The sequence below is a fragment of the Macaca nemestrina genome, chromosome 9, assembly GCF_043159975.1.
Source record: "Macaca nemestrina isolate mMacNem1 chromosome 9, mMacNem.hap1, whole genome shotgun sequence".
Taxonomy (NCBI): domain Eukaryota; kingdom Metazoa; phylum Chordata; class Mammalia; order Primates; family Cercopithecidae; genus Macaca; species Macaca nemestrina.
This window is the reverse complement of record NC_092133.1, coordinates 90,471,903-90,615,673: the sequence shown is the minus strand read 5'-3', so window position 1 is coordinate 90,615,673 and position 143,771 is coordinate 90,471,903. Positions and strand designations below refer to the sequence as shown.

General features: G+C 46.4%; 1 protein-coding gene, 3 long non-coding RNA genes and 2 pseudogenes across 8 annotated transcripts; 4 read left to right on the top strand and 2 right to left on the bottom strand.

Annotated features, from left to right (window-relative positions):
- Window positions 1-28,722: 28,722 nt before the first annotated feature.
- Window positions 28,723-45,590, top strand: LOC105486587 (stromal cell-derived factor 1). 4 transcript variants are annotated; one of them, XM_011749481.3, is made up of 4 exons: window positions 28,723-28,879; window positions 32,963-33,080; window positions 35,070-35,156; window positions 45,572-45,590. In XM_011749481.3, exons 1-4 carry the CDS (start codon window positions 28,819-28,821, stop codon window positions 45,573-45,575), a joined length of 270 nt encoding a protein of 89 aa, XP_011747783.1. In that variant the 5' UTR covers window positions 28,723-28,818; the 3' UTR covers window positions 45,576-45,590. The 4 variants fall into 4 exon arrangements, with proteins under 4 accessions (XP_011747783.1, XP_011747782.1, XP_011747781.1 ...); XM_011749480.3 differs by lacking the exon at window positions 45,572-45,590 and adding an exon at window positions 40,452-43,624; XM_011749479.3 differs by lacking the exon at window positions 45,572-45,590 and adding an exon at window positions 37,743-39,029.
- LOC139356265 (sal-like protein 3) lies at window positions 29,069-32,956 on the top strand (annotated as a pseudogene).
- A 6,386-nt stretch (window positions 45,591-51,976) lies between the features above and the next one.
- LOC105486590 (uncharacterized) lies at window positions 51,977-116,049 on the top strand. The gene is made up of 3 exons (XR_011608007.1): window positions 51,977-52,274; window positions 52,386-52,402; window positions 115,999-116,049. It is a non-coding gene; the product is annotated as an uncharacterized lncRNA (long non-coding RNA).
- On the bottom strand, window positions 70,994-73,226 carry LOC139356096 (uncharacterized). Of its 2 annotated transcripts, none has more exons than XR_011607482.1 (2): window positions 72,955-73,226; window positions 70,994-71,245 (listed from the first exon to the last, which is right to left on the bottom strand). It is a non-coding gene; the product is annotated as an uncharacterized lncRNA (long non-coding RNA). The 2 variants fall into 2 exon arrangements; XR_011607481.1 differs by lacking the exon at window positions 72,955-73,226 and adding an exon at window positions 72,306-72,948.
- Window positions 91,228-104,973, top strand: LOC139356319 (uncharacterized). Its single transcript, XR_011608006.1, has 3 exons — window positions 91,228-91,525; window positions 96,650-96,785; window positions 104,665-104,973. It is a non-coding gene; the product is annotated as an uncharacterized lncRNA (long non-coding RNA).
- Window positions 116,050-119,966: 3,917 nt separating the features above from the next.
- On the bottom strand, window positions 119,967-121,345 carry LOC105486704 (uncharacterized; annotated as a pseudogene).
- Window positions 121,346-143,771: the final 22,426 nt, after the last annotated feature.

The window sequence follows — 143,771 nt, the reverse complement described above, 5'->3', positions numbered from 1 at the left end:
AGAGCTGGAAGCAGAAACTCATTATCCTGCACTAGATATAGACATGGGACAGGGTCATGGGATTTGGGGTTGAGTAGGGACCTTATAAACCCTGTTGCCTACTCACCCTCTCCCAAACTTTCAGACAAGCCTCCTTTAAAAGTAAATAAAAGCAAGGAAGTGCCAAATTCCAGTGCCTCCACTGGCTCCCTTAGCATGACACCAGTTCCTTCCTTTGGCCCCCATGGCCTTGCAAGACCCAGCTTCTGGCCCTTTCTCCAACCTCACCTCAGGCTATCTCCCCTCATCCTCTTCACTGCACCCACAGTTTAGGCCAGGATTTGACACAAGTGACTCTATTTTGAATCTTACACCTTTTGCATGACTAGCATGAGAAGGAGGACACCTGAAGGGGATGGAGATTGGGGGGCATTAGTACCTCTTGCAAGGTTTTCCTCCATGAAGCCCAAAATCCACTTCCAGGGAAGATCACTGAGAATGTTGAGACAGCTCCCTCCCCATCCTGCTTAGAGAAGGGAACAGCAGCCTTAATCTTCAGAGGAAGAGCAATGCACCCTGCTTCCTGGGGGCATGGGTGGAAACCCACTGCAGCTGGGGCAAGGGAATATTAAAGGAAATGTGCATGCCTAGGGAAGGCAGGGAAACATGTGAGACCCCTCATTAGAGCTGGGACAGGTACAGGGCACTTAGGAAAGCATCAGCTGCACTGAGCCTGCCTGAGTCCAGGCCTACTCAGAACGTCTGAGGTACCCTTCTCCCTTCCCCCAATACCATGCAAACAGACATAAGGCACATGTGGCAGTGGCGCCTAGCTGGGAAAACTGCAACAACAGATTCTTCACAGGCAGCAACACAAAGAGAAGACCCAAAACCACCCAGCCAGACTCCTAAGCCAGGCAGAATACAGGAAGTGGGGAAAACCCTCTGGAAAAGTAGTTCACACCCTAAACACAAGGTATAACCAGAGGTATTGGAACTCTCTGGCTCTGAGGATAACCAGAGCACAACAAATTTCAAATTCAGCCAAAGTGGTGACAGCATTAACACAACCCTCCATGCTGAAGGAAAGGCACGCTCATGTTCAGTGTAAAAAAAAATTACTTCCATACCCACCACCCCCATAAGATGTTCAACTTCTAACAATGCTACAATAACAAAAACAGGAGGCATGTGAAACACAAGAAGAACTCACAGCTCAGTCCAGGAGACAAGGCAGGCATCCTAACCAGAATCTGACATGGCACTAAGGTTGGAACTGTCAGACAGGAGATGGGAAATGACTGTGATCAATACCTTAGAGGTTCTCATGTGAAGGGTTCAACATGGAGAAGCAGATGGGTAATTTCTGAAGAGAGGCAGAAATCCTACAATCAAATAGAAACAGAAAAGACAAAAAGTACAGCAACATAGATGAAGAACGTCTCAACATGCTCTTCAGTGGATATGACACAGCTGAGAAAAGAATCAGTGAATCTGAAAGTACAGCAATAGAAATCAGCTAAGAGATCCATGCCAAGATGGCTGAATAGGAACAGCTCAAGCCTCCAGCTGCCAACGTGAGTGACACAGAAAATGGGTGAATTCTGCATTTCCAACTGAGGTACCAGGTTCATCTCACTGGGGTGTATCGGACAGTGGGTGCAGGACAGTGGATGCAGCCCAACAAGTAAGAGCCAAAGCAGGGCAAGGCATTTTCTCACCCAGGAAGCACAAAGGGGAAAGGAATTCCCTTTCCCAGCCAAGGGAAACTGTGACACACAACACCTGGAAAACTGGGTCACTCCCACCCTAATACTGTGCTTTACCAAGGGTCTTAGCAAATGGCACACCAGGAGATTATATCCCTGGCCTGGCTCAGAGGGTTCCACGCCCACAGAGCCTCCCTCATTGTAGCACAGCAGTCAGATCTAACCGCAGGGCGGCAGCAAGGCTGGGGAAGGGGCACCCACCATTGCTGAGGCTTCAGTAGGTAAACAAAGCAGCCGGGAAGCTCAAACTGGGTGGAGCCCACCACAGCTCAAGGAGGCCTGCCTGCCTCTGTAGGCTCCACCCCTGGGGACAGGGCATAGCCAAACAAAAGGCAGCAGAAACCTCTGCAGATGTAAATGTCCCTGTCCAACAGCTTTGAAGAGAGTAGTGGTTTTCCCAGCACGGAGTTTGAGATCTGAGAATGGACAGACTGTCTGCTCATGTGGGTCCCTGACCCCGAGTAGCCTAACTGGGAGACATACCCCACTAGGGGCAGACTGACACCTCACACCTCATACAGCCGGGTACACCTCTGAGCCGAAGCTTCCAGAGGAACGATCAGACAGCGACATTTGCTGTTTAGCAATATTCACTCTTCTGCAGCCTCCACTGCTGATACCCAGGCAAACAGGGTCTGGAGTGGACCTTGAGCAAACTCTAAAAGACCTGTAGCTGAGAGTCCTGACTGTTAGAAGGAAAAATAACAAACAGAAAGGACATCCACACCAAAACCCCATCTGTACGTCAACATCATCAAAGACCAAAGGTAGATAAAACCACAAAGATGGGGAAAAAGCAGTACATAAAAGCTGGAAATTCTAAAAATCAGAGCACCTCTCCCCATCCAAAGGAACACAGCTCCTCGCCAGCAACGGAACAAAGCTGGACAGAGAATGACTTTGACAAGTTGAGAGAAGAAGACTTCAGACAATCAAACATCTCCGACTCAATCAACTGGAAGAAAGCTTATCAGTGATTGAAGATCAAATGAATGAAATAAAGTGAGAAGAGAAGTTTAGAGAAAAAAGAGTAAAAAGAAATGAACAAAGCCTCCAAGAAATATGGGATTATGTGAAAAGACCAAATCTATGTCTGATTGGTGTACCTGAAAGTGATGGGGAGAATGGAACCAAGTTGGAAAACACTCTGCAGGATATTATACTGGAAAACTTCCCCAACCTAGCAAGGCAGGCCAACATCCAAATTCAGGAAATACAGAGAATGCCACAAAGATACTCCTCAGGAAGAGCAACTCCAAGACACATAATTGTCAGATTCACCGAAGTTGAAATGAAGGAAAAAATGTCAAGGGTACCCAGAGAAAAGGGTCAGATTACCCACAAAAGGAAGCCCATCAGACTAACAGCAGATCTCTAGGCAGAAACTCTACAAGCAAGAAGAGAGTGGGGGCCAATATTCAACAATCTTAAAGAAAAGAATTTTCAACCTAGAATTTCATATCCAGCCAAACGAAGTTTCATAAGTGAAGGAGAAATAAAATCCTTTACAGAGAAGCAAATATTGAGAGATTTTGTCACCACCAGGCCTACCCTGCAAGAGCTCCTGAAGGAAGTCCTAAACATGGAAAGGAACAACCAGTACCAGCCACTGAAAAAACATGCCAAAATGTAAAGACCATCGAGGCTAGGAAGCAACTGCATCAACTAACGAGCAAAATAACCAGCTAACATCATAATGACAGGATCAAGTTCACACATAACAATATTAACCTTAAATGTAAATGGGCTAAATGTTCCAATTAAAAGAAGCAGACTGGCAAATTGGATAAAGAGTCAAGACCCATCAGTGTGCTGTATTCAGGAGACCCATCTCACGTGTAAAGACACACATAGACTCAAAATAAAGGGATGGAGGAAGATCTACCAAGCAAATATAAAGCAAAACAAAAAGCAGGGGTTGCAATCCTGGTCTCTGATAAAACAGACTTTAAAACAACAGAGATCAAAAGAGACAAAAAAGGCTATTACATCATGGTAAAGGGATCAATGCAACAAGAAGAGCTAACTATCTTAAACATATATGCACCCAATACAGGAGCACCCAGATTCATAAAGCAAGTCCTTAGAGACCTAAAAAGAGACTTAGACCCCCACACAATAATAATGGGAGATTTTAACACCCCACTGTCAATATTAGACAGATCAAAGAGACAGAAACTTAACAAGGATATCCAGGACTTGAACTCAGCTCTGGACCAAGTAGACCTAATTGACATTTACAGAACTCTACACCCCAAATCAACAGAATATGCATTCTTCTCAACACCACATCACACTTATTCCAAAATTCACCACATAGTTGGAAGTAAAACACTCCTCAGCAAATGTAAAAGAACAGAAATCACAACAAACTGTCTCTCATACCACAGTGCAATCAAATTAGAACTCAGGATTAAGAAAATCAAACCTGCACAACTACATGGAAACTGAATAACTCGCTCCTGAATGACTACTGGGTAAATAACAAAATGAAGGTGGAAATAAAGTTGTTCTTTGAAACCAATGAGAACAAAGACACAATGTACCAGAATCTCTGGGACACAATTAAAGCAGTGTGTAGAGGGAAATTTATAGCACTAAATGCCCACAAGAGAAAGCAGGAAAGATCTAAAATTGACACCCTAACATCACAATTAAAACAACTAAAGAAGCAAGAGCAAACAAATTCAAAAGCTAGCAGAAGACAACAAATAATTAAGATCAGAGCAGAACCGAAGGAGATAGAGACACAAGAAAACCCTTCAAAAAAATCAGTGAATCCAGGAGCTGGTTTTTTGAAAAGATCAACAAAATTGATAGACCACTTGCAAGACTAATAAAGAAGAAAAGAGAGAGGAATCAAATTGATGCAATAAAAAATGATAAAGGGGATATCACTGCTGATCCCGCAGAAATACAAACTACCATCAGAGAATACTATAAACACCTCTACGCAAGTAAACTAGAAAATCTAGAAGAAATGGATAAATTCCTGGACACATACACCCTCCCAAAACTAAACCAGGAAGAAGTTGAATCTCTGAATAGACCAGTAACAGCCTCCGAAATTGAGGCAATAATTAGTACCTACAAACCAAAAAAAGTCCAGGACCAGATGGATTCACAGCCAAATTCTACCAGACAAACAAAGAGGAGCTGGTACCATTCCTTCTGAAACTATTCCAATCAATAGAAAAAGAAAGAATCCTCCCTAACTCGTTTTATGAGGCCAGCATCATCCTGATACCAAAACCTGGCAAAGACATAACAGAAAAAGACAATTTTAGGCCAATGTCCCTGATCCTCAATTAAATACTGGCAAACTGAATCCAGCAGCACATCAAAAACTTATCCATCATGATCAAGTTGGCTTCATCCCTGGGATGCAAGGCTGGTTCAACATACACAAATCAATAAATGTAATCCATCACATAAACACAAAAACCACATGATTATCTCAATAGATGCAGAAAAGGCCTTTGACAAAATTAAACAACCTTTCATGCTAAAAACTCACAACAAACTAGGTATTGATGGAATGTATCTCAAAATAATAAGAGTTATTTACGAAAAACCCACAGCCAATATCATACTGAATGGGCACAAATTGGAAACACTCTTTTTGAAAACCAGCATAAGACAAGGATGCCCTCTCCCACCACTTCTATTCAATGTAGTATTGGAAGTTCTGACCAGGGCAATCAGGCAAGAGAAAGCAATAAAGGGTACTCAAATAGGAAGAGAGGAAGTCAAGTTGTCTCTGTTTGCAGATGACATGATTGTATATTTACAAAATGCCATATTTCAGCCCAAAATCTCCTTAAGCTGATAAGCAACTTCAGCAAAGTCTCAGGATACAAAATTAACGTGCAAAAATCACAAGCATTGCTATACACAAATAACAGACAAACAGAGAGCCAAACCATGAGTGAGCTCCCATTCACAATTGCTATAAGAAGAATAAAATACCTAGGAATACAACTTACAAAAGATGTGAAGGACCTCTTCAAGGAGAACTACAAACCACTGCTCAAGGAAATAAGAGAGGACACAAACAAATGGAAAAGCATTCCATGCTCATGGATAGGCAGAATCAATATTGTGAAAATGGCTTTACTGTCCAAAGTAATTCATAGATTCAATGCTATCCCCATCAAGATACTACTGACTTTCTTCACAGAATTGGAAAAAAGTACTTTAAACTTCATATAGAACCAAAAAACAGTCCGCAGAGCCAAGACAATGCTGGGCAAGAAGAACAAAGCTGGAGGCATCACCCTACCTGGCTTCAATCTATACTGCAAGTCTACAGTAATGAAAATAGCATGGTACTGGTACCAAAACAGATATGTAGACCAATGGAACAGAATGGAGGCCTCAGAAATAACACCACACATCTACCACCATCTGATCTTTTACAAACCTGACACACACAAGCAATGGGGAAAAGATTCCCTATTCAATAAATGGCGTTGGGAAAACTGGCTAGCCATGTGCAAAAAACTGAAACTGGACCCCTTTCTTACACCTTATACAAAAATTAACTCAAGATGGATAAAAGCCTTAAACATAAGACCTAAAATCATAAAAATCCTAGAAGAAAACCTCCGCAATACCATTCAGGACATAGGCATGGGCAAAGACTTCATGTCTCAAATACCAAAAGCAATGGCAACAAAAGCCAAAATTGACAAATGGGATCTAATTCAACTAAAGAATGTCTGCACAACAAAAGAAACTATCATCAGAGTGAACAGGCAACCTACAGAATGGGGGAAAATTGTTGCAATCTATCCATCTGACAAAAGGCTAATATCCAGAATCTACAAAGAACTTATAAGAAAAAAGCAAACAACCCCATCAAAAAAAATGAGTAAAGGATACGAACAGACACCTTCTCAAAAGAAGACATTTATGTAGCCAACATACATATGAAGAAATGCTCATCATCACTGATCATTAGAGAAATGCAAATCAAAACCACAATGAGATACCATCTCATGCCAGTTAGAATGGTAATCATTAAGAAGTCAGGAAACAACAGATGCTAGAGAGGTTGTGGAAAAATAGGAACGCTTTTACACTGTTGGTGGGAGTGTAAACTAGTTCAACCGTTGTGGAAGACAGTGTGGCGATTCCTCAAGGATCTAGAACCAGGAATACCATTTGACCCAGCAATCCCATTACTGGGCATATACACAAAGGATTATAAATCATTCTCTGATAAAGACACACGCAGTATGTATGTTTATTGTGGCACTATTCACAATAGCAAAGACTTGGAAACTACCCAAATGTCCATCAATGATGGACTGGATCAAGAAAATGTGGCACGTATATACCATGGAATAGTATGCAGCCATAAGAAAGGATGAGTTTATGTCCTTTACAGGGACATGGATGAAGCTGGAAACCATCATTCTCAGCGAACTATCACAAGATCAGAAAACCAAACACCGCATGTTCTCACTCATAAGTGGGAGTTGAACAATGAGAACACATGGACACAGGGAGGGGAACATCACACACTGGAGCCTGTTAGGGGGTGGGACGATAGGGGAGGGATAACATTAGGAGACATACCTAATATAGGTGACGGGTTGATGGGTGCAGGAAACCACCATGGCACATGTATACCTATGTAACAAAATTGCACGTTCTGCACCTGTAACCCAGAACTTAAAGTGTAATAATAATAATTTAAAAAGTACATCCAAGAGCTGTGGATAATATCAAATATTCTAAGACACATGTAGTTAAAATCCTAGGAGAAGAGAAAGACAGTGGAGTAGAAGAAAAAGTTGAAGAAATATCATCTAAAAATTTTCCAAAATTAATGACAGACACCAGACCACAAATCCAGGAAACTCACGAGACAAAAGTAGGATAAATATGGAAACAACATAAAAGAAACAAACAAAATACACTTTGACATATATTCAAATCTCTGAAAACCAAAAGCCAAGAGAAAAATTTTGAAGGCAGAGAAAAATGACACATTACCTAAGGAGAAACAAGGGTAAGAATTACAAGATACTTTCTTGTCAGAAACAATAACAATGGCGTGATACATTTAAAATGTTGAAAGAAAAAAACCCTTGGCCCAGAATTCTATAGCCAGTGAAAATATCCTCAAAAAAAAAAAAAAAAAGACTTTCACAGGCAAATGAAAACAGACATAATTCATCCTAGCTGATTCCCTCCACAAAAATCTTTAAAGGGACTTATTCAGGAAGAAGGAATATGGTATTGGTTAGAGAACTGTATCTACACAAAGAAATGAAGAGTGTTGGAAATTGAAAAAATGAAGGTAAAATTCTCTTTTTTTCTTATTTTAAATTGCTCTAAAAGATAGCCAAAAATTTGAAACAGTAGTGGTAACAATAGATTGTATATTCATAACTTATGTAGAAGTAAAATAATTGACAACAGTGGCACAAAAGATAGGAGCAACAATTGGGAAGAAAGCTGTTTGCACTAGACGTGATGTGATTTAATAGTATTTGAAGGTAAACTCAGATTATTTGAAAATGTATATTTCAAACCCTAGGGGAATCACTAAATATATATACATATATATACACACATACACACACATATGTATGTGTCTGTTTGTGTGTGTCTGTAACAAGTCAATAGAACAGATGAAACAGACTAGGCAAAGATTTATTTCAACCTAATCTAAGCAGGCAAGGTAAGGATGAGCACTGCAAGGAGTGGGCAGAACCACTGAGTTAAATTCCAGTGTATTGTGTGGAATCAGTGTCCACAACTACCTAATTTGTCCATAGCTTGTGCAAAAATCAGTTCTTCCTTTTGTTACTAGAAAAGTCCACTCATAGAATTAATTCTCCAAATAATTTCCTCGATCTTTCAGTTTTATCACTAATCCTCCAAGTCAATAGTGGTCAAGCAGTTTCATCAAAAACACTAGGCATATTTGGTAAAAGTTTGTTGACCAAAGCAAAACCTACATGATGTGGGATATTTATTAATGACAAGCTACAATATGCCTTATATTGTCTATTACACTGATGGCTTTTATCTTTTTAATCCATCTTCTGCTTCTAAACAATAAAAAATTACCAAGTGGAGAAACAGACATGTACATAATTATCTTCCTACTGATGCAATATTCACTTCTTTAAACTCATTCATTCATTGATCACTCATGACAATGAAGAAAAAGAGGGAGGGAGAAAATAAAGTGATTCCTCCATCAGGGTTGTCAGAATTATTGAAATAGAAACTCGAAGTACTCTTATCAAACTTGGAATAGCAATTTCCTTTAGGAAAAAAAATGAATATTTGTTCATCAGGAGACTTTATCAACAGGAGGAATCATGAACATATGGCCAAGGCATTGACTCCCTTATAATGAGAATTTGGAATTCTGGTGGCCACGTAAGCCATGTCCAAATTTAAATAACTTCACCAAAAGAAGGAAATTTCTCAAGAGAAACCAAACTGAAAGCACTAAAATACAACCAAGCAACTGTAAATTTTCTCATGGAAACCACTTCTCCAGATGGCTGGGGCTCTTGAGTCGTTGCTCCAGAGGCTAATTTACTGTCTATATGAACTTGAAAATGGTTCTTCTTCAGTGAAAGTTAAACTTTCCATCCTCAACATTGGCCATTAATTATGTTTTCCAAGGAATTTCTGGTCTTTTTTAATAATAAAATCAATATCAGTAAATACACACTATATGTTTTAAATGCTTGCTTTAAAGAAATACATTTTTATTTTTATTAAATAAATCTTTTTTTAATCTAAAAATTCGTGAAGAGATACAATGAAAATGAAAGCTAGCCAAAGGGTCACAGTGTCCAAACTGGGTACTTCTAACAAAGGAGGTATTCCATGTGGCTGCACAAGCACCTATGGCCCAGCTGGTGGCAATGGTGATGGGAATTCAGAGGCTGATGGTAATTGTCTTGTCTTCGCTGCAGAGCGGAGGCTTCCACTCCCTCATTTAGCCCAGCACACTGTTAAGAAAAGTCCCCACAAACATGCCCTGAGCACTCCCTGCCTGCCACACACTGGGCTAGGTGCTAGAGCCCCCACCTTGAAAATGAAACTACTCTTGTTTCAAAGAGATCCCATCCTGGAGAAGAGAACAAATTGATTTAGAGGTGACAAAGGATGGCATTTCAAGTAAATGTCAACAAGCCTCCTGCCCAGTTACTTCTCAAATGAACCAAAATAACTCAGTATAGACAAAAGGAAAAATAATCACCTACATGAAACTAGGAAAGCCTTACCTCATTCCAAGGTTTCTGAAGACTAACCCTCAGATACACCCCAGTTGAAACTGAGCTCAGAGACACAAGGTCAGCACAAAGTCAGCCACCCCAGTGGGGCTGTGTTGTGGGGCTGACAGAAAGGCACCCTGAATGTCCAGTATCCCGCAGCATGGAGCAGGGAGGTCCAGAAGCTGGACCTGATTTGGGCCAGGAGAGTAAATCCCCTGTTGTAGCTTCTCCCACGGACATGGGCAGCAAGACTGAAGCAGAAACTTTTTATCCAACAGGGTTTTTAACTTGACAGATGGGCTGAGGTCAGGAGACATCTAACTTCATTGTAATAGGCAACAGGCGACTCTATTGGAAAAAATACACTGAAGTCAAATCACGGGAAGTTCAGAACCATGGGCAATTTTCCAATCTGACTTCTCACCAAGGTGCCAAATGTTATGCAACATTGTATAAGCAAATATAATCAACATTTTGGTTTAAAAACTGACATTCTTGCTTCTAAATTACTGGTGATGTTTTTTAGGAGGCAGAACACAGATTCTAGTTCAAAAGATAGAAAAAAATTAAAAACCAAGGAAGCTTTCAAGTGGAAACGCCAAAGCTACGTCTTACAGTGTATATTTTATGCAATAAATATGAGTGTATAAGCCTAACCCAAAGGAGAAGGGTCATCAGTCAGGACCAAAACAAAATAACCTAATTCCAGGTTACTTGTATTCTACAAAATATGAAATTAAAATAAAGGAACTTAGAAAGACTGAAAGCAGAATGAAGAGCAAAAATATTCCAATTAAATGTAAACAAATAGAAAGCTGGGTGTCAATATTATACACAGGTACATTCATGACCAAAAAATATTGAAACTGTGTTCAATATAAAAAATATTGTATTTGATATAAGTGTTCAACATAAAATATAAAATATTTTGTAATGTTTATTGCTCAACTGATTTAAAGATATAGCTGTCAAGAACCTTTATTTACTACATAGCATTATAGCATTAATAAATGTCACAAAACCTGGAATAAATAAAAGGATAAATTTGACAAAGCACAAAAATCACTGGAAGACTTTGTGCTTTGTAGCTCTCTCACTCAATCCTGTATGTCAAGAAATTAAGGAAGAGTGAAACATAGAGAATCCAAATGAGTCCATTAATAGATTGATCATATATATAACACACACATATATATTCATATAAACATGTATGACATTTTACATATGTCCCCATGCCTTGTGAACAGAAAATGTGTATCCTTTTCTATTGTTCACAAAGAAAACCTCAAACTCAAAAGAAGAAAGAAAAACAACAAAAAACACCTTCTTATCATCAATAAAGGAAAAGTAAGAATACATAATAAAAGTTTACTCATGGCAATAATAACAGTGAACAATTCTGAAATTTTAAAAGCTCTTCCCTAAACAATACTTTAGTGAAAGAAAAACTAAAAGTCCCTCATGGAATTTCCTTAAAATCAATATTCCTTTTCAGAATATTTGGAATGCTATTAAAGCTGTGCTCATAGAAAAATATATAGCCATTAATATTTTCAGGAAAAATATTAACCAATAAAAACAAATGAACTAATTTTACATGATAATTCTTTTGATTAAGGTCTCTAAAAAGAATGTTAAAAATAGAATGACGGTAACAACAGAAAAGCCTCGTACAATTGACCATGATGTGAAAGGTATGTTTTTGGTGAGGGAAGAGAATGGTACAGAATGAAACAGAATGGAGTACAACAAAATATTAATTAGCCCAGTCAAGGAAAACAAAAACTAGTAAAAGAAAAAGAAAGCAAGGAGAGAGAAAGGGAGGGAGGAAAGGAGGCAGGGGGCAAAGAAACAGAGCATGAGAAAGCACAAATGACCAGAGTCCGAAAAAGAAGAAAACAGAATTACTTAAACACATTAATAACTCTGAAAACCTGAATAAAATGCCATTTTCTAGGAACATGCAAATGATCAAAATGGACTCAAGAAGAGATAGCAATGCCTAAATGGCAAATCAAACAGTTGTAAAAGAACTACAGCCCTCAAAGGCACTGGCTCCGGTGTTTTCTGGATAGGGTTTTTCAAATGCTGAATTCTGTTTAAACTGACCAAGAGCAAGAATGTTGGGGGAGGGGAGAGTCTGTAGATAATTCTTTGGAAAGCTAATAGAATTCTGTCATCAAAGCCAAAAAATAAGTTGCACAGAAAAAGAAACTCCAGATAGCTCTCACAAACGCTGAGAATTGATCCTAAGTTAAATATTATCATAAATAAGAATAAACAAGTAAGAAGTGTGAAATGCACCTGTGTCGGTCAGCTTCGTGAATATCTTGCTTGGTCCCTGGACCAAGCTACATTTCTGAAGCTAAGCGTGGGACTTCTCTGAAGGGAATGGATGGTCGTCCCACTCAATATCGCGAAGCAGGAAGGAGCATTCAGGATGGGGCAGAGGGTTTTGGGGCTTGAACACCAAAATGTGGACAAACTTGGGACTTTTGTAGAGCTTGGAGTTTGGAGGGACATAGCAGAAGGCCGGGGCAGAGACCCCAGGGCAGGTCTGGGCCTTAGAGGTTGCAGACTCTTTAGTGGATTATTCTGCACCTCTGTCATCTGTAACTCTCATAGAAAGTGGAGGCAGAGAGAGTTGATGTCTGCTCCCAGGAGTGCAAGGCAGAATGAGAACCATGTTCACACTTGGGGACAGGAGTTCAGGGACAGTGCGAGTGGCCACTGGGGTCTCGGGGGAGAACGGCACAGGATCACTGGCTCACCAGGAGCCTGGTTGAGCACACAGGACTTGAGATTGATCCTCAATGGCTGGGAGGCGCTTTGAGAAAAAAAAAGGATAAAAAATGAAAACATCAAAACAGTATCAAAGAGAACTGTGCCGGTTCCACTCTTTACCAAGCCACTTTCCAGCTTTCAGGCTGCTTTTTATCAAGATTCCAACAGTGACCACCCCCAGGGGCATGCCTCAGGCAGCCCTGGGATTAGGGAGCCCACCCCTCACCCCAGACTCTCACACCCCATTGTTACTGGTCACTAAACAAGCCACTTGCCAGACCCCAGCCACTGGCCTGAACCAAGCCTGTCCTCTCGCTGGGTTTTCTAACCTGAAGTGCTTTCTTGGGGCCTGTGGGTCCAGCCCAGCTATGGAAAACCCCAGTCCCCTGTAGAAAGTGGTCTGTGTGAATGATGCGGAAAACCAAGAAGGTTACAAAGCAGAGCGTGATTGATTCCCCAGGGCTTTATTGTAATAACTTTAATCTTCTGGAACTCATCTGGTATGAATTTAGGAGCTGGGCGGCATTTCACTGAAATTCCCCATTAATGCAGCTCTCACTGCTCTGCCGGCCTTGGTGGGTTGTGGAGTTTGCCATGTTTATGATTTTGCCCTGGGCTCCTTATTAATGAGCCTTGAAAAGGGGGTGTGGAATATGTGAGCTCTTCAGCTGTGCTTTCCTTGAGGAGGAAACAAACAGAAATATCCACCTTGAAGTGTGTCTGGGCTCTGCCTTCCTGGAAAGAAAGCCAATCAACTTGGGCTTCCCAGGCCTCATTGGGGGTGGAGAAGCGTCTGACACTTGCATTGTCTTCGGCTCTTGGTGTTTACAGGTCAGGAGAGTGAGAGGATTGCTGAGGTCTTTGTAACAAACTCAGGTCCTTCTGCCACTGCGCCCACCAGGGTTGATTTTTCAAAAGGGCGTGGGGTTTGGGGATCAGCTTCCTCGTTTTCACAGTTCTCCTGGCCAAATCTGACCATCCTGGATGTCCTGGGTCACATCCCATTTTCAGCCCGCACTTACTTCGCGCAGCTCCCCTAACTCTCTCCTCACTTTCATCCCTCGGTCCATTGAATGAGCGCTTCAAGGTGTGGCCTCTAAAGGTCCTCTGTACTTTGCATCCCTGGACGTTGGGGCACCAACATGGAGCAAGCAGAGGCCCCAGGGGGCATGAGGTCTCGCTTATCCTCTGAGCTTCAGGTTCAGAACCTTGTTTGCAAAACTGCCTGCCTGCAGATGAAAAATGAGCCGCATTCAGAGAGTGGGATGAGGAGCCGTCGGTTCACCTTATTCTCTCATGCTAGAGGGGCTTTTAAAATAAATGTAAAGCAAGCGGGGCTTACCCTTGTCATCTTCATAGTCCTGTGTAGTGATCAGCTGAGAGGGTAAGTATCCTGACACCTCTGTGTGCCACGTGCATGCCACTTCACAGTTTACAAGGCACCTTCACATATACTTAATCTTTGCATCAAAAGACTCCACTCAGCCCTATTTGCAAGTGAGGATGCTGGCTTGCAGGCCAGGTCTAGTGCTGTTAATTGACTTTCCCCAGCACTTTCCCCAGAACACAGCAGGAGGAGCTGCCACCTGACAGAGGCAGGTGGTGTAGCTCTCACAGGCTCCAACCAGACAGCCCAGATTCATCCCGGCCACTCACTGGGTGAACTGGGTGAGTTACTGATGTTGCTTAAGCCGATTTCTTTCTTAATTTAACAAATGGTTATAAAATCACCTGTTTCGTAGTATCTTTGTGTCAATTACCATAGATAACATATGCCTGTTTCCCAGGAGGGTGCAGACCATAAGAGATGCTCCAGAAGCCTAAGTTCAATGCCAGCTTCTTTCCTGCGTAGTGTTTGCGTGCTGAAAGTATTGCGCTGACCTTTAAAGACAGTGCTGAGACACTTTGGGAGGCCGAGGTGGGCAGATCACGAGGTCAGGAGATCGAGATCATCCTGGCTAACATGGTGAAACCCCGTCTCTACTAAAAATATAAAAAATTAGCCGGGCGTGGTGGCAGGCGCCTGTAGTCCCAGCTACTTGGGAGGCTGAGGCAGGAGAATGGTGTGAACCCAGGAGGCAGAGCTTGCAGTGAGCCGAGATCGCGCCACTGTACTCCAGCCTGGGGGACAGAGTGAGACTCCGTCTCAAAAAAGAAAAATAAATAAATAAATAAATAAATAAATAATAAATAAATAAATAAATACATAAATAAATAAATAAATAAATAAATAGACAGTGCTGAGAAACAGAATGGTCAACCATGGGCTTCGTAGCACATCTGCCTGCAAGCTCGGACTAGGTGACTGATGTCACCTGTGCCACCTGTGTCTGGAGCTGCCTGCTGTGGGCTCAGGACTGAGGGGCTCCTGTGGACCTAGAGTTCTGGAACTTACAAGGTAGCCATGTGAACCCCTGACACCCCTCTTTACCCATGCTGGGCCTTGCCAGGCTGATGACTCAGAAGAAGGGCATGATTGCCTATGCCCCGATGTCCCAAGTATCCTACTAGGTTTTGAAAAAAGCTGGTAGTAAGGACTGGGGACCAGTGCTTGTTCTGGAGCCCTGTGGCAGCCCCTGGCCAGCTGTGAGAGCCTAGGTCAGATTTCAAACTTTGCTAACCCCCAGCTACTGCCCTTCCCCATTCCCTGCCCCAGGCCTCATCTGCATTCATCCTAGCAGCTGGATGGGAGAAGGAGAGTGGGGGAAGCTAAGTGCCGGGACCCTCCACCAGGACCAGGCAGCAGTGGCCACATGACCCAGCTCTACTGACCCCCTGGCTGAGCTCAGTGCACAATCCCTCCTCAGAGTCTGGGGCCAGGCTGCAGGGTTCTCCTCCATTTCAAGTATGTGAGAGTAGGCAGAGACGGGGGAGAGAGGCAGATTTAATTTTGTCTCCCCTCTCCTCCCTTCCCCTCTTTCCCTTCCCTTCCTGTACCATCCCATCCTGGCCCATTCCTCCACCTTGGCCTAAGTTAATTCTGTTGGATTTTAGTCACTTGTGACTGTAAAACTGTTTGACTAATACAAAAGCCCTCGCAAAAGGTTTGTAGACACTCTGTTCCAACAAGCCAGTGGAATTTTTATATTCCTGCTATTTCCATCATAAAAAGTTCTTTAAAATACATTTCATCTTAAACCTGGCCCATGAAACTCCACCGAATTCCCAGAGACTTCACAGAGATCTCATCAACCTGCCTGTCCAAGCTGGCTGCCCACACACAGGGGCCTCCTGCGTGCAGGGACTCCTCAAAGTCCACATCCTGTGCCTTCCCTGACTGGGCTCCCCTTCTAACACAAAACCCTCCCAAGCCAGGGTTTGGCAGAGCAAGGGGTAGACTGTGGATGCTGGGATTCCCCACCAGGGACCACCAGGCCTGAAGGACGAGCTTCCCCCAGTGCTGGGAGAGCTCCTGGCTGACGGCCACCAGCCAGCCCTTCTGCTGGCCACCCATCGGAAGCTGCCCTCCACTGAAGGAAGCAGCCTTGCCTACAGTCCTGCCTCTTCCCGGGACGGTGACATCCAACACCCCATCAGGGCAGTGCATGAGAGCCACTTCTGCAGGGCTGGAGCTCCCCTGGGGTGGACTGGGGCCTTTCTCAGGCGACATCTCAACCTGATGACACCCCTGACCATCCTGCTCACTTCCCTCCCTCCCCAAATAAATTTGCTGCTTGTTAAAAAAGTAAATACACAGATAAATAGTCTGTGACCATGGCTGTCTTGTGCTCAAGGCTTGCTAGGGCCTGCCGCTTGCTCCCCAAACTCGGCAGTATCCTAGCTGTGGGCTACCTTGGCTGCCTGGGGGTTTTCAGGTCATCCTGGACATGTCCTGCCAGACTTAACTGGTGATATGGAGTGGCAGAAAGGACGTCTGGAGAGAAGGGTATGGTGGCATTAAGCTGCAGTTAGGAGGATGGGATGACTGTGGGAGGCATGCTAGTTCCTGGCCAGCCCCTTTTTCATGAACCTGAGATGGCCAAAGGGAAGCTGCAGGCAGATGGAAGCTCTTCAGGGCATGAGCAAGGCATGGGTGAGAAGGAGGGGCCCTCTTCACACTGCACAGAAAGGGGCGTGGCTCCTGATCTGGCAGCTAGAGAGCAGGCAGCTTGAGGGGCCTGGGCTCAGCCAGGGTCTGACAGTGGCTTTGGCCCCAGCAGTGTGGCCACTATCATGTTCTCAAATGGCAGTGCGTGCCAGACATGAAAGAGCAGTCATGAGCCAGACGCCCCAGGCACTCCACAGACACCCTCCAGAGCAGGGCACTGGGAAGTGGGGGCTCCAGCGAAAAGGAAGGTAGTTACAATGTCCTGCAGATGAGGACAAGTGGACACGGAGGCTTGAAGGGCAACTCTCCGCTCCTTGGTCTGACTGACATGTAGGGCCTCAGTGACCTGTCACCACATGCCTTCCCCGTGGAGTCTGATGATGACCCCTCAGGCACCTGCTACTCACCAAACTCTTCTCCTTGCTGCTCCCAGCATGAGCCCTGTGGCCTCACCCTCATTCTTTGTTCCCCAAACCCTCTTGCTCTATCCACCACATCTCTACTTTTTAATCTTTGCCTCCTTCAACATTTAGCTCAGGTACTCTCCTTCATGAAACCTTTCAAATTGCCCCAGAGGTAACCCTCTCAGCTCTGCCACCCTCTCCCCAGCTCTTGTCCTGGGACTCTTGCAAATTCTAGTTCTAGCCTAAGACTCCAGGCCCAGCTGAGAAGCAGCCAGTCATGGTGAGAGGCCTCCTCCCTCCTGCTCTGAGACGGCTTGTGCAGCATGACCGGGAAAGCTGGGATTTGTTGCTGACCGTGAGTTCAGATCCCGTCCTTCCCACTCACTGGTGACAAACTCCCTGACACTCGCTTTCCTTGTCTCCAACAACATGTAGGCACTGGGGGTGCCAATCAGGTCACTCGGGAAAAGCAAACTCAGGAAAAGTGAGTATGGGGAGGGGCAGAGAAGCTGTTGAGTGTTCCAGGACAGGAGTGTCCTGACTTTTTAGGTTCTTTCCACAAACTGATCCTGGGAAGCAGGGGCTTAGTGGACAGGAGTGCAGCCCTGAGCTGTGGCTGCCTACTGGCCTGGCTCACCACTGACCCTCTCTCCCCAGGCTGACGTGCTGGAGGTGGAAATGTGGCCTCTGAAGGCCCCCAAATCCACAACCATAAAGGTCAAATGAGTTCTGCCCTAGAGGCCTGGGTGTGGGGTGGAGACGCCCAGTGCACCTCTCCCCTCCGTGGTTAGGATCTGAACTAAACTTGGCATCTGCCAAGCAGCTCCCTCAATCCTGCAGAGGACACTGGGAGGCCAGGCCAGGCTGGGAGGCAAAGGCTCTTCCCAGGGGCACCCAGTGGCACCCCACTTCTCTTGGCATGGACAGTGTCCCTGTGAGCCCAAAGTGGGGAGTGGGCCATTGTAAGCCCTGACTACTGGCTCTCCATCCAGTTTCTTCCTCTTTCTTACATATAAACTAAATATATCCACCATCTGGCAACCTAGGGAGATGGAGGTCAAATTTTGCACACGTGAAGCATTTCCACCTGAATAAACAAGTTCCTTTTTTTTTGTTTCTTTGTCCTCTGTCATTCCCGGAATCAGTCCAGCTGTTCACCACCTAAGTACCTCCTGGCCCCAGATGTCCTCTGGGGCAGGCACCAGCACACACCTGGGCTATGGGGACAGGGGGAAGGGAAGAGGAGGGCCTCATTTCTATGACCTGGGAGGGAGGGAGAAAAAGGTGGCAAGCACATCCCGGCCTGGCCCCACCCTCAGCTGCTCCTGCTGCGCTCTTGGAGGCAGAGGCTTGTCCAACAGTGAGGATGGACACAGACACACACATGTACCCTCTGCCTCCTACCACAGGGCTGCTCCTGGAAAATGTATTCTCTCTCTGGACCTCTGCGTAGTCCTCTCCTCTTCCTTCCCTGAGCCCCGCTCCATTCCCTTCTTCAACACTCACAGGGGGCTGGCCCCTGGGTAAAGAGACCAATTTATCTTTGCTTCTCATCTTCCATGGTTCCTGGGCCTGCAGACAGACTGGTTCCCACAGAAACCGTGAATGCCCAGATTCCAGGAGATGGTGATTACAGAAAACAAACTCCCATTTAAGGACCTGTTCAGGGGGCCAAGCTGAAAGCAGCAACGGAATGGGGGCTTCAAACCTGTTTTCCTTGACACTCAGGAGTGCCCCAGGCCTGGCTGTGTGCAGACACCTGCCTGAAACCCCCCTTGTGTTAAGACTAATTTGGCTTCAGAAACCCAGGGAACCTGTAGGAGTGAGGCAGTGACTGTTGGGAGGAGATTGTTTGTCTTGTGTCTTGCTAAGGTCGCATCTAACAGGGATCCTGCAGAAGCATCCAACAAGCTACTCTTTGTAAAACCTGACAGAGCTCCCAGCCCTCTCAGTTCTGCACCCACCTTTAGAGACCACAGAACCCAGGGTGTGACCCCTCCAGGTGCCCTGGTGCCCCACCACCACCTGAGTAACCTCCTTCAGGTCTGTAGTTCCAGAGTCCTCACTGGCGAAATGAGGATGGGAACCTGGTAGCTCCATGGGAAAGAAAAATGCACAGGACAGTTCCTTCATAAGCCAACTAGAGCGCTCCATGAAGAAGAAGTAAAGATGAATAATTTAAAAATGCTGTAATTCCCTGCACTTCTGCAGGACAGAAAAATGTCATCCTCAGAGATTCTGGTGCCTCCACAAAAAAAAAAAAAAAAAAAAAAAAGAGCAGACCATCACCCCCTCCTCCAGGTCCTCTAACCACCCAAAGACTGTTTGAATCTTTCCATTCTAAGAACTGGTATTCTAAGAACCCATGAGCATTTCAGGTCGTCAAGAGTAAGGCTGAAGGAGCCCCTCTTCAGGAGCACTGAGAGCCATGCCTGGTGCCCCCCCCCCAGGAAGGTGCTGGCTGGCATGTAAAAGTGGGAGCAAGTGCTGTGGCACACCTGGGTGACCAGCCCATCCCATGCTGCAGCCTTCAGCTAGCCTGGGTCTCTGAGGCTGTGCAGACCCCATGACTGGCTCTGGGCACACACCAAAGGGATCCAAGCCTTATTCTGGTCTTTGTGGTCAGCTGTTCTGCAAGTTTATTAAACTCTTCCAAGCTCTCAGGCAGGGCCTAGCTGTGATGCAACAGATCCCTACTGCATACCCGTGAATGCACCCTGAAGTAGGCAAGAGGATCGGGGGGAATCTGCACTTCTGCATCCAAAGCAACCAAAAACTAAACACTTCTACAGCCAGACCAGGAAGCATGAGGGGAACATGCAGGGCCATAGCATGAGCCCTGGTCAGAGCCTCAGCTGCACTGCTGGTTCCTGTGGTGTTGGGAAGTTACCTCCCTCTCTGATCTGAAAATGGGAAAAGCATGCTTGCTCTGCAATGCCGCTGCTAAGTTCATGTGAGCTGCTGGTGTGGCCTGCCTATGTGATCCTTTGGGTCTATCTAACATCTAGGCACGCTGAGGTTGTTATAGGGGCTGGCACAACTGTGGCCACCTCCAGAGGCAGTTTTGTGTGTGGTCCCTGGGGAAGGAGTGCCTGTCTTTGCAAGTTTAAGCTTTGATTTTAAATTTCCGTTCAGACTTCAAGATCTTTTCTGGGTCTAATTATCTCTACCAAGGTGCATGAAGCAGCCGCACTACTAAAACTCTGCTCTCTCCACGTGGTGGTATACCAAAAAAGGACGAGCCTCCCAGAGCTCTGGGGTAAAATACGGCTGACAAATGCACCAACCAGAGGCACTGTTGGCCAGGGCACAAAGCTGATAATGGCCTGGGTGTGCAGGAGCCTCACCCCTGCAGCCAGGACAGTACAATGTGCTTTTCTTGGCATACTCTGGGAAGCGGTGCCTCACTCCTCCAGAGTTATAAGTGCTCAGGGTTTGCACTTCCTGCTCAAAACCTCAGCTCTAGTCAACTGGTAGACAGAATTATACCCATGCTGACCTGCTGAAGAAGCCGCAGAAGTAAATATTGCCTTAGGTCAGGGCCTCTTCTGGAATCCCAGAACTCTGTTGAAAGCTGCCGAGGCAGGGGTAATAGATCACCACCACCCGCCTCCGTTTACAACCGGGTAATGTCTTTTATGACTGCCTCTCTCTATCCTGAATATTTGTTTTATTGCCCCTATAGGGAGATTTTTCCATTTGGTAAAAATCATCAGATGGTTTCAGTCATGTTAACAACTGCTCATTAAATGCAGAGGAGTAAACAGAGAAATAAAGGTTTGTTTTTTCCCGATTTTTTTTTCTTTCTTTGTAATTTATGGAGGATACTCATGGGATGGGCACTGTGGGGTGAAATGTGCTCAGATGCTGCTCTCCTCATCTCCTCCCTGGGTGGGCTTTCACTAAGAAACCCTCCCTGCCTATAAGAGAGGGCCATTCCTTCAGCAGAGAAAGGTGAAGGTTTTGATGTATTTCAAGGCTAAAGTTTGCTGAGTGATCTCCAGGTTTTGAGCTTTTGGTGCTTGCTTCTTTTTTCCTGTGGTCCAGGAAGCAGGAGGTATGTCTTTCTGTTCCTTATGGAAAACATCGCTCAGGACTAAAGCAGTTGGAGAGGACTGGTGTGGAGGGGGTGAAGGGGAGAGCCAGATGGATGGGTGGATGGATAATTGACTGGACAGATGGATGGAGAGATGGCTCGCTGGCTGGATGGATGGTGTAGGATGGATGGAGTGATGGATGAGTGGATGGATGAGCAGATGGATAATTGGCTGGATAGATGGAGGGGTGCATGGATGAATGAAGGCATGGATGAATGAATGGATGGATGGATGGATGGGTAGATGGTGTTGGATGGATATATAGATGGATGATTGGGTGTTTCGGTGGGTGAATGATGAATGGATTAATGTATGGGTAGGGGTAGGTGAGTGGATGAATGGATGAATGGATGGATGGATGGATGGATGGGTACATGGTGTTGGATGGATATATGGATGGGTGACTCAATGTTTCGGTGGGTGAATAGATGAATGGATTAATATATGGGTAGGTGAGTAGACGAATGGATGGGTACCTCAGAGGTATCCCCACCTGAGTCCATCTCCCACTTACATGCCCTAGGCCAGGCTGCTGGTGAAGCCTACATTTGCACTCAGCCTTGAAAGTCTCTCTCAGCAGCCTCTGTGTACAGGCCAGTCCAGATCATCCATGCAGTAAGACTATAGACACCCAGCCACAGGGATGTAGGGTGAAGAAAGAAGTACAAATTCCTCTTCCAAACAAGGAGGGCCAGTGGAGCTGGAAGTCTGGCTTCTCTAATTGGAAGGGACCATCTGTGCAGGCAGCAGACCCAGCTCCTCCTTCACAACCCACAGCAGCTCTTGAGCTCTTTCCTCGCGTGCAGAATCCCACCAGCCCAGGATATTGCTCACGTGGCCCTCTTTACTGGGATATTTCTCCCCTCCTTCTCCACACACAGCTCACCCATCTGAAAGGGATGGAAAAAGTATCAGTAGCTGGGCATCATACACATCTGCTGGGACCAGAGGAAGAGCAGGGCTGATGATACTGGGGATAAGAGACCTGCCTACCCTTGCTTCAGGCATGGCCAGGACTATTTCTGGAAGGGCAGGATTGGGGCAGGTGCTGTGTTACACTGCTCATCCCAGAAAAGAGAACAAGAAAAGATCATTCCTATATTGCTTTCTTGCACCGCTTTCTAGCATCTCTGTGTTAATAAAAGTCGAGAAATTCTCTCAATGAAAAAAATGAGTGACGCCATAACCTCCCTTCTCAACCTCAACCACATGTTCTGAAGGGCCAGGCAGAAGACCACAAGGCAGGGAGCTATGGCAATGTGACGAGCATAGACTCAGCAAATGAAAATACAGGATGCTCCCTTAAACCTGAATTTCACACAAACACTGAAAGTTATTTTTAATAAATATGCCCCATGCCCCATGCAATGTTTGGGACACATTGATACTTAAAAACAAAAACAAACAAAAACAAACAAAAACAAACAAAAAAAAACCCTCGCTTTTCTGTGAAATTCAAACATAACTGGGCGTGCTGTGTTTTATGTGGCAAGCCAGTTCTTTCTTCTTCACCAGGAACAGCCCTACTTCAGAGTGGATTTAAACTCCAGCCCTGACAAATAATAGTTTTGTGATCTCTGTTCCTTAGTTCAGGAAATGGCCTTGCCATTGAACCCACCTCATCAGCTAGATGCAAGGAGGCAACAGAAGGCGCCCAGCACAGGGTGACTCTAGTGTCAATGCTGTTCACACTCTCAGTGTGCACACTCTAAGGGTTTCTGATAGGTAGGGACTGATGTATACTCCAGTATTAGAACCTTCAGTGGAACCCTGGCTGCTGAGTCCAGTCTGCCCAGAGGCAAGGGGAATAGGAGAGAGCGGTGGAGCTAGGAGAGGGAGGCAGAAGGCATCCAGGCCTGATTGTGGTGACTGAGCACAGGAGGGGTTCACTACTTGGTTCCTGGGAACTGGTGTGGAGACTGAGGGCACAGATCTGAACCCTTGGGGCCTTGGGTCTGATTTGCCCTAGAACATGAGCCCTGGTAGTCCGACGGTCCCTGGGAATGTCCCAGGAAATACCAATTGCGCTATTGTGAAATATATATTTGGTCTTTGTCCCAGCTTCCTGACATGCAACTCCTAAAATCTTTGGTTTACTTGACTGATGGCTGGCAACCCTGGGTAGCTTCGGGGTGGGGGCTAGTCACCAGAAAGACCAAGCAGGATTAGAGGGTGGGAACTTATGGCCCCACCCCATCAGCCTCTGAGAAAGAAAACAGTGCTGAAGGCTGTTACTGATGGCCAGTGATGTAATCAATCATGTTTATGTAATGAAGCTTCTATACAAATATAGCAGAGCTTGGTTCAGAGGGCTTCAGGACAGTGGAGGTTCCTGGAGGATGGTGCCCTGAGAGGGCATGGAGGCTACATGTCCCCTTCCCCCAAACCTCACCCTGTGCATCTCTTCCTCTGTAGCCTTCGTAATACCCCCCTTATTTTTTTCTTTTGAGACAGAGTTTCGCTTTTTTCACCCAGGCTGGAGTGCAGTGGTGTGATCTTGGCTCACTGCAACCTCCGCCTCCTGGGTTCAAGCGATTCTCCTGCCTCAGCCTCCCGAGTAGCTGGGATTACAGGTGCCTGCCACCAAGCCCAGTTGATTTTTGTATTTTTAGTAGAGACGAGGTTTCACCATGTTGGCCAGGCTGGTCTCGAACTCCTGACCTCAAGTGATCCACCCACATCAGCCTCCCAAAGTGCTGGGATTGCAGCTGTGAGCCACCACGCCCAGCCCATAATACTCTTTTTAATAAACCAGTAAACATAAGTGCTTCCCTGAGCTCCGTGAGCTGTGGTAGCAAATTAATGAAACCCAAGGACGGGGTCGTAGAAACCCTAATTTATGGTCATTTGGTCAGAAGCACGGGGAAAACAACCCAGGGCTTGCAACTGGTATCTGAAGTAGGGGCAGCCTTGTGGCACTGGGGCCTCAACCTGTGGGGCCTGAGTCTACCTCCAGGTAGAGTTTCAGAGTTGAATTGAATTAGAGGACAGCCAGCTGGTGTCTGCAGCTGTAGGACTACTGGCTTTGTATGTGGGGAAACCCCACCCCACCCCACACACATATCTGAAGTAACAGAAGTATTTTGTGTTATGAGAGTAAGGAGAAACTGAGTTTGTCATTCTTACATTCTCAGATCCCCCTGCCTCAGCACTGTCAAGCAAGGGAGTCTCTGGGCAGGACCTGCTCAGACAGAAGTCCTGGCCTGCTGTACATGCACATACCCTGACCGTGTGCCTTGCTTGCCTACACATGTGCCCAGAGCCAGTGGGGACCAGCTCTGTCTCCCAGGGGTCCTTCCCTCTAGGGCAACCTGGGGCTGTTTGCAACTGGCTCTTGAGGCCAGTGGGGATCTAGATGGGAAAAATATGGCCAGCTGGTCAAATGCCAAGTCCTGGCGCTGGGTACGGGATTCCAAAAGGCTTCCTGGACGACTGCCATGGGAGTGACTTATGTCCCCAAGCGTGCTTCCAGGGCCTGGCTGATTTTCCAGGATCCAGAGATGTTGGCCCCAGAGAGATGCACCCTTGCTCCTGCCTGGCTCTGTTATGTTGGCCAAGGCCCTCAGCTCTGAGCCTTGGGCTCAGAGCCCATGGAGACTTGGACTCCATGTCTTCAAAGCTGAGACAGTGGGACTTATTCTGCAAGCTTGGTCTTTGAAAGTACCAAATGTGACAAATTCAAAGAAGGCAAACTAAAGTCCTATGTAAGTACACTGTTCAGTATCTTCCTAAGGGCCTTCTCTGGGCCAAGTGGTTTCACACTGACTAAGCCCACCATGCCAGCTAGTGTACCTGCTGCACAGATGACATCAGCAAGGTGGTGAGGATTTGTCTTCCACACCAGGCTTCCTGGTTCCTGGAATAGGCCACCTGCTCTTGAACCCCAGGGCCAGGTGTCAAAGGGGTGAGGGCAGATGTGGGTGGTTGGGAGGGGTGAGCACCTGCAACCTTCTCCCGTGGGTCCCTCCAGGACTGCATGGGAGCTGGGAGAGCAGCACTCCTGGAGGGGTGGCAGGGCCGAGGGTGTCCAGGGATCCCATAGGGCCTCACAATCTTCCTACAACCTGAGCGCTCCTGGACCAGCGTTCTCCAGCCTCACCTGGCAGGGCGAGTGAGGAAGACATTGTGCTTCCCTTGTATGGTTTTATGTTTCAGCACTTTGGGGCCAAATATTTATTTCAAAAGGGGGATTGGGGTGGGAGGGTATAAAAAAATACAAAAAATATTCTTCATGTAGAAAAGGTTTTCAAATTTCAGATCTATTTGTATTGCTGTCAAAATTTTTGCTATGTCTCCAGCCACCTAGACTAGTACTTGCTATGTTAGTTTCAAATGACTTACTTTTTAAAACTTGAACCATATATTTAAAAAAAAAACTGAGCAATATCTGAAATATCTGCCTTTACTGTTATATTTTTTCTTATTACTTTAAAAAATAAACACATAAATCTATATTTTACAAATTTCAGAGTACTACCTGAAGTCACCTTGTCAATTACACACTGTACAACACGGATTTAGTGTAAACCAATCCCTACTGGGGACCCTCTTGCAGGCCCAGTCATTGGGCCCTGGAGGAGTGAACAGCCCAGGCCAGGCAGAGGGGCGTGGGCAGATGCTGCCCAAGGGTCTAGAGACATAGCACACATGCCAGCCCAGGAGATGTCCTGCCTTTAACTCAGCAGCCAGACCCCGCCTCCCAACTTGAACTGTGCTTAACAAGGCATCCCTGAGGAGCCGCAGTGCCCTGCACTACCTGGCAGAGTGGCAGAGTCTGAAGACCTCAGGGAGAAGGTGGGTTGCTGTAGGGCTCTATGGGAAATAAGAGTTCCCAGGCAGAGAAAGAAAGGTAGAACCTTTTGAGCATAAGCATAAGCACAGGACGCAGAGAAAAGGGTGGGGAGCTTCGCTGACCCAAATTTGAGAGGTGCCCCGGTGGCCCAGTGAGCTGGAGCCATGTTAAAATGGCCTGGTCTGATGGCCGCCTGCGGTGCAGGCGGTGCAGAGGCCCCCAGAGTGTACAGGGTTTTAAATTTCAATCGCCAAATTATAAAATTGTTAGGCTTGTAACTAAAATATGGATCCTTGGCTACCCTATTTAAAATCCTAACTCCCACCCCACTTTCCTGTGCTGCATCTTTCGCTAGCATTTAATGACCTTCTAAGTATTTTGTGCGTACTTAGGCTTAGTGCCATGTGCTTCTAAACGTTTAGTGCCTTTTTTAAAGTACTTCAAACATGTAGCCCAGGTCTAGCACATAGTGGGTGCTCAGTAAGTATTTAACGAACGACTAGGGGAAAGGATGGCCTCGATGGGTGCCGCTCAGTAAGTATTCAACGAACGACTAGCGGAAGGGATGGCCCCGATGGGTGCCACACTAGCTTCCGCTCTGGGGCCGCAGGGCGCCTGCAGGAGGGGCGGCGGCCAGGCCTGAAGTACGCTCTCGACTCAGCCCACGCGGGCCTTTCAGGCTTCTGGAACAGATCCGAGGTCCAGCTGCCCACCTGATTTTGTGGCAAATAAAAAAAAAAGAAGACGACGCAGCGAGAGGCGGTGGCTTTTGCTTTGGCTAGATTTAAGGGCAAGCGAAGCCGCCCGGCTCCCGCGGGGTCGGGTCTCCGAACTCCAGGGCGGCCCGCCGCCGGGGTGTAGATTTCCCGTGGACCCCTTCGCCCTCCCGGGTTTCACCAGCTGCGCAGGAATGGAGCGCGCCAGAGCTCTAGGAGCCGGGAGTGAGGCGCTGCCACCAGGGGGCGCCAGAGCCCCAGCGCTGCTGCTAGTACGCGGCCAGGATCACCCGTCCAGCCCAGAAAAGACCTGCGGACGCCCGACAGTTGCCTTCTTCACTGGACCTCACTGCCTTCAGTTCTTTAAGGGCAAGGGCCAAGTCAGTGGGGTTCCCAGCTCCAAGCCCAGTGCCCAGAGTGGGTGGGTGGGTGGGTGGGTGCATGGATGGACGGATGGATGGATGGATGGATGGAGTGCCGGCACACAGCCATCTAACGACCAAAGTGGTTTTGGAAAAAAAACACGCAGGAAACACCCATTCCTACCAGCGGAGTTCCGGAGCCCTCGCGGCCTCCTGTTTGACCGCCCCCGCCTAATGGAGCCTCTGACCGCAGGCCTGGCGGGCCAGCCCACTCCCCGATGGCCAGGACTCCCCAGGACCAGGGACGTGTCCCCAGGGCAGGCCCCTGGATGCACGCGGCGACTGACCCCACTCCGCTGGACGCTGTGCGGGGAAGGACACAGAGAGGTGGCCGGGGCAGCCCGCGGTCACAAAGAGAGACCCAAAGGGGCGCTCTCCTCACCCCCGCGCCTCCTGGGTGCCGGCCCGCACCCTCCCTTCGCCGCCGGGCTGGGGCCATCTGAGGTGTCCCGGTGGTATCCGGAGAGCTAAGCAACGCCGAGGGCCGGTTCCATGGGAAGAGTTTTCTGGACCCAAATGGCAGACGCCAGTAGTATTGTCCTAGGAGGTGGAGGTCCGGGTGGAGGAGTTCTTGTCTCAGCAATTTGGGTCGCGTGGAGCTTTTCTTGGGTAAGGCAGGAAATACTTAGGTTTAAAGGACTTACAGCTTCCATTTATTGAGTACCGTCTGCCTGTCAGAAACGAAGCAGAGGACTTCGCGGCGTGGGGCGGGTCTCATTGAATCTCCCCAGTCCCACAACGCAGGGTGGGCCTGTGATTAGCTCATTTCACAGTTGAGACGTCGGAGCTACAAAAGCTACATTCCCTTTACTGACGGCCGCCGGCGCCTTCTGCTTTGTACAAGTGAGGAAACTGAGGCTCGGCTGGTGGCGCCATGGGCTTGGAGTCCGAGCCACGCTGACTGCAAAGACAAGACCGGTCTCATTCCCGCGGACCAAGCACCGCTAGCCGGGCAGGTTGCAAGCTTGAGCCCCCACGCACAGAAAGCTGGACCCCATCGGCTGCCTTGGACCGCCGCCACCAGCAGTCCCTCAGCCCCGGGAGCAATTCGTTTGCTTTTCATTGGTTCTCATTCAGTTCCTGCCATGGAAAGGCCCCATCCTGCAGCTTTCCACGCTCGCCCCACTTTCCTCCTAAGGTCCTCAGTCTCTCCAGCGGGGCCCTGTCACAGGGACAACAAGCGGCCCTCCAGCCGGCGTCACCCAGGCTGCGGACCTCACTGCAGACCGGGCCTGCGGTGCGTGGCCCAGCGGAGCCTGAGGTCAAAGGCCGAAGCGCACTGCGGCCCCGGAGCACAGCGGGCGAGGGGGAGGGGCGAGGGGGAGGGGTGGGGGGCGCCGCCCAGGGAGTAGAGCGTCAGAGACCCCGGCCACGGCCAGCACTCGGCTCCGGGCCCGCCCCTCGCCGTGCGCCCGGCCCCGCCCCGCCTGGCTCTCGCATGTAAAGCGCCCGGCGCGCGCCTCCCACCGCCGCACTTTCACTCTCTGTTAGCCGAAGTGCCCGCTCTGCGTCCGGCCCGCGACCCGCGCTAGTCAGCCCGCCAGCCAGCGCCATGAACGCCAAGGTCGTGGTCGTGCTGGCCCTCGTGCTGACCACGCTCTGCCTCAGCGACGGTGAGTGCCCTCGGCGGGGAGGCCCTGGCGAGGCTCTGGGCTCCGGCTCCAGCCCAGCGCAGAGCCGCAACTCCTCTGCTTGCGCCTGCAGTTTGAGCCGCCCGGCACAGTGGGGGTGGAGGCAGCTCGCTTCGCTGGGAGCTCCGGCGGTGTCGAGTCCAAAGCTACTTTTGCGCCGAGGCTTTGTGACCTGCAGAGAGCGACCGCCCGACCTCAGGCTGGCTGCAGAGCGAGGTCAGGCGGGACAACTGGGCAGGAATGCCCCGAGGGAGCGTTCGGGGCTGGCGCGGGAAGGCGCGGAGGTGGGGAGTCGCGGATCCCAGACCCCTGCCCACCCACACCCGCAGCCATTGCATTCCCGCGCGGGGCTCGGTTTCCAGCGGCGAATGGGCTCCGAGGTCCCGCTGAGCACAGTGCTGGAGGTCGGGCGGTGCATGGTGAGAGCGCGCTTTGCAAAGTTCGCCTCATGCCGCTACTCGAGGCTGTGAGGTCCGATGCAGCCGCGCAGCCTCGGCTCCCTGCGAAGCCTATCCTCTCCCCACACCCTCGCGGGGCTCTGGGCCAGGCGCGGGCGGGCTGCGCGGCGCAGCTGTCGGGCTTGTGCCACCCGCCAGGCCGCGCTTCTGCACAGCTCCGCGGTCCGCAGCGACGCGGATCTGGGCGCGCGTCCAGCCTCTACCTCCCTGCCTCTTCTCGGGTTCACCCGAGAGAAGCCTAGGGACCCTCCGGGCCTCCCACGCCCCCTCCCCAGATCCCCAAACACACCTGCAGACAGGCGCTTTTGTCACCAGCCGGCCAAGCGCTTTGCCCCGGAATGAGAGCTGCAGCAAAGTTCAATCTCCAAGGCCCTAAGCTACTGGGAACCTTGGTGTCCCGTTTCACTGGGAGAGGGCTCTTTTCTTTTCTTTCGCTGAAGAGAAACTCGCTGCCCTGTCATAGGACACCGCTGCAAACCAAAATAAACTATTGCCTCTGAACACACGAGACGAAACCCTGTGGCTCAGGCCGCTGCGCTGCCTTGGCTGCGAAGTTTCCTGCAAAGAGTTGAAGGACACCCTGAGTGCTCTTGCAGCCGCGGGCTGTGCGGGCCCAGCGCGCCTCAGGCCCTCGACTGGGTTCGTGCAGACGCGGCCCCGGCGTCCTCGCTGGCCGTGGACTGCGCACTGATGTGAGCAGGGCCAGCGCAGCTGAGCCGCGCAGGAGAGGTTGGGCCGCCCGGGGTCGTGGCGGACTGCCTGAGAAGTGTTCAGGACACAGACTGAAGGCAATTGGGAATGTTTGTCGTTGTTGAAAAGTCCCTGAGGCAGTGTCTCCACACTGACCCCCCAAGTCATGGGGCATGTTTCTAGATTTTATTGCTGGATATTCTTCTGTTCCTATAAGGGCTCTGGTTTGGGCGGTTATTGACTGAGAGGTGGAATGAGGTTGGAGGTGTCACAGTGCACCGCTCTGGGAAACGGTGCTGCCCCCTCCCCTAGAGGGCTAGAGAGAGGATTGGAATGAGGCACCCCAGTCCTTGAGTTATGGGTGCAGCTGACCTGGGGGAAGCACAGAGATGTGGGGTCCGTCCCAGTCTCCTCTTGGCCTGGGAAGGGTGACATGGCCCTCAGAGTTGCCCCACTGGCAGCCAAGTAACCAGGGCAGGGGCCAGGCTCCAGGCAGGTCTGCTTCTCCTTGTACACATCGCCAGAATGCTTGTTCCTCCCCCCCCCCGCCCCCCACCTCACCTCGCTGTGCCTATGTTCCCTCTGGCCCCACACTTAGTCCTAAAGCTGAACTACGGAGAGAGCTCGGCCAGGGGTCCTGTCCCTCCCCCACTGGCTGACTTCCGTCAGGCAGCTGGGCTCCTGGGCTTCCCGGGGTTAAACTCAGGGTGGGCCCCCTTCCTAAGCCTGCTTGGAGGGGCCAGCTGGGCTCCTGTCTCTGCATTAGACTGGAAGGCTTTCTGAAAACTCCTGGAGCCAAGCTCACTGGGTCCCAAATCCGGGGTACCATCAGAGCCAGTCAGGATTCTTGCCAGTACACGGATTTACATCCAGAACGGTTGGGAAAGTTAGTCTTACTGACAAAAAGCTGGAGGAAAGAGCACATGAGGTGCACACGAAACCCTGTTCTTTTGGTAAGCACACCTGGGGGCTCTGTCACTTTAAAAAGACCTGTTGAAATTCGCTGCTTGACAGGCGGGCCTTAGGTCCTGAGAGTAGAAACAAGAATTGCTTTTGAAGGAAACGGATAATCCCAGGGGTGTAGGGGGAGAGGAGAGAGCGCCTGTGTGTTGAGCTCTGAATAGGTTCTGATTTCTGGCCTGATCACCGCTGCTTGATTAGGGGAGCCAGAGGAGCTTCTCTTCTCTGGGCGCTGGAGAGTCACAGCCCCACCCACCCCAGCGGGGGCGGCTGCGGCATTTGCCCTTGGATGCATACCTTCAAGCTCACTGTTGCTTGGGGGCGGGGTGGAGGGGGGCTTGTGCCTCACTACTGGGCTCCTATTCTCCTGTCCACCCCCAACCCACCCCCTGCCTCAGCTTGGAAGGGCCCAAAAGAAATCCAGGGAAACCGGGAGGCACAACACTCAGAGAGGAGCGTTTAGCTCCTCAGTTACCCAGGCTGCAGGCCGCGGCCCTGGTGGTGGCTTTCCCAGGTGATCTGGTTACAGTGCAGTGCTGACCTCACCTGCAGGGTCCCAGTGCAGCTGCTGGAAGCGAGCCCCAGAGGTGCCTTTCTGGAGTTAGATCAGGTACAAAAGTGAAGGCTGCTTTGGGTCTCTCCAGTGCCATGAGTCACCAGCAACCTGATGTTCGGCTTTCTCCTGGGTTTCAGGGAGTTGCATTTGGTCCCGGGGACAAGGAAGTGGGGAGACAAGTGGTCCCCTTTTCCTGCAACTTGGTGGCTAAATACACACTGCTGTTCTTAGTCCACATCATCCCTCAATTGATTGCAGCCTGTAGAAAAAAATAAAATAAAATGAGCCCCTTACTCAAGATTTCTTCCTGCTTCCCCAGCATTCTTTCCCAAAGGTGCAGAACTTCAGACAGAGGCCTCTCAGAACTTTGTAAACAGGCAAGCTTAAAAAAAAAAAAAAGAAAAAAGAAAAAAAAACTCTGGACTAAATATTCTTGGACATACATTTAATCTCTGATGAAAGGATCCACAAGTTCAAATAATTTGGGGTATTAAGTGGGGCTTGGATACAATCTGCAAGGAAAAAAACAAAAAAACAAAAAGCACACACAAATCCCAGCCCTCCAGGGCTTGCAATTCTATATTTAAAGGTTGAGCAGTGGGTTCTGCAGGAGCCCCTTGCTAATTTACACTAATGAGTGTCAATTATGGCATTTTGTAAATTGGTGATTTTGTAAAGATCTTAATACAATTCCTGAGGCTACAGAATCCCTGCCTAGGCAATGAAAACCACATTTGACTCCAGCTCCACTAATCTCCAAGCCTTGGGGGAAGTGCTGGGCAGAAGGTGGGCCCTTGGCCTGCTCTCAGGGGACTCACAGGTAGGAAGCCAGCCAGGATTCTTTTGTGCCTTCCAGAGCTTTAGGTGAATGTGAGGAGGGGGCTGTGGGTTGGGGAGGGCAGCATTCCTGAGCGCTACTGTGCTTCCTGGCTAGAGGCCTGGGCCAGAGGAGAGAGGCCAGAGAGCCTGGAGCCTCTTGTCCCCCTTCCTTTTCCCTGAGTAAAGAGATCTTTCTCAGCTGTCCCTTGAGGAATTTATTTTACAAAGAGTAACTGGGAATCTCAGTACCTTGGACTGAAACCGTTATCTCCTATAATTACTACCTTTACCTTAAGACACTGAGCAGGTGGCTTCTAATTTAATCTCCCCCCTCATCTAGGGTCCAGCTCTCCCCAGCCCTGTTGGTCTCCTTGCCCTGTAGAAGCTGAGTCTGAGCTTAGCCAGAACTCACTGTGCTGCCTGAGGAGATGGCCTTTCCCAAAATGCACCAGTAACCTGGAACTCACCCCGGTGATGCCATCTCTTGATCCTTAATGGCTGCAGCAACTGCTGCAGACCCAGGCACACATTACCAAAATCTGGCAGGGTACTCAAGTGCCTTGTTCTCCTTACCTCTTCTAGGGAAGCCCGTCAGCCTGAGCTACAGATGCCCATGCCGATTCTTCGAAAGCCATGTTGCCAGAGCCAACGTCAAGCATCTCAAAATTCTCAACACTCCGAACTGTGCCCTTCAGATTGTGTAAGTCTTGAACATCATCTAACGAACAAAGTTGCATCTAACGAACATAGTAACATCTAACCCAAGTCTTGTTAAAGGTGTAGAAGTAACATAAGCCAAGTGTCCAACCTTGAACTTGGCATAATTAGTGGCAGCTGTTTTTACCATGAGGACCTTTAGTGTGCCACCAGCCATGAATTTTAAAAGCAGTTCTTGGCCTGCACACCCTGCTGTGCTTGTAGTAGTTCTCTCTTCTTTCCAAACCTCCTTTCTTCAGCACAGCACAGCTAGATGTTGGAGAAACTATGGGCTTTGCCAAGGTTTTGACTGAAGCCTACTAAATTAGCCAGCCCTTAGCTAATAACAGTGATAAATGGCCTGCCAGTTTCGGGGATCCGATGCCCTCCATTAACTTACAAGACCTAAATTCAGTTTAAGTCCTCTTTAACCATTGGGTGAAACTTCAACATTTTCAGCTCACTTACCTGTATTTTCTCAAGTACAGCATATGAGGTTTTGGTGTTATTTGGTGTGGATGGCAGCCGCTAACATTTGATTTTATTCATTTGGGAAACAAAGGCCAAAATCTCACATCCACAAGACAGGAGAATCTCAGCTGGGTGCAGAAAACCGCAAGAAGTGCAGGAAGAAAGCCATGTGCTTGAAAGCCTATAGCTTGGCCCTCTCATGCTCACGAGGTCCTGTGTCTGAACACGGGGAAGCAAGGGCTCGGGGAGTCTCTTGGAGAGGATTTGATTGCTCAGAAGTCCTAGTGCAAAAAATGGAGTGGGGACAGCAGTTGGAACCAAAGTTACAAATTCCCAAAGACTTTTCCACCCGACACCAACAGTTTTCAGTTTTGATTTTAGAAAACTGTTTTTAGTTTTGAGTTCACCCTTTACTGCCTTGAATGTGTTTGTTATTTACAGTATATTTTAGGGCCCTAGAAGATGAATATATTTTCAGTACTTTGTCTACAACATGATACTTTATCTCTTGTGAAGAGTATTTTAAAGATACTGAATTTAGCTACCATGGACCTGCTTGAAGTTGAAGATGCCAAATACAATTCTCAGGTCTAAACAGACACTAAATTAACAAATGGCAGGGCCTAGATTTGAACCCCATTGTGGGTTGCTCCGAGCCACACCCACCTCTGCAACCCTCTTCACCTAATGGACTTGAAGACTCCCTGGGTGCCCCTGAGCCACTGTGCTGGGGCTTAGCTGTCCTCAAGACCCTTAAGTACTTGGGCTGTGTGACATTCCCTGGCACCTAGGGCTTTCTGGCAAGAGATCCAGAGAGATGAATCAGGCCTTCCCCAGGAGTTTGCCTGTAGGGAAGCTCTTGAGAGTGTGAACTTAAAAACAAATGAGACCAAGAAACATTCAGTGAACTTGTAAAATCTTTCTAGAAACTATTTTCTGGTAAGCCACCTGCACTGCCCCTCCCCTCCCTGGCTGGTCACCCTCCTGGTCAGACTGCGGTGACTTCTGGAGGCCTCCTGCCTCCAGGCTTCCTCACGCCCATCCTTAAGTCGGCCCTATGTCTATCAAGATGACCCATCCAAATAAACCTCTCATCTGTTGCTCTCCATTCTCCCCTCCACAGGCGCCTAGAGCATCCTGTCCTCCCCTTCCTCAGTGTCCTCTGCGTGCTTTGATAACCCCCCTGGCGTATTTGCTTCTGATTTTCCCTTCCTCTTTATTTACTCTCCAAGCTCCTACTTACCCTTCAAAGACAGCTCAAATGCTCCCTTACATGAATTCCCCCTGCACTGCCATGGAAAGACTTCTGTTCACATTTCCATGTCTCTGTAATGGAACTTCCTGCACTGCCAGCGCTGAGCTTTCCCCAGCACATCGCGAGCACCTCTGGAGCCTGAGCATGCCAAGTGGAGCACGGGGTGCCAGCAAGGGCCCTAGATGGGTGTTGGGGGAGCGGATGCACACGTGGCAGCAGCGCCTTCCTCTTGTGCAGCCGCATACTGTTGCCATTCTGTTTTCACAGAGCTCGGCTGAAGAACAACAACAGACAAGTGTGCATTGACCCGAAGCTAAAGTGGATTCAGGAGTACCTGGAGAAAGCTTTAAACAAGTAAGCACAACAGCCATAAAGGACTTTCTGCTAGACCCACTTGAGGAAAACTAAAACTTTGTGAGAGATGAAAGGGCAAAGATGTGGGGGAGGGGGCCTTAATCATGAGGACCGGGTGTGTGTGTGGGGTGGGCACATTGATCTGGGATCGGGCCTGAGGTTTGCCAGCATTTAGACACCGCATTTATAGCGTACGGTATGATATTGCAGCTTGTATTCATCCATGCCCTGTACCCGTGCACGTTGGAGCTTTTATTACTGGGGTTTTTCTAAGAAAGAAATTGTATTACCAACAGCATTTCCAAGCAGTTAGTTCCTTCATGATCATCACAATCATCATCATTCTCATTCTCATTTTTTAAACCAACGATTACTTTAAGATCTGAATTTGGCTTGTTTGGAGCATCTCCTCTGCTCCCCTGGGGAGTCTGGGCACAGTCAGGTGGTGGCTCAACAGGGAGTTACAAAAAGTATCCTTCCTCCAGACGCTGAGGCTCCTGCAGCAGTGCCCCTCCCAGGAGGAAGGCCTCTGTGGCGCTCAGATACCAACTGGGGCTGGGTACTGCCACCGCCTTCACCTCCTCTTTCAACCTCAGTGATTGGCTCTGTAGGCTCCATGTAGAAGCCACTGTCACTGGGACTGTGCTCAGAGACCCCTCTCCCAGCTATTCCCACCCTCTCTCCGACTCCGAGAGCATGCTTAATCCTGCTTCTGCTTCTCATTTCTGTAGCCTGATCAGCGCCGCACCAGCCGGGAAGAGGGTGATCGCTGGGGCTCGTGCCCTGCATCCCTCTCCTCCCAGGGCCTGCCCCCCAGCTCGGGCCCTCTGTGAGATCTATCTTTGGCCTCCTCCCAAATGGAGCTGGCCCTGTCCTGGGGATGTGTGATGGTCCCCCTGCTTACCCACAAAAGACAAGTCTTTACAGAATCAAACGCAATTTTAAATCTGAGAGCTCGCTTTGAGTGATTTGGTTTTGTGATTGCCTCTGAAGCCTATGTATGCCATGGAGGCACTACAAACTCTGAGGTTTCTGAAATCAGAAGTGAAAAAATCAATGAATAAACCAGCATCTTGCCACTGCCCGCCCCTGAAGCCACAGCAGGGTTTCAGGTTCCAATCAGAACTGTTGGCAAGATGACATTTCCATGCATAAATGTGATCCACAGATGGTCCTGGTGTTATTTGTAACTTTTTGCAAGGCATTTTTATATATATTTTTGTGCACATTTTTTTTTACGTTTCTTTAGAAAACAAATGTATTTCAGAATATATTTATAGTCGAACAATTCATATATTTGAAGTGGAGCCATATGAATGTCAGTAGTTTATACTTCTCTATTATCTCAAACTACTGGCAATTTGTAAAGAAATATATATGATATATAAATGTGATTGCAGCTTTTCAATGTTAGCCACAGTGTATTTTTTCACTTGTACTAAAATTGTATCAAATGTGACATTATATGCACTAGCAATAAAATGCTAATTGTTTCATGGTATAAACCTCCTACTGTATGTGGGAATTTATTTACCTGAAATAAAATTCATTAGTTGTTAGTGATGGAGCTCATAGACGTTTCTGGTTTATACAGTTAAGCCTGCCTGTGGTCAGGTGCCTGAGACCCCTTCTCACAGCCCATGTGTGACAGTGTATGGGCTTTTTCTCACGAGCAGATTAGATCTGCAGCTCAAGTTTTTGGATCTTTTTTTTTTTTAAACCCAATTGAAATAGTAGTGCTGGTTTTCTGAAGAATAATATTTGACTCACTAATTCCTCTTCCCTCCCTCCTCCTCCTCGGTTCTCCTAACATCCCCATGTAATCCCCAGAGACTCAACCCTAGTAATATCAACCTTTCACATTTTCCCATGTAAAAATCCCATGACTCCAGGCCGTGGTTAATATCAAGCTTTCACAGGGACAGGTGGCCTCACCCCATAAATCATTAAATACCATTCAGCTTGAATCATTTTAATGTGACAGTCACGAGCCAGTTGCTCTAATAAAAATCTGCTAACCAGCTCTCTCCCTTGCTCTCCAGAACAATTGCATTCATTCCCAGGAGGGTTCACAGGCGTCTAGAAAGGAGAAGGTGGGACCACTGCCTTTTTTCTCCTCTTCCAAATGGCAGTCTGAACCTGGGGCCCGCAGCCTCCAAATGTTCAAATGCGGGCATTTCTTAGAGAAAGCTAAGAGTTCAGCCCTGCATTGAGGAGAAAAAGTCCCATGAGAGCAGGGCAGGGCAAGGTGACAAGGACCACGATGGCCAGCCTGGCCCTGGGTGTACCCTGAGATGTGGATTCCTTGTCCCCAGTGGGAACCAGATTCAGGTTGGCAGATTGGCAGTCACCGTAACCCATTCACAAAGGTGTTCTAGGAGCCCATAGAACATTTGTTTGAATGGAAGGAAATATCCAATTTATCTTAGTAAATCACTGATAAACAGTGCTTTGACCAGGGGCCTCCAGGTCTGAGACTGAAAGCACAGTTTAACTGGTACATGGGCCAGTGTTAAATCGTATGCAGACTGAGACGAAGTTTTGTTTATTTCCACATTATTAATGGTTCTACTAATTTTATCTAAGGGGGCGCAGAGAAGAAAAAGTGGGGAAAAAAGAAAAGATAGGAAAAAAGAAGCGACAGAAGAAGAGAAAGGCTGCCCAGAAAAGGAAAAACTAGTTATCTGCCACCTCGAGATGGACCACAGTGCACTTGCTCTCGTCGCTTTGTAAATTTGCTCGATCCTCCTCCAGGACAGACCCCCATGCAGACCGGGCAGGGTCTCAGACTTCCGTGGGGGATCAGTGCTTTGCTGCCCTGCCAGCCACACCAGCTTCTGTATTTACGTGCTTTTAAAGGCCCTTATTGGTCTGCTAAGTTATGAAGAAAGTAGTTGTGCAGAGACTGGGGCAGGGGTCTGTGACGTGGAGCCTGTGTGCTCAGGACTCTGTCCAGAATAGCCTGGGAGCTCCAGGATTGCCCAGGTTTGCTGAGCCCCTCAGCCCACCCTCCACTTCCTCTCTTAGAAGGCCCATGCTCACTGGGGAGCTCACCAGCTCCACACACTTACAGTCTGCATTCCTGTGGAGACCAGGCTGTAACCACCTGGCCAGTGTGCAGGGCAACCTGCTAGCCCAGTAGAGGTGGCCTTGCCAGGAAGGGGGTGTACCACCCCTCTGTGGCCCTCAGGAAAGGTGAAAACTGACTGAGCCTCAGGGCTGGGCCCTAGCTTTTTCCAAACACCCATTGCCTTTCCCTCCACCACTCTGCCACCTGGGAAGGTGCTTCTTCAGCCTCTCCTTCCTGGGTTGTGGGAGTGGCTTGATCCCCAAGCCCGGGTGGGTTTCTGCAAACTGTGTGGGGTGAGCCGGAGGGAATGCTGCGTTCTCAGAGAGCAGATGTGGAAACACTTCTCAGGGAGCTCCTTTTTGGGCAATTCTCTTTAGAGGCTTTAAACAGGTCCTCCACGTGGAGGACAGATGTGCTATGGAACTTTGCAAGGGTCCTGAATCCCTGGGGATCCCAGCCTGTCCCCTCCCGCCTCCTGTGTGATGGCGTGTGCTCCGGCTGCACGGCGCAGCCGCCTCGGTCCTCATTCATGGGAAATACCTTATCTGCCCAAAGCAAATACCACTTAAGCTCTAGAACTTTCCTGCACCCTCCGTCCCTGCCCATGTAGATGTATATGTGAGATTTTTTTTGCCAAGTTTCTCTAATCTGGACTGGGAGGATGGAAGAGCAAGGCCCCCGTTTCAGTAGTGCTCTGAAAAAGGATACATTGAATTTCTCAGCCCTTCTCCACCTCACATAAACACCTGCCCACCCTGCACCCCGAACCTGGGTCATAATTTTAATAAATGCAAAAAGAGGAAGTGGTTGGAGGATGGAGCACATGGAATTCAGGAGAAAACCCACCAAGACCCCTGCATGTCAGACACACCCCGACCCGGAGCGCCGTGTCCCCTTGAGCTTTAATGAGCTCCCTGTGATCAGAGCCATGCCTTCTCCTCCTTGTGGAGGCATCCTAGGATGCTTCAGCCAAAGGCCTTTGTTTCCAGCCACTATCCCTTTTATCTGGACAACTCTCCAGGCCTACGTTCCTCTTGCCAGCACTGGGGGTAACAGGCCTGAGCCCTGGATACAGGGGTGCCCTAGTCTTCTGCCCTCCCCACGTCTTAAGGCACAGGGCTGTTGGGTGGGCTGCCTGGGGCTGCCATCTTTCCCATGGAAGCCAGTAGCCGTTGTGGTCCATGGGACTCTGACAAAAGCGCCCCAAGAGGGCCAACCTGTGCCCCCCCTACTTGGCTGTGTTCTTCGGACTCCACATGCAGCAGGGCTCTGTGCCTGGGGAGGGGTGGCCAGTCTGTCCAGGTCAGCATGAAAAGCTGTTGGCTCCCTAGGGACAGAGGGCCCGGCTAAGGCTGCCTGAGGATACAAACTGCTTGCTGCAGTGACAAGCAATGCTGCCTCCCTCCCGTCCCACTCCTGGGGAGCAGGGTCTGCAGGGACTGAGAGTGGGTCCCACCTTGAGAACGCTTGCAAGGTCTGTCCTGTCTTGATGTCTTAATGTGACTGCACATGCCCTGGGGGCTCACTGTGGCTTCCAAGTGGCTTATGAAGCTCCTAGGAGCAGGTGGTACACCCACTGCTGAAGACAGGGTCGCCATGGAAGAGCGAAGAGCCTGACCGGGATTCCTGGTGGGTTGAAACTAGGAAGTGCTCACACCAGTCGGAGCCAGATGAGGGGTGCGCCATGGTCACTACTCTGTCCAGCATGCATTCCTCCTGGGAAGTCCTGGCCGCCTGTGCACCCACCCCTGTGCCACCTCCAGCAGCCCCACCTGGGGCCACCTGCAGTGGCATGGCCCCTGGCTGAGAGGCTCCGAGGGCGAGGGGTTACTGGAAGCCATGAAAGTGTCTCTTGGGAGAGCCGAGGCCAGGATGCAAGGCAGCAGCATCCTGAGCCCCAGTCCCACGCCAGTGCCGGGTAAGCAGTGTGCCCTGTCCCCGTCGTATGACCACTCTGATGGGCCTCTCTGTGCCTTCATATGTCTGCCACGTGTCTGTTCTCTGCTTTCTGCCGTCCATGGGTCCTTCCGCTTCAGCCTGGCTGCGTCTCGCACTCCCCTCCCGTCTGCTGTCCCAGGGCCTCTGAAGGGAGATGCATGGCCAAGGTGGCAACTTGGAAGTAGGGAGTGGCCCCAGGGCCTCCGCGCAGGCAGTCGCCCTGCAGGAGCCAGCTGGGTGTGGGGGGAACCTGCCTTAATGGTGTTTCCCTCTGTTCTTGTCAACAGGAGGTTCAAGATGTGAGAGGGTCAGACGCCTGAGGAACCCTTACAGTAGGAGCCCAGCTCTGAAACCAGTGTTAGGGAAGGGCCTGCCACAGCCTCCCCTGCCAGGGCAGGGTCCCAGGGCTTTGTTTTGCACACTTTGCCATATTTTCACCATTTGATTATGTAGCAAAATACATGACATTTATTTTTCATTTAGTTTGATTATTCAGTGTCACTGGTGACACATAGGAGCTTAGACTAAGGCCATTATTGTACTTGCCTTATTAGAGTGTCTTTCCATGGAGCCGCTCCTCTGACTCAGGGCTCCTGGGTTTTGTATTCTCTGAGCTGTGCAGCTAGGGAGACTGGGCTGAAGGAACCTCGCCCCCGTGGTCAGCCCTAGGATGGAGAACCACCAGGAGGGATGCCTGTGGGTGCCAGGACCAGTCAACCTGAGCAAAGCCTAGTGAAGGCTTCTCTCTGGGATGGGATGGTGGAGGGCCACACGGGAGGCTCACCCACTTCTCCATCCACATGGGAGCCAAGTCTGCCTCTTCCGGGAGGGCAGCAGGGCTACCCTGAGCTGAGGCAGCAGTGTGAGGTCAGGGCAGAGTGAGACCCAGCCCTCATCCCGAGCACCTCCACATCCTCCACGTTCTGCTCATCATTCTGTGTCTCATCCGTCATCATGTGTGTCCACGACTGTCTCCATGGCCCCGCAAAAGGACTCTCAGGACCAAAGCTTTCATATAAACTGTGCACCAAGCAGGAAATGAAAATGTCTTGTGTTACCTGAAAACTGTGCACATCTGTGTCTTGTTTGAAATATTGTCCATTGTCCAATCTTGTGTTTTTGTTCAAAGCCAGCATCCTCCTCTGTGACCAGTGTCTTGATGCATGCACTGTTCCCCCTATGGAGCCGCTGAGCGAGGAGATTCCCCTTAGAGTGCAGTCCTGATCAGAGCCGTGTTCCTTTGGGGTGAACTACCTTGGTTCCCCCACTGATCACAAAACCATGCTGGGTCCATGGGCAGAGCCCAAGGGAATTTGGTGTGCACCAGGGTTGACCCCAGAGGCTTGCTGCCCCATCAGTTCTCCCTCAGTTGTCAGTACCTTCAAACTAGGTCCAAGCCCAGCAGTGCTTGCGGAAAACAAGCATTCACAACTTGGTTTTGGTTTTTAAAACCCAGCCCATAAAATAATCAATCCTGGACATGAAGATTTCTTCCCAATTCACATCTTACCTCATCTTCTTCACCATTTGGCATTGCCATCATCTCCTGCCTTCCTCCCTGGGCCCTCTCTGCTCTGCGTGTCACCTGTGCTTCGGGCCCTTCCCACAGGACATTTCTCTAAGAGAGCGATGTGCTGTGCAAAGAGTAAGTCAACCTGCCTGACATTTGGAGTGTTCCCCTTCCACTGAGGACAGTCAGTAGAGCTGTACTAAGCCACTTAAAATGTTCACTTTTGACAAAGGCAAGCACTTGCGGGTTTTTGTTTTGTTTTTCATTCAGTCTTACTAATACTTTTCCCCTTTGATTAAAGACCCCAGTTTAAAAAAAAATTAATGAAGAAAGTGGAAAACACGGAAGTCAAAGCAAGGAAACTGTATGTAACATGTAGGAAGTAGGAAGTAAATTATAGTGGCGTAATCTTGAATTGTAAATTTTTGAATTTAATAATCTGTAGAGTTATTAGTAATATGTGTTACGTATTTCCATAAGTATTTCAAATTAGATCTTCATGGCAGAAGGCAAATCCATCAACCAAAATTGTCCCTTAAACAAAAATTAAAATCCTCAATCTAGCTATGTTACATTGAAAAACTAGAGCCTGAGGGATCTTTATTAGTTATAAAGATACAGAACTCTTTCAAAACCTTTTGAAATTAACTTCTCACTATAGCAGTATAATTGAGTTTTCAGTGGGGCAGTCATTATCCAGGTAATCCAAGATATTTTAAAATCTGTCATGTAGAACTTGGACTTACCTGCCCCCAATCCATGAACCTAGACCATTGAATTCTTGGTTGAGGAAACAAACATGACCCTAAATCTTGACTACAGTCAGGAGAGGAATCATTTCTATTTCTCCTTCATGGGAGAAAATAGATAAGAATAGAAACTGCAGGGAAGATTATTTGCATAACAATTCCTCTGCTAACAATCAGCTCCTTGGTGGAGACTGCCCAGCTAAAGCAATATGCATTTAAATACAGTCTTCCTTTGCAAGGGAAAAGTCTCTTGTAATCCAAATCTCCTTTTGCTTTCAAACTGCTAGTCAAGTGTGTCAGCGAGCTGTTGAGTAGGGCTCCCTCATTTGTCCTGGGACCTGGTGCTGCCTCTACCTGACATTCCCTTGGGCTCATTGTAACCTCTTTGGAGGCCCTCACTGCCAGCTCTGCATCAGGACCCAGAGGAAGGGGCCAGAGGCTCATGGACTGGCTGTGTGTTGGGATTGAGTCTGTGCCACGTGTTTGTGCTACTGTGTGTCCCCCTCTGTCCAGGCACTGAGACACCAGCGAGGAGGCTCCAGAGGGCACTCTGCTTGTTATTAGACATTACTTCCTGAGACAAAAGGTTCAGCTTGGAGCAGAGGGGCTGAATAGCAAAAGTTCCCCCCACTCCCCCACGACCCACAACCTTAGATGTTCGTTCTAAGTCTTCCCATTGGATCTCATTGGACCCTTCCATGGTGTGATCTTCTGACTGGTGTTATCACCGTGGGCTCCCTGACTGGGAGTTGATCGCCTTTCCCAGGTGCTACACCCTTTTCCAGCTGGATGAGAATTTGAGTGCTCTGATCCCTCTACAGAGCTTCCCTGACCCATTCTGAAGGAGCCTCATTCCTGGGAAATACTCCCTAGAAACTTCCAAATCCCCTAAGCAGACCACTGACAAAACCATGTAGAAAATTTGTTATTTTGCAACCTCGCTGAACTCTCAGTCTCTGAGCAGTGAAGAATTCAGTGTTAAATGTGATGAATACTGTATATTGTATTGTTTCAATTGCATCTCCCAGATAATGTGAAAATGGTCCAGGAGAAGGCCGATTCCTATATGCAGTGTGCTTTAAAAAATAAATCAATAAGAAACAACTCTTTGAGAAACAACAATTTCTACTTTGAAGTCATACCAATGAAAAAATGTATATGCACTTATAATTTTCCTAATAAAGATCTGTACTCAAATGTAGCCACCAACAGTTTGAAATTAGTGTTACTACTTGGAATTTTCTGGACATGGTTTTTTCCCCTCAAACCCAAACCTGAGGGTTGTGTAATCCTGGCTACAGTGGTTCATGGAAAACAGGGCATTGTAATCATGCTAATCACAGCTGAGAACTCTGGAGGCATACTTGCCTCTTCTGGACAGCTGATCCTTAGCAGGGAAAGGTGCTCCCTTTTCTCTGCGTGTCCTTGGTTTTGCTAGAATTGCTTCTGAAAGGCCAGCATCTCCTCTACTCCACAAGGGATGGTTTTGTGCAAGGGTCTCAGGTATTTCCTGACAGCTATGAGGAGGAAAACTTCCACACTGCCCTTCTCAGTCCTGGGAGAATGCAACAGAGGTCTGGCCCTGATGATAATTGCTGAGGACCAATGCTCTGTGTGTTTCCTGCTCTGCACAGGGACCCTGCTGGAAGCCAGACACTATTCTGTCATCTAGCAATGACTAGCCAGCACTGTCCTGGACATGGGGCATAGGAGATGAGCCCGGCAAACAGACTCTGGTCCTCACAGAGGTCAGCCCTTAACACTCTCTAGCACATTCGCTGTCATCCACAGTCAACCTTGCTGGAAATGAGAGGTCAGCACGAAAGTTCCGAATGTCTGAGTCAGATTATCCGGTCCTCAAGCCCTCTTCCCCATTGGTCCAGATGTGATCACATCATCCCGTGCCAAACCTTCCCGTGACTTAATGGGATGGTCATCATGTGGGCGCTAAGTTGCAGATGGACTGGGAAAGGGAGAAGGGTTAGAGCAGGCCGGGAAGGGCAGCATGGTGTCAGGGGACCTGTGCAGGCTTCATGGAAGATCAGTAGACTGGGGCTTGCGTCCCATTCACTCTCTGCTCCCTCTGTGATTTGAGATGCATCCCTTGATCTCTGTGAGTTCCAGTCTCCCAGCTGCAACACCGAAGCTTATTATTGCCAAGGGTCAGGAGGATTAGACTGGGAGAGTGTGTGGAAGCAGCTAGCTTTTGAGGGACAGGACAAAGCCCACCCCTCCACCCCAAAAGTTCCCCATTTTGTTCCCTCTCTTCACCTCCTGTTTCCTGGAGTCCACAGAGCTAGAATAAGACCCACATCTGCCTCTGCTGAGCCCCTTAACAAAGCTCAGAGACCAAGGGAGCAGGAAGTGATCTGGAAGCTGAGCCTGCCCCTCAGATAAAGGATGGGGAGAAGTCACTGGGTCTTATCCCCTGTGTCTCCAGCACACCACACTGCTATCCTAGCACTGGGAATCAACAACGGGCAATCCATCAAAATGACCTGGCATCAGAAAGAAAGCCTAAGCCCTGGCATGCTTGCACTGTCCCCCATTTACTCGGCCAACAACGCTGCAATGCCACTCCTGCACCGCAGGAGTGTGGGGAGCAAGACACACTTGCTCTAATTCCACGAAGCCTGCAGTCTGACGACTGCCATGTGAGAAGTGGGTATTTTCATAGATTGTGGTGTATTCAGGCATCAGGGAAGCATAAAACAGAAAAGACCCCTAATTTAGGCATCAGTGAGGATTCGCTTAAAAAGTGCTTGTGAAGGTGAAACCTGAGAAAAGTGAATTCTTTGGAGGGGTGGTCTACTGAGCCCATGAGGGCTGGCATGGAGAGCCCAGGTGGTATCCTCCTGTGAATTGGAAAGAGGACTTATTCTAGAAGCCGGAGGTGTAGCTCACACAGGGAGTCTGGCACGGGGGGCACAGGGCACTGGGTTGCAGCCTCTTCATTCCCATCACTTGTGGGAGGTACAAACACAGCTGAGAAAGCTGGACCCCCACAGTGATGGGGTTCCCTCAGCACGGCTGATTGCATGAAGTGGACACCAGATGCATATTGCAAGCCAATCTGATTTTCTATCACAGGAGTACACGGCTGTGATTCAACAGTATCAGACTTTGCTCCCTTTCTCTGTGCCTGCAGCTGAGGACTGGGCACTCTGGAGTGTGGGCCGCCGGGAGACAGAAGCGGAAGGAGCCTCCACTGCTTGAAACAGATTCAGAGAAGTGGGGATGCAAGACCAGGAAGCCCTAGAGGGAAGCAACCTGTGGCTGCCCATGGAGGGCCTGGAGAACCTCGGAGGGCGTTGGTCCCTGGTGAGGTCTGGCTGCACTCCTTGCCTTGGGTTCTGTGTGTTCCGAGTAAATCCTCTTGGAGCTAAAATGAGGATTTCTGCTATTTACACTCAAATAATCATCACCAGGGTCAACTTGCAAGCTCCAAAGAAAGACCATTTACACGAGCAGTCCTCAACCTTTTCGGCACCAGGGATTGGTTTCTTGGAAGACAATTTTTCCACAGACAGTGCAGGGTGGGGTGAGTGTGGTTTCTGGATGAAACTGTTCCACCTCAGAGGATCAGGCATGAGTTAGATTCTCATAAGCAGTGCACAGTCTAGATCCCTGGCATGCGCAGTTAACAATAGGGTTCTCGGTCCTAGGAGAATCCAATGCTGTTACTGATCTGACAGCAGGTGGGGTTCAGGCAATAGTGCTCCCCCACACACAGCTCACGTCCTGCTGTGCAGTCCAGTTCCTAACAGGCCATGGACCCCTACTGGTCTACGGCCTAGGAGCTGGGGACCCCTGATTTAGACCACACAGATTCCCTAGCCGTGCCTGCTACCCATTAGGATTGATCAAAGACCCAGAGGCATTCCTGAAGCCTCCACATAAGGCACACAGGACCCAGGCAGCACCCACCCTGCCTGCCCAGCATCAGCTGTGGAGAGACAGGTGAACATCTGTCAGCCTAGGAGAGCTCTGGCACAGCCACAGGTGTGTACAGGGAAGGCTGGGGCCCACCACACAGTCTGTGTATCTGCTGAGCATAGCAAACTGGAGACAGCTAAATCCTTAGCTGTCCTCAGGTGGAGTCCGCTCCTAGGCATCCACCACTAGGAGGAAGCTCCATAATGCCTTTTCAGGGTTTCCTGCCAGTGCCTAGTCATGGTTGTTTCACAGACTTAATGAGTAAGCTGACTCTTCAGGCTGCAAGGCAGCACCAGGCCTTGGGCGGCAGCCTCTGGTCAAGTCAGAGCCCAACCCTGGGGTTCCCATCTTAGCTGCTCTCGGATTTCAAGGCCATTGCCTTGCTACATGTAAGAGCATAAGGAATTGTGTCCACCTCTTGGCCCATGAAACCAAACAGAAACAAAGCTGAGTGAAGCCATAGGTGAAGCCTCTGAACTCCCCACCCCTCCTATTCTTGCTATGAATGGAGGGGCCTGGGGTAGCAAGTGGGGCTTGTGGACTTGGCAGCCGAGTGGAAAGAGCCCCGGGCCTAGAATGAAGGACCCAGCTGTCAATTGCTGTTTAACCTTCCCCAGCTAAGTCTCACTCAGTCCACCCTGCACCTGCACCTGCACCTCCAAAGCTGATCAGAGCTTAGAAAAAATTCTTCCCTGCTGTCCACTCTCAAAATTCATACTCAGCTGCCTGATTCTACTCAGCCCAGTATGGGGCTTGTTCCATACTTTCTTGCCTTTCCTTAAGCTTTCTTCCTCCTCTCCTTTGTCAACTTGCAGCTCATGATCTGGCTTCCTCTGTCACAGAATGAAAGGGAGCATTACGGAGGGGGTTTTCCCAAACACCACATGTTCCACATAAGTGGGAGCTAGAAGATGAGAAGACATGGACACAGAGGGGAACAATACACACTGGGGCCTGTGAGAAGGTGGAGAGTAGGAGGAGGGAGAGGATCAGGAAAAATAACGAATGGGTACTGGGCTTAATACGTGTGGATGAAATAATCTGCACAGCAAACCCCCATGACACGAGTTCACCTATACAACAAGCCTGCACATGTATCCCTGAACTTAAAAGTTAAAAAAAAAAAAAAAGAAGAAGAAGAAGGGGGTTTTCACAAGCTTCACCTCTTGTCCACCCTCTCATCCAATATATATGCATTGTAGCTGCTGTCACCCCCCTCCCGGGCCCGCAGCATCTGGGACGTAGAGACAAGCAGTCCTTACCTGCACAAGGATGCCTCTCCTGACTTCCCCTTTCACCACACCATAATTTTTTCACTGCTTACATTAACCTGCCAACATGTTATAATATCTCCTATCAAAAACAAAGCAAAGCACCATTGAAAACGATCTCTGAGCTATATCCCACTGCATCTTCTGTAGTATCTCTGCTTCTCATCACACACAAGCCCTCAAAAGGGTTGTCTGTGTTCCCCATGCCCATTGTCTCTCCACTTCTCCCTTCATTGAGCCTACGCCCAATAGCATTTTGACCCTATGGCTCATGCGCTGCAGGTGCTCAGGCACTAGGAGGCCAGTCAGCCCCATGCTGGGAAATCCAAAGACCAGTTATCAATGCTAAGCTTCCTCAGTCCCTTGGCATCGCCTGACATTGTTGATCGCCCTCCTTAAAGCACATTTTCTGGTTGGCCTTTAGGAGGCCACTCTTGCCTGTTTCTTTGCTTCGCACCCTCTCATTCCCCTTCCCTGCTTCCTCTTTCTCCTCCAGACAGCTCACTGTGACAGCGTTCAGGGCTCAGTGCTCCTAGCTCATCTTATTTTTTTGTTGTTTTTGTTTTTCTTTTCTTTTTCTTTTTTTTGAGACAGAGTCTCATTCTGTCACCTGAGCTGGAGTACAGTGACATGATCTTGGCTCACTGCAACCTCTGCCACCTGTGTTCAAGCGATTCTCCTGCCTCAGCCTCCTGAGTAGCTGAGATTACAGGTGTGTACCACCATGCCTGGCTAATTTTTGTATTTTTAGTAGAGACGAGGTTTCACCATGTTGGCCAGGCTGGTCTCGAACTCCTGACCTCAGGTAATCCGCCCACCTCAGCCTCCCAAAGTGCTGGGATTACAGGCGGGAGCCACTGCACCTGGCCCCTAGCTCTTCTTGAGCACCAGTTGTACTCACTTGTTCTTTTGGTCTTGAACACCATGGAAACGTGAAGGAATTCCAGAGTGCTGTCTCCAGCCCAAACTTGTACACCCAGCTGCTCCTCTGAAATGCACCATATGCAGAATGACACTCTGAATTTCCACCTGTTTATCCCCATTTCTGCAAATGGCAACTCATCCTTTCAGTGGCTCACGCCAAAGCCCTTATATTTATCTTTGATTGATTTTATTCTCACACAACCCCAAGCTAAACCATTAACAAAACCAGTTAGTTATCATAAAAAGATTTCCAGAATCCAATCACTTCTCACTGTTACTGTCTTGGTCCAAGTCATAGGGGCCTCCTGCTTAAATCACTGTGCTAACCCCTGACTATCCACCCTCAGGCTTTTTCAGAAGCAGCTGAAGTGGCTTGTGATGATGGTTGGCTGCAGCCCACCTCCTCAAGCCTTCCAGTGGCTTCCCAGCCCATGTGACGTAACAGCCTACAAAGGTTTGCCCCACCAGCCTGGCATGTCTCTGACCTCAGTCCTCTCTGCTGCAGCCACACTGGCCTCCTTCTCTTACTTCAACAGGTCAGGCCCACCCCTGGCAGAGGACTTTTGCAGCAGGTGGTCTCTTGACCTGCATATCATCACATGGTTCACCTTTCCCTTCCTGCAGCCTCTGCTCACCATGGCCTTGTCAGAAAAGCCTTTGCAGAAGCCCCCTCCTCCCCTGCTGCTGCGCCCCCAGCCTCCTCCTGCTGCTGCTCCTCTCCATCACACTGCCCAGCACATCTGTTCATTTCTTGCCTGCTTCCCTGTGCTGTGCAGCAAGGGAGGACTTGGTCTGTTGTGTTTGCCTATCAGTTGCTGTGACTGGCACATAGAAGGTACTACAATAATTTTGGAATGATGGCACAATAGCTAAGTAGGAAGTTATGTTGGACGCTTTCTCCACTCATCTCTGCAATGAAGACAGAAACGACCTCCAGGATTGTGCATTCATTTGCACACCCAAGGTCACACTGGTACCCAAGTCCATCTCACTCCAATATTTGTACATCAGTAGTTACCCGCACTACTCCTTCTGCAGACTCCCCTGTGTCTGGCCCTTCCCCCTGGAGTCCCAGCACATGAGAAACACTACAGTGTTTATTCCCTGTGAGCCTGAATTAAAGAACTATCCCTTACCTAGAGGCATTCCCTTCCGAGGCTTCCCTGCTCCCAGTGGGGCCTGCACATGCTGCCTGTGCAAACCGCAGGCCAGCACTGGGACAGACACAGCTGGTTTGGGCTTTGCAGCCGGTGGCCCCAGGGGATGACCACAGCGGCCGCAGGTCCCATTCCTGAGCCTTGGAACAGATCTCTGCTGTTGGTGCTTCAGCACAGGCCTGACATGCAGCAGCGGATGGCTGGCCAGACCTCAGGACATAGCCAGGGCCCTAGAGGAAACAGACACCACCGAGTGGAGTTCTTCACAAAATCAGTACTGGAAGCCGAGGCTGAGTCTTTCCAAAAATGGACACAGTTGGGAAGTGACAGAGTGAGGATTTGGATGTGAGTCTGTTTGGCTCCAAACCTGATCCTGTAACCATAGGAACCCCTGCCTCCCTTCTAGGGTTCTCCATGCCTTCCCCATTGCCCTGCCAGGTGGAGGCCTCAGTCCACTCTGGCTGCTGCTGGCTTGGCCTAAAGGCTGATGCTCCCAGCCAGACCTGAGCAAGATGGCCAGCCTCCAGGGAGGAGCTGAGGGAAAGGCCAAGAGCTCAGGATGGTGGCTGGCACTGGTGGCTATGCTCAGCTTTCCCAGACAGTGGCCAAAGTCTATGCTGCAGCCAGGCAAGCTGATGGGGAGGAGGAGCGATCGGCCTTGGTCAGTCTGGAAGGCCCCAGATGCAGCCACAGGCTACCCTTGTCCTTTCCCCTTCCCAGGCATTTCCCCGAACGTGGGACCCTCAGCCTGGGTCACATGGACTTGTAGGCCGTGAGGAAACAACTATTCTGGGCATTCCTGAGCCTTGGGGGAGGCGGCTTTCTTTCTGGCCACTGTGGGAACCCTCCAGGGCCCTGTTGGTGCCTTCACTCAGGAAGGAGGCCTGCCAGGGACCAGCTTGTTCCAGTTCCTTCTCTGAGAGAGCGCCTGCCCTTCAGGTTGTGTGGGCCTCTCCCTGCTCAGGAGGCCAAGGGGAACTGGAGCCTAATGCATTCACTGCACGTTTCCTTAGTTCAGGACAGAACTCCTGCTAGGGACAGACCAACACCTAGGTCATGCACCTTCCAGGGCAGCCTGTGCCTGCCAGGCCCACATAGGACTTTCAGGTACCATGTCCTCCAGTTGTCCCAAAAATCCCATGAGCTACCAGCCCTCTCCATGTAATGGACACAGACACGGAGCTTCAGAGCAGCCATGAGCCCCATGTCTCAGAGCTGGGATATAGGAGGCAGGAGCCCATCCTTGGGCTGTTTGGAGCCAGTGCACTTAACAACCTTCTCTTGTGGTTTGCAAGGCAGTCTCCCTGGCAGAGGTGGCAGCACAGGAGCTGCCAGGCTCAGGTCCATGGTTTGCCTTGGATGACCCAAGGATATTTCTGGGGTTTAAATGAGAATCCATTTATGGAAATGTTGGACAAAGTCAGGTTGTGAAATTAACATAAACTAGTAGAAACAGCATTTTAAAGAAACAAAATAGAAAAGAAAGAAAAATGTATTTTCAAATAGAAAAGAAAGAAGAGAATAAAATGAGAAATTTTGGCATATGTCACATCTACTATGGGGAAGAACAAGTCTTGAGTGTGTGTGTATGGTGGGGGGGTGAACACATGATGATGATGTAAAATACCATGTTTATCGTAGGTTGTGGTCGAAAAAGTGCACTGCTCTTGTGTACACAAACCCAATGCTGAGTGCGGCGCATCTTGAACCCCACCACAGAACCTTCTCAGGGAGCCTGGTCCAGCAGGGCAAGGCTCATGGAGCCCCCTGCTGACTTCTCAGGAAGCCACAGGGACAGGGACCACAGCATGGCTTCCTGGAAAGGTGGAAACTCAAATTCTAAGATTCCCAAGAGGGGACTTGAGGGGGTCATTGCCCTGGACAATCAGTGGCCTCCAAGATGCTATTCAGACCCCTTTCAAAGTCTTGGAGGAACAAAGTGACCACGCATCCTGATGTGCCTTGGACTGTCCCAGTATTTGCCTATTGTTCTAGCAAAATGAAGGACAGAGTCCTCTTCTCTGTCAGAATGTCCTGGTTTCAATGATAAACTCTATGGCCAGCCTGTCAAAGAGTGAGGGAGTTTGTGGGATCTGCTGCATTCATGGATGGAAATGCAAAGCCTCCTGTTCCTCCAGCCCTCTTCCGTCACCCTCCCCTCCTCCTCCAGGAAAGCCTGGAGAAGCCCCAGGTTCTTGCTGCACTTCCTCCCTGGATGCTTCTTCTCTTCACCCAAACTTGGAGCTGCTTTCTGGAGCATCTGAATCCCTGGCCTGGCCTGGGGTTCCTCATACTCCCTGTAAACCAGGTACAAGCAGGGAGACCAGCCCAGGAAGAGAAAAGTTCGAGTTCCACAGGGTTTGAGGTGGAATGCCAGTCATGTAGTCAATGCGGTCAGTGTTCACCCATCACAAACCACAGTGGAGATCTGGGAAGGGAAGTCTCTGAGGCTCTTCAAGCCCTGGTCTCCTTATCTATGGTTCCTCATCCATTTCACCCTGAACAGGGAGAAGGGACAGCCTTGGACTGCCTGGAGGTGGGCAGAACTGGAGCCTGAATGCAGGTAAGAATACCAACCTAGCGTTCATTGCACCCTTCTACATTCCAGGTGCTTAGCACATTCTGACTAATACTCCCTGCTCCCTGCAAGGGAGATAATATTTCTGTTTTGCAGATGAGAAAACAGGCAAGGTTAGCACTTTCCTAAGCCATGTGCAGAAAAGTAGGTGAAGCTTGAGTCTCCACATTTTTTATTGAGCTGTCTGCATTGAGTTCCTCCTTCCTGTGTGTCTGAGCCGCAGCCATGGAGGGATAAATGAAGGTATCAGTGGGTAGGGATGGATTGTGATGATGAGAGGGGGTCACCTTGAACCAAAAGGGCATCAGACACTTCTCTGACTTCTGCTGGGGTGTGAGCTGCCCCCGAGTGGAGGGCAACATTACTTGAACTCTCAAGGGGTCCGGCACACGCAGGGCCATGCAATATGACAATGTTGGCTAACACTTGGCCTGGGCCCTGAGCAGCCCTGAGCTCAGAAGGGAGGAGCTAGAAATGCACTCTGGAATTGGAAAAAGGAATGGTTAGACTCTGCCTTGACCAGTTAGCACGAACACAGGAGCCAGGAGACTGGTAGAAAATAAGGGGGATAATAACAATAAAAATTACTCCAGTTAAGTCTTCCCAAGAGCCAATTTTGTGCCACACTCAGGGCTGGCTGCTCTGGAGGCAAGAGAAAGAGAATGACTTGCACAGGGCCACCTGGGGTTGCCCTCACTCTTTGACAGGCTGGCCATAGAGTTTATCATTGAAACCAGGACATTCTGACAGAGAAGAGGACTCTGTCCTTCATTTTGCTAGAACAATAGGCAAATACTGGGACAGTCCAAGGCACATCAGGATGTGTGGTCACTTTGTTCCTCCAAGACTTTGAAAGGGGTCTGAATAGCATCTTGGAGACCACCTGTGTCCCTCCCCAGCATCTCTACTTGTGTTGGCTTGAGCTAGCACTGGGGCCTTGAGGCTGCATATGCTTCCTGGCCAGGGTATGCAGTATTAAGGTAAGATTCCCCTCTCTGGCTTTGTCCCTGGAATCCTTCAAACATGCATGTTCTTCCCTTAATTCTTGGGGTTCTTCTATGTCCGTTGTCATCACTCATCTTTTAGTGACAAGTGCTCTTGGTGACATCTCTTCGTCTGTCTGTGTTAAAGACATTCCTTAGCTGCAGGACAGGCAGGGATGTAAGATTGCAGTCGCCTTACTTAGACTTTTCCCCAGTGTACTCTTGCTGTGATAGTCAGGGCTCTTTGAAATGCCCAAGGGCGGGACATTACTAGGAAGTCAGGGTTCAGGAATCATCCTAAATGCATGTGCTTTAGGGCCTGGCCTTGGTCTTGGGTACACCAGGGGCTACTTAATTCCTAGCTTAGCCTCCTCCTGAATGTCCCCCACATCCAGGGCTTTAAGCTCCATTCCTCAAGTTATCAGCCAGAGTCATCACCTCTTCCCAATTTCATGGAAATTTCCAGTTCCTAAAATTCTACCCTAAACCATCATGATCTCATTGCAAGACATTTTAATTACTTTGAACAGACTATTTAAACAAATAGCCTAAGGATATGTGAATTGCCACCCACTGCAGCTCTCTGACCTATAACTTCAAATGGGATGGGGTAGCCTCAGTGGCTACTTAGACACCTGTCTCTGTAAGAGACAAGAGCATATCCAATTGTAATTCAGCTGCCAAGGACAGAGTTTGAAATTATTTTTGCTTTTTCACCTGTGAAGAGAAAATCTTTCTTTTGGATTTTACCCTCTCTTACTTGTGCTGATGGTTCACAAACCACAGATTTCCACATACATGTTTGGATGTCCATGTTCTTGGGGGTTCAGATTCCCAGCTTTGTCTTTCACTCCCAATGGTTCCACAGCAAATTCACCCCACCAGCTGTCCTGCCAGGGGGTCCAGCATGAGCTCATGCCAGTGTAACAAAGACGGATCCCTACTCATCATAGCCAGATGGTCTCCCACCCGCCCCCACCCCCCACCACCGCCCCCACCCCCCACCACCGCCAAAAAAAAGGTTTCCAAGTAAAATAAGACAAATAGCCAGGGCCGAGAGCTGTCCACCAGGATCCCCCATGCTCACCTCTCAACCTGGCTTCCACCTAGAGGTTGTTTACAAGGATAAATCGAAATGTCCAGTGCAGCTTGGAGGTAAGATTTTCATCTCCGTCTCATTTCAACACACACCATGAGTTGTTTTACAGAAATTGAATCAAAGCAGAGCACATGTTTTAGGTTCCCAGCACTGATATGTCCTTCCTCATCATTTTCATTTACATATTCACACCATTCAACATTAAGGTGAAACAAAATAAGACAGGAAAAAAGTATCTTTGGCAAGTTTGGGCTTGGAATCTAGGCAGGAACTAAAGAAGCTAGGAGAGACCCCGTGCCAAGCCCCCAATCTAGTCTGAAACTCATGTGAACCAGAGGGAGCTCTCTGCTCTGGAGACAGCTCAAGCCTCGGATGGTGATGCTCTGGGCACGCCCCAAAGTCCAGGCACCTTTGCACTTCCCAGGGTCCTGAAACAGAAACGTGGAGGCTGCCCGACTCATTGTGCATGGCAGCGGGGGTCATCCGTGGTATTAAAAAATATGCAGAGACTGGGGAAAGTCTGAGGGTGCGGGTGGGGGAGGTAAGTGAAGTTGAAATTAGTGAAAAATAGAATTTATAAAATCATATTAAATATTTAATTTTAAACGAGGTGAGGAGAGTCTTTATCACTGTCTTGAACTATTTAGGATTGTGGATCCAACCAATTACTTTCCTCTAAGGAAACTGAAAAGTGCTTTAAAGGCAGCAATGTGTTAGATTCTGGAGCAAAAATCCAGTTTTTAGGTTCCCCACCCGTGCCTGATACTATAGAAGCTTACTGCAGGAACTAACTAAAAATGCTCTGCATGGATTTTTCCACTCTAAAGGAGTGCGAATATAGTTTGAAACCCTTTAAGAATGCCCTGCATCAGCCCTCTCCAGCTTCCCTTCCCCTTGGTCACACAGGCTCACTTCTGCCTCCCTACTGTCTTCAAATGCATCCTCCCCTGCCCAGGACCTCTTTTCAGCCTGGCAGCCCCATGACACCACTGAGGCTGCAGCTGGGTCCTCCCCTATAACGAGTGCGACACCTCCTGGGTCATCTTTTCAGCACCACACCACTACCTTCCCAGCCTGAGCTCTCTGCATCATCTGATTTCCTTGCTCATGTGCCCATGGTTCGTCCTCCCCATGGGATGTGAGCTCCACCAGGCCCACACTTTCCTCCCTGCCATGCCTGCTGCCAGGCCCTGTCAGGGCAGCTGGCCGTTCCACATCTCGCCTCTCTGAAAGTCTTTTTCCGTCATGCAGCCAAGTTCAAGTTTGTTTACCTTCTCCTCAGTTAAAGCCTGATTTACTGTCCCAAGAAGGAAGGCAGCAAAACTGTCACACATTACGTATTTACAAAGCAGTGCCATTTCTCTCGGTGTTGCTGATATGCCCTGAGGATTTTGCATTGGCCAAATTATCATAATTTGAATAATATGTCAAGCTAATATTTCTCTTAAGACTTTCTTATACTTATATTTCCAAGGGAAATACGTTAACATAAAATACATTCATTTTATTTAACAAACAAATAATATGCCTTAGCCAGTTTAATATAGAACACTGAAACTCCCCAGGATGACAGACAGAAACATTCAGAAAAACGGAATCTACTATTTTTTCTATCCACATACAAAACCCCAGACAGAAGACTTGCTCATAAGTCTCTTGTTTAGTACTTTTCCTCCAAGAATATTTGGAAAGGAGACTATCACCCTAACCTGCTTTCAGGGAAGTGGATGAAAGAAAAGAGAAGTAGAAAATTCTGAAAAAAAAAATCTAGTAAATGAAATACAGCAAAGGAAAGAGATGAGAAAAGTGAGTCTAGGAAAAAGGGGCCTCCTGGGGGAAGGTCTGGGCCTGGGCTCTCAGCCCGGGCTGCCCATTTGGCTCATGAAATCCACTCTGGGGGACTGTGAAATCAGAGCCTCGGGTGGACCAGGGGCAGTGCGTTTTAAAGCTCTGTGGGCGATCTCAGTGCCCAGCCATGGTGAGAAGTCACTGCTCTAGACCAGTGGCTCTTAAACTTGAGGGAGCCTCAGAGTTAGCTGAGACACAGGGTTCTTGATTGCCCCCGAGGTTCTGGCTTGGCAAGTCGGGGTGGAACCTAGGCATATGCATTTCTGACAGGTCCAGGACCACAGGGTGAGAGGGAGCCTGTGCTCCAGACCGCGGGCATGCGGCCTTGTTATGTGGGGCTGGTCAGTGTGCCAGTGGCGACTGTGTGCAGTCCAGTGCCACAGGGACAGAGAAACATGAGACTTCAAGATTGAAAGAGATACTCAACTCCAGGGTGTTAATTCTGCCTCTTGCTCACCCACTCAATGAGCACCGCTACCGCCCAGGGGAGTCCGGGGCATTTCTTCCAGGTTTGATTACTGTGATATCATCCATTAGATCGGGCTGAGCTAGCCTGGAAGATCTTCCTCACTGACTTCAGTGCCCCGGGGAGTAGAAGTTCCATCGTCCAGCTGACAAGAGGACTGGGGAGTTACTGTCTGGGTTTCTTATTCAAACATCTCCCCAGGATGTCTTGCAAAGAGGCATGGGTGCTGTTCCCTGGTTTCTGGCCTCCACTGGCTCACATTCGGGCATGTTTCCCTCCCTAAGGAGAAGCCCCTGCTGCTGCTCCCTTTCTAACCAGCCCCCACAATACAAACAGGACGGCAGGGGTGAAGGCTGGCACCAGAGGGCATGTAAAACTTGGTCTCGTTTCTGTCACTAGAGATCCTGAAAAAGCCCCTCCTTGTTCCTGAGCCCAGTGACTTCCCAGGGCCTTTTAGGCTGCCTGGAATCTGCAGCAGCCACCTGTATCGCAGAGGAAACCCATGCTGCTGTGCCTGGGATCCGGCCCATGGTCTCCTTGAAGCCTTGAGGCATTTTCTCTCTGTCTAGGGAGTGCTGAGCCAGCCCTTTCTGGATGCTAGGCCTGAGAGTCCCGGGAGAGCTCTGTTTTGCCTGCCCTTGCCCAGGGCTCGGCGGGGAGCGCTCACCCTGGGCTCCGGCTCTGAGGCTGCTCCTGGTCTCCTTTCTCTCTGATTTCTTCCCACTCCCTTTGCTCTGCCTCGATGCCCAGAGGCAAGGCATGCAGAGCCCATTCCGGGGATTGAGTCCTCCCCTCCTCAGCTTCCCACCTGTCCTGGGATGGTGAGAGAGAGAGAAAGAGGCAGAGAGAGACAGAAACATGCACATGCGCAGGCATACACACACGTACACACACACACAGGTCCCCGACCAGTGCTGAAGCAGGTGAGCTTACCCACCTCCTATCCACAGAAGCACTCAGAGTGAGGCAGCTTCTGGAGTCCATGTGCTACATCCAGATGCTGAGAATCTTACACGTGTATCTTGGGTCTTCACTTCTCAGCTGAGCTTCCAACTCATTTATTCAGTTACCTACTTGGATGTCAAAGGCATTTCAACCTTTGCAGAGACCAAGAGAAAACGTGATTCTCACATCCCCCTTACCACCTAAGCACATTCAACTCCCAGCTTCCTTGTCTTGTGATATCACCAGCCAAAAACCTGGAGCTGCCATGATTCCTTGAGGGTCCCACCCCACCCCTAGCGTGCGCGCGCGCACACACACACACACGCACCTTCCCATCCTCAAAGCCACTGTGGCTTTCAATCAAACTCAAACTTCGATAACTTCCTAGAGCTCTCTGGGCCTCCATGTGTGATCACACCTGCCCTCTCCTGCCACCTCCCCTGGCTGCACAGGGAGCTTTCTATGCACGTGTGTGTGTGTGTGTGTACACATGTGTGTATGGAGCCAGCAGGGAGCCAGTTAGTGGAGGGGAGGGTTTCCAGAAGCAGCATGTGGGGACCCAGCCCTGCAGCCTGGATGGGGATGCTGGCCCATCCTCCTCTCTGCTTCTCAGCCCATCTCTGTGCCACCACCTCCCTGCCCACCTTTCATGTTTCCATTGCTCTCATTCAATTCATGACATTCTCTGTGTATGCAGCAAATACTGCATTCTACTCTCTCAATTCCTTGCAGTACTCCAGGGCAGCCAACTGCAGGGGCTTCCGTGGGGAGAACAATCCAGGTGGGCGAGTGACCTTTGGACTCAGTCCGCAGGAGTGTGTTTAGAGACATCACTGCCCACAGAGGTTACTTTATGCGATAAAATTCTGAGGGATGTGAGGAATACCTTCTGGCCCCTCTGAATCTAATCCCCACTGTCTCAGCCCAGACCTCTGTCCTGGAACCACTCAGGAGCACTGCTGTCTGCACCACCAGCAACTTATGGAGACAGCAGGAAGAGCTGAGGTCAGAATGTTTCTTCCCTGGAGCCCTCCAGCCAGGTTACTCCCGGTTTCTGCTGATGGAGGCTGGGAGCTCTGCCCAGGGGAACCATCTACCCAAAGCACCCTGCCTTTGCATTGGATGACTGCTTCCCCACCCTGTGACCTGCTTGCACCTTTGCAAGTAGTGACTTTACTAAACTCCTCTGAAATGACCCTAGTTTGAGTGTGCCATCTGTCTTCTGCTGGGACCCTGATTAACGTACAGACTGTTACACTTTCAGATGATGTTTTTCCATGATGTTTGCATTTCTTGAAACAAGCCTGTGCTGCTTTTATAGTACATGGAAACAGGAAAAATAAAACAAGAGGCAGCATTCAGCACTCTGCAAGTGGAGCTGCTTCCTAACTCGGCTCACTCTGGGCCCAGGTTTCAACTCCAAAGGGGACACAAGCTGACCCAGTTCCAGCACTGTGTGTAAACATTCCCCAAGGGGATTTTAGCTTAATGAGTTACGACAGTGCCCAAAGGATTTGCTGAGAATGAATCAACTCACACTCTGGAATAGGAACTTTACAACTTTAGTCTGAATTAAGTTCAGGTGTTACAAGCCTAGACTTTGGAGTTAGGAAGACCTGAGCTATAGTCCAGATTAGCCTATGTGAGTGTGACCTCAGACAAGTCACTTAACTTCTCTGAGCTCCAACCTTGTCATCTCAAAATATTTCTAAATTTAGGAGAGAACTTATTGAGAAACTATATGAAAAAATGTTTAGCATAATAAGCACTTAATACATACTCAAAGCGTGAAGATGATTCTCACTATCATTATTCTAAATACTACTCCATGTATAGAGCACAGCATGGGAGGTGAAGATACATCAGCTTCCAGCTTCTTTCTAACAGGGCAAGTGTGGCAAGAAGATGGTCTCTTCCCAATCTAGCCTGGGCTCCTCTCATCATTTTCAGAGCCAATTCTGCCTGCCCTCTGCGATATGACCCTGAGGCCTAGGGTGGCAAAGCCTTTTATCAATGTCTTTATCACTGATGAGGGAAATCTGCAGTCTTGGCACATGCAACCCCCACAGTTCCCATATGCCTGGAGGCTGGATCACCTGATGCCAAAGAAGGACATGTCCTCTGATAAGGTCCCCAGAACGCTGACTGCCCACTGGGGTGGCTGGTTTGGGACAAGTGTCTTGTGGCAGGTCACCTGAGGCCTCCATGACTGACTCGGTGGGGTCACAAGGCTGCTTTAAACATTTATTATTCAGGAAGAGGCTTTTTCCAAGTGAGGATTCAAGGGGAGCCCCCCATGGGCAGCCCTGGGGACACAGGGATAATCCTCTAAGATGGCACCCCTGTCCTTGCTGCCTACCCATCTCCATCAAGCCACTCTGTGCCCACGGTGAGAGGGCCCCACCGCCCGTGTGAGTCAATATAACACATTCCACACCAGCAATACGGAGTCATCGGGTGTGGAGGTAGAAAGGGTTGGCCTGAAGCTGTGCGTGCCCCCAGCCTGCGAGGGGAACTTGCTTTCTCCTCCAACCCAGATGGGCCTGGAGCAAACACTCACAAGAGGTTTTGGGGATGGCACTTGAGGGACAATTGGTGTTTCATTGACTATGCCACTATGCTTTCTACCCCCAGCTCTCTGTCTCTGTTCATGGGTGGCCATTTCCGGGAGGATTGAGGAGCTCATGCGTGTGATATCCAAGTGCCTCAGGGCTTAGTTCAGTCATCACTGATACAGCACCCAGACCCCTGCTGGATGGTGCAGGTCATACAACAGGGTCCTCTGTAGAGACAGACCCTCCAGCAGCTCCTGGCAGCCAGTTTGGGCTTTAAATCATAAATTTGGTGCTGCCTTTCCTCTGGAGGGAAATTTTCCAATGGCTTTTCCGTGCCACTGGAATCAAATCCAGACTCTTTTCCAGGGCCCGCAGGCCCAGTGAGGTGTGCCTCTGGTTACCTTCCAGGATTCCTCAAACCCCTCTCCAAACTACCTAGGCCTCCATGCCATCAACCCTGGGCCCTCTCAGGACCTTTACCTGGAGCACCCCCATTTGCTTATGGCTGTCTCCTCTTCACTCTTCAGGTCTCAATTCCACAAATCCCTGCTCCAAGAGGCTCCCCTGGTCAGGTCGGGCAGACTGCCTCTGCACCCCAGCCCTGCCTCTGTCCCTGTCGAGCTGCCCCACAGCAGTATCACCATTGACAGTCCCTTGTTTCCTTGCCCACTGCCTATGTCCTCTTCAGCACGTGAACTTCAGGAGAGCATAAGGGCGGATGGAGATCCATGCCTTTCTCCATCTGTGTCACTAGGGCCCTAGAAGGAGCAGGAGAACAGTTGCATATTTCACACCTGAATGGTATTTAATCAGTATGTGAGGGCTGGACAGATGCAGGAATTCCCAGATGCCTTTCCAGTTTAGAGACACGGGGCTCCTGCCTTTAAGACAGAGAGTCAGAGGCATTCCACCAACCAAGCCCCTCTGTGCACTGCAGGGGTAAGGGTGGACGCGCCAGCATCTTCCTCCTAAAAAGTGCGCACTCCCAGGACCCTCTGATAGAGGAAGACTGGGAGATGCGAGGGAGGGTGCAGAGGAAACCAGCATCAGGTGTGAGGAACCCCAGAGCTTCTCAGTGAGCCTGGGGCCAAGGGTAAGAGGCAGGACCTGACACCAGCACCAGTTCAGTGGGATCCTGAGCCTTGGAGCTGACGGCTTGCCCAGGCCACAGCTGGCCAGGCTCAGCTGAGCCTCCCCGGAGGAGGAGGACTGTATAAACAGGAAGTCTACCGCCCAGACGCTGATGGGCCTTTGATAACTGCTAAACCCTCCTCAGTCTTTCTCCCAAACGGTTCCTCCCTTGGTTTGAAGTCACAGTTCTGGAGGCAGGAAAACAGATTCCACACCTTCCTGACTCAATCACCAGGCACCAGAAAGAGGGAGAAGATGGAAGCAAGAGGTGACAGAGAGAACCAGAGAGAGGGATGAGGGAGGAAGGAAGGAAAAAACAGAACCACGAGGGAGACAAAGAGTTAGCAGGGTAAGAAAATAACAAGAGAAGCAAAGAGAGTGTGGCCCCAGGAGAGAGATGAAGAGTGAGCTGAGTGACCTTGTAGTTTCTCTAATGCAAAGCAGCTAGCCCAAAAGGAGTTGATGAATGCCAGTGCTACTCTGGGGGATCAACCCATGACTGACCTCTTCTGCTCACTCCCTGCTTTTAAAGCACGGAAGTCAGAGACATCATCCGTCAGAAGTGGGTCTCGCCAGGAACCCCACGCGCTCACCTGGGCTCTCAGGGCCTGGGATGTGGCCCTTGTTCCCTTGGGGATCAATACCTGGTGGTCCTGGCACCCACAGAGGCCTCCCTGTTGCTCTCTAGCATGGGGACCCCTAAAAACAGAGGGACTTGGGTAGAGAGTTGCTGCCACATTGGGACTGGTCATGGTGGAATTCAAGTGAATCCTGGTGACCGTGCTCCTCAAATGAAAAAGAGTGTGTGAAAGAGGGGAAAGGGCTGAGCGCAGTGGCTCACTCCTGTAATCTCAGCACTTTGGGAGGCCTAGGCGGGCAGATCACCTGAAGTCGGGAGTTCGAGACCAGCTTGACCAATATGGAGAAACCCTGTTTCTACTAAAATACAAAAAAAAAAAAAAAAAAAAATTAGCTGGGCGTAGTGGTGCATGCCTGTAATCCCAGGTACTCAGGAGGCTAAGGCAGGAGAATCGCTTGAACCTGGGAGGCAGAGGTTGCAGTGAGCCGAGATCACACCACTGCACTCCAGCCTGGCGACAGAGGGAGACTTCGTCTCAAAAAGAAAAGAAAGAAAGAAGGGAAAGAAACACTTTTTGGAGGTGAGACCACACTGCTACTAGCTACCTGCTCCTAGTGACCCACAGAGAATCCTTCACCATCTTGAGCCTTAGTTTCTTAATTTGTAAAGTAGGGAGAATAAGAGTGTCTACCTTTCAAGGTTACTGTTAAAGTTCAGAAGGAATAAGCAAGAGTAAGTTACCTGCAACCAAAGTGTGCCATGTCCACAGGGAAATCAGATCGCAAAGTTGCCTGTAGGCCACACACGTCTCTCTCATGTGGTGCGTGCAAGCAGGCAGGTGGTTAGGTCACATGCTGAAAAGACCTTAGAAAAAGTGTGTGCTCCCTACAAAGAAGGGGGATCTGGCAGACTTTCCATCTGTTCCAAGTGCCCAGCACAAAGCAAAGGTATATCTCCTAGGTTTTCAAGACTAATTTGCCTAACTGGACACATACTACACCCCAGGCTTGGTGTTGTGTGAAGAGGCTGCTTGCTTTACAGATCTGCCTTCTTTACTCCTCCCATAGTCCTGTATGATGGGTATTTGCTATGCTTTGAATGTGTCCGTAACAATTCATGTGTTGGAAACTTGAACCCCAATGCAACAACAGTGTTGGGAGTGAGGCCTAGCAAGAGGTGATTAGTTTATGAGAACTCTGCTCTCAGTGTCATTATCGTGGGAGTGAGTTAGTTATCAAGAGAGTGGGCTTGTTTTTAAAGCATGTTCAGCCCCCTCTTGCTCTGTGTAACTTGCTTGCTCTTTCGCCCTCTGCCTCGGGATGGTGCAGCACAAAGGCCCTTCCCAGATGCTGGCATCATGCTCTTGGATATCCCAGCCTCCAGAATCATGAGCCAAATAAACTTCTATTGTTTATAAATTACCCGGTCTATGGTATTCTGTTATAGCAGCAGAAAACAGACTAAAACAGTATTATTCCCATTTTCCAGAGAGAGGACCTGAGGCTCCATTAGGTTGAGTTAAAGCCAAATGTCATTAAATCATTAGGTGACAGAGCCTACTAGCGGCTGCTAGCTCCCACGTATTCACCCGTAACTACTGCACAAAGATGCCTCAGAATAAGAAGAGGACATGCTCTTCACTTTGAGGACATTGAGGAGCAGGAAGAAGATAGATATAAAAATGAGCAAGATATTGTGTACGTGATGCTATAGGAGTGGGATAGGAGTGCAGTGTCCAACCTGCTCAACTGTCCATGCTATATAGTAGTCCCACAAGGTGAAGGACATATTATACTTGAGAGAGAGAGGTGTGAGGAATATGACAAGCCATGCTGAGATCATGTGCTCATCCCTGGATGGTTGGGGCAGTTGAACCTTGAGTGCCAATGTCCTGAAGGCCACAGGGGAATGGAGAAGGAGTAATTACCCAAAGGAAAAGTGAGAGTTCCACTAGCAGAAGAAACCGGTGAATGATGGCCAGGCTGAACCAACCAACAAGTATTCTCCCCATTTTCAGCTGACTAATTCAGGCCTCCTCCCCTGGTGCCTTTCTTGTATACCTGGCTCTCTTAGTGCCTGCCAGTTCCATAACACTTAGTTAATGCCTTGTGCATATCGTCTGTTATCACTAGACTGTGAGTCTCATGAGGGCAAGAATCTTTGAATCTCCAGGACCATAGTTCAATAAATGTTTAATATGGCAAGATGAACTTTATCTTATGAAAAATGACAATGCTCAGAGCAGGGCAATAGCAGGATCTGATTTGTGCTCTGGAAAGATTTACCTGATCACAATATGGGGACTAAATTAGTGGGGGAAGCAAATTGAGACAGGAAGACAAATATGGAGACTATAGAAGCCACCATCATAAAACATGAGGAACCATGACAATGGTAGGGTAGAGATATGTAAATATCAATATCTTCCTATTGGAAGATACTATTGGCCCAGCCAACATAGGAACATTAATTAAGATTAATTAATTAATTAATTAACTATTGATTATTAAGGAGGAATGTCTTTGCTAAGCATGAGACTGTATGGACATGGTAACAACCCAGTGTTGCAACAGAGCTTACAATAAAAAGCAGTCACCTCAGCCCCACTGTCCGCACATAGGCTCACTTCTGCAGGCAGCCTCTTTCTATCATTTGTCTCTACTTCTTCTGCTGTCTATTTCACCCTTTATCTTCTCTTTTTGTTGTTTGATGGTTCATCTATATGTGCTGGGCTTCCTCATTCAGGTGGCCGCTTCTCCCTGCCCACACTGTGATTCCTGCACTCAGATTTCCAAATAAATCCTGGGGCCCGATGTAAGTTCTGAGGATGCAAATGAACGAAAGGGCCAGGCATCATGAAGTCTACATCCAAGTGGCGCAGACAGAAAGGAAACAGTGACTACGTAGGATCATGTCAGGACGTGATGCATGTATCGAATGAAGGGCAGGTAGTGAATGTCAGCTTGGTCCTCCATGCTGTGCTGGAAGGCCTCTCTGGGTCTGAGAATAGCACAGCCTCTTGTTCCCTAGACCTGTCTTCTTGATGGGGAAAGTGCTGAGACTGGACAAGGTGAGCAGAAAGGATGGCCCAGTGGAGTGTGAGGAAGGGAGAGCGTTCACCACAGCCCCTGTGCCAGCCTCACCCACCTTTCTTAGAGGACAGCACAGTGAGGGGACAGAGGCCAGCACCTGACCATGGCAGGCTGAGTCCAAGGCTGATTGATTCTGGGTGCCTCATCTTCTCTGATAAGTGGTGGCTTGGGACCAGAATTAAATTTATTTGAAACAGGTAAAGGAAAATGATGCTTTCCCACTGCAATCTGGACAGATTCACACCTGATATCTATACCTGCTTCTCTATGAAGGCAGCAGCAAGTATTGCCAAACAGAGGTAAGGAGCATGATACATGTTCTCCCTCCCTTTCCACAGGCCCCAGTCAGGAAAGTTGGTCATGACTGCTGTGAGGCAAATAGCCCAGAAGCTTTTGAGTGAGCTGAGGGCTGGCACTCACCCAGCAGCAACACAGACACCCTCAAGCAAGGCATCCAGGGCAGGGTGATGGCCATCTCATCAGTCAGGCTCCCTGGGAGGACCACAGAACACCTGCTCCACTCTGAGACCACACAGCCTGTGTCCAGGGTCGGTGCTCTTCCCTCCCTCACAGAGGCCTTTCTCCAGGGCACGGAGCTCTCAGGGAGTGCAGGTGAGGGCCCAGACCCCAGCAGCACACCTGGGGCAGTGGTATCCTATGCTGCATTTCTGTGGCTGACTCTAAGTTTGACAGAATCATTCCAAGGTATTCAGAACAGGGGAGTAACAAGGAGGCCGTGAATGAGGCCGTGGTGTTTGCCACATACTCCCTGGCACACAACGCAGAGAGTAAATGCAGAAACTGCTCCAAAGTGATGCCTCCCAGGGGCTCAGGCTTTTCTGGGCTCTCTGTGGTGCTCAGTGCTGACGCTGCTTCCCAAAAGCTCTGAGCACTTCACCCCCACCCCCACCCCCGCAGGCCTCTGGGTACCTGGGACACTGAAGGCCTCTGGTACTTGATTATGCCCAGGGTCCTGGTGTCATAAAGAGCTCCCTGAGCATGGTTGCTTCTCTGATTTTCCAGCACCCATTCCCCCTCCCTAACAGCACGACTCTGTTTTGCAGAATCTTCTTTCCCTGTCCCTGCTCCCATCCAGCAGGTCTCTGACTTCCAAGCTGGGCCAAGGGATGAGCTGCCGGGAGATACGACCCTCAATCCAGAGAGTCAAGGTGAGACACAGTACCTGGATGGCGTTCCTTCTGGTGCTGATGTCTGAGAGGGAAGGCGGGGGGCTCCTAGCCCCCCAGGCAACCCTGGTCCTTATCCTGCCTTTTTTCTGCTTCTCAGTCTGGTTCTCCACTGTTCTTCCCATCTAAAAATCTAACACACACCCCTCAGTAAAATTCCTGTTGCCTGAGAGGGCAGTAGGTAGTGGGGATAGGAGACTGGCATTTCTAGCTGATATCTGAGCCCCATGTGACTTGGACTATGGATGCCAACAGGATACTCTAAATCAACTGATTTATAGGCTCTGATGCCTACATACATTTAAATGTACGGGGGTATTTTGTTTTTAAAATAAGATGAAAAACTTTGGTGGCTGTCAAGCAGGCAAACATATGCAAACCATGGCGGGATGGGTCGTTTAGGCTCCTGAGGCTGAGGACCTGCTCTGTCCTCTGCTGCCATCAAGTCTACGGTGCTGGGGGACACGGGATGGTGAGCTGTCGCCTCAGGGAGCTTCACGCTGACTTAGGAGTGGGAATAAAAGGGTCTAGCCCCACACCGATGATACTCCCCTGCTCTCTTCTCCTCCCTACACTGCCCCTCTGGCCGACCTCAAATATTCCAATTGTTTTAAGTCGATCACTCCCGATTCTCCACCTTGTCCCCATTTTCACTTCCAAAATCCAGTCTCACATTTTCTATTGCCACCACCAGCATGAAATCCCAAGGACGCCTCAAACTTATTAAATCTAACCTTTGAGCATCAAGCGATGTACAGGGATATAGGGGAATAGAGTAAAAAACAAGAAATGGGAGGACAATGGTTTTGGAGCAGCAGCATCTTAGGTCTGCAGCGTCCCTGCCTCCCCGTGCATCACTTGGCACTGGACATGCAGTGGGCACTTCATAGCTGCTCCCTGAGTGAATGCCTTCATGAAGGGCTCTAGCAGCCCCTCAGCAGTGAAACCTGGGGAGTCCCACCACGCCTTCCTTCCTACTCCCCGCAGGCCGCCCTAGCTCAGGCCCTCACCGCCTTGTCTCTGAGCTACAGGATCTTAATTGGTCTCCCCTCTTCAGCTTCCCCACTCCAATCCACTTTGATGATAAATCTTTCCCAAGCCAAGGTGTCTTAGTATTTGTCATGTACACACGTGTACCGACTGTGTGCCTGGCCCTGGGCTGAGGGCCTCACACACAGCAGCGTGCCTGCTCTTCAAAGTCGCCGTGTGAGGTCAGGACTCATTGTCCCCTCGCTACAGGGTTGAAAGCCGAGTGGAGAGGCAGCACAGCTCCCCAGCCGTGCAGGTGGAGCATACACTGGCCCCACACCTGGGTGCCTGATAACAGCATTGTTCTGTTGGGCTGTACATTGTATATATTTTTAATTTTTTGCATATTGCCATGTTTTGACATCTAAAAAAATTCCTTGTTTTGACATCGAAAAAGTCTTTCTATCTGAGGAGAGACTGCAGCTCCTGGGCCAGTTCTTAGAAAAAGGAAAGGGCCCAGTGGTGAGCATGCCTTTGAGGTGCAAACTGACCCATCAGAGCTCTCCCTCCTTTACCTGGGCCTTGCACCCCAGGAGGCAATACCGGCTGCCCTAACCATCCCAGGGACAGTTCTGTGGTCTGGTTGTTCCTATCTCCCCAAAATGTAGGGTCAAAACCCTAACCCCCCAAGGTGATGGTATTAGGAGGTGGGGCCTCTGGAAGGTGATCAGATCATGGGAACTCTGGGATTAGTGCCCTTATAAAAGAGGCCTGAGGGAGCTCATTCGGCCCTCACACCATGGGAGGACACAGCAAGAAGGCACCCTCTGTGACCCAGGAAGAGGCCCCTCACCAGACACCACATCTGCCAGCACCTTGATCTTGGACTTCTCAACCTCTAGAACTGTGAGAAATAAGTGACTGTTGTTTATCAGCCCCCCAGCCCGTGGTATTTGTTACAGTAGCCTGCACGAATGGAGACAGCCAGGCACCAGACAACTAGGCACCATCTATGTCCAAAGCCCACCACAGTGACTCTGAAGCTCCTCGCCCTGCCCCGCCTTGCCTTTCCCACAGAAACCCCAGTAAAAGTCTTAGCCCAGCCTTCCCCTGGCCCTGCCTTCTGCTCCTGACTGTCCTGGTGTCCTTTCCACATGGCCCAGCACAGCACCCTCCTGGCTCTAGGACCCGTGAGTATAAGGGACTCTTTCCAAGCCTCTCCTGTGTCTCCTTCTGTGGCTGCACCCGACGACCATCTTGTAAAAAAAGAAGAGCTTCTCATTCAAACGTTTGTAATTGCTCCCCAAAGTGTACAAAGAAATAATAATAGGTCCTTCAATCTGACATTCCAGAACTTTCTGTCTCTTCCCAGCGCCTTTCCAGGTGGATCTCTCCCTTAGCGTCCGACTTGGCAACTTGGGACTCTTCCCTCATGCTGGCTTTGCTCCTCCCCTTGCTTAGACAGTCATTTCTCCACATGTTCAACTCCCACCTCTTGTGGAGGGCTAAGGTCATGAAATACCTGGAACCTCCTTGTGAAAATACGTCTGCGTAACCTTACCGTGGGCCCTGTAGTAGCGCTCCTGTGATGACTGTGGCCTCCTGAGGTGTGTCCTGGTGGCACCATCGCCTCTCCCAGGCTCTGGAGCAGGGAGAAATGGCCTCTCTCATGCCCTCACCTGCAGGGAGCCTCCCAGTCGCCTCTGCATTCTCAGCAGCATTCGAAGAGTGACCAGAAGGGAAGTTCTTCCTCACAGCCCACGTGAATCTTCCTTAAAGAGAGGCCATCTGCCTCCACATCTCTAGGAAGGAGATCTCCATCTCGCCAGCCTGTGGCCAAGGAGGTCAGCATGTCCAAACCTCTTCATAAGAACCCCAGGGCAGAAACAATGGATCACTCTTTCATGACACACAGTAACCCTTGACACACAGTAACCCTCTTCCCAGCTGAGCAATTTGGTGTTTTAAAACTTTAAATTCATTACTCCAGGTCATTAAAAATAATCATGTGTTAAAAATAAATATTCAGTATACGAATTAACAGTTCACAGGCAAGTTTCTTTTATTTCTTTTTAAGCCCCTGAAATCCCAAGTTCTCTCTTTCCCCGGTTTAATGAAATTCGAAAGCACGCCTGTGTTCTGCCAGGGTCCGAGTGACCCTATGTTAAAAAGACACCCTTAAGGCAGAGCAGGGGTTTGGTATGGACCTGGCTGTAAAAACACATTGAGTAATTTTTAAAAGTGCAGGGTATGTGGCATTTTTTTGTTGGTTTGTCTGTTTTTTAACCATTGAGAATCCCTTCTTTCTGTTCTCCCAGCCAAAATAGTCTCAGGATTCTTCCCCAAAAGAGTTTCCAGGGGCAACTTAACAAGTGCAGAAAATTCAGAGGAATCTGTGCTAGCCTGATGCTTCCAAGTCCTACCCTGGAATAAAGTACACAAGTTAAAATGCAGGGAAAGTTATGCTGGGAAGCTGTGCTAGTAACTGGGAAAAAAGAGTAGGTTCTTTTGGGCAGCTCGGTCTGTGTGGCTCCCAGATCCTGATCCACAGGTGCTTGGTGCCCTCCTCAGCCCTGCCTGCCCTCCAGGAAGTGAAAGAGCACTTAACTGCCCTGTGGGTCTGCCCTCTCCCATAGGCCATAGTCCTTGGAACCAGGGGTTGGAAGGGCTTATGCCCTGAGTAGTAGAGAAAACTGCCCACGCATTTGAAGAACTGCAGCTGATTTTCAGGCAAACTTCCGGTGACCTAGTTGCTGAGATGCCTAAGGCTTTCAAATGCTTACCTGTCTTCCTCTGCAGTAGGGCTTGGGAGGCACATTCAAGCCCAAAGATTTCCTCTTTGGACTTTCATTTTCATTTTGTAAAATGTTGTCCAATTCTCTAGGTTGGTGAAGTAAATTTTGGATCTTAGTTCTGTCACCCAGTATCTCCTCCCAGCTTTGTGTGCTCAAAAGCCTCCAGCTACTCAGGTGGCTGAGGCAGGATAATCGCCTGAACCTGGGAGGCGGAGGTTGCAGTGAGCCAAGATTGTGCCACTGCACTCCAGCCTGGGCGACAGAGCAAGACTCTGTCTCAAAAAAAAAAAAAAAAAGAGGCTCAAGTTGGCGAACGTCCCAAATGCCCTTTCAGCAGTCAGGCTTCTTCCCCCCATCGGCAGGAGATGAGAGACCTGGCAGACAGGTTGTGCCTCGGACTCGCTGCTTTCTGTCCCTTCATTCCCCTCAGACCTGTCTTAATTTCACTATTGCCATGGCTTTCTTCTGTGCTGTTCAGATGTTTCAGCTTTCTCATAGAATTGAGAACACGGGACTCTGAGATCTCCCCAGGAGAGAGGTGGAATCAGGATCTCCCTTCATTTGCCCACCTGACCATCACCCCTTCCTCTCTTAGCTGGACCAAGACTGGCTTATGTCCCATATGGAAACCACGTCCCCCTTTGCCTGCTGTGTCCCGCCTTTCAGTCCATGGATGTTTCTACATGTTAGAGATGTGCCAGGGTTCTCATTTCCCAAACATTCTTTCCCAGAGAAGGACGCAGGTGAACCACGAGTCCTTCTACATTCAGGATGTGGCGAGAAAGCCAGGTTTTCCTGCCCTATCCTCCCTCCCCTCAACAAAAGTGAGCCTTCCTCTTTTATACCAGTCTGAGCAGTGCAGAGTAGGAAACAAACAGCTCTGTTTCTCCCTCTCCTTCCTCAACAAATGTGTTTCCCTGCAAAGCAACTTCACTATTTGTGTGTGGTTGTCAGTGCCCTCCATGGCAGCTGGCTGCAGGACAGTCTGGGGCTAACCTATAACATTCACAAGACAACCCCGTGGATGGAGAGAATCACTCATGAACCCCAGCAATTATGATGTTTCTTTCTTTTATTCTAATAGAGTAACTCTCAATGTCTCTCCAGCTAAGTTATTTATCAAATAAAAAGTTCATATTCCATACCTAATTAGATTTCTTTGTAAGCTTTGACTGATCCATCCTATAGATCTGGGTTGTTGAGAATGCAATGACATATGAGAAGATGAAATGAAAGCGAGTTCATTTGGGGAGTTAATGCTTTAAAGTTGAAACTTCTTGGGACTGGTTCAGAGAAGGCTTCATTTCTGGGAAAGAAAAACAAAGAAAGATGAGATGGGAAGAAGCGAGAGATCATATAATTTGGTTTAATGAGGACTGTTTGGGGAGCTGTGGCTTTCAGCCATGCCTGTAAAATCCTCTTTTGACTACATCTGAGGACTGCATGAGAATTTTTCTGCTAAAGATTTAGTATTTCAGTTATGTATTACTGCGTATCAAACCATCCCCACATGTGGTGCCATAAACCTGCCCCCATTTCACTGTGCTTGTGAATTCAGTGGGTCATGAGTCTGAACAGGACAGAACAGGGTGGCCTCCCGTCCTCAGTCTCTAAGGCCTCAGCTGGAAAGACTTGAGTGGTCAGGCATGATGCTGAGGGCTGGGGCTGAGTGGGGCCTTCTGAAGGTGCTGTTACTCGATGCCTGGGCTTGATGACTGGGAGGCTGGATCCTGTTGGAGTGCTGACCACAGTTCCTCCTCCTCACCTTTTTGCCTGGTTAGGTAGCTCACAGCATGGTGGCTGGATTCTAAAAGAGTGAGCCTGTGATGGAATATTTTGTGTGTCATCTTGGGTAGGCCATAGCAGATACTTGGTCAAACACCAGCCTCGCTGTCACTGTGATGGCATTTTTAGATGAGATGAGCATTTAAATCAGTAGACTCAGAGTAAAGCCAATCAGGTTTTATCGTGTTGGGGGGCCTTGCCCAATCAGTTGAAGGTCATATAGCAAAAAGACTGAGGTGCCCTGAGGAAGAGGGATTTCTGCCTCCTGACTGTGTTTGGATTCGAGTTACAGCACCAGCTGTTTCCTAGATCTGCAGCCTGACAGCCTGCTTTGCAGATGTTGGACTTGCTGGTATCCGCAATTGTGGGAATGGATTCCTTAAGGTAGATCTCTCTGTACACACATACACACACACCCACACACACTCCCTATTAGTTCTGCTTAAGAAACAATAATCGATAAGGGCCCAGGAGAGAGTCTCAAGAGAGATTATTAGAGCAGCTGAAGACCAAAGTGTCTAGGTCACTTCCCCAGGCTCTGTTGGTGGAGCCCAGATTCGAGGAGAGGGGAGGTAGCCTACCTCTCCAGGGGAGGAATGTCAAGGAATGTGGAACCATAGTTTGTAGCCTCCACACCATGAAACTGCAGTGGCCCTTTGACAGCCAGGTCCATACAGAGGGCAAGGGTTCCCAGTAATTGTCTAGGAGCTGGATGAAGAGCAGAGATGAAGAGCACACCTGTGCTAAGAGCCCCAGCACCACCGCACAGCCTCTGAACGCATCCTCTTAGAAGAAGCCCATTTGCACCTACGTCTCCATAGGGCCGAGTCGTCAAGGTGAACTACTGTCGCTGAGCTTTGGGAGAAACCTGTGGCACAGATCATGGGATCTCAATATCTGACACAGTAGGTAACTTGGAAGAGGGCATAGAGGCAAAACCTAACATTGTGTGGATTAGGTTGTTGGGTGGCCGAACACATGGGCGACAAGGTCCTCCCTCTGCTCCCTGTGCACCAGGTAATACAATAAATTCTTTCATGGTCTCATTTAACCTTTGAAATAAGCATGTAAAGTAGTGTCTCAGGAATCTATTGTAGAACAAATCACTCCAACAGTCATTTCATCATCCACCCTCGTGGTCCTGGGGTAGAGTAGGCTCAGCCGGGCTTTTGCTCACCTGTGGTCAGAAGGCAATGAGGGCAGGAGTTCTTTCCAGGCTCGCTCACTCACTGTGGATGTGCCATCTGCTGGGACCTCAGCTGGGGCTATCATCTGGAAAGCCTGCATGGAGTCTCCAGGTGGCTGCTCGGCTCCAAGCAAGAACATCCCAAGAGGGTCTAGCAGAAGCTGTGTGGCCTCTTATGACCTCACCTCAGAACCACAAAGTGTCACTTCCACGGCGTTCCGTTTGTTACCAGTGAGTCACAAAGGCCAGCCCTCATTTGGGGTAAGGAGTGTCAAAGAATTTGCAGATGTGTCTTAAAACCATCACAGGCAGCATGAATTTCTCTCACTATACAGATGAGGAAACCAAAACCTGAGAGATTGAGTTGATTGTGATGGTGCACACAGCTAGCAAGCAGCAGAAGTGAGGTGTGAAACCAGCTTAGCCAGGGTCCGAAGCCTGTGCATACAACCACCATGCCACCCTGTGTCTCTGTAAGCCAATATTTTAGCAGGGCATATGCTACATAGATACATAGGAACAGAATTTGAGATTGAAAGGCATGAGAAAGAACTAATAAACTATTCCAAGAGCAGGCAAGGAATGGTCTTGTACCACTAAGAGAGGTCAGAAAAGGCTTCCCACGGCAGGTGGACTTGGCAGAGTGGGTAAGATATGGATGCGCCGAGAAGCTGGAGGGGGACAGGAACATGCGGCAGGGGTGGGCTGGGAGGCAGGTTTTTTAGGTAGAGACACTGGACATGTGGAGGCAGGAACATACCTGGTAACCCTAATAACAACCCAGCATGCATATGGTAATTCACAGAAGAAGAAAATGAAGGAGATGTGGACTGGCACCTGATATAAAAGTGCTTAAATGCCAGGTTGAGGCCTTTTGCTTTCATTTAAAGCTATGCTTCTCCAAGTGTGGTCCCTGGACCAGCAGCTGTAGCATCACCTGGGAACTTGCAAGAAATGCACATTCTTAGCCCCACCCTCGACTTATGTTTTAACAAGTGCTCTAGGGGATTCTGATACAGCCTTGAGTTTGAGACCCTCTGCTCCTAGGTATGGGGGCAGGGGACGTGGGGACCCAGCAGTTTTGAGCGAGAGAGTGCAATAATCTGAGTTGCTCTTCAGCAGATCACCCTGGCTGGGGTGTGCTGGGCAGACTGGAATAAGAGAGCAAACCTTTGTCACCAAGGAAGGGTAATGCAGGGCTGAACTAGCACAGGAGGAGAGGAGGAGGGCAGGCAGGAAGGGCCCAGCACTGGGGCCCTGCAGCCTTGGTACTTGGCGATGGTGAGGAGAGAAAGTTCTTCCTCACAGCGTCCCCTGTGGAGCTCACAGGCACAGCCAGTTACTTAGAACTTCTCTAAATATTTGAACCACATGGCCCAGGAATCTGGGTATAAACTCAGGACATAGGGGTTGAGTTCCAGGCTCAGTTTCCTATTACACAATCAAGCAACTCTCTGCATATTGCCTCTGGGAAAGCATTGCTTGGTCAAGCATTTTCTTTCAGCCCTTCATGCTTCATTGCAAGGCCTTTTGGCTAGACTCAAGGACCACTGATTTTTCTAAGCCACCTTTGCAAAATGGGTTTAAAAATATGATCTACCACATTTGGTTGAAAATTAAGTGAGATAATTCTTCACACTGAATACTTAGCAGCCACTTTTATTATCATCCTCATTATCATTATCATTATTACTCACTCATTCATTCATCCAAGCTATATTTGCTGTGCACCCGCTATGTGCAATGCTTTGGGAACATAGTGGTGAATTATCATGACCACTCCTCTGGGTCTCTCTCTCCTTCATTGCCAGTTTACCTGTGAGATGGACAAGAACATGGGTCTTAGAATCTCATAAATTGGATTAGAGCTCTAAATTGTATAAAGCATTAACTTTATAATCTTAGAAAATTGTATCTCTAGGGCTCTTAATTTACCTGCAAATGGGATTGAAAGACTTGTTTTGTGTCACATGATTGTGGGAAGATGAAATGAGAAAAAAGATGAGGAGGCATTTGGAGGATGGTAGTGGCTGTGCACCCTCAGGAAGTGCCAGAATTCCTGCTTCTCCCTTTCCCCTCCCTCCATCCCGTGTCCTCTCCTTGGCCTGTTCACTCTCGGAGCTTCCCACTCTCTCTGGTCTCTAGGCCCAATTCCACACTGTAGTGTTTCACATTTCCCTGTCTTTGCTTCTGGGCTGCTCCCAGATGCTCTTCCAATTCAGTGAAAGCCAATTAAGTAAGCAATCAATTTGCTGAATGACTAATTCAGTGAACACACTGAATATACAGATTTGTCAACAACTTGCTTCTTTCCACTCTCTAGAGTATGTGGCAGTTCTTACTGAAAGTGATGATGGTCATAGATATTCAAGGAGTATTTCATTTGTGCTGCTGTGGGGATCATGGAGGTACCAGAGCATAGAGGACTTTTCTGATGGAGGAAAAGTCAGCAACAGAGGCCTGCCTGGAGGCTGCCTCAGAGCAGGAGGGCCAGAGGGAGCAGGAAACCATGGAGGCCACAGAACCTCAAGCCCCCAACTCCTATAGCCTCTTAGGCTCTGCCAGTTCATCCAATAGAAATCACTGGAGACTTTAATAAATACATTTTTTAAAGATCTATTCATTGATCAGCGTGTGGTCCGCTGGCCTTGAGGGACTTGCTGAGGCCCAGACAGGCCCTACCAAGCGGATTTTCAGCCACTTAGGAGCAAACATGGCTGAGCCCTGATCTTAACAGCACAGGGATTAGCATTGTCTCTGACCGTTGCCTGCCCTTCAACTTGAATCTATACCTCAGTGCACTTACCAAGGTCCCAGCAGAGGCCACAGAGGTGAAGGGAGAGGGATTCTCTAGAATCCCAGATGTGGGATTTGGGGCCACCTGGAAGGGTCCGGCCCCTGAATGTTTTAGGTAACATCTCGCTGTATTTACTCTGTCTGAACCTTCCCCAAAGCTACCACTTTCCCCACTTGTTTCAACAATTTTTTCTTTTCTCAGCCAAGATTGAGGGTCAGAGGACTTTCTGCATTCACAAATGTCCTCTGCATTGCTCAGCTTCCAGGCTGGGCTCTAAGCACCATGGCTCAGAGCGCCTTCATTCTCCTCTCCTTTTCTGCTTTGCATCTGTGATTGTGCTAGTTTTCCGGGACCTGTGCTTGTGAGATGTGTCAGCTGCAGTTCCACTGAGCACGCATGTGCTCACTACTGTAGCTTCTCTCCACCAGGAGTAAGATGGGGGTTCCCAGAGTAGAGGCAGCCAGGAGGTCCAGGTGGGCACACCTTGGTGAGGCTGAAACTGTCACACCCTCCCCTCTTGCTCCTGTATGAGGAGGAGCAGAAAAAAGGCACGTCTAACAGAAAGGTTGACTGCTGGGGTCCAGTGATCACATCCTGCACCATGAGCTCCGCAAGAGGACGACCCCTACCAAGGTGGGAGGATGGTGAAGGTCACACCTTAGGGTTTTAATTTGCCTCCGGGGAAAAAGGGCCATAGGCCAGAGGAACTTGCCTAAGACACACTCCAGGAAGGACAAAGGTGAAAGGGGCCACTCTGTGCAGCTGGTCCTCTCCAAGGCAGGGTCCTGAGTACATCAGGCCCCCAATCCACCCAGCAGAGTCATTGGCTAAATTCAAACCTGGCCATATCTCACACCTCACCAAACATTCCAGCAGCCCCTCATCCTCCACGACAATTTCCAAGCTCCCCAGTCTGGCACATACAGCCTTTAGTATCAGGATCCTATGTATGTCTCCAGCCTAACCGCCTATGTTGGTATTTCACTAAGCTGTACCCTATCTCTGTGTTTTTGCACATGCTGGGCCGCCTGAGTGAATGTCTGCCCATGCCCTTTTGTTGCAAGGGTAGCTCTTACCAAGCATTTTAGTCTGCTTGGGTTACCATAGCTAAGTACCACAGACTGGGGGCTTACACTACAGGATTTATTTTCTCATAGTTCTGGAGGCCAGAGGTCCAAGATCAGGGTGTCAGCAGGGTTTCCCCTGAGCAGATGCCGTCTTCTGCCTGTGTCTTCATGTGGTCTTCCCTCTGTGGATGCCTATGTCCTAATCTTATAAGAACACCAGTGATGTTAAATTAGGGCTCACCTTAATGATCTTATTTTAACGTAATTACCTCTTTAAAGACCCTGTCTTCAAACACAGTCCCATGCTGAAGCATTGGGGGTTAGGGCTTTAACATAGGAATTCTTTTCAGGGGACATAATTCAGCCTGTAATAGGAAGTCCAAGGTAGGGGGACTAATTGCTCTGCTTTGAAGGGTCCAGGGGAGCTGACCCCAGCGCAGTCCCTGCAGCCCCAGTCTGGGTCCAGGCCCCCGTCTGGGCCTCCCTCTGTGTCTTTACCATACCCTTCAACTCACTGGTTCCTCTGAGATTCTCTGCTGATGCAGTATGAACTCTGGAGTGTAGGGGCCGTTTCCCATTCACCTTTCTACCCCAACACCTAGCATATATTAGGTGCTCATATGTGCAAAGGAACTAACACCTATTCCCTGGGTGGTTTCTGGTCCTTCCTGTACTCATGCCCCTTGCTGGAATGCCTCTCACCCTTCCCACTTTAACTCAAAGGTTTTTTACATCAGACCCATGATAAAGGCCGAGATGTAATGCAGAAAACCATTCCAGATTCTTCCACCAGGGTTGACTGGGCTGGTTTCTCTTCCTTTGTGCACAGAGCTCTCCCCACCCGTTGTCCTCTGCCTTGGGTTTGGTTATATGGGGTAGGTTTTGCTATGAACACCTCTCATCCTCTCCAAAGATGGGAGAGCAGGAACCACCTCCAACCCATCACTAGGATGACCACACCCCCTGGGTTTTAGCCACTGCAGCTCACAAAGCCCTTCTTGGAATGCTCTCATCCTCTCAAGAACGAAAGTGGAAATCAAGGCAGAGGAGGAAGTGAAGCCCAGAGAAGACTCACAGCCTGGGTGGGTCACACAGCAGCACAGGTCTGCGGGTGAAGCTTCAGGTTGCAAATCTGCCCGAGGCTGCTGGACTTGCCCCAGAACACGTAGCCTGCTGATGTCTGTCCCCACCTGCCTTACTCCTGTCCTACATTTTGCATCATTGAAACCCCTCACTAGCCTGGGGCTTTCTAGGGATGGGAGTCTCCAACTCCTCTGTGCTGATATAGTGTCTGGGGCACAGTCCCCATGAGACATGTCTCCAGAATTTCCTAACTGATTTTGATCACCGACTCTGTGCCCATCTGTGATGTGAAGGCGGCTGCACTTGATTTAGGAACATGAGAACTGAAGGCTCTCTGTCTGTAACTGGAGACTGCCCTGGATAGGTCTAAATTTAAGTTCTGTGCATGTATCATTTTAATAATAATAGCTAATATGTATCCTGTGCCAGGCCTTATGCAAGAGGGCTCCCCATGTATTCCAATAAACATCTCACAACCCAATGAGGCCTGCTGTCTTGTTGTATTACAGACGGGGAAACTGAGGCACGGGAGATTAGATTACGTCCTCAGACCAGCCCTCTCACTAACACCAGTAATACACTTGATGTTTGTGCTCCATTCTAGACCAGAACTTAAATGGAAAACCCCAAGCGAAGAGTTTGCAAATACACACACCTACACTATTGAGTTTCCTAAGCTAGCCTGGTGCAGGTGACCTGCATATCTGCCGGGAACTCACGCAGATGCAATGCTGACCATGCAGCTCCATGGCCACTCTGGCCTCTCTGTAGCCTGTTTCTCTGACTGTTTCACTGCAGCTGTGGGGACCATGGGGTTTAGCAAGGAATTAACCTAATCGTATCCTGTGAGTCATGGACATCACTCAGCTAATAATAACAACAGCTAACCCCTGTACAAGCACAAGACCTCACAAATCACAGAGCTCCTTTACCCAGGAGAGCCCAGTTGATCTTTCTTGTTGCCTGACCAGGGAAGTGGGTGGTTGTGATGTTTCTTGTTTTCTAGGTTATCCAAGGGCAAGACAAAGGGACAGAAGGTGGTGGCTTCTTGGCTGTGTGCCTGGAAACCTGAGGAGCCTCAGCATGGGGTGGACCCTGTGGAACCTGAGCACTGAGCTGTCTTTATTTGGGCTTTCAGAGAGAACACAGATGGGACAGATGCTGCCCCCACATTATGGGTTATTGCAAAAGGGACAGAACAGAATTCTTGCAAAAGTCTCCACAAAGACAGAGAGAGGAAAATGACAACATGCAGCGCAGAAAGGAGGCAGCACCTGCAAGTGATTGGGGCCTTCAGGGATCACTTTACGCTGGGGTTTGAAAGTAATTATCCCCAGTTTATTATTCAGAGCAGCAGCGTTTATAGCTGAGCAAGTCAGAAGAGAGCAAATCCAAGCCCCAGCGGATGGGTCACCCCTTCTGATCTTTGGCCTTCTCAACTGCACCGATGTCCAGGGTCTGAACTGTAAATTATGGCGGTGGCGACCTCTGGATTGGGCAGGTGCACCTGGGAGAAAGAAATCCACGCTAAAAGGCAGGATGCAATCTTCGGGGCTGCGAGACCCCAAAAGAAGAGCTCAGTGTCTGAATTTTTAGGGCATGGAAGGAACAGAGGAGACTCCGAGGGTTAGGTGAAAACCGTCTGTTCTGTCATGCAGACGCAGGGGCAGGGCTGGGCATGGAATCAGGAGACCTTTCTTCCACTTGGTGCTGCAAAGGACTGGGCTGGACACTCCCGGGTGTGGGGTCGACTTAGCCTTGAGCTTCTGAGCTCGGCCTCTCAGTGCGACTTGTCTCTCATCTTTCTCTCCAGCTCAGCCCTGTGACCACCTGCATAGCCAGAGTGGAAGGAGGCTTTACTTTTCCTTTCTGAAAAACGTCAGGCTTCACTGGTTTGTTTTCTTTTCTCCCCTTTCTCTTTCTCTGTTTCTTCATTTAGAACAGATCTGCATCAGGCAATTAACTCAAGGTACTCAACAAGTTGTTGATACATGTACTGCAGTAGTCTCCTCTTATCCCAGGGGCACGCGTTCAAAGACCCCAGTGGATGCTTGAAACTGCAGATAGTGTGGAACCGGATGGACACTATGTTTAAGCTTCTTTCATAAGAACATCAACCCCTTTCTCCAGGGCTCCACCGCATGGCGTGCTCACTCCTCACAGACCCCTTTTGTCCTTTGCCACGTGAGGCCTCCTAGACTGCATCGTCTGTGAGGAACACGTCCTCGCCAGGTGCCAAACATGCTGGCACCTTCATCTTGGCTTCCCAACCTCCAGAACTGTGAGAAATAAATATCTGTTGCCTACAAATTACCCAGTTTAAGATATCTGAGATAGCAACCTGAATGGACTGAGACAGCATCGCTTGGCTCTGTGGTGTCGTAGTGCCACTCAGATTCTCGCTCTGCAGGCACACCAGCATGTGCCCCCAGGGCTTTCTGGTTTCCTGGTCTCTGAACAAAAGTTTATTTTTCTGAGTGGCATCACCTCTGGACAGAGAAGATAGGGGGTAGCCATCATCTTTCAGGGACCCTTAGCAGACATAGAGTTACTATGATTCTTTACATACATAAAGTGCTTGCAAAGCACTTTCCACCCATTATCACACCCACTTATCCAACACTTCTTTAGGTCTGGGATTATGGAATGTCAGAAGCATGGAATGAATTCCCCAGGGACAGCTGGAAAGTGGGACACAGGATCTATGCCACCACTTTTGTCCAGAACCATATCTTCTTGCATCCTTCCTCTTCAAATTTATTTCAAGAGTAACTTTCCTCCATGGTCGATATTAGCATTGGGCTGTGTCATTTTCCCACCAATTACCCCCTCCCCATTAACCTTTTCTTCAATGATCTAGTTACGTTTTGCCTTAATCACTTATCTGTTCCTCCTGGACCTAGTTATAGTTTCTCCCTAACTTTTGTAAAATATGAAGTAGAAGAACAGACATTAGTAGAGGACTGATCAATCCCCAAAGCCAGGTGCACCTGGGACAGGGAGAAGCTCAGTGGAGTCATCATGCCTCCTTCAGTGGCTACTGCTTTCTGGGTGGACATTTGGGGGTATCTGGCTGGCTGTGTATGATGGACCTGCATAGCTTGTGAACACACTTTCAGTTGCACTCCCAGATACTGGTTAGCTGTTACCATCCTGGCTCCTAGGTGCTCCTGAGATTTCTACAAAACTCTAGGCAGGCACATCAGCCTGAGAACGTGACCGCCAAAGACTGCCCTGGTCCCCTCTCTGCCTGAAAAGTCCCTTTGGCTTTTCCCTTGGTAGCACCCTGGAAGGTCACTTCACCCCATCCCCCAGTGCCTAGGGCTACTGTGAGTGCAACAAGAAGATTGAGAAGGAGCACAGGCTTCTGAATCCAAACCTCTCAGGATCTTGGGACCAGCTTCCCCACATGCCTGCTGACACATTGGGTGAACCAATTCCTGTAAAACTGGAATAATCATAATACTTACATTGAAAAAGAGTTGTGAGAATAAAAAAGATATATCTACAAAGAACTGTGTTGTACACACAGTTATCACTAATATTAATGATATAAGACTCAAGAAATGTTTTCCCCTCCAAATATTCAAACCTTGGATCATGGGGGATGCCTGCCATGATCCCTGAGAAAAGAACAGTAATGAAAGAAATCCAAGCCACTGCTTGCTTTGAGGAAATGTATTGAAGAGAAAATAAGACATTGTTCCCATTTTTATGAATAGTTTTGTGAATAACATGGGCAATCCCTCCAAACCAATCCCTTCCACATCCTCTAAAACTAACCAGATTTTATTATTAAATATGTATGGATATTTACCATATTTGCTGGAATGTTCATTTGAGAAAATAAATACGTGAGATCCAAGGCTGTGCTTTGTCTGCCCCCACCTGCCTTACTCCTGTCCTATATTTTGCATCATTGAAACCCCTCACTGGCCTGGGGCTTTCTAGGGATGGGAGTCTCCAACTCCTCTGTGCTGATATAGTGTCTGGGACACAGTCCCCATGAGACACGTCTCCAGAATTTCCTAACTGATTTTGATCACCGGCTTTGTGCCCATCTGCACATTTCCCACATAATTTTAAAAGAATTTGAGACCGTTTACAGCCATATTTTAATTCCAATTAATGATACAGTGAGGCTAGATTTTTACATGGCATGAGTATTTTAAAAATACATGTGGTTCTCATATGATTAATAGAGGTGTGCAATCACAGCTAACATTTTCTTGAAAGACAGCAAACTAGGTCTACTTTACCCGCTGCCTTTCATAAGCTGTGTGACTTCGGGTAAGTCTTACTGTTCTGAAGTTCAATTTCATCATTGTAAAACTAAGAGCCCCTGAAAGGGTGCTCTCATGCCAGTTATTTCTCTAAAATGTTATGTTAAGAATGAAATTCACTAGTTCAAATTATTGCAAAAATTTCAAATTGCTGTATTCACTCTCTTCTCTTGAGAAATGCTGTTCTTCATTTCGGCAATATATACACACACGTGTGTGTATGCAGGTGCAGCATTCCAAATCTAAAATTTTTAAATCCAAAATATTCCAAAATCTGAAACTTTTTGAGTGCTTACATGACACTCAAAGGAAACACTCATTAGAGCATTTCAGATTTCCGATCTTCTGATTTGAGATGTTTGACCACTACAGTGCAACTATTCCAAAATCTGAAAAAATCTGAAATCTAAAACCCTTCTGGTTCCAAGCATTTCAAATAAGGGATGCTCAACTTATGTCAATATCTGTATCTATCTGTATCTATATGCCATGGTTTGAATATGTCCCTAAAATTTCATGTGTTGAAAATTTAATTGCCTTTGCAACAGTATTAAGAGGTGGGGTCTTTAAGAGGAGATTAGGCCCTGATGGCTCTGCCCTCATGAATGAATTAATGCTATTATCATAAGAGTGGGCTAGTTGTGGCAGGAGTGGGCTCTTGATAAAAGAATGAGTTTGGCCCAGACTTTTTTCCCTTGTGTGTGCTCTCTAGCCATGTGAACCCTTCCATCATGGGATGACACAACATGAAGTCCCTCATCAGATGTGACCCCTTGATCTTGGACTTCCCAGCCTTCAGAACTATGAACCAAATAAACTTTTGTTATTTATAAATTAACTACTTTGTAGTATTCTGTTATAGCAGTAGAAAATGGACCAAGAAAATATATGTGAATATACAAATGTAATTGGAAAGACATTGATCAAGAGCATAACTCCAGGGTAACCTTGAACCAGCCTGGTGAGCCCTGACTTACATATGTATGGGTTTTCCATCAAAAGATATGATCCTCAATTACTGGTAACGTGACATTAAGCAAATGACTTAGCCTCTCTGAGCCTGTAATCCAGGTGCTTTATCTTCATCTTTCTCTGTATCTGTGTCTCAGTTTACACTTCCTTATTTTCCAAGGCCAGGGCACAAAGATTGTTCATTTCTTCCTTTGCACAGCTGGATAAGGCCAGCACAACTTGCTTTCTGTGGAGAATTTCACTTTCCTTTTTTGTCAAATGGTTTTGCATTTTTGCATCAATTGATAGGATCATGTGGCTTTTCTTATTTAGTCTGCTGATATGGTGGATTACACTGATTGACTTTCAAATGTTGAACTAGCCTTGCACAAATAAAATAAATTCCACTTAGTCATGGCTTACAATTCTTTTTATACATTACAGAATTCACTTTGTGAATATTTTGTTTAGGATTTTTGCATAAAAGTTCATGAGATGTATTGGTCTGTAGATTTTTTTATTATTATTTTATTTTGGTACTGTCTTTGGTTTGTATCAATACAATACTAGCTTTACAAAATGAATTAGGATGTGCTGTCTCCTCTGAACTAATTGTGGAAAAATGATGTTAATTTGTCTTTAAATGTCGGGTAGAGTTCTCCTGGGAATCTATCTGGTTCTAGACATTTTTGTTTTTTTCACCCGAGACAGAGTCTTTCTCCTCCAGATTGGAATGCAGTGATGCGACCTTGGCTCACTGCAACCTCTGCCTCCCGGGGTCAAGCAATTCTCCTGCCTCAGCCTCTCGAGTAGCTGGGATTACAGGTGCCTGCCACCACATCAGGGTAATTTTTGTATTTTTAGTAGAGACGGAGTTTCACCATGTTGGCCAGGCTGGTCTCCAACTCCTGATCTCGTGATCTGCCAGCCTTCGCCTCCCAAAGTGCCCGGATTACAGGTGTGAGCCACAGCGCCCAGCCTCTGGGAGCTTTTAAATTACAAATTCCACTCCTTTTATGGTTATAGGACAATTGAGGTTGTCTATTTCATCCTTATTGAATTTTTCTGGTTGGTGATCTTTGAGTAATAGTTCTATTTTCCTAAGTTAAAGACCTCATAAGTATAAAGTTGTTCATAGCATTTTCTTCTTATCTTTTTAAATGACTGCAGAATCTGTAGTTGTATCCCCTATTTCATTCCTGACATTATGTGTGTTCTTTCTCTCTCTGTTTTTTAAATTTTTTATTTTGTCAGCCTTTGTATTAGTCCATTTTCATACTGCTATGAAGAAACACCTGAGACTGGGTAATTTACTTAAAAAAAAAGAAAAAAGAAAAGAGGTTTAATGAACTCCAGTTCCACATGGCTGGGGAGGCCTCACAATCATGACAGAAGGTGAAGGAGAAACAAAGGTGCATCTTACATGGCAGCAGACAAGAGAGCATGTGCAGGGGAGCTACACTTTATAAAACCACAGAGCTCATAAGACTTATTTACTAAGTACAGGAAAAACCCACCCCTATGATTCAATTGCCTCCCACCGGGTCTCTCCCATGACACATGGGGATTATGGGAGCTGCAGTTTAAGCTACGATTTGGGTGGGGACACAGCCAAACCATATCAGCCTTGCTAGAGGTCTAATTGTATTAATTTTTTTTTTTTTTTGAAGAACCGGCTTTTTGCTTCATTGATTTTTTTTTCTATTGCTTTCCTGTTTACTATTTTGTGAATTTCTGCTCTTTATTATTTTCTTTTACTTGCCTGCTTTGGGTTTACTTTGTTCTTTTTTCTCCCAGTTTCTTGATACAGGAGCTTAAAGTATTAATTTGAGATTGCTCTGATTTTCCAAACTAATAAATTAGGGCTATAAATTTCCCCTTTAGCACTGTATTAACTGCACTTCGTGTATTTTGATGTGTTGTATTTTCATTTTATTTATTTTTAATTTCTTTTAAGACTTCCTCATCATCTTATGGGTTATTTACAATTGTTTAATTTGCAAATCGTTGGAGATTTTTCTGTTGTTCCATTATTGATGTCTATTTTAATTACATTATGGTCAAATACCATATTCAGTATGATTCTTATTATTTTAAATATATCAAGGCTTGTTTTATGACCTAGAATATGCTCTATCTTGGTAAATGCTTTATGGATGCTTGAAAAGAATGTGTATTCTGTTGGCATTGACTGGAGTGCTCTGTAAATGCCAGGCAGTTCCTGTTTCTTGGTGTTCTTCAGTTCTTCTAATTACTGAGAGTGAGGGTGTTGAAATTTTTAACTATAATTGTGGATTTGTCTATTTTTTCTTTCCGTCCCATCAGTTTTTATTCATGTTTTTTAAAGCTTTGTTTTTTGGTGGATACATAATTAGGATCATCATGGCTTCCTAGGGGATCAATCTTTCTATCATTATGTGATCTCATTTTTGTCTCTAGTTACTTTTTTCTTTCTTATCAGGTCTACTTTACCTGATATTAATGTATGTACTTCTACTTTGTAAAAATTATGTTATAATAGTATATCTTCTTCCATCCTTTCACTTTCAACCTACCTAGATTACTCCCTGGCTATGAAATCTGTATGTCATTTCATTTTATGTGTCTTGCAGACAGAATACTTTTTACCATGTTTTTAAATCCACTTTGTCAATTTCTAACTTTTAATTGGTGTTCTTAGATCATTTACATTTAAGGTGTACTTAGATCACTGGTATACTCAGATAATTTACATTTTTTGGCACATTAGGGCTTACATCTGCCATTTTGTGGTTTTTTGTTGGTTTCTTCTCTTTCTTATTCCTGTGTTTCTCTTCTTATTTTTCTGTGAGTTACTTGAACATTTTTTAGGATCTCATCTTGATTTATTTGTAGTAACTTCCTTTTTTTGAATTGAGAGACGCTCCCATCTAAATGTTATTATGTTTTATTGTGGGAAAGGCTCACTACAGGAACTGCGTGTGACTCTTACAAAAAACACAGTACCCAGGACCCAGGCTTCTTTGGGGTAGAGCACCCATAACCAAGTACAGGACCCTCTCCACCCTTCACATAAGGAAGCTTTGATGGATCTCAGCACCCACATCAGTGGAGCAGTAGGTAGCATTGTCACCAGGACCAACCATCTGGCTCTGAGAAAGCATATCTCAAATTTATCATGGGAAAGAATCCTGAGAGGGAAGACAGAACTTTCCGTGGTTTGCAGGATGGGTGCTCAAAATTTAGCCCTATAAACCTGGAGTGGCCTTCCTTTGTACCTCATGCTGGTGAAAACATACATCAACAGAAATGTCAGCACTGTCTCTTCCTTACCCAGAATTATCTGTCTAACTGTGGCCCTCCTCACAGTGATCTATTGAATCTAGATTATCTGCCTTACTTGGCAGAGAAGAATGGAGACAACCTTCACCATCCTCTATGCCCCAAGTGAGATGCAAGTACATGACCATAAGTCCTGTAGCAAGCATTTCCCCCAAGATGTTTAGACCTTTCAGACACTCAGCCTCATTAGTCCTTGAGGTAAAGATCAAAGTCTTTGTCTGTTATAAGTGGAAAGATTAAGGAAAGGATATTTGCCCAAGGTCACATGCTAAGCCAATAGCTGAATTAGTAAACTCTCTCCTTGGATCTATGAGTTAATTGGCCATGCTAGCTGATATCTGCAATGCTACATATTTCTGATGCTTAGTTTATAGTCTAATTGGACTTCTGCCTTCTCAGAAAGAAGTGTACAGTCTGGTTCAGGGAGACCTGGTTCAGTAAGGGCTCACTTAGCAAAATACATAATGACAAGGGTGACATGTAATAATAACAGCTCACCTAATCCTGAGGTTTTTGGAACTCTCACTGGATTTGTTCATTCATTAATTCCTGCATTCATTAAGTAATCTCTGTCAAAAGCCACTAGAGCCCAGCGGTGCTCAGAGTCAGGTGCTGCAGAGGGGAAGGTGTCAGGTTGGTGAGAGAGGCAGCCAAGTAAACAAACACAGATGCAGGGATAAGTGCTATGGGAAAGGGAGCTACAAGGAGCCAGGAGACAGGAAAAAATGGGCTGAAGGAAACTTTTGAGAAGTGGCAGACCTTTATTTAGAAATTTGGCAGGCAGCCAAGGGGACAAAAGCTATTCTAAGCAGATAATGTTCCAGATAGAAAGGAGGGACAGCAAGTGCAAAGACATGACTTAGCACTAACTAATGGTACATCCATGAAAGACAAGGAACTCTGTGTGGCTGGAGACCTGGAAGGCAATTGTAGATTTATGGGAAATCAGATCAAGGAGAGAATCTGGGGCCAGATTGAGGGAGGCCTTCAACATCTGCCACCTCCACCGCAGTGCACCATGGTAGGAAGAGCACGGGAATTGGAGTCAGATGATCTAGTTTTAATAGGGATGCTGCCTTGTTTATGGGATTCCTTGCTTTCCCCACTCCCAGCCACCCCAACAGTTGTCCGAGGTGCCTAAGGCATTAAGCAAAGAATGGATTTACAAAGCCGTAAAAATACCAACTCAATGTCCTCTAATGGTTTGTGTATGTGTCTGGATTTAACATCAGCTGAGTGGAGCTTGAAGCCACTTTGTTCTGGTTATAGAATCTAGTGAAGCTTAAGAAACTGGCTGGAGACCAGGCCTGCGGAATAATTGTTTGCCAACATATGCTTTCAAGGTACCTGGAGCCGCTGCCTTCGGCAGTTAGACTTTCCACTTCTCCCTTGCAAGTGTCTTGGGAGTATGTTATCCAGGGGCACTGCTCAGTGTCAGAAAAGTCGACACACAGATCCCAGGACAGGTTAATTGTGTCCACTCACAGTGCCGCATTCACATACTCTTCCTAAACTCTCCCCTGCAAGAGAAGCTCCGGGGATCATTGCCAGTCAAGATTGATGCCTTTTCTCTTCTCCTTCTCCTTTTTTTTATTCCTTTTTATTTCCTCCAGAGAAGATGATTTATTGAGTACAGTAGCCAAAATTGAAAAACATCTAATACCTTGTCTATTAAACCAGAACCAATGGACTTACCACTCCGTTTAGAAAGCTGTCTACACCTAGGCCTAGTAACAGCTGTGTTGACAGTCCTGGGATGAATGAGGAAAATGTTACAGAGATTGAAAATGTGTGACTAAGTGACTCAATTCTTTGATACTTTACTCTGAAAGGAGGACTGCTTAGAAAACTTTGATGTTTCTAGAGCTAAACTGCCTAGGGTGTCATGGTTTTTCAGGTTTATCTAAGTACAGCTGTTTGATGAACACACTTCACATCTAAAAATACACACACTGCACCAACACACACATACACCTCAAAACACGTGCATGCAACTTCATATTTCCAGAGAGCCATTGTGAGTGCTACCATTACATGCCTCCTGCTGGAGTAGAGGAGGGGGGTAGGTCGGCATTATAACAGCTCTGATCACATAGCTTGGCATATGATATGCCAAGTGCTCTGATGACTAATTCTCTCAGTAACCTTTCCACGAAGGCATGGTCCTTTCACTCACAGGTGAGAAAACAGAGGCTCAGTGGAGCTCGGGTACCAGCTCGAAGTTCCACAGTGACTCACTCTAGGTTTGTCTGGCTGTCATGCCTGTGTGTTCTCTGTGGCAAACCAGACTGTCCTTCGAAGACAACGGTGTCAAGGAAAAATATGACGTCTTATTTCCAAAGATAGGCATAGTCATCTCCTCTCAGCTGACTCTGAAGGCCTCCCTCAGTCTGGCCCCAGATTCTCTCCTTGATCTAATTTCCCAAAATAAATTCATTCATTTATTTAACGAATTTACATATGCTGGTCTACTACATGCCAAGCACTGCTCATTTAGAGAAGCTTATCACAGCCTACACCAAACATACTGGAACACGACTCCAGCTGCAGGTTTTGTTTCATTTATGTCTCACATGTTGAGAAGCAAAGATTATTCTATAAGCCAGGCAATCAAAAGAATAGGAAATGAGTGATATCTGCAGGTGTCACTTCAATAATTTCAACAGGGACATCCCTCTTGGCTCTTCAGCAGGTTTCTTAAGTTCTATTGGCTATTCTAACCAATCACCACAAACTTGGTGGCTTGAAACAGGAAAAGTTTATGCTCCCACACTTATGGAGGTCAGAAGGCAGAAATGAAGGTGTCAGGTAAGCCACACTCCCTCCAGTGCTTCTAAGGGAGGATCCTTCCTTTCTTCACCTAGCTGCTGGTGGCTGTGGCAAATCTCGGTCTTCTCAGCCTTGTGGGAACAGAATCCCCACCTCCGTCTAACATAGCCTTTTCCCCTGTGTCTGTCTCTCTGTTCTCTTTCTTTGCTTTTCCCTTCCCCTCTCTCTCTCTCTCTCTCTCTCTCTCTCTCTCTCTGTCTCCTTATGGGGCCTCACTCTGTCACCCAAGCTGGAGTACAGTGGTAGGATCACAGCTCACTGTGCAGCCTCCACCTCCAGAGCTCAAGCAATCCTCCCACCTCAGCCTTCCGAGTGGTTGGCACCACAGGCTTGCACGATCATGCCATGGTAATTTTATATTTTTTACGGAGGCAGAGTCTCCCTGTGTTGCCCAGGCTGGTCTCAAACTCCTGAGCTCAAGCAATGTTCCCGCTTTGGTTTCCCAAAGTGTTGGGAGCTGTGAGCCACTGCATCTGGCCTCTTTTTCTTATAAGGACACAAGTCATTGAATTTACCAGGATTAAGATACCTAATACAGTGTGACCTCATTTTAACCTTACTGATTACACTGGAAAGACCCTATTTCCAAGTACATTCTGAAGTTCCAAGTGGACATGAGTTTTGGGGGCATTACTCAACCCACTATAGTAGGAAAGCAACAGGGAACACCTACCTTGGCCTCTCACCAACCTCTTTCCTTTCACCACCACTGTTGCCCACTATGTGCCCTGCTACCCACTGTTCTCACCCTCTACCTCCTATCCCAACAAAAATCTCTGCTAGAAAGTCCCTGGAATCACTTTTTCGCCCCATGAATCAAAGCCCTCAGGTAAGTCCTCTTTCTTCAGACTGGATACCCAAGACAATGGACCCAGTTCTCTGAGACTCTTCCTTAGCTAGGAGAGAAAGTAAGTGGGTGAGCAAGCCTGAGCAGCCAGACCAGCCTGGGACTGATGTTCAGCTACACCACCAAGTAACCCGATCTTGGGAAAGCCATTTAAGTTCTTCAAACCAGAGGTTCCTCATCCATGGAATGGATTATGTGTAAATTATAGGGTTATTGAGAGGATTCAGTTAGGCAATAATTTAATGTTATTAAATGGTAGTTAGTAGTGGTAAACTGGAAGAAGTACAAGAATTTGGGGCTATGCCAGGGAAAGGTATGACCTAGATGTAAAGAAGTGGAAACTTCTTCCCACATTCAGATTGTTGCAGAAAATTGTAGGGTCTTCTACCAACTGGACCTAGAAGACCCATTTTGCCTGGAACAACAGCTTGAGAGATAGACCTGAAGAACTCTGAAGGCTTAGCAACACCGTCGCTGTCCCTGAATACCACTTCTCTGGCACTTCATGGTTTCGCTTCCAACTATCTACGAACTCTTCTCTCACTACCTGTCTGCTTTCCTGGAGTAAGTAAAACAGCGTATAAGAACAGTAAAATTAAATGACTAGCTTAAAGAAATCTGAAAAGGACAAGGAAAGCAGATAACAGTCATTATAAAGTTATAACAGTAAAAACAATGTGGTTGATACAGTAAAAGATAGGTAGATAACAAGATTGTTAGGGTTTGAATGTTTGTCCCCTCCAAAACTCATGTTGAAACTTCATCCCTGATGTGGCAGTATTGAAAAGCAGGACCTTCAAGCGGTGACAGGGTCATGAGGGCACCCCCATGATTGGATTAATCCTTTCATGGGTTAGTGGATTAATGGATTGATAGGTTATCATGGGAATGGGGCTGTGGCAGCTTTCTAAAAAGAAGAAGACAGCCTCAAGCTAGTGGGCTCAGTCCTGGAATGTATTAGAGCAAAAGTGAACCCTAATGTAAACGGTGGACTCTGGTGATAATGGCATGTAATGTAGGCTCATCGGTGGTAACAAATGTACCACTGTGGTAGGGGATGTTGATAATGGGGGGCTGTGCACCTGTGAAGCAGAGGATATATGAGGAAATCTCTGTACCTTTCAATTTTGCTGTGAACCTAAAACTGCTCTCAAAAAATGAAGTCTAAAAATTCCCTGTAATACGTATGTAAATGTTTTATTATGTATTCACTAATATGTATGATGCACCTCATAATCCATAAAGGCACCAGGGTTGGGAGGAGGCAGGATTTTTCCTTGAATATCTGCCTTGCAGTATGTTATCTGATGGAAATTAGTCTAGTAACTGAAAGCAGTCTTAATAAGGTGGATTTAAACCATGCTTTGCGCAAAGGTGCCACAATGGTGAGGGCAGAGGCAAACTGAGGTCTGGGCACATGATCGGCTATGCTAGAAGGTAGGCATGCAGCCCTGTGACCCCTGCTCTTGATTCAGCAAGACTAGCCCCGCTTTTCTCTGCTTGGAAGCCCCGCAGTGCTTCTGTTGGATAAGGCTCAGGGGCTGAGCTTCTAGGATAGTCTATATCCACTCAAGACAAAGTTTAGCCTCTGAATCTGAACAATTTACTCTCTGTCATCTGAGGGAAACAGAAAAGCTAGCATGACCACGGAGCCTCCTCTTGACAATGTTAGGGTTACCAGCATCAAGGTAACCTGTTTAGGGCCTAGGCCTCCATATCTCACTTGTGGTGACAGAAGGGAAGCATGCCATCCACAAGAGAAGCTCCATCCAGGGACAACTGCGTGATCCTAATGGTAACGACATTCACATTGCTATGGTGGTAGAGTCTAAGTAGACTCTAACGTTGTATAAACGGGAGCCCTGCTCGCCCACACGATGAGCTCACCAGACATACATATGGCATCCAGTCATCAAATTGAAATCTGATTTCTTCCTTTCCCTCAGGCAACCAGAACCAAATCCCCTTAGGAAAGGGAGCAGAAATTTCAGACTTTACACAGGGTAGAGTTTAGTGACATTGACAAATACTTTATTTTTAATGACATCACTGGAATAACATTCCAAAATATTTTCATCTCCCCCCTGCACAAAAATAAACTATATGCATTAATAGTCACTTTCCGTTCCCACCCCAAACACCACCACCCCTTGCAACCAGTAATCTATTTTCTGTCTCTATGGATTTCTCTATTCTGGACGTCTTATGTAAAATGGACCATATATATATGGCCTTTTGTGTCTGGCTTTGTCAGTTCTTTCACATGTTTTTAAGATTCATCTGTGCTCTAGCACATATCAGTACTTCATTCTTTTTCATTGCCAAGTAATATTCAATAGTATGGGTATATCACATTTTGTTTATCCATGTATCAGTTGATGGAACACTTAGGTTGTTTAAATTTTTGGGTATTTTGAACAATTCTGCTATAAACATTCATGTACGAGTTTTTATGTGGACATATTTTTAAGTTATCTTGGTTACACATCCAGTGGAATTGCTGGATCATATGGTAATCCTACTTTAACCTAATGAGAAGCTGCCAAATTGTTTTCCAAAACCCCTGCACCATTTTACATTCCCACCAACAGTGCATGAGGATTTCAGTTTCTCCACATCCTTGCCAACACTTGTTCTTATCTCTCCTTCTTATTATAGTTGTCCTTGTAGGCATAAAGTGGTTTTGATTTGCACTTACCTAATATCCTCTTCTCATGTGCTCATTGACCATTGTTTATATTTGGAGAGATGGCTATTTAAATCCTTCACCTATTTTTTAAATCAGGTTATTTGTCTGGATACTAGACTCTTATTAAATATATTATACACAAATATTTTCTCCCATGTGAGCTATATTTTCATTTGCTTGATAACGTCTTGTGATGCACGTTTTTAATTTTTATGAAGTTCAACTTGTCTGATTGTGTGTGTGTGTGTGTGTGTGTTTGGTGTCATATCTTAAAATGCAAGGTCATGAAGATATACTCTATTTTTTTCCTATGAGAATTTTATAGTCTTAGTTCTTACATTTAAGTCTTTGATCCATTTGGAGCTAATTTTTTATATTGTGTGTGAGATAGAGGTCCAACTTCATTCTTTTGCACGTGGATATCCAGTTGTCTCAGCACCATTTGTTGAGAGGATTATGCGGTTCTCATTTAATGATCTGGACACTCTCATCAAAAATCAGTTGGTCAGAAATGTGAGGGTTTATGTATGGATTCTCAGTTCTATTCCATTGATCTCTTTGACTGTCCTTACCCAAGTATCACACTGTTGCGATTGTCATAGCTTTGTAGTAAGTTTTAAATTAAGAAGTGTGAGTCCTCCACATTTTGTTCTTTTGCAAGACTGTTTTAACTATTTAGGATCTCCTTGCAATTCTATGTAAATGTGAGAACCAGTGTGTCTATTTCTGCAAAAGAAGAGGTTGGGAATTTGATAGGAGCTGCATTTGAACTGTAGATTAATGTGGGAAGTATTGCCGTTTTAACAATGTTAACTCATTTTATCCATGAATGTGGGATGTGCTTCCACCTATTTAGTCTTTTATTTTTTATTTTCGAAAAGGAGTCTTGCTCTAGCACCGAGGCTGGAGTGCAGTGTCGTGCTCTCAGCTCACTGCAACCTCCACCTCCCGGGTTCAAGTGATTCTCCTGCCTCAGCCTCCCAAGTAGCTGGGATTACAGGCACATGTTATCACACCCAGCTGGTATTTTTAGTAGACACGGGGTTTTACCATGTTGACGAGGCTGGTCTCAAACTCCTGACCTCAGGTAGTCTACCTGCCTTGGCCTCCCAAAGTACTGGAATTACTGGTATGAACCACCATGCCCAGCCCTTACTTAGGTTTTATTAAATGTATTTCAATGATATCTTGCAGTTTTTGGTGTAAAAGTCTGGTATTTCTTTTGTTAAATTTATTCCTAAGTATGCTATTCTTTTTCATGATATTATAAATGGAATTGTTTAGTTTCACTTTCAGGTTGTTCATTGTTAGTATATAGAAATACACAATAGACCCCTTTGTCTGTGGGGGATGCTTTCCAAGACCCCCAGTGCATGTCTGAAACCACAGATAGTACTGAAGCCTATGTTTTCTCCTATCCATACATACCTATAATTTTGATTTATGAATTAGGCACAGTAAGAGATTAGCATAATTAACATAATAAAATATAACAATTATAACAATATACAGTAATAAAAGTTATGTGAATGTAGTCTCTCTGTCTCTCAAAATATCTTGTTGGATTGTACTCACTTATTTGCTGACTGTAGTTGACCTTGGATAACTGAAACCACAGAAAGCAAAACTGTGGATAAGGAAGGGCTACTATCATAAATGTGCATACACTGATTTTGTATCCAGAAACCTTTCTGAACTCATTTGTAATAGTTTTAATGCTTTCTCACTGGACTCCTTTGGAGTTTTTAAACACAAGATTGTGGCATCTGCAAATGTAGTTTGAATTCTCCCTTCCCATCTGGCTCCCTTGTTTTTCTTTTTCTTGCCTAATTGCCACCCTGCTAGAATCTCCAGTACAATGTCAAATGGAAGTGACAAGTACAGACATCCCGGTATTGTTCCTGATCTTAGAGGGAAAGCATCCAGTATTTCACCAGTAAGATGGTACCATGGGTTTTCTGTAAGTGCCATTTATCAAGTTGCATGGTTGACATTTTATGTGATTCTTACTACCAGTCAGTTTCATTTGCCAGCTCTCACATACCTCGAGAGCTGTTTGAAGCTATATTGGCATCATCAAAGTTGCAGAGACCAATTTCCCCCCATTATCTCCATATAATATATTTAAACCTAAATAGTGATATCTTAGCACGTAATAGACTAACAGACAAGTATGTTCTCTTCAGTACATTCTGGTGTATCTGAAATAGTTTAGGTCAGATATCAGAAAACCTACCACTTTATTTGTCTGACAAAAGCATTGTGCCTGCCTTCGCCTTAATTTCCCCCTCTATAACATGGTGGGAAACTGCATCTGCTTTTACTTTCTAACCAGATACATGAATATCAAATAAGAATAATGGATGCAAAAATTGGCAACCGGTAGAGTGCTGTGCATATCAGAGAATGGATGATGTTGATGAAGATGCATCAGGTAGAAAATACAGAGATCCATTTTGCTTTCTGCAGCCAAATGGACTGCAGTTGTACTCCAGATCTCTGACTTTCACATTCTGGGTGCAAAAAAAGTGCATGTGATCAATTTCTCCATGAACTGAAACAGGACTTTGGGCAAGAAAACAGATGCCTAGAATGGGCAATGTGCTCTGGGGCAGAAGAGAGTATAATACAATATAAGACAATAATAATACAATAGCAGAAGATGGAGGAGAGGGACCCACAGGTCTATGTCCCTTCACAAGTGCAAGGAGAAAAGCAATATTCCTCACAGCCTCAAGAAGTCCCTGCCCCCTTGAGCAGGGCTAGGCACAGCAGCTTCCACTGCAGCATGCAGTTAAGCCACATATTGAAAATGGAAACACTTTTTCTTTGCCACAGAGCAACACAGGGTGCCTGGCTCAGGGCATAGAGAAAGAGATGGAGAAAGCCAGCAGCTAGCCCCTGCCAGCCAGGGTCACCCGTTGCTGATCAGCCTGGCAAGGCTGAAGTTCACCAGAGGTTTTATTAAACACAGTCTTTACTGGAATAAAACTCTTTCTTCAGAGTGATTATCCACGATGACACCCAAATGTAACATTTTCTACTCGGTGATTTGATGATGAAATGATAAACTCGAGTTATAACTAAAAAAATATTTTAAAGAGAAAATCTGGAAGTTGCTGGGGCACATCACTGCAATTACCATGCTCACAGCTGCCTCATTTTAAAAAAATGGAGCCCGAGGGCCTCTGAAGATGATAACCAAAAGTAAAGTAACCATAGGTCTTGGCACAAAACAGCCAAAAGCTTCAGAAAATAGAGAAGCAGCTGGCTTTTCCTTGCGGCCACACCAGGCTGCACCAGGACTGGGCCAGCAGTATGCCTTGTGTCAGAATCAGGGATGAGGGCACTGGTGGGATGTATGATGGGTCTTGGATGATATTCTCACCCCGGGCCTAGTCAAATACAGCTCGAAGTAAAGCACTGCTGTGTGTCTGTGAGTGTGCAGCGGAGCAGCTCCCCAGATGTATTCTGTTGACCTCTGCAACTGACTTGGTGGAGCAATCTCGCTACAGAGTAGATGTCGTTTAGCAAAACACCTTGAAATGTTAAAGATGAGGCTTCTGAGGTGATGTTTGGAAAGAGAAAACCGAAGGTATAACTCAAACACATTGAGAAATAAAAAGAAACCTGGGTGTGGGGAGGCCAAAGATGAGCATGGAGGTGTTTGAGAGCAGGAGAGGAGGGGAGAGCTACTCGGCCCACTTAGAAATGTGTTCAATTTGAAATTCCCAGAGGCATAGCGTAGCTGACTTCTTTGAAATGGTAGCGTGTATAGATTCAAGTTTGCTTCCAAACTGCATGCTGCAGGCATTTCACCGCCTCCCAGTCTCCCAAACCTTTGAGCAGCTAGACCTCCACTTCCTTTCCAGGTGGCAGTCAGAAGGTGGGGGACAGTAGAAGAAGGGGAGATCTCTTCCTTCACCTTGTAAGGTCCATGGTTCCGAGAAGCAGAGTCCAAAGACCAGGTTAGAGGTCGTGAAGGGGCCTGTACTCACCAGCAGCAAAGTGAGTTGCGCTGACACACAGGGACCAGGCCTGGTGGGAGGGGCTGAGGGGGGTGGGAGGGTCCAGGGCTGGTGGGAGGGGCAGAGGATCCTGGGAGGAGCCAGGGGTTGGGGGAGGAGCTAGGGGTGGTGGGAGGGGCTGGGGCTGGGGGCTGGTGGGAGGGGCAAGGATGGTGGGCAGAGTCAGAGGCAGTGGGAGGGGCTGAGGCTGGTGGAGGAGACAGGGCAGGTAGGAAGGGCCGAGGATGGTGGGAAGGGCCAGGGGTGATAGGAAGGGTGGAGGATAGTGGGAGGAGTCAGGGCTAGTGGGAGGGACCAAGGCTTGTGGGAGGAGTCAGGGATGGTGGGAAAGACCCAGTGCCTAGGGACTAGCCAAGAGTAGTTGCTTTTGTTTGTTTTTCCTAAAGAGTAGTTTTAAGACCAGCCATGTCTCAACACTGGAGGAAAGTGGTCGGGAGGAAGTGGATGGGACGGGGAAGACCTACACAAGTGTCCTCCATTCCTTGGTGTCATTATAGCAATGAAGAGGAAAAGAGTGATTCAAAGAGCGGGAAGCTGGGAAAATTAGTAGTGCTAGTTGTTCGTGGCTGAGGGACTGCAGGCAGTGTTGATATTGCTGTAACTTTCAAGGCAGCAAAAATTGAATGTGAACCCTACTCTGCCACCTGTGAGCTAGGTGATATCTCTTACCTGAGAAATGGAGATAAGAACAGTGATCTTGCTGGTAATCACACCGCTCTTTCACTCCCAAGAGGGAGAAGTTGCCTTCCTGCTTCAGCATGGCCACCAGACATGAAGATATCCAAGGGTCTGACCAGTGAGGCTCCTGACTGAGGGAGCCCCAGGGGTCTCTGCAGTTCTTTCTTCCTAAACTGCTGCCCTCCCTAAAGGCCACAAGTGCCTCTGTCAGCCCACAGTTGCCAGGGATCCCCTTCTCGGCTAGGTACGGGTGCAGACCAGGATGTCAAGAAGGGATTCGTGCTGGACTCCAGCACCAACAGAGGGCAACATGTTTAGAAACATAGGAAGCCAATGGTGGAGTAGATACAGGAGCCCCATGCTTGTAAGGAAAAGAACAGAGAAGAATGATTATGTACTGAAACGAGTGAAAGGTGGTTCTGGGTTATAACCTGGACTCTCATCATTCCCTGATTTTATGGTGTCAGGATTGAGCAAAACCATTCATTCACTAGAATGTAGGAATTACACTCTCTTTTTCTCTTTTTCTTTTTTTCTTTTTCTTTTCTTTCTTTTTTTTTTTTTTTTTTTTTGAGATGGAGTCTCGCTCTGTCTCTAGGCTAGAGTGCAGTGGCGCGATCTTGGCTCACTGCAACCTCAACCTCCCGGGTTCAAGCGATTCTCCTGCCTCAGCCTCCCAACTAGCTGGGACTACAGGCACTCTCTAAATCAGAGTGCAAAAGGACCACATCTCTGGGCTGGGCAAGTCCTCATGGCAAAACACATTTGTGTTTGGAACCCCTACACTTCCTAGAACCCAACTCTCCTATCTCTTCTTCCCTCCTTCCATTCCAGGCATCCTGAGGCTGGCTCGGGTTTCCTGAGGGGTCCTGAAATGCAGCTCCCTGGGGTGCTCTTCCTGCCTGCAAGCTTTAGAGTGGCCCTTCAAGACTTGTCTCTAAAGTCACCTCCTCTGTGTAGCTTCTGTGTCTCCTCCCAACTTTTGGAAATTTCCTCTTCTGGCTCCCACAGCCTCATTTCATGCTATTCACTCTTCATGCTTTATTTTTTTTTTCTGTTCTGCCTCCAGATTATGAGCTCTTTGAAGGTAGTCACTGGCTGGAGGCATCTGGGCATGGAAACATTTTGTTGAATGAGTGACTCTTGGTTCTTGCTGTTCATTGGTTATTAGTGTTGCCTGTATCCTGTGCCAGGCACTTTGCTGAGTACTTTATGTGCATGTTCTCATTTCAGCCTCATAACAAATCTATACATGTCCTAGTATTACTCCCCACTTAAAACCAAGAAACTTGAGTCCTAGAGAAATTAAGTGATTGGCCTCAAGTCAAACAGCAAGTGGCTGGGACATGACTCTGACCAGAATAATCTGTCTTCCCTCCAGAGTTGTTTTAATGTTGGGAAAAAATCTGAAATGGTTTTAAGCAGACTACGAGATTGTGAGGCTATGTGCCTGAGTTTATTCACTGTGTGACTTTGAACCCGAGCCTCCGTTTCTTCTATATATAAAATGCGGATAGTAATTCTGCACCATGAAGCTTGTATATGGAATAAATAAGCTAAAGTAAGTAGATCCTTAACAAATCCCTGCTTAGGGCTGGGACTAGGGTACAGTCAGGCAGACATCACCTCCAACATTTGAGAGGCACACATTCTCAGGAGCTGACCTTGAACCCCTACCACCCGGAGCAGGAGCACTTCCTTAAGTGACCTCCCTCACTTGGTCCTGGAGCTGCTCCTGCCATTGGTAGGTGAGGAAAATCATTCTTTACCCTGTCTTCCTTACTTCTCCCTAATCAAGCTGAGTTATCTTAGGCACGAGAGTGAACTTGTTCTTTCTGTATGAGTAGTTATTTCCACAAATCACCTTTCTTTCCTTGTAGTGACACACATGCCAGCATTATTATTGTTTCAATCATGAAACCACCCTCCCATGCCAGAACTCTCTGCATGCAGTTTCCACACAGTAGACGGCTTTTACTGGGGTTCTAGTCATCTAGTTTTCCATAGTAACCCAAAGGGTGCCCCCGTGTAAATGCAGCTTCAAGCAGAGTCTCCAGGAGAGACATGTGCTCTCCTACTTCTGGAACATTTGTCATTTTCTCCAGACACAGCACTGGGATTGTTGCCAAGGTTTTGGCAGGACTCTGTGCTGGACTGTAGACATTATACCTGTGCCCTCCGCCCTGTGCTAAGCACCCTCATCCCTGACCAAGGCCTTGACTGTTTTCTAATTGTTGGATGGCAAGTAACTCTGCAGCCCCTTCTGAACTGTCAGTCAGCCCCAGACTGCTATAAAATTGCTTAATGACATTTGGGTTCTTTGGGAGTTGTTGAAGTGTGGAGCTGTAATGAAGCAGCCACTGGTTGCCTAGTGAAGGAGGAGGTCAAGAAGGGGGTCAACCATGGAGGCCAAGGACTTGGCTCCCAGACTGGGGGAGGTGGCTCAGAGCTCCGCCTCCAGGTTCAAGCGATTCTCCTGCCTCAGCCTCCTAAGTAGCTGGGATTACAGGGATGCACCATCACGCTCAGCTAATTTTTGTATTTTTAGTAGAGACAGGATCTCACCATGTTGGTCAGGCTGGTCTCGAACTCCTGACCTCAGATAATCTGCCTGCCTCGGCCTCCCAAAGTGCTAGGATTATAGACTTGAGCCACCATGCCTGGCCTGGCTCCCATATTGGACACTGGGTTGCAGAGTTCTAGATTCCATATGTCTCCTCAGGTAGAATCTCCACAGTGCAGCCTCTGGCCAGAGGATGTAAAAGATCCAGACAGACCTGGCTTGCTGGCTGCTGCATAACAGCATGTTCATTTGAGTGAGCAGCTTGAGCATGCCAGACCTCGGTCTTTCTCATCTGTAAATAGAGTAGTACAGCTATCTCAGAGATGTGTTATAAGAAATCAGCAAATTGCTGAAGCCAAAGTCACAGATGCATATTCAGTGACTGTCAATTACTATTCTCATTAGTAGCAGTAGTACTCTTAACAAAAGTCAATTGCAAATCTCAGAGACCATAGGTCTATATTGTGAGTGATGACCTGCAGATGTTGTAGAAGAGTTGGGAGTGGTGTTTGGGATCATCCCATCCTAGCTATTCACGAAACTAGGAAGCTGAGGCCAGAAAGCAGGACAGAGCGGACTTCCCACACCTAGCCTCTTGCTACCCAACAGTCCTCCACCTCAAGGACACATCTAGGCCTCAGCCATCACTGCAATATAGTTTCCAGCGCAATGAAAATGCTACATATTCTCTCTCCTTAAAAATATATAATAGTAAATAATATGTCTTATAAAATTTATTTAAAACAGTCATTATCTCCTACAGGATCCTTGTCCTACATACCATACACATCACACACATATTCGGCACAGTCTGAGGAGGTGGGTGTTCAGCTGTATCAAAAACAAAAGTTGTAAGAAAGAATAATAGTGTGAAATCAGTGCAGGGCTATTTATGATTAATATCAGGAAGCCCTTGTTAAGAATGCCATGTATTCTTAGACTAAAATACCCTCTGCAGGGACACGGGGAAACCCCATGACTTGAGACACTTTTGCTGGGATGAGGCATGGCTAAGCACAAGAGAGGAACAAAGCACCTACCTCCTTAGGGGACCATCAGAGACAAAGCTTGAGTCCCGGGCTCCTTTCTGAGTCAGGAGTGCATAGAGTGGTGGTTTGAGAACTGAGTGTGCCACTGTGTACAGTCGTGGGACCCCAGTGTCCGGCCTGCCCAGCAGAACAACAGGCTTAGAGACCAGGAGAGGCAATGACAGGTGATCTGTCAAAACCGCCCAGCACGGCAGCAGGACGCTAGTGCAGTTACTGGGCTGCATATCAGGGAAATGTGGTGGACTGAGTGTCTCTGGATTTCTGTAAGGCATGTGACAAGGTGACATGAGGAAGCTTTTTGATCAGTTTAAAGACCATAGGTTAAGATCTTCACGGGTTCCTCATAAAACCCTTGGTAGTTTGTCAAGCAATCTTTCACAAAGGGGAAAGGGGCTATACAGCCTCTTCACTTGAATATGAAGCTGGATTTTGGTATTTTGGAAGCACTAGGACACACAAAGGCTTCCTGTCAAACTCACTAATTAGATGGATCTGGAAGCCATTACGGATATATTGGATATTTAAAAATATCATCATCCCAAAAGATTAACATAAATGAGAATTATGGATGTGGTAAGCCAGGATGAACTTTAGTGCAGAAACTGTAAGATATACCCTTAGATTGAACAGCAGTAATAGCAGCTGTCTGGCACTCGTTAGGAATTAAATGTTTGCTGGCTGGATTCAGGGATGGGATTACTTAGTAGAACATATGAAAATGAATAAAAATTGAACCTAAACTCAGAGTGCATGAGAAGTGTGAAGATTCTGGCACATCGACTGCTTTGACCTCCGCCTGTGTGTCCGAAGGCCAGCGGTTAGACTCCCGCAGGTGACATCTCGTCTTGTGCAGTGGGCAGAAAGATCCTACCTGCAGGCACAGGTGTACTCCTGGGCACCACAGTGGAGAAGGGGCTCTGTAGATGGTTTGTGTCCTAACGTGAGTCATCTGAATGATGACGCTACATCACACCACGACGATTGGAGGGCTCGGGGAGGTTTGGGCAGAGCAGAAGAACTGGGATTAGGTGGTGCTAATGCTAATGCTGTTGAAATGCTTTAAGTGTTGTCATGAGAAGCTAAGCTCTTTGCAGGGGAGACCTGGAGGGCAGAGGTAGGACAAATGGAGTGAGCGACAAGGGGCTCCACATAAGGAAGCTGTTTCTAATGGTCAGCATTGACAGCAATGCAGTGGACTACTTGAGAGCTCCCCATTTATGCAGGTGTGCAGGCAGAGGCTGAATCGCTGCTTTCTGCGATGGCACAAGGCGATACCACGTAGGAGTGCAGTCAGCAGGGCGCTTGGTCCTGGTCCTGTCGTGGAGCCTGGAGGCAGCCACTCGCCGGCAGTGGCCGGTCCAGCAGAGGGCGCGCTCGGAGCCGCGCGGGCGGCGGGTGGCCGGCAGCTGAAGCGCTGACTGGGCTGGAAGCGCAAGGCGCGCAAGGGCAGAGAAGTGCTCACCCGGCCACCGCACCCTCGCAGACCCAGCAGGTGGCCGCGGCGGAGCTGAGCGAAGGACATGGGGGTGCCCACGGGTGTCGGGGCCGCGCCGGAGCGCACTGGACCACCCGGCCCCGCGCGCCCTCCCCTTCTCCATGCAGCCCTCCAGGAGCGCGCCGCACCACCGCCCCGGGTTTTCACCTTCCCCTCCACCTCTGGGGCTTTCCCTTGCACCTTTCTGGCGGGCCGCTCCTGGCCCGCCTGCCTCTCCCAAGCTGGACCTGCGCACACCCGCTTATCCGCCACTCAGGATGGAGAGATGAGCACACAGGCAGGGGCCCGAGGGCCTTTCTCGCCCTGCCCTGGGGAATCCGTCCTCAGGAATGCGCTGCGCGGGGCTCGGTGCGCATCTGTTGGTGTGTGATGAAGGGAAGCCCAACCTGCCCTGGATACGAAAAACATATATTTTAGTGCCAAATCTCTCTGGTTTCCTGAGTGGCTTTTCACCTTCACACATCATGGAGCAAACATTGCTCTACAGGGTTTTGTGGAGTGCGGGATGGCGCTGTTAGACTCAAATGCCTACTTCCCGTGGGGTTAGCAAATTCAGTAATCTTAGGCGACCTCCCCACAGTAGAAAAAGGTTAAAAAGGCCGGGCGCGGTGGCTCAAGCCTGTAATCCCAGCACTTTGGGAGGCCGAGACGGGCGGATCACGAGATCAGGAGATCGAGACCATCCTGGCTGACACGGTGAAACCCCGTCTCTACTAAAAAATACAAAAAACTAGCCAGGCGAGGTGGCGGGCGCCTGTAGTCCCAGCTACTCTGGAGGCTGAGGCAGGAGAATGGCGTGAACCCGGGAGGCGGAGCTTGCAGTGAGCTGAGATCCGGCCACTGCACTTCAGCCTGGGTGGCAGAGATAGACTCCGTCTCAAAAAAAAAAAAAAAAAAAAAAAAAAAGAAAAAGGTTAAAAAGTGGAAAAAAGAAAAAGAAAGAAAAAGACCACCACACTTTCAGGGCCAAACCTCTGGTCTCTCAGTCACACCAGGCAGCCAATCTTTCACAGAGGTGCCGGGACATTGCTTGGACGCACTTCAGCTTTATGAAACAGGGACATTCCCCTCTATCCTCCTGCTAAAGTCCGCCCCGTCCTTCAGCCCCCTCACTTCTGCCACCGCCATATCCCCGCTAGGCAGCTCCCGCTGACAAGCCAGCCTGGGGCCACCCGGCTTCAGAAGCGCGTGGGCTCTCCAGGCTTCCAGCTGCGGACTGCCCATGACAGGGAGGGAGTGTTCCACACCAGGCAGGGTGAGTCCACAGTGGTTCCACCTGGGGCCAGAGACCGAATGGGAGGGTGGAGTGCTTACCGTGGGCACCTTCTCCTGGTCAGGGGGCAGGGAGCCGGCTGATGCTGCCTCCGCCTCACCAGACATCTTTTGGCTTTCTGAGATGGTTAATTTTAGATGTCAACGTGACTGGGGTGAGGATGCCCAGATGGCTCGTAAAACATTATTTGTGAGTGTGTCTGTAAGGGCGTTTCTGGAAGAGATAAGCATTTGAATCAGTGGACTGAGTAAGAAAGTCCACCCTCACCAACGTAGGTGGCACTGGTCAACTTGTTGGGGGCCCAGAGAGAACGAAGGAAAGGTGAATTCTCTCTCTCTTCTGGGGCTGGGACATCCACCTTCTCCTGCCCTCAGACATCAGAGCTCCTGGTTCTCAGGCCTTTGGATTCTGGGACTTAAACCAGTCCCCTTCCTCCCTGGTTTTTAGGCCTTTGGACTGGGCCTGGACCTGCTTCCAGCTTGCAGATGGCGTGGCCTGGAATTTCTCAGCATCCGTAATTTAGTGAGACAATTCTCACAGCAGATCTCCTCATCCACCTATATCTGTATATCCTATTGCTTCTGTGGATAAACCTGGCTCTCTCTCTCTCTTTCCTCCCACCCGCCACCTCCTTCCCTCCCTCTCCCTCTTTAATATAAAACCACGTGGATTACTCTTCCAAAGGCACTCTGATTCTTTGGGCCACATGATCTTTTCAGTGGATAAACTGTTTATGATTGAAAGAGGCCACAATTCACAGGACTTTACTTGTTACAAACTCACTTTATTTCATTTTTCTAGGCAACCAGCAACCCCAGATGAGCAGCAACACAACTCTTGTCTGTACCTGGCTGAGCAGCACCGCTGCATATGCTTTGCCATTCCACTTCCCAATGGCAGAGCCATGTAAACTGGAGCCTGGACCAGGGAAGGGGAGATGGAGTCAGTGAGAGGCATCCAGGGCAGGCCTCCAAAGCCAGCTGCCTGCCAGCAGGGTGGGGACACGCATCAAAATCTAAACCGCCCGCACGGCTTCCATCAAAATAAGCAATCCCTGATTGTAACACTTGATTCTTGGAGGGAAAAAGAGCAAACAAATCACCCAGCTGCAAAACTATACTTTTAAACAAATTGTCAAGTAAACAGTTTGGAAGATTTCTGCCAACCATTCACTGGAAAATGAGAAGAGCGCTGATGGGCCCCAGATTTTTTTTTAATAGCAGAGTGCTCTTGTATTTGTTTGTGCTGTGAAAACTCAGTCAAGCTAGGTAGGTTTACAGAGAAGGCTGCCACTCTGCTTCCCTGTCCCAGGTTGACACCTTTACTCTCTTTTCCTGTTTCCAGGTTTTATCTAATTACCATATTTCCAGCTGGTTGATTGAAACTATAATTAACATTAAAGTGACAGCAACCAAATATCAGCCAGGATGCTAAGCTTAACCCGGCCAGTTGCTTAGAAGTCCAAAATGTTAGCGTGGGAATTAGCTTGTGATAATGAAAAACACAAAGTTGATATGTAACCAAAGCATCAATTGTTAATGAGCTCTGAGATGTCCCATGCTCCCATGGAAAGGATTGGCATATTCCCCTTTTCTGCAGTGGCCAAGTGCAAGCCAGAAGGTTGCTCGCTGTGCAAGGACTTAGGTCCAGGAGAGCTACTCACCTTGAGGATGCACTGCCCACTGGATGGGCTGCGCATGTTATTCTGGTTCAGAAGCAGATAAGGGGACAATGGGAAAGGCTGAAAGGACAGCAGAGGTAGAAACAGAATTCTGTTAACACCTATCCATGAGGGTTCAGGGGCTAAAGGTCTTTGTGCCACTACCTAGGGTGGCAATATCTAGCAAGCAGTGCTTTCTTTTTAATATTGTTTTTGCCGTTGCAAGAAATAGACCCTGGTTGCTTTTTGACTAAACTATTTCAAAAGGTGTAGAAATCTCGGGGCCTTGCTGGGCCTGGAGGGACTGCCCCTCCCAGGCTGGCCAATCCCTAGAGATGGTAAATGACATCAGCAAGCATAGCTTTCCTAGGCAAACCAACCACTCCAGAGCCCTCCCAATCACCTCCTCCGTTGGGCTCTCACTCTCTGGGCCACGGCCACCTGCCCTAATCACCCCAGGGCCTGGCACCAGGCAACTCATGACACCCCTGTGTCCAGAGCCCACTAAAAGTATTCAAAGTAGTCCATTCTAAGTCTACTTATACTGCCTTGCTGGTTCCTTCTCACAAAAAAACACATTAAAGGCTCTTGCCACAGTTCCCCCCACACTTCTAAACAACCCTGGAGCTTCCCCATGTGATCCCCCATGGCACAGCGTGGCCCCCATGGTAAGGCATGCGTCTCCTCTCCAGATCTGTGCATAACAGACTATCTGTTCAACAGCAGTTCCCTCCTTATCTGTTGGCCTTGCCACACCCAAATGAATAAAACCTATGTTTTAAAGCAACCATGTCCCTGGGAGTCAGGAATGACAAGCCTGTTATTTATTATTTCTGTAGGGATTTCTCTTTAAAATGTTCTTTATGAAAAGATAGCAGCTATCTCTACGCTAGAAATACAGAAAATGGATCTTGTGTCATTTTTTAAATTAAGTAATAGACATTCATAGTAACAAATCAAATACAGTATTACAAAGGGTTTATAAGACAAAAGAGCAGTCTCTCACCAGATGCCGCCCCAGCCCAGAACCACAATACAGAGATTTTTGAGTCTTTCTGTTAGTAATTGTCCTGAGGCCTACCCCACAGTTCTAAATGAAATGCTTTATCTCTATTGACCTATTTATCCACAGCGCGTCAAGCATATAGAAGATTTGCTTCCCTGAAAACCAAACCTTTCCCGCCTCTGTTCTTTGAAATGTTTGAGAATTAGATTATTTCTAGCATTTCTCTTGATAATATTGTAACTTTAAACAATACACTCATCCTTTTCTTTCTATTTCCATTTACTCTTGATATAGATTGGATATTGGTCCCCTCCAAATCTCATGTTGAGATGTGACCCCCAGTGTTCGAGGTGGGCCTCTGGGAGGTGTTTGGCTCATGAAGGTGAATCCCTCATGAATGGTTTGGTGCCCTCCTGTGGGCACTCTTCTAGTTCCCACTCGGTTAGTTACTATGAGACCTGATTGTTAAAAACAGCTTAGCACCTCCTCCCCTCCCTTCCTTCCTCGCTGCATGACACACCTTCTCCACCTTCACTTTCTGCCATGATTGTAAGCTTCCTGAGGCCCTCATCAGAAGCAGGTGCTAGCACCACACTTCCTGTACAGCCTGTAGAAAGTTGAGCCAAATAAGCCTCACTTCATAAATTTCCCAGCCTTAGGCATTCCTTTATAGCAACACAAACGGACTAAGACAACTTTCGACAGACTCTCAACACTTCACTTTGTAAAAGAGGTTATTAGTTTCTTAGCATTGTCTTCTACTTTTCTTCTCCCTTGCCCCACTCTCCAATTCTTCTCAGCATCCCAACTTCTGTGGGCTGGTCTTTTACTAGTGCCAAACATTATGACTCAGCTCATACCCTGCTGCTCAAGTTCCAAGACCAGCATCAGTGTGTGCTATTGCCAGGCCAGGAGATCTTGAGAAGGGAACTAAGGTCAGTTTCACTAGTGACTTTCTCTGCTCTCTTGGGCAAGTCACTCAATTCCTTGAAACCATGGCTGCCTCATTCAACTTCCTTCATAGCTTTACAATGAGTGAGAACAAAAGAACGGCTGTAAGATAATGCAACTTGTATGTTCCACACCGCTATCCATACGGAAGGCGGGGCAACATTCTGACCTGTCCTCTGAGAAGCACAGTGACTCCTTGAGTGTAATCTCTTGTCCCTGGCATTGGATGGCACCATCACTATGGGACCGACTCATGTCCTCCAGGCCTGGTGGTTGGGGAAAGAACATTTTATATGGATTCCTTTCACATCAAATCCCATCACACAACTCTCATAAATGCTCATGCTTTATGATGTATGCATTTGAACCCAAGTTAATTATATTTTGTGATTTTTAAAGGGGCAAAGGGAGTGATTTCATTCATTTTCAACCTCCCTGGAGTAAATTGTTCTAATGTACTAATAATCAAATTTAATCCTTTCTTTTCCTTAATATTCTTGGTGGTTGCATTTGAGTCCCTTTACAGTAAAATCTTGACTACCCTAGAAATGTATTTTTACACATGCCTCGATTTACACTAATAAACCCTAGAAAAGATCATGCTGGGCCTGGATCTCTTCATATATAGAACCCTTTTCTAACTTTTTTTTTCCTGTGGGAATTGCTGTCTCTTTTTTGTATTTATTTTTTGTGGGTTTTTTTAGATTAAGTTTTACATATATAATTTACCATCTTTAACATTTTAAGTATACATTCAATGGTAATAGATACATTTATATTCTTTTTATTTTCTTTCATGTCTCCTTCCTTCTTCCCCTCCCTGCCTCTGGTAACCGCTAAGGTACCCTGCCTTCATGAGATTTACTTTTTAGCTCCCACATATGAGTGGGAACATGTGATATTTGTCTTTCAGTGCTTGGTTTATATCACTTAAATGGCCTCTAGTTCCATCCACGTTACCACAAATGACAGGATTTCATTATTTTTATGGCTAAATAATATTCCATTGGGTACATATACCATATTTTAAGAATTCATTCATCCTTGGGCACTTAGGTTGATTCCAAATCTTGGCGATTATGAATAGTGCTGCAATAAACATACAAGTGCAGATATCTCTTTGATAGATTCCCTTTCTTTTGAGTGTATACCCAGCAGTGGAATTGCTGGATTATATGGTAGTTCTACTTTTAGTTTTTTGAGGAATTTCCATACTGTTCTCCTTTTTGGCTATACTAATTTACATTTCCACCAACAACATATGAGGGTTCCCCTTTCTCCACATTCTTTCCAGTATCTGTTATTGCCCGCCTTTTTGACATGAGCCATTTTAGCTGGGGTTAGATAATATTTGATTGTGGTTCTGACTTGAATTTCTCTGTTAGTGATGTTAGTATTTTTTGTATGTCTGTCGGTGATTTGTGTGTTTTGAGAAATGTCTGATCAGATTTTTGATCGGATTATTTGTTTTTGTTTTGTTTTGTTTGACTTTCTCTACTCTCCTGAGAAGAGTTTGCTATTGAGTTGTTTGAGCTCCTTATATATTCTGGTTATTAATCCCTTGTCAAATGATTGGCTTGCAAGTATATTCTCCTATTCTGTGGCTGTCACTTCACTTTGTTGATTGTTTCCTTTACTGTGCAGAAACTTTTTAGCTTGATGTAATCCCATTTGTTTATTTTTGCTTTTGTGCCTGTGCTTTGGAGGTCTTATACAAAAAATCTTTGCCTTAGATCAATGTTCAAGAGCATTTTCCCTGTCTTCTTCGAGTAGTTTCATAGTTTCTGGTCTTAGATTTAAGTATTTAATCCATGTTGATTTGATTTGATTGAGTTTCACTCTTCTGCATATAGTTATCCAGTTTTCTCAGCACCATTTATTGAAAAGACCTTTCTTTCTTCATTGTATAATCTTAGTGTCTTTGTCAAAGATGAGTTTGTTGTAAATATGTGGATTTATTTCTGGATTCTTTTGGTCTGTGAATCTATTTTTATGCCACTACCGTGCTGTTTTGGTTACTAGAGCTTTGTACTAGTTTTTGAAGTCAGCTAATGTGATGCCTCAGCCTTGTTCTTGCTTAGGATTTCTGTGTTAATCTGTTCTCATGCTGCTGTAAAGAGCTTCCCTGAGACTCGGTAATCTACAAAGGAAAGAGGTTTAATTGATTCACAGATCCACATGGGTGGGGAGGCCTCAGGAAACTTACAATCATGGCAAAAGGAGAAGCAGGCATGTCTTACATGGCAGCAGGCAAAAGAGAGAGAGAGGAGAGAGAGAGAGGGAGGAACTATCAAACATTTACGAAACCATCAGATCCTATGAGAACTCTCTCACTATCATGAGAATTGCATGGGGGAAACGGCTGCCATGATCCAGTCACCTCCTACCAGGTCCCACCCTCCCACATGTGGGGATTATGAGGATTACAATTCGAGATGAGATTTGGATGGGGACACAGAGCCAAACCATACCAATTGCTTTAGCTATTCAGGGTCTTCTGGGTTCTATAAAAATTTTAGGATTTTTTTTTTCTGTTTCTGTGAAGATTATCATTGATGTTTTGACAGGGATTACATTGGATCTGTAAATTGGTTTGGGTAGTATGGTCATTTAAATAATGTTATTTCCTCCAATCCATGAGCATTAAATATCTTTCTATAGTGCATGCGTGTCCTCTTCTATTTCCTTCATCAGAGTTTTATAGTTTTCCTTGTAGAGATTTTTCACTTCCTTGGTTACACTGATTCCTAGGTATTTTATATTTTTTATAGCTATTGTAAACAGGATTCCTTTCTTGATTTATTTTTCAGATTGTTTGCTGTTGGCATATATAAATACTACCAATTTTATATTAATATATTAATTTTGTATCCTGCAACTTTACTGAATTCATTTATCAATTTTAACAGTTTTTTGGTGGAATATTTAGGTTTTTCTAAGTACAAGATTATGCCATCAGTGAACAAGACTAATTTGACTCCATCTTTTCCAATTTAGATGCCTTTTATTTCTTTCTCTTGCCTAATTGCTCTGACCAAGACCTCCAGTATTATGTTGAATAATAGTGGTGAAAATAGCCATCCTTGTCTTATTTCAGTTCTTACAGGAAAGGCCTTCAAATTTTCCCCTCTCAGTATTATGTTAGCTGTGGCTTTGTCATATATGGCCTTTATTAGTTTGAGGTATGTTCCTTGATTACCCATTTTTATAAGGGTTTTTATCATAAAGGGACATTGAATTTTATCAAATGCTTTTTCAACATCTGTTGAAATATAATCATATGGTTTTTGTTCTTGATTCTGTGAATGGATGTATTATGCTTGTTTGTTTGTTTGCATGTGTTGCATGTGTATGTTTATTTGCACTGTCCCATCTTTGCATCACTGGGATGAATCCCATTTGGTCATGATGAATGATCTTTTTAATGTGTTGTTGAATTTCTCTTGCTAGTATTTTGTTGAGGATTTTTGCATCTATATTCATTAGTAATATAGGCCTGAAGTTTGTTGTTGTTGTTGTTGTTGTTGTTGTGTCCTTGTGTAGTGTTGGTATCAGAGTAATGAGCTTGGAAGTACTTCCTCCTCACCTTTTTTTTTTTTTTTTTTTTGAAGAGTTTGAGTAAGACTGGTATTTATTCTTAAATGTTTGGTAGAATTCCGCAATGATTCAATCAGTTCCTGGGGCTTTTCTTTGATGGAATATCCTCTTTTTGGCTCTAATCTTCCTAACAGGGGAAACTTTAACCTAGGAACATGATGCTTTCTATTGCTACTTTGTTCAAAGCCTAACAGTTTAATGTCAGCAGTGGTAATGATGACAACAGCAGCCGACCTGACTGAGCACCCTCACATGTGACAAGACATCATGCTAAGGGATTTACATCTCTTAGTTCCTCAAACCCCGACAACTGCCTTATTTTCTTATCTCACACATGATGAACTGAGACTCAGGAGATTCAACAACTTGAGGTTAACAACGTGCCTAAGGTCACATCATAATTCTGGTGGGGTGCATCTTCCTATCTCTTCTAAGTGGGCCATTTTAAGGCCCACCTGGGCAGAGCCCCTCAACTGGCATAACTTAATAATACTTGATTTCAGATAACTTATTAAAATCATTTCACCAAGTAGAGCAAATAACTGTGGTCAATGGTGATGGCAGTGGAAGCTTTTCCAGTAACCATGAGCTACTCTTTGCAAATGATCACTCTGGCGGATAATCCCATTAGTTCTCTTCTACCACCTCCTCAGAAATACTCTCAGTTCTCAGCACACAGGCACCTGGGCTGTGGCTTTTCCAGAAATGAAGAGATGGGGGTGGGGGCAGGGAAAATAACACTTGATTATCTAAAATATCTCTACTTCTTAATTTTTAATTTACTTTGTGACAGTAATACAGAACGCTGGAATAATGCCAAGCAGCCATGTGTCATACAATGAATAACTTGTCCTGCTGTGTGCTGTGTGCTGTATTAAAAAGACTTTTTGAATGACTACATTGTGGACACATTGAGTGCTCTGATCCAGAAGACTCCATGGTGCCTTCAGACAAGAGCCCTGGGCACCTCTGCAGCAACATATCCCCCACTTCTCACTGTCCCCAGAGGTTTTCCTGAAATCCTGCCTTAGATATCAAGGAGGCCATTGTCATGGCCTGCTTCAGCACAGACCTTATTATTTCCTTATTGGAACTGTTAAAAAATCTTGGGATTGTTCTTTTCTCAAGAATCTTCCTTTGACACTTGCTAGTTTGTCCTAGAGCCTAGGAACATTCCCAGCTTTCTGCTCCTCTCTCTCCTTTTGCTGTCTAGGCTTTGCATCCCCTGTGCTGGCTCCTGGCTCCGAGCCCTGCCTGGTGAGCTGAGCTGGCACCATCATCCCCTGGAGTCGGCTCAGGGCCAACAAATTTCTGACACAAGGAGATTAATTAGGTCCAGGGAAGCGAGAAGCAGGTGCTGTGAGTGATGTGGCGATCGGCTGTGCTTGCTCTATGATAGAATGCAAATGATCACACACACTCAAATTCCCGGCATCATCATGACGATCATGCCTGATCAGACCATGGCCACAGGGATTTTAACTCCAGTGATGACGGGCAGTGAGGTCAGCTACATCTCAAATCAGGAAAGACAGACAAGTCGGTAAACCAGCTTCTGTGAATCAGAACCATTGACCACATGTAATTCCAGGGAGCAGAGCCAAGGCTACAGCCTGAGGGCATGTCTGTCACTAAGGCTGGTGAGATGCTGAGTCATTTAGTTTCCAGCAATTAGGCATCTTCTGCTCAAGCAAAAAGTAGCCAGATGACTATCTGGTGAGGTAAGCTGTAGTAATAACATGAACAATCATAATTGATTTGCATTGTGATGCCTACATCTAAAAGTACCTCGATTTATTTCTTTATGTTGTTATGCATGTATTCACTCATTCATTCAATGGACATCTTTTTGAACTCAAAAGATGAGGGAACTACTGTGCTGGGTCTTAATGGCCCTTGCCATCAAGGAACTCAGGGTCTCTGGGGGAATGATACAAACACAAGACTCACAGCATCCAGTTAAAATGCCATGTTTTCTGTTACACCAGGCACCATGGAAACACCGTGGGAAGGCTGGAGAACTCTGTTTCTGGACATGTTCATTCAGGCCCATCCTCGTCTCCACCTCACTTACTCTCTTCCCTTCTCGCAGGGCTGAATGCCCTCATTTTACCCAACACCAGGAATCCCCAAGGAACCGCAGAAAATTGCAAGACCCTGGTCTCCTTTCTTGTAGCTAGGGTCAGGCACATGCACATCACCTGCAAGGGAGGAAGTGGGGTGCAGGGAGGCAGACTGGGTTGCAAATAGCCTCTCAACATTCCAGCCTCTCTGCAGGAGAGATGCTGCCTGTGGCCACTCCAGAGTTGGTGAACCTCACTCATGTCTCCAGAAGAGATAAACGACTTTAACAAAACCCAGCAATATTAGCAAAGCCTGTGGCTAGAACATTTCAGTGAGTAACTTTAATGCCCAGGTGTGTAACATGGCACAGAAAAACATCTTTGACGATGGATTAACAACACATTTTGCCATCCCCTGAAAGATTTTACCCTGAATGCACACAACTCTAAGAGATAGTGTGGGCTCCCTATCATTAGATTGTTATGAAGAATGCTTTAGGAAGTCTCTCCCAGGTGTCAGGGCTCCTCTGGGAAAAGGTTCAAAGGGTGGGGGGCCAGTCCTCTGGGCACATGCATTCCTGGTGCAGGCCACCAGAATTGTGCCGGTAGTGGCTAAGCATGTTAGCAAGGCATGGTGCACGCCAGAGTGCAGGCCCAGGCAGCCAGCCTGTGCTCTTCATTCTGGGACAGTGCTGTCCTGGACTGTCCTTTATGACCATCCCCAGCCATGGTTCTGCAGTGGGGCATGGTTGTGTGCTGGTGGCAGCAAGGACATGCTCTGACCTCCTGCTCCCTCTCTTGTTCTCCTTTTGTTTTAATGTTTTCCTCAGATTATAGAATTACCACATGCCAACTGTTATGAGCTGAATTGGGCCTCCCCACTCCCAAATCCATGTGTTAAAGCCTTAACCCCCAGCACCTCAGAATGTGACTGTATTTGGAGATAGGGTATTTAAGGAAGTAAATAAGTTAAATGAGGTCATTAGGGTGGGCCCTCATCCAATTTGACTGTGTCCTTCTAAGAAGATGGGGACAGAGACACACACAGGGGGAAGACCACGTGAAGACACAGGGCATCTGCAAGCCAAGGAGAGAGAGAGACCTCAGGACTCTGCCAGCACCTTGAGCTCAGACTTCCAGCCTCCACAACTGTGAGAGAATAAATTTTCATTGTTTCAGCCCCTAGTCTGCGGTATTTTGTTATGGTAGCCCTAGCAAACAAATACACCTTCCACAGAAAATTGAGGGGATAAAGACAAATTTAGATGGTGAAAGTAATGATGTTTTTTCTAAATCTCTCTACCCAGAGAAAATTTCAGTTATTATATTTCAGTCATTTTTCTTACAGTTTAAAAATCCATATTGTATAGAGAGACAAACTGAGAGTGGTGATAGCTAGAGATTATATTCTGTATTCAACTTGCCTTCTGAATTGACATCGCATGAACGAGTACTGCCTTATGTCAATAGGGTCACGCCATAATTTAATCATTGGTAATATTTGGGGTCATGCTTTATTCTAGACAAACAGACCCACACATCCTACTTTTTAATTATATTATCCATACTGTTCTTTATCCAGATTTTCTTATTTAGTACCCAATGTGGAATATATTTCTATGTTCATAAACATGGATTTGTGTCATATGTAAATTTTTGGATAATATTTTATAGAACAGGGTTATGAGTTTTCTTCAATCCTATATTGACAGTCATTTAAAATTTTTTCTTTTTTTTTTTTTTTTGTTAAAAATGAAAGCACTGTGAGGACTGCCTGATTACATAGCTATGCACTCTGGAATTCTTTCTTTAGAACCGGTTCTGAAGCTGCAGTTCCTACGGTGGAGTTGAGGGAGTGTGCGCTTCCAATTCCTGCCTGTTGTCCTGGAGGTCGGCCACGACTCTATCCCCAACAGCAGTTTATGGGCAAGAATGTCCAAAATCTTTTTGCACATTGAACATTCTTCTTAATCTAGGCTGGCTTGGGGCTATAAATTATATCTCACTGTGGCTTTTACAAATTTATTGGTCATTTGCATTTCATTTTATTTGAGACTGTTTGTATTCTCTCTTTGCTTCTAAAAGGTGTGTTTGCCTTTTCCTACGAGTTTTTATAAGACCTTTTTAGGTAATAGCAATTTTAATTCTTTTATATGTATTTGGCAATTCCCTTCCTGCTCGCCATTCCCCCCAGTTTTCCGTATCTCTTAATTTTGTGCTTGGCAGGTTTTTGTTTTATTTCAGAGCACATTTTAAGTTTTTATGTATTAACATCTATTAGTCTTCTTCTTATATTATTTCAGATTTTGGTTGCCTGCTTAGAAAGCACTTTCACACCCAGATATTCATACAATTTTCACTAAAAGTTTTCTTTTATTGCCCTTATGATTTCTTTTTTTAAAATATTAAAATATTTAGCCCATCTGGAATTCATTTTGGTGTGAGGTATGAGGTACGAAGGTAACACTATTTTCCCCTAAGATGGTTAGTAGGTTGTCACAATGCATTCCCCACTAATCTGTCCTTTTCCTGGGGATGTAAGGAGACACCTTTACATGTGTATGTGCTCCTGTGTGCCCTGCACAGCTGAAGGCATCCTGGTATTGTAAGAGTGCAAAACCTGCCGGAGAAGCCTCTCAGTGCCTCTCCTCTGTTATCAGCATTTGTATTGCTAATTCAGTCATTCTTCCAGACGACTTTTAGAATGCATGCTGTTGGGATGTTAACTGACACTTTGCAATATTTATGGATTACTTTGCAGAGAACTAGAATAGTCTTGTTATCTAAATACAGAAAACATTTTATTTCTTCCTTTCCAGTATTTATACAATTAACATATCTCTCTTTCCTCCTTGGAGTTGCTAGAATGTGGCTGCACGGTGATGCTGAGACATGACACTGAGTGAGAGCGGACTTCCTCATTTTATTCCTACCCTTACCGTGGATCTTTCCTGTGCTTCAGCACTCAGTGTAATGCTGGCTGAGCTCTTCTGATAAATACCCTCCATGATGTGAGGAAAACACAGTTAGGAGCAGTCGTTGAATTGTGTGATCTGCCATTGAAGTAATTAATGAGATAATTACTTGGATTTTCTCCTTTAACAAATTATTGTTATAAATTATATTAATGTATGACATGCTAATAAATTATTTCCATATTCCTAGGAATAAAGCTGGGTAGTTCATGGGATATTATTCTTTGAATTTATTCCTGGATTTAATGTAAAAATATTTTATGAGGAAGTGTTATATCTATATTCATAAGTGTAATTGTTCTATAGATACTTTTCATTGTTATCTTTGTTGAGTTTGGGCTTAAATGTGATGCTGGTCTAAACAATTTCTAAACTTTCTATTCTTTGGGAACGTTAAAATAGCATCATACTGAACTATTTCCATCAAAGTGTGATAAAAATCACCTATGACCTGCATTACTTATAAGGGATCTGAAGGAAGGTGGGAAGGAAGTAATTTGCATTTGAAAAAAGCTTTCCCTCTCTGGGACTGGAGTCCTTTGACCAAAAAAAAAAGTAGTTTTACAGTTCTATGTGGTTAAAATTTATAATCCTCTTGTCATTATTTACTACTTGTACTGAGAGAAAAAGGCTTGTAGAATTTCTACCTTATTTAGAATAGACTTCGTTAGGCCTAGTTCATTATCACTATTTATAAATACTGAGTTAATATAATTTTACAAGAATGAGCTTTGTGCCTTTGTGGCTTACAATGTTTTCTATGTAGGTAGTATACCAAGTTTGTTAATTATATTACTCACACCTTGTATGTCCTTTTTTATCTCGTTAATCCACAAAATCCTGTACAATGTGTTAGAACTTTGCAGTAGCAAACAATTTTATCAAATTTTTATGTTTTATATTTTCACATTATTTCCTCTGAGTATTTGAAATACAAACGTTCATGACTTCAATGTCTTCAATGTGGATTGTATATTTTACTAATAATATGATCATTTTTGCCTCATTGGCTATTTTTTAGGCTTTCTTTCTCTATTTGATATGAATGTTCCCTCCCTTGCTTTGTCTCTATCTGAATTTATCTGCTAGATCCTTGCCTGCCTCCTCAGTGTCAAAGTATCAACCTCCCTGCTTCATTTTACTTTAGATGGATCAGGTTTTGCTGTTTGAAGCACTCTAGGCACTTAGCCTTTGGATAGGGAAGTTAAGCCCACTTACTTTTGGATGTATTCTGATAACCAATACATTCAGTAATAGTCTTATTTTATCTTTTACGTTTATCACATTTCCAGTATTTCAGATTTTATCTTCCTTTCTTTCAGTGGGTTGATCAGTAATATTTTTCCCTTTTGTTTGTTCAGAATTGGCAAGTTATTTATCCAATTTCTACTGAATATATTTGGATATATTTCCAAATGTATTGGATATTGGATGTTGGATATATTTGGAAATATTTGGATATTGGATAAAGGATATATTTTCCAGTGATTACTTTTCAGTTTTACAAACCTAAATACAACACACAAAAAAATATTAAACTTATATTTTGCCATAATTATAAAAAATGAAGTGGTTCCCATGAAACACAGTTTTGGAAGAGAAAGATCTTGTACTTCCCTCCCTCCTCCTACCTTCTCATATCAGATGGGGATACTCCACAGCTGGAGAGGTGGCCAGGGAGAAGTTTGGATTCACCCTTTTCTGGAGGAAATGAGTTCAGTGTGACTTTGTCTATGCCACAGAGATCCTATTCAAGGAAAGAAAACGATGAGTGAAGCACATGACAATAGAAACGACTATTATGTGGGAGGAGAGGAGGTGAACACCTTGGAATACTGTGTTTCTTTTATAACTGTTTTGTTCTTCTTTTAATTGGCCCAGGTTTGAACTGTGCTGTTTATGATAGCTATTTGTTTTCATAAGCATGTGGAACGCGCATGTGAAAACGTGTTTGTGGTGTCGATGGTACGAGCTGGGTGTAGGAATATGTACTTTGTGGTGTGTATGTGGCTTGTGTCTATGTACGTGGTGTGTGTATGCAGTGTGTGTGGATGTGTGGTATGTTTGTGGTATATGTGTCTATGTGCACCGTGTGTGCGTTTGTGTGATTTGGATGCTGTTTCCTGTGGTGTGTGGAAGTATAATGTGGAATTCGTGTAGGCAGTGTGTGTGCCTGTGATGTGTGCGTGGTGTGTCCAGTGTGGTATGAGTGGCATGTGTGTGTGTAGGTGGTATGTCATGCACTTGTGTATTGCATACATGATATCATGTGCACGTGTGGTGTGGTGTGTGTGTGGCAAGTATATGTGTATTGTGTGGTGTGTGGGGGATATTTGTGTGGATGGTGTAGTATGTCTGGTGTGTGTGTGATATGTGTAGTGTCTGGTGTGTGTGGATGGTGTAACATGCAGTAGCATACATGGTGTGGCATGATGTGTGGCATGTGCAGGTGCATTTGTGGATGATGTGGTATGTTTAGCATGTGTGACTATGGTGTGGTGTGTCTTGTGTATATCATATGTGATGTGGGTAGGATGGTGTGGCGTGTGTGTATGCATGTGTGGCATGTGTGTATGCACGTGTGCTGTGTGCATATGAATGTGTGCTGCATGTCTATGCATGTGGGGCATGTGTGTATGTAGTCTGTGGCACGTGTGTGTAATGTGTATGCATGTGTGGCATGTGTGCTCTGGTCAGGAGTCTGTCTCTGGAAGGTGACAGAAGGACAATAAGATGCATTTTCACTCCAGGCCGGCAGGTCCTGGTGGGGACTGGGCTGCGAGGACTCAAATGATCCAGCCTTGCCTTGCTCCCAGGCCCCACAGAGGCATCCTTTCAGAAATGGCAAGCGCCGCCCCTCAGGGTGGGGAGTGTACTGAGTGTACTGAGTGTGCTGAGGCGGGGGTATTATGATGCATTGTCCAGGAACTGATTACAGCCTTTCTGAAAATATCAGAACAAACCAAAGTACTTTTTTTTTCTCTCACTCAACAACGATCAACACAGAAGACTTCTGTGACCATATGTGTAGGTTTTCTCCCCACCACAAGCAAACAGGCACTTCTACATCAGACGATTCTGACATCAACACCTTCTACCTGGAGTTGGCCTCACACCCCATAAGCCCAAGCCTCACATTCCAAGCTTGCCCTCCACTTTCAATGCCAATGGCAAGGTGATCTTACCTGTGCTTCTGACCCACTGGTGTTCCCACCAATCAGTGTTCCCAGGACGTCTCCTTAGACTTGATTAATTTGCTAGAGCAGCTCACAGAGCTCAGGGAAAGGCCTACTTACATTTACTATAAAGAATGTTACAGAGGAGACAGACACACAGATGCCTGGGGCAAGACATATGAGGAAGGGTGAGAAGCTTCCATGCCCTCCTGGGGCTGTCAAACTAAAACGAAGAAGCTGAAAGTTTTGCTCCAAACGCCATTGTTTATCCATTTTTGACCACCTGATCTGTTCCATTAGCTTCAAAAGACGCCTTTTCATTTCTTTTGTTTTGCCTTTGATGACCTTCTGCCTGACACAAGCAGTCTTCTAGAATATAGGCCCGTGCTTGGCTTTTCTACACAAACATGAAAAGCCTTCAATTACTGGGGGACACTCATCTCCTCCTTCCAACTAGAGAGCGAGGTGTGTCCCCAGGATAGTGGGACCTTGAGCTCCTCTCGGTCTTGCTTGGGACTTGGTCCAGGAGGTTATGGGAAGAAACTGGTTTAAAGCTGACCTCATGGGTTCGCTATTCTTATGTAACACTTAGGAAGAGCAGAGACCCAGGCGGTTCAGTCCCAGAGCAATGTTGTGGTCAACAGAACACAGTCCAGCTACCAAGAGTTATTTCAAAATAATTCAAGCTCTTTGTTTATATTTCTTGAAAAAGGAAAGAAAGAAAGAAACGGAGAGAAAGAAAGACAGAAAGAAAAAGGAAGGGGTGGCCGAGCTGGAAACTCGGCTTTAAGTCTCCTTTTAGGGGACCCTCAGGTGGGCGCCTGCTTGGAAACCTCTCCACCCCTCCAAACACTCCTTTCCTCCCTGAGTGTTCATTTGTTGATCCAGATTCTGAATAAATGAAGTCGCACAGAATCCACCTGGCAAAAATGGAAACTGCCTGGAGGCCAGGACTGAGGGGAGGCCCGGAGCAGAGCGAGTGTGAGACCCTGCAGTGAGCAGGGAGGGCAGACTGGGGACGTTCGCCACCTTGAGTGCCTCTGCTCCCCGCAGCCCTGAGACTCCAGGCTCCCCTGTTCCGCCCTCCCAGAGACTCTACCCGTCCTCCTCGCGGGGCTCCCTGGAAGCTCGGGGAAGGGGCAGGCTGCGTCCTCGGGATCTTTTTCAGCAACCACAGCAGCGCATCCCAGCACCTCCTCCAGGAGCTCCGCCACCTCCTGCCACCCGGGCTTTCCCCACAGCGCAGCGTCCCCTAGTCCCCTCAGAGCTAGAACAGAGGTACCCGCAGACAGTGCAAAAAGGAAGTCCCTGTTGCCTTCCCATGCAAACTGTAGGGCGGTTAGAGCTGCTGGGGGAGGAAAGCAAAGAAGAAGAAATAAAGTTAAGAGTGATATGGGTACAAAGAAACAAACACGGAGCTTCCGTGGGCCTGCAAAGGAGCCCCAGGAGAAGTACGCTGGGCCTGGGTCATCTCCTGCCTTCAGCGGGCTCCAACCTTCCCTAGGCCCCCCTCCCCCATCCACCTCCCACCCACGGCCCTCCCGAGGCCCCCCTCCCCGCTCCCCCTTCTCGCCTTCCCATCCCCCTTCCCACACGCAGCCCTCCCGAAGCCCCCTTCACCAGCTCCCCATCTCCACCCCTCTCCTCCCCAACCCCGCTCCCCGCCCCCTCCATCCCGCCTCCCACCCGCGGCCCTCCCGAAGCCCCCCTCACCTCCCCACTCCCGAGGCCCTCCCGAGGTCCCCGGGCTCGCGCTCCCTCGAGTTGCCTGCGGCTGAATCCTGGCGCTGCCAGGGACTCCCTGTCGGCGGGGCGCGGGGGGCGGGGGAGTTGTTCCCAACGAAGGGGAAGGAGGACTTTCGTGAGCATCTAAGGAGTACATCCTCACTTTGTCTTCTGACTCTGTCCACCCAGAGCCTGTGACCCTGATCCAGCCCGCGGCGCACAGACCCCGGCTCGGGGCACCCCTGGTGAGCGCCTTCTGCGCCAGAGCTCCGCACAGCACCAGCCCGCGTTCTCCCCCAGCTTCTGTTCATTTGCTGCAGCCTGAACATCCGTGCTGCCAGGTGACAAACCCAGGCACGCAGAGATGTACATCCTTTACCCAGGGTGACACGACGGGGAGCTGAATCCAAGTCCCAGAGTCTGGTGACAGTGTCTGGGCTCTGACAGCGCAGCCGTCTCACAGTGGAACAAATTGGGGACTGGCCTTGTCCTGAGTGGCCTTAGGACAGTGCAGTGGCCTGCAGTCTCCTGGCCAGTCTGTCAAATGTGGCAAAGATGAGGCACCTTGTAGCCTTACATGTTATTTTTCTTTCCTTTTCTCTTCTTTCTTTTCTTTTTTAAGGATTTGAATTAGTATCTGTAAAGTGCTTAATGCAGGAGCTGGCGGAGAAAGTGGATACTCAGTAAATAACAGCAATGGTTAATTGTAAAAAAGCATGCTATTTATCTGGTATAATTCCTCATTCTAAGCACCGTGTTAAGTAGTTGGTAATTCCTCACTTGAAAGAAATTATAAAGAATTTTTGTCAGTTTTTAAAATATTATTTTATTGTGATAAAATATTCATAACATAAATTTCACTCTTTTAATACTTTTTAAGTGTAAAATGCAGATTAATAAGAGAAATGCATACAAATTTATTAACGTGTACACGGGGAAAAATAAGGTGATTACCCAATATCCATGAGGTCCAGATACTTATACAGCCTTTTTTCAGAGAGGAGGGTGGAAGGCGGAATGTAGGTGATTCTGTTGAGGGGCAATAAATGATTATTGAGAAGAATGAATGGGTCAAGAAAGAGAGAGTAATTTGTAAATGGTTCTCTTTGAAAATTTAATAAGCCCGAGAAATGGATTATTTTTTGAAAGAGTCTGTTCAGGTGTGGTCACGTGTTGGTTTTCTTTTCTGCAATAGGTAATGAGATAACAAGGAGGGGAAGGAAAAGTAGTTGTTCTCTTCTGTGGGTCTTCAGGGTCTTCATGTAGATAGGGGAGAGGACTCTTCCAGCTTTTGTTGATCTTGAGGGCCTTTAATTGAAAATACTCATTATACCAGGGAGCCATATTTTGGGGCCAAGTTCCCTGCACTCCTTCAATCCTCCTGTTTGGGACTTCCCTAGAAGTTTCACATATCAACAGCTGAATCAGTGATTATGGAGAGATTTGGGTTAGAGGGAAAGAAGGGAAAGAAGGGGAAACAACAAATAGGGATAAGCAGAAAAGGAAAAATACATAAATATATTGTTGCATATCTTCTTGAATCAGTTTCTTAGTCCTAAGAGTAGAAGCATTCAGTCAAACAGCTGTGTCCATTCTAGGAGGTGGCACTACAGAGGGGCTGGACTTCTACAGCTGATGCAGGCAAGCTGGTCTTTAATAAGAGGCATTTCTATGGAAACAAAAGAAAAACAAAGGTTTTTCTTAATGTCTGGAGTAGTCCATAATAAACTAGTTTTTTTAGAGTCTCAGAAGTATTTTCAAATTGTAGTGGCAATCTTACAGATTTTCCTGGATTGTAGTCTGAATTACGTGTTCATGTGAACTTCCTGAGTAGCCCACACATCAGCAGGCACAAAGGCTGTGTACATGTGAGTTTCTGTGCTGACTCCTCCTGAAGTTTATATCAAGTTGTCTAACTTTAGTGTGCAGGGCTTCAAGAAAGACAGTGTTAAATTCTAGTGATTCCAAGTGAGAAAAATGAGAGAAAAATCCAAAAGCATTAGTTTGAAGACTTGCAGCCAAGAAAGAATTCAGGATTTAGTCCAAATTGTAGGAAAATAATAAAAACTCAAAAACAATGGGCAAGACTAGAATCTGATAACAGGCATACTGTACTTTTCTTCTGAAACACAATTTTTTTCTCCCATTTCCCCATTTTTACCAAGAGTAAATCATATTTATGCTTGACAACATATAGATATTATGATATATCAGAATAATATTCAGAAAAATATGACTAAAAAAATAAATTCCATTATGTATTTGACATTTGACAATGCTTCCCATGTGATTTTAACATACCAAATAAGCCAAATACGTCTTTCTTAGATTTCCAGAGGTTACTTTTAGAAAAAAATTTAATTTTAGAAATTGAAATTTGACTTTGGGAAGTATATCAAACATGAAATGTTTAAAACACTTGATCTAATTAGGATTACAGTTCACTGTAAATAATAGTCATTCATTTAACCAAAGTGATAATTCAAAAATGTCAAACAACTCTTACTCTTTGAGAGAAAAGACTCAGTTTTCTAAATAATCGAAAGACCTAAAGAGTCAAAAGACTTAATAAAGATCTTTTTTTGTAGTTTACTCAAAAGTTGAACAAAAGCCTTTTACTATCCTTACTAATACTACATGAAAATCTTGTTCAAAGGAAGAAAGCATATTCTACATTTGTGTCAGTATATTATTAACACTAAAGCTAAATTTGATAATGACTTATAAATAAATCCATCCAGTCTAAATCAGCTTTGACCATACAAGATAAGCTTTCCATAAACCTCTTACAATATTTTATAATTATCTATTAAAATTATAGGGAAAACCCTATTGTTCAAACACAGGAGCCCGGACTCTGACCTTACATTAGTGTGCTTTTCATATTAATGCTCAATCTTTAGAAAAACTTAAAATAATTCCCTTATAATTTTAGCCAATTTGATCGCACACAAAATTCTTTTCGCAAGATTCATCTTTCACAAAACTACAACTAGTTTAAACTTTCAGTTTTGTCCTATACTTTCTCTTTTTGTATTGGAATTCCATAAAAATGTGATTTTCTCTCTTTCTTATTGTTTTGACCACAAAGTTCTCAGTCGTGTAAAAGAAAAAAATTACTTTCTTTTTTCAACTTTCTTTACATCTTACTTCCTTTATATGCTCTATAATAGGGGTTTTTCCTATATCAAGTAGTTTTAATTATACATATTAGCTATAACATTGACTCTTAGTGCTACAAGTAGTTAGACAGCTGTGAGTGGGGCAGGAGAGGGCTCCCCACCCACTAGGAACATTAGGTGCTGGTTTGGCAATTATCACTTGCCTCTCTAAAAGTGATAAGTAAAATAAAATAAACAAAAGTGATAAAAAGCACCAGAGAGAGGCCATTTCCTGATGGCCAAGCCTGTTGCACTAAAATGTTATTTAACTGAATGCAGGCACCAGGGAGAAGCAACTTCCTGGACATCTACATTAAGAGACAAAATGGTGAAGTATGACCTTATGGGACCACACCACCAGAAAAGGGAGGAAAGTCTCAGATGGGAATGCATACAACTTCCTGAACACACTGCGCATGCTCGGCTCCCAAGGGTAAGGCAGGCACTGCGTATGTGGGCAGTTCCCCCTAAGGGAAGGATCATGGCAAAGAGGCCAGCCTATAAAGCCTTAGGGTCAAGGTTAAACACCACACTTGACCTTTGGCGCCCACTTGGGTCTCTTCCAGGTGAACCTTCTTTTCTCTCCTGTTCTAACACCTTTCTAAATAAACTTCCACTCCTGCTCTGAAACTTGCCTCAGTCTCTTTCTGCCATATACCCCTTAGTTGAATTATTTCTTCTGAGGAGGTAAAAACTGAGATTGCTACAGACCTGTATGGATTCACCACTGGTAACTTGGATACTTTCCACTGATGATATTGGTAACCCTAATTTCCAGTAAAAAACCTAAAAAGTAAATTTTGAACTGTCTTATACCAGTACTTGTAGATGAAAACTATTTCATAACTTTTCCTTATATATAGATTAAATATATTTAGTTTTTCTATATCATATAAATGACTCATGAATTTTATAATTACCTATCAATTTAACATAATATGACTTTAATATTAAGTTTCTGAAAAAGATTTTTGAAACTGTGAAAATTTTGTTTATAAACTTTTATTCTGTTTATATTTATTTAATGTATTCATTCTTAACAATTATACTTGAATAGTTCATTAAACAAAGTCAGGCATCATCTCAAGTTATTTCTTTGTTAATCACTTCTGTAACCCACAATGTTAGGCAGTTACCATGTAAAAAAGAGCTCTAAAGTTAAACACATGTTTAAGACACATGATCAGAAGACACAGCTGTTTTCATAAACCAATAATGTTAAACTAGTTATTTACTAATGTTTTCCAAGTCATGTGAACTAAAGGCATTTGAATTAATTTCTATTTTTCTGCTAAAATATTTTTTTAAGCAGTTTCTTTTTCGTTAAGTCAATGAAATAGATATTTTATATATTTTGGTAGTGAAATATCACATAAACACGACACATATAAACATGAAGACATTGAGACCCATGGATAAAAACCGGCTGTATAGCTTTATATAGTTTTTTATTTGCCAGTTTTTAAATAATTTTCTTCCCCCTTTAAACTATTAACTCTTGATTACCTGTTCCATTGCTCTAGACTGTTGTTAGTTAAGCAACCCTAAATTTACACCTTCAAAGGGATGACAGGTGAATGTTTACATCTCCAAGGCATAGAACTTAGATCTAAACACCATTATTTGCTGAACAAAAAGGACATGAATAAAGGCCCACTCAAAACAAGATTGTCAGGAAAAGTATCCTAAACAAAGGTAAGATTTGGTGTATAAACGTTAAACCAATATCTTTCTTATTGTAAAAGTTTCTAGTGGCTCCTGCGCAGGGAGGTACCCTTATAAATGGAGATTTCCTTAAAGATATAAATTTCTTCTGTACAGAGTGTCAAACTAGTCAGCTAAATGCCAGCGATCTATCTAGTTAGAGAGGGGGGATCTTTCAATTTAGTGTATTTCTTGATTAGGTTACTGCCTCAGAGTGGATCCCTTTAATGAATAGGGCAAAGAAAGTATTTGCAGTTTCCCTGGCCTAATATTTGGAATGTAAAAAGCAGCACAACTGGAAGGCAGTGCATCTAGATGGTTAAAAATCAAGGACCCCACTGCTATATGGAGCTGTAGGACCCCCAAAAATGGGAAGCACCACAGGGCCAGGCTGTGCAATGTTTCTGCAGCACGCCTTGCTACAGAGATTCCCCTGAGCCTGGTGGGTGATCTAGTGCCAAGCAGGCCTCTCTACAGCAGCCTGTTCTCCACAGGAATCTTACTGCTTGGTGGGGAGTGTTCTCACAGCCTCCAAGTGTTCAAATCTGCCTTTTAATCTGAACACACAAAGAAACAAGTTGCCCCCTGGAGGAGCAAATATTCACTACAACCACTGTCAGCTACCTCCAAAACTGCAGCTTTGTCCAGTGACTTGTCAGCCATTGCACACACAAAAAATCAAGTTCTCTCTTATGGTACAAAGTAATTCCTGGGACCCCCAAAGCCAAAGAGATCAGGTAAGTTATTGCAAAAGACAGAAGAGCTTTAGACCTGATGGGAACCTGCCCACAATTCTTTGTACTCCACAAGAAAAACAGAAAACTCTCAAAAGGGGGACTGCCTTTTTCTGTATTCTTCAAGTGGCCTCACAGTCATTTGAAGTCTCCCTTAGATTTCTTCACGTGGTATCAAAAATGGCAAAAAGATAGAGAACCAGAAGTGGAAGGAAACAGGACAATAAGTCTTAGAGGAGCCAAATTGGGGAGTCTTCTTTTTTTAAAAAGACTAAGTTTTTACATTTTTCTCAGCAAGAATTATGCCAGCAAGATAGAAACAGATAGACCAAACATTCTTAAACGAGTTTTAGTTAACTGAAAAAATTCCCACAAACAAGATCTAAAAAAGGAAAAGATAGAAAATTGTTTTTGTTATTTTTACTCAAAAACATTATACCTGAAATATCAGCTTTTATTTAAGCTGACTTCTGACCATAGAGTTCTACATGAAATGTTATCAAATCTCTTATCATTAGAGTTCAGCCACAATGAACATAAAGTAGGTCTCCCATTTAGTTTGTCTGGTATCAAAGCCAGCTTTTTTCTCCAATTGTGCATGCAAATGAATTATTTTAAACATTTCAAAGGATCCCCATTTTGGTTCCCACTGCTTAAAAACATCCTGGGTTGGGTGGGTCCACTTTCCTAGGTATTTATAAGATGAAGTCCCATAAATGTTATATACGAATTCAGCTGGTGTTTTAACAGGATTTGATCACGAATGAAAAACCAAGCCCCAATCTCAAACAATAGAAAACCTTTGCAATCTTAAAAAGCATGCTATGTCAAATGAGACCACTGGTCCACATTGCCAATCCCATGACCTGAATTCTCAACCCAGAGACAAAGGTAGAAAAACCCAAACCTTCTATCCTAAGTAGAGGTGAAAAAAAGCCAGTTCTCTGCAGAGTTCTTTATTGGAACCTCCAAAGACAGACCGAAGCCCTCAGTCTTAAAGGAAAAAGAGATTCTGAAAACTGATCCAAATAACATCTAGACTGTCAACAAAAGAGTAGAAGGTTCAAATTCAAGAGAACTCACAAGTTCAATAGAACTCACCTGAAATACCTGTTGGAACTTCTGAAGGCAGAGAGAATGCAATGGGTTCCTGCTGGTGCCAAACAGGGCTTTCAGAGACAAACACTGGAGGGTTGTGGGGAATAACTCTGGATCCTGCCAACTACACCACATATGTCAGCCTAGAATGAAGAAGGTGAGGTCAAATTAATATAAGCAGAGAATTTTCGGTGGGGGTTAAGCTTCAGAATTGCAGTCAGGATCATAAATTCAGGTTGCCCTGAATGTACACTCTGATTAGCAGCACTTGCAAGTGAATTTCTAAGGAAAAAAAAAGTTCGTGAGTCTTTTACCAATAATTTACATTAAAATCATGTAAGATTTGATTAGCTATACATTGTTTATTTGTATCACAAAATGACTTTAAACCATTGTCATCCAGTATAAGTGGGGCGTGACTGAAGTCTCACACTCGGACTCTCTGGGCCTGATGGATTTTGCATCGCTCACATACCTCAGACTGCCCTGAGCTACTTTTCTCCTCTTGGAGCACACCATCTTTCAGGAACCTCCACAGGTTTGGATATTTGGAAGCTCTGCGAATCCGGCCCTTTGAGTTGTTGTGGAAGCTTTATTATGTAGGCATGTTTGATTAGGTCATTGGCCATTGGTGATCAACTTAACTTCAGCCCTTCTCCCATCCCTGGAGTTTGGGGGATGGAGGTGAAATTCCCAACCCTCAAATTATGCCTGGGTATTTCTGCTGACCAGCCTCCCATCCTGAAGCTACGTGGGGGCTGCCAGGTATCAGCCTACTCATTAGCATAAAAAGACACTCAACTTGGAAGATGCCAAGCCCTTTAGGAGTTGTATGCCAGGAAAAGGGGAAAACAATAAAATGGTTGCTTAACTATTGGTTACTTTCTGAGAAATATTTTCTTAGGTGTAGGTAATTTCATTGTTGTTTGAATATCATAGAGTGTACTTACACAAACCTAGATGATAATAGACTACCACACACCTACACTATGTGTTACGGCCTATTGCTCCTAGGCTACAAACCAGTGCAGCATCCTACTGTACTGAATACTGTAGGCAATAGTAACACAGTGATATTTGTGTATCTATACATAGAAAGGGTACAGTAAAAATATTGTATAAAAGATTGAAAATGTACACCTGTATAGGGCAATAATCCTATGGACCACTGTTTCATACGAAGTCCATAATTGACTGAAACACCCCAGGCAGTACATGGCTTTATATTTTTCACAATATCACAGTGCTACATCCAGATCTTGTCAGTTCAGGATAAACTCATTTATTTCCTAATGATAGTGGAATTTCTTCCTGTCAATTGTTGCCAAGATGACAGATGCAAAACACAAAGGGTGGCCTCAGGGGATAGGACTAGGGAATGATTGTGTGGGGGTGGAGATACAGTGCAGGAGGGAGGTGTCCAAGGACTCGCCTTCTCCCTGGGTGATAGGAGGGCAGAAAGTGACCAGGAGTCCACAGGCGTGCCCCAGCTGAGGCTCAGGTGAAAGGATTTCCCTGGAGATGCTTAGTCATCAATGTTGCTTGGCTTGTTTGTTTATTCTATGCTGTGCTTCTCGCTCAAGAACTTCAAGCCTTCAGGAATCTGGTCTTAGCAGGTTGAGGGGCACTGGCGACAGACCAGCATGTCCATTTTGGGGACACAGTATAAGGGAAGGAGGCCCTTGGATGCCCTCCAGGATCAGCTCCAGGGGTGCTACACTCTTTCAAGGGGCACAGAAGAAGATGCTGGTGGCCTGCACCTCTGTTGCTGGTGGCCTGCACCTCTGTTGCTGGTGCATTAGGGGAGGTGCAGCATGGACACACTGCAGCATGCCTGAGATGGACTGGGAGCTGGTGCGTGCAGCCCCACCTCGTGGAGCACCTTCAGAAGGCCGGGCTTAGCCCTGCTCCTGGAAACAAAGCAGCTCTCCTAGACCTGTCCTGCTGTCTCTGACTTTTCCTCTCCCAATTTCCATCATTTAAAAAAGCAATCCTGAATATAAATACATGAATATACCATTTTGGGACATATTAATTTTCAACTATTCTAAATTACACATAAAGTAAAAGTTCCCTTAGCTACCACTGTCCCCAGTTCTACTTCTAATTGTAGCCGTATCTTCAAAAGTTATCAGTTTGACGTCTGACATCTTATATACACTTTTACATGTAAAAATTAGCAGTTAACATATTTAACATATTAACATAACATATTATGTTAAACACCTTAACATATTTAGCATTGTATCACACATTGTCATCAAATTCCTTTTTTCACCTATGCCATAGACGTATTTCCAGATCAGAACATAGAGAGGTACCTAATCATCCTAAATGGCTGCACTGCAGTGCAAATATACCCCAATTCCATGTGATTCTCTCTCTGTTGGTGAACTACCAAATTTTGCAAATGTTGGTGAACATTTGGAGCACTTCCTTTTTATTCTATCTTAAATGATACTTCATGCATGTCTCTTCGAGCAGGTATGTAGTGTTTCTCTAAAATGGCCACCTAGAATTTAAAATGTCAGGATAAGAAATGTACATCTACAATTTAACTGATAATGCCAAATTTATCTTCAAAAGGTCTTGCCAATTGATACTCTCACCAGTTGTATCCTTGCCACTGCCAATTGCCTTTTTAATTTCTGTAAGTCTAACGGGCAGAACAGCAGTCTGCCCTAGCTATTATAATTTGCATTTCCTTGGTTTGCAGGGAGGCAGTGTCTTTTCTTGTTTGTTGTCAATCTGGATTCCCTTTTCTATGAATGCTCTACTCTCATCTCTTGTCCAGTTCGCAATTATTTGCTTTTTTATTGCTTCTGCCATAGAATAATTTACAATTTTGATGTCATCAAACTGACCAAATATTTCTTTAAAGCTGAGCATTCAGCGGACTCTTTTAATCTAAGAGATCTTCTTTTTTTCTTTGTTTTAAGAGACACTGCGTTATCACTGTCAAGGCAGCTTTGCAGAGAGCACTACCATCAAAGCTGCCGGGAAGACAGACCTCCACAGGAGCCTGGGAGGGCCAGTAGCATGGGGAGGGCCATGGGTAAAGAAACAAGGCTTGAAGGTGGCCACACAAGGCCAGGGCTCCCCACAGGATGGCGGGAGGTGTGGCACTGAGAACAGACATGGCCCAGTGGGATGACATGGCAGACTTCCCACCTGCCTATAGTCCTGAGAAGCGACATGGCTGACTTAGGGAGTTTATTTTAGTTTGCTGTTGGGTGTCAGCTCCTCTAAGACACAAGCTGGTGCTGGCAAAGTAAAAGAAAGCTGGGCTTACTTGAAAAGTGACTTGATTATATCAACATGTCTAACGTCTCTTGTCTGCTTCTCCTTTGTCTGAGAGATGGGGGAAAGCTGGGAGCAAAGCCAGTCTGTGTCACCTGCATTTGAGCAGCATGTGAGGCCTGCAGACATTTCTCCTGTCAACTGGCCATTGCGTGGCAGGTCCGTTCCCCACATTGCAGTGTGGCATAGATGGGGGAGGCAGGGCTTTGAGCTCTCCCCTGTTTCCTTTTTTTTTTTTTTTTTTTTTTTGAGACAGAGTCTCGCTCTGCCGCCCAGGCTGGAGTGCAGTGGCCAGATCTCAGCTCACTGCAAGCTGCACCTCCCGGGTTCCCGCCATTCTCCTGCCTCAGCCTCCCGAGTACCTGGGACTACAGGCGCCCACCACCTCGCCCGGCTAGTTTTTTGTATTTTTTAGTAGAGACGGAGTTTCACCGGGTTAGCCAGGATGGTCTCGATCTCCTGACCTCGTGATCCACCCGTCTTGGCCTCCCAGAGTGCTGGGATTACAGGATTGAGCCACCATGCCCGGCCTCTCCCCTGTTTTCAACACACACATATTACACCTGCAAGGACTCACACTGCAAATATAGGTGAAGAAGAGGTGGGAAAGATTTAAGATGTGTGATTTACATGTGGAAATGTATTTGCATTTTATAATACATCTGTATCTTTACATTTCATGTTATATAGAGCACGCATAGCATGTGTGTGTATATCTATATGTCACAACACATACAGTAAATTGTGGAATCCAGGCGAAGATTCATTTCTGTTTGACTCCAAAGACTCTCCTATCTCCATGGTTTTCAATAGAGTGAAATCCTTAAGAATACAGACCCAGCCACTTACTGGCTGAAAGATCTCACTTTTGTTCTTGTCTCCCAGTTTCCTCATCTGTCAAGTTGGCAAAATAGGATAGTCACATATTGTGAGGTGTAACTTTGTAATGCATACCAAGAGTTTAGGGCCAGGTGCGTAGTCAGACTATTAATTTAGTGATTGTTACTATTTTCCTCTCTGAGGTCCTCAGAAGATGAGCTCAAATGTCCTCAGCTTCCAGCTTGTCTTCCAGGACTCTCAGTGCCTCAGGTTGGGTGGGACCTGCACGCACCGGCAGGCCTCGGCTCCACCTCCCTCTGGCTGGGCTGTGTCCTCAGCGCAGGGCTCTGTCTTTGGGCAGCACGCGGGCTTGGCGCTGGTCTACCTGAGTTTCTGGACTGAGTTGCAAAATTGTTAGGGGAGGGTGGGCTCCTCTCTGGCAGAAAGACCAGAGGGTGATGGAAGAAGGAAGTGAGAGAGAAGGGAACAGAGCATAGGTGGTCCTCACACCCCAAGGCAGGAGGCTGCCGAATGGCGTGGGCTGTGCGTTGCTTGACCCTGCCTGAAATTCCAGCCTCGCGTCTTCACTGACCATTCCATCCACAGGCCTGCTGTGGGCAGAGGACCCAGAGCACCTCCCCACCCTCTACCCACCCCAGTCGCCTAGAAAGGCAGGCATGGGCCCCCAGCACCCTTGTCCTCAGGGGTTCCTTGTGGCTGACAAAACAGGCTGTTCTGGAGCCAAGTGTCATTTCTGAGAGGACTCTGCCAGGCGGGGAGGAAGAAGGGCCATTGGAACCATAGAGGAGTGAGCTGCAGCAGGGTCAGCTCTGACTCCTGCTTTGACCATGTGGTTGAGGTCCCTACTGGCAAAATTTGGGTAACCTCCTAATTGCTAAGCCCAGTGAGGCACTTTCCTCTCTTCCTGTCTCCTGTTGGCAGCATGCAGTGCTGTTGACGGCTTTCATCTTTCCTTCCTGTCCCGTGCTCCTCCCGCCTCCCTCCCCATTCCACCTGACTTTCCCTCCTTTCTGGATGTTTAGCCCTGCTACTCCAAAGTTTCCCCTATCTCACACAGATGCCACGTGGTCACCTCGCCTTCAGCCTGCGTGGCAGACAGGGCCCTGGCACACACTGCGAGAAGAGGTGCCATGTTTTAGGTTACTTGACTTAGATCCAGAGAACCAGTCAAGGAACCTCATACCCCAGCCAAGCAGGGATCCCGGCAGTATGCCCGGGCCTCAGCTGAGGTGCTGTGCCTGCCAGCAGTGTGGGAGAGCCCTGGGGTTTCACTGTCCTCCTGACTTGGACTCCTCAGTTGCATTAGCTGTACCTATTGATCATGAAAGGAAATAGAGAAACAAACGCTCTCTAAGTCCAGGTAGCATGTACAAAGCACAAACTGCAAGGCTTTAGTGTTTCTGTCACTGGGTTCTTGGGAGGGGCAGCAAGCACACGGAAAAGAATTTTCAAGGAGTCTGCTCACATCTGGGCTTGAGAAAATACACAGTTTTGCTGTTGCTTAACCAGTGCTGTGTTGCCCAATAGAATGATCCCAGGACCTTCTCCAAGGATGTACTTTGCCAGCCCTTGGAACCCCTGCCATTTTGCTCAACATACTTTTGGTTATGTTTTTATGAGGCAGGCAGCATTCCACTCCTATTGGTTCCAAAATCCACAGCTCAGTATGTTTTCCAGAAATCATTTTAATAAAAGACATGTGAAAAAAGTCAAACACGTCTTTAGCATGCGTACAATGAAATTAAAAAACAGTTACAAAAATACAAGCATCTGGTGGGTGAATCCACTATCAAGGGGCCAAAGGAAGATCCACACCCAGTTCCTGGGTGAGATATCAGCTTCTCTGAAGGGACAGCATGAATGCTACCTTCCAGAAAGTTTCCTTATAAAAAGGAAGCAAAGGATGCCAAGAAAATGACACAGCTTGGTTTAATTAAATAAGTTGAATGCATGTTTGCCTTCTGTCATGGTAGCTAACTAGAGGTTTCTGGCCTGACTCACTCAATCCTACCACCCTTTACCCTTCTCAGTCTCTGCTCAGTCCTGAAATCCTGAAATTCTTTAAGGAAAATCCCCCATTACATGAGAGTCCCTGTATCTTAGTGGCCTCATCTGGACAAGTTTCTAAGTCTTGACATTGGATTCCTGAACTTCTGAAAAGGCCAGTGTGAAATCCTCTTACATACTATGAGTGGGGCTATAAATTGGCACAAACTTTATGATGGAAGATGTCATCAAATCTGTTAAAATAAAATATACTCATAATCTTTGACCACAATTTATGAATAATAATACAGAAATATGTTTGGGGTATGTAAAGAGGAACATATATGAAATATGTCACAGTCTTGTTTACAAAAACCCAACTTTTCATTGAGAGGGAACTCATTCAACAAATTATGCTACAACAGAGCACTGGAATCATATGGCATAATCTACGCAATAATACGCTGCCATTGAAAAGACTAAGATGGATCAATTATACAAATTACAATGGAAAGATGCCAGTTGGATCTTAAGTGAAAAACTAAATTTCCATGCAGCATATATAGTGAACATGATCTGCATAAAACATAGTACATGCATAGTTATGCAATCAGAAAAAGTGCACCTTAAATGCAGATGGTGGTTTTGGGAGCTGGCAAAGGGCATGGCGGGATCAGAGAGGACATTCGCCTCCCTGGGTCCTGTAATGGCATGTATCTCACTTCTGCTGCTGCTCATATGATTCATACAGGCATTGCCATTCAGCACTGCTCAGTTGTTTCCATCAGGCCTGTGATCAAGTCCAGAAGGACCATTCTGTATTCTTCACCTGCCTGATCATGTCCCTTTCCTGATTAAGTAAATAAATATGCTTCAATGGGAGAGAGCAAAACCGAGGGGAAGGTAATGGGTTAACAAGAGAAGATAAGCCACTTCGGTGAATGATTCACATTTGTCTTTATAATATCTTGATTATTTTTGTAAGACTTATTACCACAAAGATTAAGCAATGCAAAAAATTTAAAAAAAAAAAAGACAGGCATAGAAGCTGCCAGCTTTATTAATCATATGAGTAGTTACCAGGGCACAGCTGTCTGAAATCTTGGTCCTTGGAGGCCAAGGGTCTATGAAACCACTCCATTGTAATTTGGATGCAGATGGTATTGAGGATGTCCTTTTGAGACACCACAGACATGGAGGTGAGTCATGGCCAGCCTCAGGGAGCACGGATCCAGGGGCAGGAGCCACAAGCAGAGTTTTTTCACAGAGGGGAACAGGAGCGGGTGGAAGCCCTGTCACATCGGCAGCCCTGAGCATCCCCAGAGCCTGGGAGCAGCAGAGCACTCCCTCCTCCATGGGGGAGTCTGCGGCCTCCTGGCAGACCCAGGTGCAGGCCAATGTGGTGGGTGGGTGGGTTGGGGTGTGCGGCAGAGCCTGGAGAGCCCAGCCAATGGAGATATATGGTCTCCAGGCCCCTGCCTCCTGTAGAATCTTTACCCTTCTATCTTCCCCAGCAACATACAGGCTCCAGCTCTCAGTCCAGCCTCTGCATTGCAGGCTTCTGCTGCAGACACCACCCCACCAAACTTCAGGGACACCTGAGCTCACATTCAATCCTTGCACTAGGACCCAGGCCTCCCACTCCCTTTTGGCTCCATGTGCGAGTACACACACACCTGATGGGTGAGGGTTATTTCACACTCTCTTCCTAAACATTTCATTTCCCTGTGAATTCCTCCGTGGCCCTTTCCTGCCAGTCTTACTTAGGCACATCACCAGATATCCTCTAGGGTAACTGCATTTTATGTGTAGGCTGAGGCTTTGGATCCTTACATGCCCGTGTTTTCAGTTAAACATCACATTGATTAAATCAGCGTTTCTCCAGGTAAAATGTATTCTCTACAATTTTCATGAGATAGACCCTCTGCTTGGACAAAAAGCCAACAGTAAGAGATTTTAGGCCAATTTTTGCACTTCAACACTAGCTTGAATTCTAACCTTAACAAACTTTAATATTTATTTATTTATTTATTTATTTATTGGTATACTTTAAGTTCTGGGGTACATGTGCAGAACGTGCAGGTTTGTTACATAGATATACGCATGCCATGGTGTTTTGCTGCACCCATCAACCCATCATCTACATTAGGTATTTCTCCTAATGCTATCCCTCCCCTACTCCTCGACCCCAACAGGCCCCAGTGTGTGATGTTTCCCTCCCTGTGTCCATGTGTCCTCATTGTTCAACTCCCACTTATGACTGAGAACATGCGGTGTTTGGTTTCCTGTGATTGTGATAGTTTGCTGAGAATGATGGCTTCCAGCTTCATCCATGTCCCTGCAAAGGACATGAACTCGGCCGGGCACGGTGGCTCACACCTGTAATCTCAGCACTTTGCAGGGTGAGACAGGTGGATCACGAGGTCAAGAGATCGAGACCATCCTGGCTAACATGGTGAAACTCCGTCTCTACTAAAAATACAAAAAATTAGGCAGGCATGGTGGCAGGTGCCTGTAGTCCCAGCTACTCGGGAGGCTGAAGCAGGAGAATGGCGTGAACCCGGGAGGCGGAGCTTGCACTGAGCTGAGATTGCGCCACTGCACTCCAGCCTGGGTGACAGTGTGAGACTCCATCTCAAAAAAACAAAACAAAACAAAACAAAACAAAACAAAAAAAGACATGAACTCATCCTTCTTTATGGCTGCATAGTATTCCATGGTGTATATGTGCCACATTTTCTTTATCTAATCAATCATTGATGGGCATTTGTGTTGGTTTCAAGTCTTTGCTATTGTAAATAGTGCTGCAATAAACATACATGTGCATGTATCTTTATAGTAGAATGATTTATAATGCTTTGGGTATATACCCAGTAATGGGATTGCTGGATCAAACAGTATTTCTGGTTCTAGACCCTTGAGGAATTGCCACACTGTCTTCCACAATGGTTGAGCTAATTTACATTCCCACCAACAGTGTAAAAGCTTTCCTATTTCTCCACATTCTCTCCAGCATCTGTTGTTTCCTGACTTTTTAATGATCACCATTCTAACTGGCGTGAGATAGTATCTCATTGTGGTTTTGATCTGCATTCCTCTAATGACCAGTGATGATGAGCTTTTTTCATATGTTTGTTGACCACATAAATATCTTATTTTGCGAAGTGTCTGTTCATATCTTTTGCCCACTTTTTAATGGGGTTATTTTTTCTTGTAAATATGTTTAAGTTCCTTGTAGATATCAACCCTTTGTCAGTTGGATAGATTGCAAAAAATTTCTCCCATTCCGTAGGTTGCCTGTTCACTCTGATGATGGTTTCTTTTGCTGTGTAGAAGCTCTTTAGTTTAATTAGATCTCATTTGTCAATTTTGGCTTTTGTTGCCATTGCTTTTGGTGTTTTCATCATAAAGTCTTTGCCCACGCCTATGTCCTCAATGATATTGTCTAGGTATTCTTCCAGGGTTTTTATGGTTTTAGGTCTTACATTTAAATCTTTAATCCATCTTGAGTTAATTTTTGTATAAGGTGCATGGAAGGGGTCCTGCTTCAGTTTTCTGCATATGGCTAGCCAGTTTTCCCAACACCATTTATTAAATAGGGAATCATTTCCCCATTGCTTGTTTTTATCAGGTTTGTCAAAGATCAGATAGTTGTAGATATGTAGCATTATTTCTAAGGCCTATGTTCTCTTCCATTTGTCTATGTCTTTGTTTTGGTACCAGTACCATGCTCTTTGGTTACTGTAGCCTTGTAGTATAGTTTGAAGTCAGGTGGCGTGATGCCTCCAGCTTTGTTCTTTTTGCTTAGGATTGTCTTGGCAATGTGGGCTCCTTTTTGGTTCCATATGAAATCTTATGTAGTCTCTTCCAATTATGTGAAGAAAGTCAATGGTAGCTTGATGGGGAGAGCATCATGAGAGAGAGAGTTCACTCATGATTTGGCTTTTCATTTGTCTATTATTGGTGTATAGGAATGCTTCTGATTTTTGCATTTTGATTTTGTATCTTGAGACTTTGCTGAAGTTGTAGTTTAAGGAGATTTTGGGCTGAGACAATGGGGCTTTCTAAATATACAATCATGCCATCTGCAAACAGAGACAATTTGACTTCCTCTCTTCCTATTTGAATGCCTTTTTTCTTTCTCTTGCCTGATTTCCCTGGCCAGAACTTCTAATACTATGTTAAATAGGAGTGGTGAGAGAGGGTGTCCTTGTCTTGTGCTTGTTTTCAAGGGGAATGCTTCCAGCTTTTACCCATTCAGTATGATATTGGCCATGGGTTTTTCATCAATAGCTCTTATTATTTTGAGATATGTCCCATCAATACATAGTTTATTGAGAGTTTTTAGCATGAAGCGCTGTTGAATTTTATCAAAGGCCTTTTCTTTATCTATTGAGATAATCATGTGGTTTCTGTCATTGGTTCTGTTTATGTGATGGATTATGTTTATTGATTTGTGCATGTCTCCCACTATTATTGTGTGGAAGTCTAAGTCTGTTTATAGGTCTCTAAGAACTTGCTTTATGAATCTGGGTGCTCTTGTACTGGGTGCGTATATATTTAGGATAGTTAGCTCTTATTGTTGCCTTGATCCCTTTACCATTATGTAATGTTCTTCTTTGTCTCTTTTGATCTTTATTGGTTTAAAGTCTCTTTTATCAGAGACGAGGACTACAACACCTGCTTTTTTTTTTTTTTTTTTTTTTTTTTTGCTTTCCATTTGCTTGTTAAATATTCCTTCATCGCTTTATTTTGAGCCTATGTGTGTCTTTGCACGTGAGATGGGTCTCCTGAATACAGCACACTGCTGGGTCTTGACTCTTTATCCAATTTGCCAGTCTGTATCTTTTAAGTGGGGGCATTTAACCTATTTACATTTAAGGTTAAGATTGTTATGTGTCAATTTGATCCTGTCATTATGATTAGCATCATAATGTTGATTTTGTCCATTAGTCGATGCAGTTTCTTCATAATGTTGATGGTCTTTACAGTTTGGTATGTTTTTGCCGTGACTAGTACCAATTTTTCCTTTCCATATTTAGTGCTTCCTTCAGGAGCTCTTGTCAGGCAGGCCTAGTGGTGACAAAATCTCTCAGCATTTTCTTATCTGTAAAGGGTTTTATTTCTCCTTTGCTTAGGAATCTTAGTTTGGCTGGATATGAAATTCTAGGTTGAGAATTCTTTTCTTTAAGAATGTTAAATATTGGCTGCCACTTTCTTCTAGCTTGTTGGGTTTCTGCAGAGAGATCCACTGTTAGTCTGATGGGTTTCCCTTTGTGGGTAACCCAACTTTTCTCTCTGGCTGCCCTTAACATTTTTTCTTTCATTTCAGCCTTGGTGAATCTGATGATTATGTGTCTTGGGGTTGCTCTTCTTGAGGAGTACCTTTGTGGTTTTCTCTGTGTTTCCTGAATTTGAATGGTGGCCTGTCTTGCTAGGTTGGGGAAGTTCTCCTGGATAATATTCTGAAGAGTAGTTCCATTTAGTTCCATTCTCCCCATCACTTTCAGGTACAACAATCAAAGGTAGTTTGGTCTTTTCACATAGTCCCATATTTCTTGGAGGCTTTGTTTGTTCCTTTTCATTATTTTTTCTCTAATCTTGTCTTCATGCTTTATTTCATTAAGTTGATCTTCAATGTCTGATATCCTTTATTTGACCTGATTGATTTGGCTATTGATATTGTGTATGCTTCACAAAGTTCTCATGCTGTGTTTTTCAGCTCCATCAGGTCATTTATGTTCTTCTCTAAACTGGTTATACTAGTTAGCAATTCCTCTAACCTTTTTTTCAAGTTTCTTAGCTTCCTTGCTTTGGGTTAGAACATGCTCCTTTAGCTCGGAGGAGTTTGTTATTACCCATCTTCTGAAGCCTACTTTTGTCAGTTTGTTAAACTCATTCTCTGTCCAATTTTCTTCCCTTGTTGGTGAGTTGTCATCCTTTGGAGCAGAAGAGACATTCTGGTTTTTGGAATTTTCAGCCTTTTTGTGCTGGTTTTTCCTCATCTTCGTGGATTTAGCTACCTTTGTTCTTTGATGCTGGTGACCTTCGGATGGGGTTTTTGTGTGGATGTCTTTTTGTTGATGTTGATGCTATTCCTTTCTGTTTGTTAGTTTTCCTTCTCACAGTCAGGCCCCTCTGCTGCAGGTCTTCTGCAGTTTGCTGGAGGTCCCCTCCAGACCCCGTTTGCCTGGGTATCACCAGCAGAGGCTACAGAACAGCAAAGATTACTACCCGTTCCTTCCTCTGGAAGCTTTGTCCCAGAGGGGCACCCACCAGATGCCAGCTGGAGCTCTCCTGTATGAGGTGTCTGTCGACCCCTGCTGGGAGGTGTCTTCCAGTTAGGAGGCACAGGGTTCAGGGACCCACTTGAGGAGGCAGTCTGTCCCTTAGAAGAGTTTGAGCACCGTGCTGGGAGATCTGCTGCTGTCTTCAGAGCTGGAAGGCAGGAATGTTTCAGTCTGCTGAAGCCACACCCACAGTTGCCCCTTCCTATTTATTTATTTTTTAGAGACAGGATCTTGTTGTCACCCAGGCTGGAATGCGGTGGCAGGAACAGAGCTCACCGCAGCCTCAATCTTCTGGGCTCAAGCAATCCTCCCTTCTCAGCCTTCTGAATAGTTAGGACCAGAGGTGTGCATCACCACACTCAGCTATTTTTAAGTTTATTTGGTAGAGATGGGGTCTCACTGTGTTGTCCAGGCACAACCTTTCCCTTTCCTCTTTCTAAAGGCATCCTGCAATGAGATACTATGTAGCCAGTAAGAGGAATGAAATACTTTTCCCATAGTAGCAGACAGAATGTTAATTTAAAAACAGAGTTGCACAACAGTATGCTTCCAAGGATCCTATGTCCTCGGTCTCCTCCCACGCCTGACACATGGTGTCTTGGTTTCCATGCCCTGGGTGTTGGGTCCTGGGTAGCATCTCCAGGAAGGCTCTGCAGCTGTCTGGGCAGCTTGTTGTGATGCTGGGCTGGGGTTGGCCTTCAGAACTGGCCTGGGTGACTGCTTCTTGATTTTCTCATTCACTGGTTTGCAAAGGTGCAATCAGGCAGTCATCAGCCCATGCCCTTCCCAGGCCATGTTAAGTGCAGGTGGAACAGGCCATGGTGGGAAGGGGCTTTTCCCACTGTGTTAGTTCCTGCAGCTGCTGTAACAAATGGCCACAAACCCAGCAGCTTTATCAGGACTTTATCATCTTACAGGCCTGGAGTTTAGAAGTCTGAAGTCAAAGTGTCAGCCTGGCTGTGCTCTTGACTGAGGCTCTAGGGAAAGGACTTCCTGGCCTCTTCCAGCTTCTGGCAGCTTCCGTGGTGTTCCTGGGCTGTGGCCATGTCTCTCCAAGGCCTTCTCTGTCTTCACAGGGCCTTGTCCCCTGTGCAGATCTGGGTCAAAAGTCTCTTGGCTTCTCTCTTATAGGATACATGGCATTTAGGGCCCTGGATGACCCAGGATATGCTCCTCCTCTCAAGGTCCTTAATTACATCTTTTGCTATATAAGATAATATACACAGGACTGAATATTCACCTGACTGAATTGCTCCATGCAGCTCTGATCCCTGTGTGTGCCTGTTGGGCCAATTCAAGATCTGTTTGCTGGGTTTGTCCCCAGAGATTCCTCAGGCCAAAGATCCAGAGTACTGTTTCAAGGAGTGTGTGGATATGAGGGTGCCAGAGTGTGAGAGTGAAAGGCCTGAGCTTGAGTCCTGGTTTGACCACTTACTAGGTAGGCCTCTGTCCTTGGGCAAGACAACTGGCTGCTTGACTTTTTCATCTGTAAAGAAGACAAGAATAATCACTACATTTTAGGATTGTTGTGAGGATTAAGTGATAAAATGAATGCACATTCCACCTTAACTCAGCACAACAACTCGAGGTAAGGATTCGTGGAATGGCCCAGGAGAGGAGGGCTGCAGACCGGCTGCCTCCTCCTGACTCCTGCTGTCCATGGACCAGTCTGGGTCAAGTCTCAGCTCCCACTCAGTTTCCCAGCTCAGTTCAGGAAGGTCCAGGGATTCAGTGGGCACCTCCTATCTTCTTCTACCCAATCTGAGAAAGTGGCAAAAATTGGGAGTCTCTGTGCCGAAGGTGAGAAACTTGCCTCCAACAGAAGACGGATAGCCCATGATGCAAGATGATGTCTTTCCTGTGTTTCCTGTGTCTCTAGTACACAGACACCATGACCTGCAGAAGAAGAGGCCAGAGCAGGGTGTGCGGGGACATCAGCTCTCTATCTGCACCCAGATCTAAGGGTCAGTGCACTAAGCAGGAGCAGCTCCCTTTGGACTCAGATTGAGGGATCACAGGTGTTCAAGATCCTGAGTGGCGCTTTGGGAGGCTGAAGCGGGCAGATCACCTGAGGTCAGGAGTTTAAGACCAACTTGGCCAACATGGCAAAACCCGTCCCTACTATAATAAAAATACAGATTAGCCAGGTGTGGTGGCACGCACCTGTAGTCCCAACTACTTGGGAGGCTGAAGCATGAGAATCACTTGAACCCGGGAGGTGGAGGTTGCAGTGAGCCGAGATTGCACCACTGCACTCCAGTCTGGGAGACAGAGCAAGACCCTGTCTCGAAAAAAAAAGAAAAAAAGAAAAGACCCTGGGTGGGCCCCAACCCAAGTGCATTCCCTGTCCCCAAGCAATTTTGTCTTGGGACACTTGGCCATCAAACTTGCTACCCTCACCATCATCATTGTGAAAATGCAACCACATTAATAGACTCCATGGGAAATACAGTCCAGGCAGCCTAAGTGGTGGCCCAGCTCCTTCTGACTCGCACCTCTGGCTCAGAGGCCTTCTGGGAGTGGACTCTTCCTTTCTACCACAACCTGTGTTTGCTCGCGCCCCCATCCATCCTGATTCATGCAGGCCTCCAGCCAGAGCTGAGATGAAATGAAACCAACCTGACTGGTGTCAGTACACAAAACCTTTGGGGATTTTTACTAAATCCAGCTGGGATCTGTGGCTTATTTAGGAACTCATATGGTTCTTTCACTTCTCTGACTTTTGCCAAATTGCTGATATGTTCTTAAATTATCCAGTTTGTTTTTCCTCTTCTTCTCTCCTTCTTGGGAAGATAAAGTCACAGGCATGTGGCCCTCCTCTGTTTACAACAGTGATGGCTCTCTGAGCCACTGTCACCCACCCAGACCACAGCTCTTAGGAACACAAAAGGCAGAGCTTGAATAGGGGGAGTTAAAGGTGTCTTCACTTCATCTATGTAGCCATGTAGGATAAAACTTTGTGGGAATTAAAGAAATCCTGAGCCAGCATTTGTGCTTGTATCGGATGATCTCTAATGGTCCAAGCAGAGCCAGAAAACTCCCAGTTGCTTCAAACGCTGACAAGATGGCAAATGTCGAAGACTGGTTAATCCAAGAGCCAAGAACTGTTTTATGGCTCAGAAGTGGAATGTAGCTTTGGTGACAGTGAGTTTTTCCTGTTAAAAGTGTCCCAAAAGATTTGCCTGTGGGTTGTCATCTGAGCTCCACCCATGTCCTCCTCCCCCACCCCATCTGGAAGATACTTGCTAGCACGTCCCAAATTTAGCATTCCTGCAAGGCTCAGACTGGGACTGATTCATGCATCATAACTCTCAAATTAAAGGCAGGAATGCTCCATCCTCCTCCTGCATCTACACAATTACTCTGTAGATTGCTTGCAAGGGAATATCAAAAGGGGAAAAAAAGCACCAACTTACCACATTGTAGCTGGGATTGTCACTTCCTAAAGTAAAATGCTCACTTGCCTTACCTAAGTCCATTATTACCCTGTGCAAATTCACTCTAGACATTAGAAGGATTAGCCATTGTTCATCTCCACATTGGGTGTATCAACATGGTCCCATTACACGCACTGTCCAGCCTGTGCTGGTTTAAAAGAAGTCCACAAGTTCTTGAACACTCTCTTCAACAGGCAGACCCCTC

What these genes read in the sequence shown, in the direction of transcription:
- LOC105486587 (XM_011749482.3), top strand. Translation starts at nt 28,819, where the DNA reads ATGAACGCCAAGGTCGTGGTCGTGCTGGCCCTCGTGCTGACCACGCTC. An exon ending in AACTGTGCCCTTCAGATTGT is followed by an intron (nt 33,081 to 35,069) that starts GTAAGTCTTGAA and finishes CTGTTTTCACAG; the next exon opens with AGCTCGGCTGAAGAACAACA. An exon ending in CTGGAGAAAGCTTTAAACAA is followed by an intron (nt 35,157 to 35,887) that starts GTAAGCACAACA and finishes TCATTTCTGTAG; the next exon opens with CCTGATCAGCGCCGCACCAG.